The sequence below is a fragment of the Puma concolor genome, chromosome F2 (genome assembly GCF_028749965.1).
Source record: "Puma concolor isolate L17-30 chromosome F2, mPumCon1.1.hap2, whole genome shotgun sequence".
NCBI lineage: Eukaryota > Metazoa > Chordata > Mammalia > Carnivora > Felidae > Puma > Puma concolor.
This window is the reverse complement of record NC_141684.1, coordinates 75,584,321-75,728,499: the sequence shown is the minus strand read 5'-3', so window position 1 is coordinate 75,728,499 and position 144,179 is coordinate 75,584,321. Positions and strand designations below refer to the sequence as shown.

The 144,179-nt window shown below is 42.7% G+C and overlaps 3 protein-coding genes and 1 long non-coding RNA gene across 12 annotated transcripts in view; 2 read left to right on the top strand and 2 right to left on the bottom strand.

Annotated features, from left to right (window-relative positions):
- The window catches only part of LOC147572117 (uncharacterized), an 83,182-nt gene extending 19,322 nt beyond the window's left edge, over positions 1 to 63,860 (top strand). Inside the window, exons 2-4 of one of the 2 annotated variants that reach the window (XR_015246650.1) lie at positions 46,073 to 46,249; positions 51,598 to 51,799; positions 63,497 to 63,860. This is a non-coding gene — a long non-coding RNA (uncharacterized LOC147572117). Of the gene's footprint in view, positions 1 to 46,072; positions 46,250 to 51,597; positions 51,800 to 52,166; positions 52,195 to 63,496 lie in introns of those variants that run through there. The other variant, XR_015246649.1, reaches the window with a different exon arrangement.
- Positions 18,202 to 19,402, bottom strand: MOS (MOS proto-oncogene, serine/threonine kinase). Its single transcript, XM_025923038.2, has one exon. It carries the CDS (start codon positions 19,317 to 19,319, stop codon positions 18,273 to 18,275), a length of 1,047 nt encoding a protein of 348 aa, XP_025778823.1. The 5' UTR covers positions 19,320 to 19,402; the 3' UTR covers positions 18,202 to 18,272.
- A 5,426-nt stretch (positions 63,861 to 69,286) lies between the features above and the next one.
- Positions 69,287 to 120,078, bottom strand: PLAG1 (PLAG1 zinc finger). Of its 8 annotated transcripts, XM_086695911.1 has the most exons (6): positions 119,883 to 120,078; positions 86,623 to 86,726; positions 86,017 to 86,088; positions 79,073 to 79,171; positions 76,069 to 76,427; positions 69,287 to 75,548 (listed from the first exon to the last, which is right to left on the bottom strand). In XM_086695911.1, the coding sequence occupies exons 5-6, from the start codon at positions 76,308 to 76,310 to the stop codon at positions 74,291 to 74,293; spliced, it is 1,500 nt and encodes a 499-aa protein (XP_086552037.1). In that variant the 5' UTR covers positions 76,311 to 76,427; positions 79,073 to 79,171; positions 86,017 to 86,088; positions 86,623 to 86,726; positions 119,883 to 120,078; the 3' UTR covers positions 69,287 to 74,290. The 8 variants fall into 8 exon arrangements, with proteins under 8 accessions (XP_086552037.1, XP_086552036.1, XP_086552040.1 ...); XM_086695910.1 differs by lacking the exon at positions 86,017 to 86,088; XM_086695914.1 differs by lacking the exons at positions 76,069 to 76,427; positions 86,017 to 86,088.
- Positions 120,079 to 120,499: 421 nt separating this feature from the next.
- CHCHD7 (coiled-coil-helix-coiled-coil-helix domain containing 7) lies at positions 120,500 to 126,938 on the top strand. The gene is made up of 4 exons (XM_086696021.1): positions 120,500 to 120,601; positions 123,751 to 123,820; positions 125,302 to 125,400; positions 126,758 to 126,938. Exons 2-4 carry the CDS (start codon positions 123,767 to 123,769, stop codon positions 126,860 to 126,862), a joined length of 258 nt encoding a protein of 85 aa, XP_086552147.1. The 5' UTR covers positions 120,500 to 120,601; positions 123,751 to 123,766; the 3' UTR covers positions 126,863 to 126,938.
- The last annotated feature ends 17,241 nt before the right edge of the window (positions 126,939 to 144,179 follow it).

The following is a 144,179-nucleotide window of genomic DNA, read 5'->3' as shown; positions in this document are numbered from 1 at the left end:
AGAGAAGGAGACACAGAATCTGAAGCAGGCTCCAGGCTCTGAGCTGTCAGCACAGAGCCAGATGTGGGGCTTGAACCCACAAACTGTGAGATCATGACCTGAGCTGAAGTCAGATGCTCAACCGACTGGGCCACCCAGGCGCCCCAGGAAATGTCTGTTTAAATCCTTTGCCCATTTTAAAATCAGGTTATCTGATTTTAGTCACTGAGTTGTATGAGTTTGTTACATATGCTGGGCATGAAGCCGTTATCAGATGCATGATTTGTAAATATTTTCTCCCATTCTCTAGGTTGTCTTTTCACTCTGTTTCCCTCATGTGCAAATGTTTTTAAGTTTGATGTAGTCCCATTTGTCCATTTTTACTTTTGTTGCCTGTACTTTTGGTGTCAAATCATCATTAGGTCCAATATCATGAAGCTTTTCTTCTGTATTGTCTCCTAGGAATTTTATTTTATTATTTGATTTTTTATTTTTTTATGCTTATTTATTTATTTTGAGAGAGAGAGAGAACAGGAGAGGGGCAGAGAGAGAGGGAAACAGAGAATCCCAAGCAGGCTCTGTGCTGTCAGCACAGAGCCCGATGTGGGACTCGAACTCACAAACCGTGAGATCATGACCTGAGTGGGGTGCTTAACCGGCTGAACCACTCAGGTGCCCCTCTCCTAGGAATTTTATATTTCTAGGTCTTATGCTTAGGTCTTTAATCCATTTGGAGTTAACGTTTGCATATTTTATGAGGTAAGAGTCTAACTTTATTCTCTTGCATATCCAGTTTTCTCAGAACCATTTGTTGAAGAGGTTATTCTTTTCCCATTGAGTGGTCTTGCCATCCTTGTCAAAGATCATTTGATTGTATATGTAAGGGTATACTTCCGGGCTCACTATTTTATTCTATTGGTCTATTTGCCTATCTATGCCAGTAGCACGCTGTAGTTTGATTACTGTAGGTTTATTTTATTTTATTTTACTTTATTTTTTGTTTCAAGCATTTGACTTAAATTCTAGTTAGTTAACGTATAGTGTAATATTGACTTCAGGACTAGAATTTGGTGATTTGTCACTTACATGTAACACCCAGTGCCCATTACAGTAAGTGCCCTCCTTAATATATGTTGAATCAGGAAGTGTGAGCACTTCGACTTTGTTCTGTTTTATCAAAATTGTCTTGGCAATTTGGGGTCCCTTGAAGTTCCATATGAATTTTAGGATGAATTTTTCTCTTTTCGAAAATTGCCATTGGTGGGGCGCCTGGGTGGCGCAGTCGGTTAAGCGTCCGATTTCAACCAGGTCGCGATCTCACGGTCCGTGAGTTCCAGCCCCGCGTCGGGCTCTGGGCTGATGGCTCAGAGCCTGGAGCCTGTTTCCGATTCTGTGTCTCCCTCTCTCTCTGCCCCTCGCCCGTTCATGCTCTGTCTCTCTCTGTCCCAAAAATAAATAAACGTTGAAAAAAAAGAAAATTGCCATTGGGTTTTTGATAGGGATTGTGTTGAATTTGTAGATTGCTTTGGGTAGTATGGACATTTTTAATAATATTAAGGTCTTCCAATTAATGAACATGAGTTGTCTTTCCACTTACTTGTTCTTTAATTTCTTTCAGCAATATTTTGTCATTTCTAGTGTACAAGTCTTTTAACTCTTTGGTTAGATTTATACCTAAGTATTTTTTTGCTTTTGATGTTATTGTAAATTGGAATCGTTTTCTTAATTTCCTTTCCAGATTGTTCTTTGTGAATGTATACCAATGATTTTGGTAGCCATTTATTTTTAAATAAGTATTTTCATTATAAAGAATATTTAGAAGTTGGAAAATAAGAAAAGCTTTTAAAAAATAAAGAGACATCCACACTTGCCCCAGACAAACAAGAATTTCAGTCTTCTTCTATATGTTTTGAAAACAGTTTGCTTAAAAATGTTATAACCAAACTGATAAATGATTTTGTATTCTGCCCCATTCACTTAATGAGGTAGTATAGCCATTTCTGTATTATTATAATCATCATAATGTTAAATTTTTTTAAACATTTATTCATTTTTGACAGACAGTATGAGCAGGGGAGGGGCAGAGAGAGAGGGACACACAGAATCCTAAACAGGCTCCAGGCTCCGAGCTATCGGCACAGAGCCCAATGTGGGGCTGGAACCCACAAAGTGTGAGATCATGACCTGAGCCTAAGTCGGATGCTCAATTGACTGAACCACCCAGGAGCCTCGATCATCATAACATTTTAAATCAACTGTTGTATTGTAATTTATTTAACCATTTGGACAATTTATCTTGTTTCGAATTTTTCTTGAAATAAATGGCTCTTAGTGAACATTTTGTTAATGAAAACGCTTATTCTGTAGCATTTCCTAGGATAGCATTCCAGAAGCGTAATTACTGAATCAGCGAATAAAAATATTTTTAAGGTTCTTGATACATGTTGCCAAATTGCAAGTGCTTTCCACAAAATTGCCGTAGTCTGTCTGTATTGTGACCAGCAATGTATGAAAGGCTGTTTTACCACAACTTCATTAGCATTACGAATTTTGTTCACGTGTCTGTTTTTCTCAACCCATTGTCTGCATTTTATTTCTTAAACTTTAGAAATTGCTTCCTCCTTCAAATTTATATTAACTATTCAGTTGTCTTCTTCCGGCTCTCTAATCCACCTGGAAATGATATTGGTGTGTGATATGTAAAGTATTTATTAAAAAATACATACATAGTTTTAGTAAAACTTTTGGTGGTAGGCTAGAAGCTCCTTGAAAATAAGAAGCATGATTAGGGGTACCTGGGTGGCTCAGTCGGTTAAGCGTCGGACTGAGGCTCAGGTCATGGTCTCACGGTTCACGGGTTTGAGCCCCGAGTCGGGCTCTGTGCTGACAGCTCGGAGCCTGGAGCCTGCTTCGGATTCTGTGTCTCCCTCTCTCCCTGCCCCTCCTCCCCCACTCACACTCTGCCTCACTCTGTCTCTCAAAAATAAATCAATGTAAAAAACAAAAATTTTTTTTTTTTAAAGAAAATAAGAAGCATGACTTACTCACTCTTTGGTTTCCTCCACTTTCCCAGACAGAAGACTCCCTAAACACAGCCTCTGTTTCTTGGGGCTGCAGCAGCCCAGGCTACACTCAGGAAAGATGCGTTCTCCTCTCTCGCCCTCTGCTCAGAGACACTAACTGCTTGTCCCCTTGCTAGGGTCATGACAGCTTCCTCAGGGGCTGCTGCCTCTGCTGTTCCTTGAGGACACCTACCTTTGCAGGGTCAGGGAAAAGGCTACCCCAGCTGTTAGCCAGCAGCGCCCCCTGGCGCTTCTTTTATTTTCATTGTTCTGCTTTCACTTGTTCATACAGCCGTCCACCCTCTCCACTGGAAATTTTTCCTGGAAGACACCTCGAAAGATCTTCTTTCTCAGCCCCTAAGGTAGCCTGAGCTACCTGCTCTGATAGTCTTTTCAGAATACATTGCTTTTCCATTCCAACAGCTCCTCCTTAGTTAAGGAAATGCCATTATTTCCTGGTTGCGTTTTTATCTTTTTGATGGGGAGAGGTGGAGGGGTTGCGGGTGGGGGGCTCAGCTATGAGCCCCAATTTCTTTTTTTTTTTAATTTTTAATGTTTATTTATTTTGTGTGTGTGTGTGTGAGAGAGAGAGAGAGAGAGAGAGAGAGAGAGAGAGGGTACAAGTGGAGGAGGGGCAGAGAGAGGGAAACACAGAATCTGAAGCAGGTTCCAGGCTCCGTGCTGTCAGCACAGAGCCTGACTCGGGCTTGAACTCACGAACCGTGAGATCATGACCTGAGCTGAAGTCGGACACTCAACCAACAGCCACCCGGTGCCCCAGAGCCCCAGTTTCTTAGTGATCTCTTTCATGGAATCTTTGAGGCTTTTACAAACAAAAGCCCAGTCTGGCCTTCCCACTGCCCTCACTGATGCCTGAAGTTATAAGTTCCAACTATAGCTCTGACTCTGGGACCTCATTAAATAGTTAAAAAAAAAAAAAACAACCTAAAAAACAACTCGTGAAAATAGAATTTTAATTCCTGAGGAAGAATCTATAAAATGGGGAGTTGGGGAGGGTACAACTAAATGAAATCTAAAAGTAGTCCTCAAATCGAATTAAAACCTATACTGGACAACAGACTTGTTAGAAGAAGAAATTTGAATTTGTCTCCATCATTTTCTCTCCTAACATCTGGTCAGGGTTCTAATGAGTGCCAGAATGGCCAAAATGTGGACAGCAAGAAATCCAGAAGACAGAGCCTGAACAATCCACTAATTGCATAGTCAAGCCTGAATTCAGTCCGCTCTATCACAGAAACAGAATTGTCCTCGTGGTGGGTAATTCTAGCTGAAATTAATAGCAGGAAATTGAAATACTTATGGAAAGAGACACTTCAGCAGACAATTAATAAGAGTTACATGATCTATCTAGAGTAGACCGGCATGACCCTGTCATGACAGTCAGTTGAGAAATAGGGGAGAAAACGGGTGACTTTCCTGTCTTTTTTTCTTTTTTTTTTTCCAATGGTTTCTTCTTCAGACTGTGGAAGAATCAAAATTCCTTAACGACTTCAGTAAAGATTACTCAACGTTTGACAAATGTTTGGTCGGACTGACCGTCCCGTGTGTTCTAAGATGATTCACCGTTCCTGAAAGGGGGGAAATCTACTTCCGGTTCTGAAGTCAGGGAAATTCTGTAACTTGACTCCCGTGTAAGGGGACTTGCTCCTGGCACGGGCTGCCATTGTTCTGTCCAGTTTTTCTCTCCTTTCCCTTCAAATATCTTCTGGCCCTACTCTATCATTCCAGAGACCTTGAGGGTTTCCCTCTTTGTAATTTGTTGCCCTATTCAGCAGTGTGCCGGAAGCTGTCTTGTCCGACACTTCTGCTTCCCTTAGCTGAATGGGTGGCTTGCTCCTTCTGTCAGGCTTCCCCCTTCTGAGGGAGCCCGCCGTGTTTCACCAGGCTAGTGTAAAGAAAGCGTGGATGTCGCAGAGTGAGTTGATTCACGCATATTAAAGTCATCAGAGATAATATTTACTTCCGTCTCTTTGATAGCGTTTCTTAAAATTCATTTCGTGGGGCGCCTGGGTGGCGCAGTCGGTTAAGCGTCCGACTTCAGCCAGGTCACGATCTCCCGGTCCGTGAGTTCGAGCCCCGCGTCAGGCTCTGGGCTGATGGCTCAGAGCCTGGAGCCTGTTTCGATTCTGTGTCTTCCTCTCTCTCTGCCCCTCCCCTGTTCATGCTTTGTCTCTCTCTGTCCCAAAAATAAATAAACGTTGAAAAAAAAAATTTTTTTTTAAAATAAAATTCATTTCGTAGAAAAAGGCACATTAACATATATCCCTGCCATCCACCTTTTCCCGAGACACGCCCACTCGTGTTTCCTTTTTCTTTCTCAAAGTTAGTTTTACTTTTCTTCGAAGTCAAATAGTTGCACTAGAATTCGTGCAACAACAGCAACAACAACAAAAGGCCTCTAGGATGCCACATCAACTCTCGGAGTCTTATAACCATTTTCAACTCCCTTTTGCTGGTGGTTTTGGTATCTGTGTCTGTGCCTAGAAGTAGTGTGCTTATGTGGACACTGCTGGAGTTTTTTTTTTCCCTTAGTTTTAGGAACTACCCATCGATACCTATGGACTTCTGTCTTCGGAAGATTAAGATTTCGTTTTTTCGCATTCCCATCTCCAATACCTATAGTCAAAATTCCCCTCCACTGGTCCTTCTTTCATTGTTATAGCTTTGGTTAGATCAACATACAATGTGGTGTTATTATAGCTACATAGGGCTATTTTGAACTGAACTGCTTTTTATGCTGTATTTGCTTTTCTTGTATTGCCCAACTTTTTGTGTCCCCTCAAGGTAATACATTTTTTGTTTCATTCGCTTTGTTTTCTCCGTACTCATCAGTTAACCCTGAGCTCTCCTCAAATTGGGGAAACGTTCTTTCAGTGTATTCAAACACAGATATTCTTTAGTTTTATCTTCTTGGGTCTTCAGATTTGCTCTAATTTGCCCTACTGCACGATTGGTAACTTGTGATCTTCATTTACCATCATCTTTGGAGATTCCCTTTGTCTCTCTATTGAGTTGGATCTATTTCTTGAATCGCATATTTTCTTCTTTTTTGGTTCCTACTTATGCTTTGGTGGAATACCCCCTCAAGTAGTTTCCTGAGAAAGGGTGCACAGGAGTAAATTGAGATCTTGCATGCCTGGAAAGGTCTTTAGTCAGACACACATTCACTCGATAGTTTGGCTGGGTATAGTAGAATTCTAAGTTGGAAATGATTTTCCCTCAGAATTTTGGAGGTGGTAGCCTCCATTGTCTTTTAGGATCCTTATCTATTGTGTGTGATTTCTTGGGGAAGCTTAATTAAAAGCTTCTTGTATTTTGTTTTTGTTGTCTGAGCAATTAATACTGCATCTTTTCATTCTGGAATGTTTGTTTACTAAATTGTCTATTGGTAATCTCCTGTTTTCCATATTTTCTCTCCTTGGATCTTCTGTTATTTGGATATTAAACTTCACAGATTGACCCTCCAATGTCATGGAGAAGACAATTGATATTTCAAATCTTTTTTTACTGTTCCTCTACTTTCTGAGATATTTACTTCTCTTTATGTATCAGTTTTTCCGATGAATTTTTCATTTATGTTATCATAGCTGTAACTTCCAAGGGCTCTTTACTATTTGCTAGGCTTTTTAAAAAAGTAAAACCCTGGTTTTTTCATGTTGTGAGTAGTTCCTTTTATATGCCTGTGAGGATAATTAAGGTTTTTTGATCTTACATCTTTCATATCCAAAACTTTCTTTAAAGACAAGCTGAGCTATCTACTCCTATTTAATAGTAGGGCACTAAAAAGCTAATTGGTAACTCTGTACATGTGGATTGGCCTCAAAGAATGAAAGCCTCACTGTAAGGTTATTCTGGCTGTTTTACTAGGGAACCTCCACTGTCAATATCTTGAGGCATATTTTCTTGGACTATTCATGTTTTTCTACTTACAGGGTATTAGCCCAGTTGCCAGAATCTATGAACTTAAACAACCAATGCTAAACCCTTTGGGCATTCTGTGATACAACTCAGATTGTATCTCAGTTTCCCCTATTTCTGGCTCAGGATTAAGCTTTCTAGGGCACACTGAACTTGCCAGCTTCCAAAATTTTGTTCCTATCATTTTCTCTCTCATTATCTTTGCCCTTGTGAATTAATGCTTTTAAAAATTCATCTCCTGTCACATATGGAATTTTAGGAGGGAGAAGAGATAAATGAATAATTTTTGCCCTTCATCATTCACTGGAAGTTCCAGAGTTTTCCAGGACAGTCAGGCAATTTAAAATTTGGAAATGTGGGGCGCCTGGGTGGCTCAGTCGGTTAAGCGTCCGACTTTGGCTCAGGTCACGATCTCGCGGTCTGCGTGTTCGAGCCCCGCGTCGGGCTCTGGGCTGATGGCTCAGAGCCTGGAGCCTGCTTCCGATTCTGTGTCTCCCTCTCTCTCTGCCCCTCCCCCGTTCATGCTGTGTCTCTCTCTGTCTCAAAAATAAATAAACGTTAAAAAAAAAATTAAAAAAAAAATAAAAATAAAATTTGGAAATGTATTTAATATACCAATAAGGAAATCCGTATCCACAAAATCTTGAACATAGTATCGCACTACCTCTTCAACTAGAACGTAATTCTCAAATCCTGGGTCTATGTGTGTGCCTGTGCTTTCTTGCACTGTGCCTGCAATGGTGCCAGGGATATACTGGATAGTGAAATACAGGTTTGCTGAATATGTGAACACATGAAAAATGATCAGAGTTATGTGAAGGAAAGGAATAAGTACAGACTACAACTGTTTTCTTTTTTTCAGCGTTGGGCATCATATTCTACTTCCCAGATATCTTTTCTGTTTCCTTTTATTTATTTTTTTTTTTTCAACGTTTATTTATTTTTGGGACAGAGAGAGACAGAGCATGAACAAGGGAGGGGCAGAGAGAGGGAGACACAGAATCGGAAACAGGCTCCGGGCTCCGAGCCATCAGCCCAGAACCCGACGCGGGGCTCGAACTCACGGAGCGCGAGATCGTGACCTGGCTGAAGTCGGACGCTTAACCGACTGCGCCACCCAGGCGCCCCATTCTGTTTCCTTTTAAAAATCATCCTCAACTACCCTATCCTAATATTTGTACAAAGTAATGCCTTACATAGTAATTTTCTTGGTTGATTGTTATGAATTAGATGAAGCAAATTGTTTAAACATTTGAAATAATGAAGCTAAGAGTAGGGTATTCCCTGCCCTCACCACCATCTTGGGTGGTGAAGTAGAATGGCAAGGACATGGGTTCTGACCCTGTCACTTAGCTGTAGGACCCTGGGAAAGTTCTGAACCTCTCTGTGTCCATCTCCTCAATATTTAACATATAGGAAATAATAATAGTAAGTACATGAGAGGAGTTGTGATGATTTAATTTGATAGCTACGTAAACCATTTTACAGTTCCTTCCTGGTACATAATGCTCTGAATGGAGTTTAGCTATGATGTTGATGATTCTTCTAAGTAGTGAAGAGAGTAATTACAAGAGTGATGGGTGCTGTGCAGATGCAGAATGTGACAGGGTTGTTTATCAGAGGGTGTAACCTAACCTGGGTGAGCTTTAGTCTTTTTCTTTCAAAGGCCATGGCCCCGGGAAGCTGCTCTCTTCTTTGAATCTGAGAAAGGTCAGGAAGAAATGAATTTCCCGGCACACTTAAAAGCATGTTTACCATGATTCCATTGGCTTGAGGGAAGCTGGATGAAGAGGGCAGCTAGGTGAGACGATTCAAAGTGGTTTGGGGCAAACTTGTACAGATAAGGTTTGACTTTATTTTTAAACATGGTTACTACTCAATGTTGCTGTTTTTGTAGAGGCAATGCATTCATATGGTTCAAATATCAAGTTAATAGAAAATAATAGAAAAGATCCACTGCAAAAACTCATTACCATTGCTGTTCCATCCATCTCTTTTCCTACCACAGATCATCACTTTTCCTTTGTTTTTCCTTCGGGGGTTCTTATACAAATAGAAACAAAAATGAATATATATTCTTATTTTCCTTCCTTTTTTTTTTCGCAAAAGGAAGCATAGCATGGCATATGGCATTCATTACTGTCTTATACCTTGCTTTGAATTTAAAAATACACTCTGAAGGTTTCTCAGAAACAGTAAAAAGTGTATTCTTTTTGTTCCCGGGAGTAGTGTTTTATTATATAGATGAATCAAAGCCTAACTAGTTCTTATTGAAAGGTACTTGACCCGCGTCTAATCTTTTGCTATTCCAAAAATACTATAATGAATAAGCTTGTTCATATACCTATGAGTAGATCAACAGGATAAATTTCCAGAAGTAAGGTTACTGGATCAGAGGGTACGTGATTTTGTAATTTTAATAGATGTACCAAAGTACTTTCCATGAAGTTCATAACAATTTGTACTTCCACTAGCAATATCTGAGGGGATCCAGTTCCCCATGCCTCACCAATCTTATTTGTCAATTTTTTTGCATTTTGGTGATCTGTTTTCAATTTCTGTAATGGAAAATGGTATCCCAGAGTAGCTTTAATTAGGAATTTTCATATATTTACAGATTATTCATGTTTCTGTTTCTGTTTCTGTGAACTGATTGTTCACCCTTCTTTTTTTTTTCCCCTTATCAAATTCTAAGAGCTCTTTTTGTATTAGGGATATTAGCTCTTTGCGGTGATTTGAAGTATAAATACTCTCCCCCAGTCTGTATTTCTATTTTGACCTTATCTGTATTGTTAACTTTTTTTCCATGTAGATACGTTCCTTCTTTTTGTAGTTGGGAATACCAATTATTCCTCTTATGGCTTTCGAAAAACTTTCCCACTCTAATGTTATAATGGAGTTGACCCCACCTTTTTTTTCCTGGTAGTTCCCATTAGTTCATTTCTGACACTTAAATCTTTGATTCACTGAGAACATATTCATATGTTGTGAGATGTAGACCTAATTTTGGTTCCAGTTGGCCACATAAATGTCCCAACATAATTTCATTGAAACGTCCATCTTTTTCCATTGATTTAAGAAGCCATCTTTATTGTATATCAAATTCACATATGTGTTTGACTCTTTTGCTGGACATTCTATTCTGTTTGAATGGTCTGTGTATTTATACATCATACCACAATATTTTCATTACTTAGATTTTATACTACATGTTAATGTTTAATAGGATTAGTGCTTTCTTGTTGCTCATTTCTTTCTGAATTTTTCTGGCTCTTTTTGTTTTTTCATTTTCTATATAAATCTTAGAGTCAGCCTGTCTGATTTTCAGATGGAGATATACAAAAATTGGAATCATTTAAAAATTATAAGTTAATTTAGGAACAATAGCCATCTTTATAATAAGCTTTCATTTTGTTTGATGCCTCTTATGTATTTTTTAAGGTGTTTTAAAGTCTCCCCCATGAAGATTTTGCACATTTTTTAAAGCTTATACCTACGTATTTTCTTTTTAATTGTTTTATTTTTTTATTTAAAAAAATTTTTTTTAACATTTATTTATTTTTGAGACAGAGAGAGACAGAGCATGAATGGGGGAGGGTCAGAGACAGAATCTGAAACAGGCTCCAGGCTCTGAGCTGTCAGCACAGAGCTCGACGTGGGGCTCGAACTCATGGACCGCGAGATCATGACCTGAGCCGAAGTTGGATGCTCAACCGACTGAGCCACCCACGCACCCCTTAATTGTTTTATTTTGAAATAATTCCAAACTTTCAGAAAAGTTGCAAAAGTGACATAAAAGTCTCCCAAATCCTCTTCAACAGAGATTCCCCCCAGTTGTTAAATTCGACCACATTTACTTTATCATTCTCTTTACATATGTTTATAATAATTTCTTCTTCTGAACCACTTGAGAGTAAGTTACAGACATGGACACCTCATTGCTCTTTTAGTATTTCAGTGAGTATTTCCTAAAAACAAGGACACTCCAACATAACTGCAGTATAACTATGGAAATCAACAAACTGATCCAATGCTATCAACTAATCCAGAGGCTGCATTCAAATTTTGCCAGTTGTCCTGGTAGTGTCCTTTATGGGACCATGATCCAATTCAAGATTATGTGTTAGATTGGGTTGTCATGTCCTTCTCCGTCTTTCCTTGATGGTTTTCAACTACACGGGCCAATTTGGGTTTGTAGATTGTTTCCTCATGATTTGAATCAGGTTGTATATCTTTCTCAGGAAAGATATGTTTTTCTCAGTGCGCCGTATCAGGAGGCACATGATGTCAATTTGTCCCGTTGCTGGTGATACTGACTTGATTAAAATAGCTTATATCTATCTATTTCACTTGTAAGATAATGTCGGCAGGACTTTCCACTGTAAGGATAATTAATAATTAATAAGTCTTTCACATTTATTAGCAATTCTATTGTAAGGTAGGACTTTCCTTTCTCCCTTATCTAGTTAATTATTCATATTAGTATGAATTCCTATTTCATTCACTAAGATTATTTGTTCCTATTTTACTTGCTGCTATTATTTTATTTTTTTAATGATTCTCTTCTTTTAATGTTTATTTATTTTACATTTTTTAACTTGTTTTATTTTTTATTTTCTTACCGTTATTATTTTAATGCACAAATAGTCTTCGGTTTGGCCAGTGGAGACCTGTCCTGTGTACTTTTGACTTGTCCCTCTCATTCTGGAGCCCTTCCCTTATTTGGGGCATAAGATGTCTAGGTCCATTTTGTATTTTCTCCGCTCTGCAATCAGCCAATTCTCTAAGAAGCCCTGTCTTTCTTCTGTTGTGAATAGTTAAGAATTTAGAAACTAAAAACTCAGAATTCAGAAACTAAAGTCTGATGCTGAAGTCTGCTTCAGAACACCATTATTTTAGACCCTCTCAAAGGACGGAAATAGAAAATACATGTATGTGCATACACACCTATAGATACACATTTATGTCTATTTCTATATGTCTGTATCTTGCTAGCCTTCTATCACTGTTAAAAAGTATGAATTTACACTGATACCTCTTATTTCAATCCAACAGGATGCAATTTATTGTAGACTATTTCCTTTTTGTACGTAAAGCCCCCTTCTCCAAGGGGTTCCCATTATCTTCAACATATTTACTTCTCCGGCCCATGTGTATACAAATCATATCCCTCCCACACTGGCCAAATATCCCATCTTCTGGCCTTAATATCACCAACCAAGCGGCCCATTGGATGTGTCGGGGAGAGTATTTTTCTCTTTTTCATTGCTATGGTAAAAGGAATACTCTTCTATAAATTCTGGGTTTTTTTTTATTTTTACATATTTGAAGTCTATTGGCTCATTAATTTTTTATTATTGAAATACAGTTGACATATTTTGTTATTTTTTATAGTGCTACCCTATACAGTCTTTTCATTGCTCTTTAGTTTTTCTGTTAATTCTTTTTCAGTTTTGCATCCCGAAAATTGAATCTGCAAACAGAATTAGCTTGCCCTCTATCTTTACAATTATTAGACCGTAAATTGCCTTCTTTTTTCTAATTTCAGTGATAAAGTGTTAAATAGTAGGGAAGTAGTGTACATTCTTATGTTATTCTTGACTTTAGTGGGAATGTTTCCAGTGACTACTCATTAGGGTGGTGGCTCTTGGGCTGAAATGTGTGTGTTATGATTTTTCACTTTTTATTTGGAAATAATTTTAGAAATACAGAAAAGTTGCAACGATAGTACAGGCAATTATTGTCTTGTATACCCTTCACCTGGCTTCCCTTCATGTTAACATGTTATATAACCATGATGTATTTACAAAAACTAAGAAATTAAGATTGGTATGTGGAGTGTTTTTAAAAATATTAAGGGTTCCTCTTTTTTAGTCTCTTTTTAAAAATTGGAACTGAACGTCTAATTTTGTCAACTGTCTTCTCAGTATATATTATTTTTTCTTTGACCAATTAATATGATGAATTAATAATTTTTAAATACTGACCCATCCTTGCATCTTGGAATAAACTCACATTTATTTACCATGCATGATTTTGTTTGCTAATATTTTATTTAGAACCTTTACACTGATTGTTATAAATAAGGTTGGTCTTTGTTGCTTTGTAAAGCAGTCTTTATCAGGCTTCAGTGTGTTATTCTCAAAAAGAGTTGGGAAGTTTTTCTTCTAATTTAAGTAGCACCAAGATTACCTGGTCCTTAAGGATTGAAGTCAGTGGAGCTTTGGGTCTTATGCCTAATGGGGTGGGGAAAGGGAAAGGATTGGACAACCTTCTAGAGAAGGCAAGGATTGGACAACCTTCTGGGGAAGGGAAGGATTGGACAACCTTCTCTATTCTATAGAAATGGGCCTGCTGAGATTTTGTATCTTCATTGGTGCCAGACTTGGTAAATTATAGTTTCCTAAAATATTATATATTCTTCTAGGTGCTATAACTTTTTGAGACTACAAATTTTCTTTGACTTTATTGTTTTCCTTTGTGTTCTAATATATGTGTTTTTCTTATTGTTGCCCTCTGGAGTTCCCACAATTTTGACTAGCATTTCTTTTTGACACACAATTACTTAAGAGTTTTAAAATTTCTAGGAGGGGGCACTTGGGTGGCTCAGTCGGTTAAACATTTGACTTCAGCTCAAGTCACAATCTCATGGTTCACGAGTTCAAGCCCCACGTCGGGCTATGTGCTGACAGTTCAGAGCCTGGAGCCTGTTTCAGATTCTGTGTCTCCCTCTCTCTCTGCCCCTCCCCCACTCACGATCTGTCTCTCTCTGTCTCAAAAATAAACAAACATTTAAAAAAATTTTTTAAATAAATAAAATTTCTAGGAAAAGGAGCTTTTTCTTTTTAAATTTTGTTAAAATTTCAATTGTATTTGTTTTTACAATTTTTAGGTTTTGGAATTTAAGGTTTTCTTCATGGTATAGATCAGTTTTCCACAGGTACTTGAAAAGAAGCTATGTTTATAAGAGACTGTTGAGAACTGAGAACAAACTAAGGGTTGATGGGGGGTGGGAGGGAGGAGAGGGTGGGTGATGGGTACTGAGGAGGGCACCTTTTGGGATGAGCACTGGGTGTTGTATGGAAACCAATTTGACAATAAATTTCATATATAAATTAAAAAAAAAAAAAAAAGAAAAGAAGCTATGTTTATTTTTTTTGGGTCTTAACTGTATTACAACCAGATGTATTCTATTAATTTTGTCAATGTCTTCGACATCATACCTTATTTTGTGCCCATCTAATCTGTTAGTCTTCTGTGGATAGTGTTTCAGTTTGTTCTCTTACTGCTTGTTATTTCTGGTCTGTGAAAATCGTTGCTATAGTATGTGGTTTGCAGTTATTTCTAATTTTTGTTTATTGATTGTGAATTGTATTCCTTGACATTATGCAATATCCTTCTTTGACTTCAACTCCTTTTTATCTTACGATAAAATTGTGGCTCCCATTTTTGGTTTGCATTTAGTTGGTATATTTTTGTCCATGCTTTTAAAAAAGAACTATATTTGGGGCGCCTGGTGACTCAGTCCGTTGAGCATCTGCCCTTGGTTTCAGCTCAGGTCAGGATCTCCTGGTTCATAAGATTGAGCCCCTGGGTGCCTCTGTGGCTGTTGGTTAAGTGTCCGACTTCGGTTCACGTCGTAATCTCGTGGTTCATGAGTTCGAGCCCCACACTGGGCTCTGTGCTGACAGCTCAGAGCCTGGAGCCCGCTTTGAGAATTCTGTGTCTCCCTCTCTCTCTGCCCCTTCCCCGCTTGTGCTCTGTCTCTCTCTCTCTCAAAAATAAACAAAACAATTAAAAAAATTTTTTTAAATAAAAAAAAAAAAAAAACGATTAAGCCCTGCATCGGTCTCTGTGCTGATAGCCCAGAGCCTGCTTGGGATTCTCTCCCTCCCTCTCTGCTGCTCCCCTGCTTGAGAACTATATCTTATAGCATAGAGATTTTCTTTTAACAGGTGAATTAAGTCACTTACATTTATTGGTGATGACGGATAAGCGTAATCTAAATTTTCACATTTTATATTAGTTTGTTCCTATAGTTTCTGTTGTTGTCTTTCATTCTGTGCTTGGTTCTTTCACCTTTTTGTTTTGTTTTGGTAGTTCTGATTTTGAAGACGGGTTTTTTTTTTTTTTTTTTTTTGTATTTGTGTTCAATTATATACTTGTATATAACATCCTTAATCCTAGACAGTATCTATGAGTTTACTTCTATGAACAGTGATAACGTTGACAGCTTACATCCTTTTTCCTCTCTCCCCCTGTGCCTCAATTTATGTCAGGAGTATATCTTTAATGCTTATCTTTGTACTGTTAAATATGCCTTTACCTCTGACTTGATGTGTCTACTTTAAGTAATTTCCTGTGACTGTTCGCTATTACAGGTGAAGCCGTCCGCGTACTTACTCTACCTCCCATCAGAGCAGTCTCCCCGCAGCTCAAAGACTTCCTTTCTCTGCCACCCCAAAGACCATATTTGTCTCCTTCGAGCATGGCATTTCTGTGGGTTTCTTCATGCAACCACACCTTTTTCTCTCTCCAAACAAACCCGGCTCCGGAGGCTTCTGTGCCTGTCTTGTATTCCCTGACCACCCCCGGCCCCCGCCCAAATGACCCTCTCGTGCTCAGAAGGGGCTGTTTGCTTCCACTTTCTGAGCTGGGCGGTGGCCAGACCTCCCTTAGTACTTTCTGTGCCCTCGCTCTCTATCAACTCCTGTAAGCTCAGCTCCGTTTGATCTTGGCCCTGTTCTGAGGACTTTTTCCTCCACTGTTGCACTTCACAGCGCGTTCCTCTTCATCAGGCCGTGTTTTTGCCAAGACTTTGAGGTCGGCCACCGATAGGTCCTCCCCTGAGCTACCCCCTACCGCTCCCGCGCTCTTTTCCTGCAGGCTGTGTCCAGTCATCTGGCGTCACTACACACACTTTGTAGCCTGTACATTTTGTCTCCTCGGGTCACCGATTAGGGGGTATACAAGGTACCTCCCACTTTGGTTTCCAGAAGAAGAGAAGGTATTTGAGTCTAAGCTGTGGCCGTGTTCATTCTGGAAGGGAATGCTGGACCTTAATGCTTTTGATAGGGGATCCTCAAGGAGCTCACTGTCTGTTAATGAGATATTCGGCATAATTAGAATCTCATTTTAGCATACTTGATGGAGCAAACTGGTTTCATTTTGCTTTTGAGCCCTCGTACCTTAAACTTTCCAACACGAACCCCCTGTGGCTCCAATGAACAGGGGAGGAAATTGTTCGCTGGTTATCTGGGCGCTCTGTGCTCCAAGCTGCATGGACAGAGATAGCATGCTGAACCAGTACTTTCCGTGGGCGTGGACAGCTCCCTTTTGTTTCCCTCAAGAACAGTTCCAAACCTTGATCTCCTTGTAGACCTCCTACTCTCAATCACCCTTAACAGAAAATAGAAGCCCTCAGATGTGAACCTCCCCAGTGTCTCCTTTTCCTGCGTAAAAACTCACCTTCGGTGGCAATTGTCCCGCCCTCGTTTGCTTGCTCGTATTGCTCGTTGGGGAGAAATACCCTTTCTCTCTAAAGCTATGGTTTCCTTCCCTAAGTACTACTTTCCATTTCTTTTACAACTTTTTAAACTTCATCATTTATCCTTGTCTCTTCTTGCTTCGTTCACAAATCAACTCACTTCCTTCATCCTAAGACAACTAAACCAAACCCCGAAGCCGAACACGGGTGTGTCTTACCCCCTTTGAAGGTTTCTGCTCTTGCCTTCTTCCTCAAGAGCCCAAGCACATCAAGTCTTTGCCATAACTGTCTGGTCCGTTGCAACGGCCTTGCCCTCCACCACTCACGGAAACTGCTGTGCTAAATGGAAGTCAGAGTGGTCCTAATGACAAAATTCAGTCACCTCATTCTTCACAGTCTCATGTCCTGGCAGCCATTGCCTTGATTTCTAAAGGGGGCATTCCAGGGGCGCCTGGGTGGCGCAGTCGGTTAAGCGTCCAACTTCAACCAGGTCACGATCTCACGGTCCGGGAGTTCGAGCCCCGCGTCAGGCTCTGGGCTGATGGCTGATGGCTCAGAGCCTGGAGCCTGTTTCTGATTCTGTGTCTCCCTCTCTCTCTCTGCCCCTCCCCCGTTCATGCTCTGTCTCTGTCCCAAAAATAAATAAACGTTGAAAAAAAAAAATTTTAAAGGGGGCATTCTGGTTTTACTTGCCTGCTTTCCTCCAACCAAATGTTAAATTTTACTCTTCCTCGGGGTTGTCATTTTCTTCTCACATATCATAAATCTTTGCTTTGTCACCTATTTCTGAGACCAAATAATAGGTAAAAGAGACCCAGTTTAGAAGTATTTTTCTACTGGGGCGCCTGGGTGGCTCAGTCAGTTAAGTGCCTGACTTCACCTCAGGTCATGATCTCGCGGTTCGTGGGTTCGAGCCCCGCATTGGGCTCTGTGCTTTGGTGTGGGAGCAAGCAAACTGTTAATAGGTTAAATTTAGGTGGTGGGTACGGAGCATATGATCTGAATTTATAGAAAATTTTGGCATTTTATAATTCAGTTCTTTGGACAAGCCGGTTTCACCAATAACAGATTTGAATAAACGCAGGAGTAGGGGACTGCAGAAGTAAGCATGCATGGGGCACCTGGATGGCTCAGTCAGTTGAGCGACCAACTTCGGCTCAGGTCATGATCTCACGGTTTGTGAGTTCGAGCCCCATGTCGGGCTCTGTGCTGACAGCTCAGAGCCTGGAGCCTGCTTCAAATTCTATGTCTCCCTCTCTCTCTGCCCCTCCCCCACTTGTGCCCTGTCTCTCTCTGTCTCAGAAATAAATAAACGTTAAAAAAAAAAAAAAAAAAAAAGAAGCATGCTTGCTGCGAAAGCAAAGTGTATGATTCTCTAAGGGAATAAGGTTACTAACAATATTAAGACAACTACTAGATTTGTAGTTGTGCTGTGTGTCTTAGAAGAGGTATTTGAGGGGCGCCTGGGTGGCTCAGTCGGTTGAGCGTCTGACTCTTAATTTCGGTTCAGGTCATGATCTTATGGTTCAGGAGTTCCAGCCCCGCATCGGGCTCTGCGCGGAGAGCCTGCTTGGGATTCTCCGTCTCCCTCTTTCTTTCTCGACCCCTCCTACTCCTCCTCCCCCCCACCATCTCTCTCTCAAAATAAGTTAAAAAAAGAAGAGGTATTGGAGACAAAAAAGGAGTTTTTAATAACTTTATTTTCTAAGAACCCATCCCGCAGATATGTTTTTTTTTTCTACATGGTCACTTCTTTAAAAACGAGCAGAAACAAAGACAAAGCCTATCTTGATACAGGTTTAGAGTCAGCCAAATTCAGCTCTTAAGGAGTTAAGGTCGACCAGGAGGAGTTCTGCACTTGGCCGCTGCAAGGCACTGGCCCTCCAGCAGCACCGGATGATCTTCCCCAGTCTTTTCCCAGACACGGAGTCCGTGAAGACAGCTGCTGACAGAGACGGGCGAAGATCGTAGGCCACCACAGCGTAGAGCACGTACTGCCGCTCCCCTGAGTACGGGGCCTCCTTGGTACTCATTTGCCAGAGAGTGATGGCAAAGGAATAGATGTCAGCTTTGGGCGTTACGGCCTCTCCTTTCAGGAGCTCTGGGGCTCGGTGGGTGTAGGTGCCCCCCGGGGGGTAAGGGGGAGTGCGGCAGCACGGCAGATCTCCCAGCTTCTCGGAGCAACCGAAGTCGCCGATTTTGCAGACGTCCTGCTCACTGATCAGGATGTTCGCAGGCTTCAGGTCCAAGTGTACGATGCTTTGCGAGTGAAGGAAAAGCAGGCCGTTCACGACATCTAGGGAATACTTCAGACACTTTCCCAAATTGAATTGCTCTCCGGCACAGCAGCGAGGCTCCGCGTCCTCCTCAGGGCAGCTGGGGGCACCGTATATGACTTGGTGTAAGGTGACATCGCCACCGAACTCCATGATTATGGTGCCCAGGCTGTTAAAGCCTGCGGGCGTGCGCGTGCTGGCGGCCACCACCCGCACGATGTTGTCGTGGCGAAGCCTGGCGATGTTGAGCTCGGCCCAGAAGCTGCGCTGGGACGCCAGTCGGTTCTTGGTGCACCTGTTCACTTGCTTTATGGCCACCGGAACACCGTGGTAGGTGGCCTTGTACACCGAGCCAAACCCGCCAGCTCCCAGCCTCTGCAGGAAGCACACCTGCTCCCAGTCAATGGAGCACCAGGCCAGCCGGCGCGGTAGCCGCGGGGCCCTGGGAGGAGTGCCACCCCCGAGGAGCTTCCCTGCCCTGCCTGGCAGCTCAGCAGGGCTGCTGCAGGGCCTCGAGTCCACCGGGGGCGAAAACTCGCCGGGGAGGTAACCGCGCCGGGGAAGCGGCGAGGGCATCGCGCCTTCGAAGCGGACCCCGGAGCCACACAGGCGAGCGAAAAGAGAAGAGGCCCCGGGAGTTTGGAAGCCTTGCTGCCGACGCCTTGGCTCCACCCAGCGTTTTTCTCCTCTTCCTTCGTTTTCCCCCAAAGGAGCCGCATCTGGGCTGTAATCAGCAAGTGTTTTTATCAGAAGGGGGAAACAATCTTGAATGAAGCACAGCCCTCTTTTTCAGATGACAGGATTTCCCTTCAACGCTGAAAGCGCCTTCTTGTAAAAACAAGCTCTTGACTGAGAAGAGTTCACCAGATAAACAACACCGAGCTGCCCCTGGGCTCCCCCCCTTTTTCCCAGTATTTCCCTAATTATAATAAAACCGGCTTTTTTTTTTTTTTTTTTAAGTGTCATCGGCAGAACGTGATCAGTCCTCAGACTAAGGAGACCACAATAGTGCAATGAAATGATTTCACACTTTGCAGGCTATAATGATTGTCAGTGTTGTTTTCCAGCTGCATTAAATCACTTCCAGCAGTTATTGGCAGGAAGAGTTGAAATACGAACAGCTGACATTTGTTTAACCGATTACAGGGATAATTAGGTGCAACATTCATACATGGATAAAAAACTAACCTCGAAGTAATCGATCCAAATAGAATCACTGATACAGGTCAAAACATCCATCTCCTAAGTTCATCAGGGGAAAGGAAAATTCTCTGACACTCCATTCAGCTTATATAGCAAATTAGCAAGACTTCTTAGCAACGTATCGACTTCCTAACAACCCTGGGCCATGGTAGTTTGGCCCACCCGGTAAACTCACTTACAAGAGAGATTCTCGACTTCCCAGCAAATGAGTTACAGAAGTGTCCAAACAGAGTTGGGGGGGGGGGGCGGGGGCGGGGGGGGGGGTGAAAAAAAGAACAGATTCAGATTCAGAGCCATGATCAGAGCTTCAAATAATAACAAATAGAGAATCCTAGGAGAGGAAAGATCTGAATAAAAATGGCACAGAATCACTACTGTCTATATGTAATGTGGACAACCAGATGTTGAAATTAAACCAGGGGCTTGCTGTGCAACCATAAATTCTTCCTTTCTAGTTTCTATAACAACAAACTCCCTACCTCCCACTAATTTGCATTCCATATCTTTGGGGAAAAGACCAACATTACCCTATTGATAAAAAAACAGAGGAACATGTTAGGATCTACGTCTTTAAAGTTCTGTTCTTCTTGTACGGAGAGCACACAGGTGATGTTAAACTATATTTTTATGATGATAGATCTATGCTTTTGAGATATATTAGTTCTGAGAAGATATGAGAATAAACCCAAGGCATTTACAGAAGCCATTTGAAGTCTGTTGAGCCCTAGGATAGGATTTCTAGTCTATACTACCCATCTGCCTTAGTATGTGATCTCGTGTATAGTGTTTAACCTGTTTGAGCTTCAGTTTTTTCACTTAAAGAAATTAGGATAATAATTACTAAACTTCTTTATTTTGGGATAAAAGTTGGGGAGTCCTGTACACACCGATAACAACAAAAGTCTAAAAAGTGGACACTTATGAAATATTTTAGTAGAAAGGGAGTTGAATCCAACCCAAAATACAAAAGGATGACAGTGGAGAGAGTAAAATAAGAAAGTAATAAAATTCTACAGTAAGTCTATACTGCAAAATTTATTTCATAGTTGTCACATAGTTGGCACATAGGTATAATTTAGTTTCCTGACATGAGGAATGCTGTGAATATTAGTCAAAGAAGAGTAATAGAGTGTCATAACCTTCTTGGCAAAATGACGTGACTTGTTATGTAATTTTTATTGTTAAGATAAGAGCATAGAGAGTTCATTTTCCAAAGGTTGATTTTATTATTTATATATAATGTAAGGTATTAATGAAAATGTGGTATTCTATATTCACAAGCCCCAAGTTCATTATACCCATCATCTGCCAATCTGCTCAAGAGTATTTCATTGCTGGGGCGACTGCGTGGCTCAGTGGGTTAGGTGTCCAACTTCCGCTCAGGTCATGATCTCACAGGGTTTGTGATTTTGTGAGTTCCAGCTCCATATCCTGCTCTGTGCTGACAGCTCAGAGCCTGGAACCTGCTTCGGATTCTGTCTCCCTCTCTCTCTGTCCCTCCCCTGCTCGTGCTCTGTCTCTCTCTCAAAAATACACATTAAATTTTTTTTAAAGCTAATCTTTTTTTAAAAAAAGTATTTCATTGAATATCCATTTTAAGACAGCCTTTGGGGCCAGACGGCTTGGGTTTCTGCCTGTCCTCCAGTTTCATCCGCCCTACCTCAGGATTGCTGTCAGGATTAACAGAGTTCCAGATACTTAGATCAGGACCTGAAAAGTTATACCTAATTGCTAATTGTTTCAAATACTTAGATCAGGACCTGATAAGTAATGCCTAACTGCTAGTTATTATTTATGAAACTCATAATAAACAGTGTATAGGTGTTGATACCCGTAAGACAACGATTTGTTAAACAATAGTGGTTTAAAATGTACCCTGCCAGGGCTGCTGTAACTCACTACAAGCTAAACCAATCTGAAGTTTGACTAGTTTTTCCGACTTAAATTTTGAGGTTAAAGATCAAAGAGCCTACTGCCTTCTTGTAATATACTAAAAACGCAGAGGATTAAGATTAATCTGATCAAATGCCGTAACCGTGTCATCCCCAAATAAAGGCAAAGGATGACATTTGTTGATAACAGGGTGGGCACTATCTACCCTCGCAGTGCTAATGAAACAACGGAGAGAGAGACACTGGGTGCACCCGCCGAGGAGCAAAAAAAAAGGCAATGATTGGAAATGCTCCGATTGGCAGCCCTTCTGTGAAGAGCTACTTCGGGATCGGGCGGACAAGGGCGTGTTTCTCACAAGCTGCGACAGCGGAGGGCCGAGTTACCAGCGCGTTGAATCTGATTTCAGTCGGAGAGACTGCGGAGCACCGACTGCAGGAGAGAATCGCTCTTGGTGCCCGCGCAAGGTCTCCCTTCCCAAAGGGCGGCCGGGCCGGGGGCTCGGGCTCCGGCGTCCGGCAGCGCCTCCGCTCGCCGGCCCCGGGGGCCCAGGAGGGCGCTCTCCCCGCGCGGCTCGTGCGCAGGCAGCGGGACCAACGACGTGGGCGCCTCCCCTGCACGACGCACGGGGAGCCCTGAAGCCAGCGCGCAGCCGCGTCGGCCGCGGGCCCGGCGCTCCCCAGGGGGCGGAGAAGCACGTGGACGAGGCCGTGACGCCCGAGGCGGCCAGCGGCCCGAGGTGTGGCGTGCGCCCCGCTGCTGCGAACTTGCCCTTCGGCGTACACAGAAGTGCGTCCGCCTTTCAATGCAGAATCATCCCGTCATCCTCCGGAGGACGTTTTCAAAAGGCCGTTACGCTCCAGGTCGTGCCGACTACGCGCACGACCCCGCCGATGACGACCGCGGCGGAACGGCCACGGCCCTGGCTGCGCATGCGCGCCGAGTGACCACGGCTTCCCGGCGGTCTCCAGTCACAGCCCAGCTTCGGAAAGTTACAATGTGAGGGAATAGGCGTACCGAGGTCGTTGAAGTGTTGTATTGCTCTCTACGATCATGAATTAAGGTCGAAAATGCCCTTCTGCTGCTTTTTAGAACTAAAAAGCTAAAAAAAAAAAAAAAAAAGTGTACCTTGCTACGGATAGAGATTATGGAGTCAAACTTGCAAAACTTTTTTTTTTTTTTTTTTTTTTACTTAAGTGGTATTATACTATTGATATTATTATGAACTTTGAATTTTATGCTTCGCAATGTATCATGGACTTGTTTCCATGTCTGTAAGCGTAGAGAGCTACTCTGGTTTCTTCCAAAATAATGTGATGGTCAAGGGCAAATCCAAGTTTTGTGGGGGCTCAAAGCTTATACAAATTGAATATTTGTAAGAAAACTATTTAAAAATTAGGCATGGAAGTGAATATTTTTTAGATGATAAATCACAACAGATCACACATTTTGAAAAGCTGACAACATAGTCATCACAAAATTCAGAGAAATAACATAATTTTATTAAAGACTAATACCTGATAAATCTATATATTACTTTCCCCTGCATTTTGGGGGGATATACTTTTTTATTCCCTCTTCAGATGACAAGGATTCTGTCAAAATTTGATCTTGGGTAGAACATGTAATATCAACATGAGCATTTTGTTGTTTTACTATTATGGGTTTATTTTGTGGAAAATTAAATCGATCCCAAACTTGTAAGGGTGTAGAGCACTTTGGGGGAGATTGCTTTTATTTAATTCTATTCAGTGTCAGTCAAACATCCAACACACCCCACCGAATGAGATGATGGATTTAGATGTGGTCATGAAGACAAGTCAGAACAAACTGCCGCTTCTCTAAAATATTTGGTTGCACATCTTATTTTTGCTGTACTATGTGGATCTGTACATTTCTCGGTGAAAACTTTGTGTACCTCCAGATTTTTACTCTATTTAGCTTTTCATTGGCACAGAGGTTAATGGACCTTCCTTTGCCCTGGGAATCATTAATTGCTTGGTTAGTAACAGATACAGTGTCCTGGCCAGACTTAGATGTGGAGAGAATTAATTTTATATTTATGTGTATTTCCATTCATACATGCAACTTTGGCCAATAGTGTTTATCACCTCATGTATTGTTTATAAAATTGCTTTCTTGGAACAGTATAAGAATACAAATGAAAATAAAGGAGTAAGTAGAGGCTGTTTGATTACGATGCAGCCTTTCATAATATAAGAAAAGATATAGGACTGTAGCATGAAGTTTAAAATAATGAAGAGGCTTTGGAGCAATCATCCTAATTCCAGTCCTGGAACTAATACTTACCAGCCGGGTGGTCTTGGGTAGGTCATTTATAAAATATAAATATTGATAGTGCCCTGCTTCTCAGCTGCGTAGCACTTAGAACTGGAACATAGTAAGTACTCAATACCTGTGTTTCGATCAGATAAAACTAACCCATAACTTGACCAGCTAAAAGTTAAAATGGCCCTAGAAAGTGGCAAAAATGCTTAGGTTTATAATGCATCTTTTAACAATATAACAAAAACTGAAATCATAAGTGAAAAATTTATATTGCTATTTAAGTTAGATACATATATGTGGTAGCCTTTTTTAAAAAACCACATTTGTAATTCAGCACTAGCTACCCAAAGCTGGAATTCGATGAAATATGAGACTAAAAGCACACGGACAGAGATGCTAGTAATATCTGGATATTACCCATATTGTTTCCAACCCTGCACCTCAGATGGGAAGAATACTGAGTCATCTAGGTTGACCTGAGTCCCAGAGCTGATTTTTTGAAAGAGATATCTAGAGTTTGGAATATCTAGAGTTTGGACCACAGCTTTGGGCAAGCCCCTAGCAGAAGTCCGTCCATTCTAGAAAGGGGAAAATGTTTATGCTGGCCACCTCAAGATTTGGGCCAGTGGTAAAAGTTCATGGGCTTTATTTAGTATACGCTAAGCTGTCACTAAGTTCTCCCTAATCTATCCTGAGTATGAAATACTTACAAATTTATGAAATAAACAATGGCTGGGATGAGTCTCAAGTTTTTTTGTTTTTAATAGTAGTTTGAATACTATATGTAGTCAGACCTTAACTGAAAATGACCAATCTAAACAAAATATTCAATTATACATTTTAAATTAGAGATACAGGCCATCACTCTAATAGGCCAAATCCTCTTACATGTTAACAAGTGTATAAAATCTGAAACACACACAGGTTCCCACTTGCCAGATAGTAATGCCGTGGATTGCTCGGATCGTGTCCCTGGATGGAATCTGCACACAGTACCTGCTGCTTCCGTCCATTCACAGAGGTTGGTGGCTCTCATCTGGGCTGGTTACTTGGATTTTGTGTTTTGACTCTTAAGATACAAAAATACATTTTTACTTCTGTAACGTGTAACTTCTAGCTTCTCTACCTTTTAACTTCACAAGATTTTAAGACATTTGCAAATGCCTTTCAAACTGGTTTTCAAAATCTTTGAGTTTAATGGTATCCTGCGATTTTTCCATATTCTTAAGACCATAAAATGCTTGTGGACATTTGAAATGATATCTGATTGAGGTTTGGTAATCTTGAATGTCTTTGTCCAACTTACAGTCACAGTTTATGGGATCATTCTACTGGCATCCTTCCTTAAGCCAGAAAACACTTGTTAATAGTATGTATTTAATATTTACCAAATTCTGAATTTTTCCCTGATAAAGTAAATGAATCAAAATAACATCATATTTGAGTAAAGGATTCAACACTAATACGGGCTATTCAGTTCGCCATCTTTATTCATCTTTATGCTAATTTTCCTCCTGTATATCATTATAGACTCATGACTTTGCAGAGTCTCAATGTGATTTAACCAACTGCAACAACCATTGTCTTTTACTGCAAATCGATGCACCCATGGGAATCACAGCACTTGTGTTCTTTTGACACACTCCCATTAATCTGCATTATTTCTTGTCTCCTGGTTCAGCAAGTTGCCCCAGGCTTATAACCTACCCACCCTAGACGTGCAATCAGCCATTTTTTCCAACGTATCCTGGAAAGATGGAATTAGAAATCATAATAGCAAAGTTTACTCATTAGGTTCATTTCTTAGTCCCTTGTTCCTAGCTCATTTTAGCTGACAGAATTGGAAAACATATGCTTTTTTTTTTTTTTTTAAGCATGGGTTCATATTGTTTCTAATTCAGTTCTAACATTATAGTTCCTAACTAAAACACTTTGCTTCTATAATTCCCTTCCCCTTTCTCTTATACTTAAGATTTTGATTCCAAACGAAATTAAGGTAATTACTAATGTTGTCTAACAACATTAGTATGATTAAATAAATCATTAAATAAATGACTAAATAAAGCTTAAGATTTCTTTGGCAGTTATTTTTATCCTTATACTTAATGCCACTACGGATGCGTAGTCCAATTATTTTCTGGGAGAGTCATTCATAATAATGTATTCTGAGTCTTTATAATTACATGTATCATGTATGTATATGCATATATCATATGTGATAAATATGATTTAATTGGTTTTCAATTCTGGGAGGTTATCAGCAGTTTTCTTAGGAGGTAGTGGCTTTCAGCCAAGAAGTTTTCTTCTTGTGTGGTATTCAAACCCCGGAGGAGGACAGAAGCCAATTATTAGCCTACTTGATGAGATGAGGAGTAAAGGGCAAATCAAGCAGATGAATTTCCAAAGTTCCGTATGAAAATTTCATTTAGCTACCTATGTTCATATATTCCACCAATATTTGGTAAACATGAGATGATAGTAAAGCCTTTAAAATTTATTTTTCGTTTTTAGCTTCCTTACACAATATGTAACATTTTTCTGCCAACTTAATAATATCACATTATATCAAAGTTTACAATGTGTAAAATCCAAATGATTCCCTAAATGGGAATCCCAACATCTTTGATTTTCCTCCAGGAAGATCTTAAGGAGGTATGTAGTATCTAATGAAACAGTCGAATTCTGTTTTATTAAGAAAGGATGGATGCTGTGTTAGTCCACCTTTTCTGAGGAGCAGATAGCATCACAAGGTTAGACACGCAAGGGACCTGCCAGGGACACACAAGGAGGAAAAATAAGGAGGGACCTGGGCTGGAGGGCTGTCAGCCCGTGACGCAGTTCTGACCGTTGTGAAGGACAGAGGGAGAAAAGGAAGGTGGGGCGGAAGAGTCTTCGCCTGTAACGTAGCCCTAAGAAGGTTCAATATGGCGGACGAGGAGTCCTCAAGTCAGAGATGTCCCTTAGAGGAATCCTGTGTCTCCTAGGAATGGGCGGGCTTCTGCGTCCCTGCTGCACAGCCACTGTCTGGGGGCAGTGCTGGGAAGCTTGGCTTCTGTACAAAAACATCGTGGCGGATTTTAGAGCAAGTGCAGCCTGCTGTGGGGCCACTGGCCAGCGATACGTTCTGCATCCAGTGATCTGAGAGACACTTTTCCATGGCCACCACACATCAAATATTACAAGCTTTAAAGATTTGTGTGAGGACCTGTCTACTTGGGTCAAAATTCTGACGTCATTTTGTACATAATAGTTACTATTATCCTAATGTTTAATTACAGTGTAGAATTCCAGTTTTTAAAAAGCCTTTGGATAGGTTCTATTTCTTTTTGAGGTTAAGACTCTGCTTTAAAAAATAGATGTATTTGCTTAAAACCCATTCTAATTTTAGCTTGATACAAATACATGTGTACTTACACACATTCAACCAAAGGGGTAAACACAAAGTTGTATATATGCTTGAAGCAACAGAACCCTTAGAAGTTTCTAAGCAGACCATTCTTGACAATTACAGCACCATAAGTGCTTTTTGGAAGTAGGGCATTTAAAAAAATTTTTTGAAGTTTATTTATTTTTGAGAGAGAGGGAGAGACAGAGAGTGAGAGAGCAAGAGTGAGCAGGGGAGGGGCAGAGAGAGAGAGGGAGAGAGAGAATCCCAAGCAGGTTCCACGCTGTCAGTGCAGAGTCTGAGGCAGGGCTTGAACTCACGAACTGTGAGATCATGACCTGAGCTGAAACCAAGAGTTAGATGCTTAACTGACTGAGCCACTCAGGTGCTCACAGGAAGGCATTTTTTAAAGCTGGTACAAAGAGAATTGTTTTATGTGTGTGTCTGGATAGATAGGTTGTGTATAAAACTGTAAGTAATTCTCTTTTTATTGATTAAAAACTTGCCTTACTCAATGCCTCTTATTAGACTAAGACTTTTATTTTTATTTATTTATTTAAAAAAATTTTTTTTCAATGTTTATTTATTTTTGAGACAGAGAGAGACAGAGCATGAACAGGGGAGGGGCAGAGAGAGAGGGAGACACAGAATCTGAAACAGGCTGCAGGCTCTGAGTGGTCAGCACAGAGCCCGACGCGGGGCTCGAACTCACGGGCCGTGAGATCACGACCTGAGCCGAAGTCGGACGCTTAACCGACCAAGCCACCCAGGCGCCCCTAGACTAAGACTTTTAAAATACAAAACTTTTAAACCCATTTCTACATAAAATATATAATGTATCTTCTTAGCGCCTCTTGTTAGACTAAGACTTGTTAAATTTGAAATACAAGCAATACATTTCTCACTTGGCCTTCTGCAGTCTGGACCTATCTAAGGAAAGATTTATATCATTTTCATCTATTCTAAAGTACTCAAATGTGCTACCTTTAATGGACAAAAATATCCTAATTATTTCTAAGGTGTCTCCTTGCCAGCTTGAGGATTTCAGTGCTAATGCTTTAAGGCTTAATCTTACATGAAATTTAAAAACACACTTTATAGTGAAGGTCCTGGCTCCCCTGGCTCCTCTCTTTGGAAACAGAACATCAGGAAACTTGTTGGAACTCCACAGTAGGTGATCTTAGGTGGTTCTGGAGGAGGAAGAACCTATTACTAGAAGATCTTTTAGCTCTTGTTGAGAGGAACAGCCGGAGTATAGGCTTCGTAGTCAAAGTTGGGCAAGTAGTGGAAAGAGAATCTTCTTGAAGGCTTCCCCTCAGTCTCTCTCTCAACATCTTTAATGAGGTTTTGGCTGCTTTCTTGGCAACTTGTGTCAGATCCTAATCTCCTCTTCCGTGCACACCATGAATCAATGTGGTTGGCGTGGTGTTTGCCCTGGTTTTCCTTCAGGTGTTTCTGGCAAAAACCGAGGTGGTAAGGGGGACGTGGAGGTGTGTCTAATTCCTGTGCTCAGCTGGGGTGATTTTGCATGCTCTAGAACCCTCATGCCATTTCAGGGTAATAGTTTAGGTCGCGGTGAGGATTCCAAAGACTCCTTCTTTGCAAGTCCTAATAACAGTCCCTTTCAGATGTGCTCTCTACACGTTCACACTTTTCAAGGATAGCTTCCTTTCTATAGGACCATGATAAATCAGTTCTTACGCTACTCTTGAGAAGGGAAAAGCTGGCACAGGGTAATCGCCAGGCCTGACTGGCCCCCTTGAAATGTTTGCACAATTAAGTCATTTTGGACTTTTACTTCTCCATAAGTTCCAGTGGTGAAGGGGGTCTTTTCATTTATTAGGGCCCTCGGGCCTAGCTAATTATCATATGCTCTTTCTCTCGGCCGTCATGATTGGTTCAGGAAGTCCCAGTTTCAGGAATTCTCTAGACCAATGAAGAACTAGTAGCCCCTTAGGCAAGTGCCTACCTGAGAGAGAAGTGAATGCGGAATAAAGCACAGCAAAGATGTGGTCAAAGAGAGATGGGGATCGAATGGCAACGTTTGAATTCTGAGAACTAATTCTGCATGAAGCAAGGCACTGTGCACGCGTCAGTTATGTGATGCAGTAAATAGATTACCTTGGGGAGAGAGTGGATGTGAGAAAGTCCCCACGGTGGCTGACATAGGATTTCCCTACACTTTGGTGAGACAGGAGCCGTTCTCCCCAGTCGCCCTTTCTCACCTGTTACCCAGGGGCAATCCTTTCCAACTTTCCAAGCTGGGTGTTGGGTATTTACGAATTCTGGCACATACACCCACCACTCTCTTATTTCAGAGTGGGTGGTGGTTCTAGTCTATAACATAGCTACCATCTTGGGTTTCCCTTTACTTTTACTCTTGGGATTCTCTTTGACTCTGTCTTGGTTTGGATCTTCTTTTTCTTGCATTCTGCACCTTCCTCTTGTCTGGTTTATTTTGATTTTTTTAAGTTTATGTATTTATTTTGAGAGACACAGAGACAGCACGAGCAGGGGAGGGGCAGAGAGAGAGAGAGAGAGAGAGAGAGAGAAAGAGAGAGAGAGAGAATCCCAAGCAGGCTCCGTGCGGTCAGCACAGAGCCTGACACAGGGCTTGATCCCATGCACCGTGAGATCATGACCTGAACCAAAGTCAAGAGTCTGACTGACGCTCAACCCACTGAGCCGCTCAGGCACCCACCCGCCTCAGTTTTTAAAGCAGCTGATGAGATGTCAAGTGCTTTTATATCCTGGGTGCTTTTCATGTAACTAATTTTTCATTTGTGGAAGTTCTTAGGATAGCCTCTGCATTAGATATCTCTTGTTGCATAACAGGTGGCCCCAAGGCTTAGTGGGGTTTATATCTCACATATGTTGCCTCATAATTTTTGTGTGGTCAGGAATCTAAGCGCAGCTTAGCTGAACTCTGTATCTCAGAGACTTTCAGAACTTGCAGTCAAGGTTTCAGCTGGGGCTGCAGTAAGGGTTTTTGTAGTGTTCCTCTGCTTTCACAGACTTCCTATCAGACACTCTGTAATCTAGAAGATAATGGAACAGTCTTTAAACTGCTGAGAGAAAAACTAGGCATCCATCTATTAATCTTGAGCAAAAATGGCACTCAAAAATGAAGTTGTAATAGCCTTCTTTTTTTTCCCTTTCCTGAAACCATTTTCATTTTGCCTTCATTTTTTAAATTAAATTAAATTCATTTTATTTCTTATTTAAAGTTTGGCTAGTGAACATACACTGCACTATTGGTTTCAGGAGTCGAATTCAGTGATTCATCGCTTACATACAACACCCACCGCTCATCCCAAGTGCCTTCCTCAATACTCATGGGCACTCTACATGTTCAGAGAAACTTCTCTAGTAACAAACTATAGAAAGGATCCCTGAAAGGATCCCTGAGAGGATAGTCCTTGCAATCGCCTCCTGAGGCAAACAAAAACAGAAAGAATTTATTCTCTGTAGACCCATGCTATCACAAGGTTAAAGGAAGAACATTAAGCAAAAGGAAGATGATGGTGGATAGAAACCTGGACATACACAAAGGAATAGAGATTATTGAAAATAGTAAATAGGTAGCTAACTGTTCTTATTTAAAAAGTTTCTTGAAGGGTACCTGGGTGGCTCAGTCAGTTAAGTGTCTAACTCTTCATTTCGGCTTGGATCATGACCTCATGGTTTGTGAGATCGAGCCCCGTGTTGGACTCTGTGTTGGGTGTAGAGCCTGCTTGGGATCCACTCTCTCCCTTTCCCTCTGCATCTACCTCAAGAAAAGGTGTTTTTTTTTTTTAATTTTTTAATGTTTATTTATTTTTGAGAGAGAGAGACAGAGAGAGACAGAGCATGAGTGGGGGGTGGCCGAGAGAGGGGGAAACACAGAATCCAAAGCAGGCTCCAGGCTCTGAGCTCTGAGCCATCTGTATAAAGCCCGACGTGGGGCTCGAAGTCTTGAACCATGAGATCATGACCTGAGCCGAAGTTGGATGCTTAACCGACTGAGCCACCCAGGCGCCACTCACCCCCCAAAATAAAGTTTTTTAAAAAGCAACTGAATACTTAAAAGAATATTAATAATGTATTGTTGGGTTTAAAATGTATGTAGTAGAAAGCATGACAATAGTAGCACAAAGGAACAAAGGGGAGAAGAAACATGGTGTAAGGTTTACATTGTAACTGAAGTGATATATTACATAGGTGGACTATAATAAGGATATATATTGGAACTTTAGAGAAACCACTAAAACAATAAGATGAAGAGGCATAGCTAATAAGCCAATGGGGGAGATAAAAAAAAAAAAAAACAATCTTAAAACTTACTCAACCCCAAAGAAGGCAGGAAAAATGGAACAAATTATAGATATGAAATAAAAAGCAAATAGTGAAATGACAAAGTCTGTCTATCTATCTATCTATCTATCTATCTATCTATCTATCTATCTATCTATCTAGAGATTTGTTTTAAGGAAATAGATCATGCAATTATGGAGGCTTTGGCAAGGCCACAATCTGCAGGGTGGGTTGTGTGGCTGAAGAGTCAAGTAAGATTGGCAGTTCACTGAGGGAAGGATGACGGGGCGGATCTGGATGCCTGGAAGAAGTATTGAGTCCTGAAGAAGGCTATGGGAAGTCCCTCACAGCGTCCCCTGGACGCCTCGCGTGGCAGATTCACTCCTTGGAAGACACATGTACCTCCACCCTGGTTGTCCGGTCATTCCACCAAGTCTTCTGGGAGTGAAGGGATTCTTGAGCACCGCCTATAGCCTCTGGCTTCCCTGTTGTCTGAATGAATGTTCATTCATTCAAAGCATCATGGGGCCCATAAAATCTATAACTGGGCAAAGTCTCAAAGATATCCATCTCACCAATGATTTCTTCTAGGTCTTAAACCGTTTGGTATATATTTCCATCGTAATTTTGACATGCTAGTTCTCTAAGTCTGGAATATGAACTCTTGATTAGGATACTCCAAATTCTAACTGTCCCTATGGAGAAAATTGGTGTTTCTCTCTCTCTCTCTCTCTCTCTCTCTCTCTCTCTCTCTCTCTCTCCTGTATTTATCTCTGGATATGGAACACAGTGTATGCGTTAGTATTGAACCTCCGCCCCCTCATCCCCCCAGTAGTGTGACAGCAGATATACAGGCCTTCCGGAGACAGAGTCGGGGAGACCCCTCCATGATGCCCTTGCATCCAGAGAGAGTTGACTGCCGAGTTCTCATGGGATTCTGCTCAGTGGGGCTCCACTTCTACCTGTAAGGTTGGAGCCACAAGGAGCAGGTGGGAAAATGACCCAGGTGTCCAGGAGCCAAGGTTTCTTATGAAGCTGACATAGCAGGCTTGGCTGGGTTGCTTAGCTGGTGTCCATTCAGAGTGGCTGCTGGGGCTCTTGATGAAGGTGGCTGGGAAAACAGGACGTGTGAAACTCCGTGGTTGTAAGGGGAATTGTTCATGTTATAAGAAGCATCTCGGCACCTCTCGTTATAAAGATTGCAAGTGTGGGGTCTCAGTGGCTTAACTGCTGGATTATGTGGTTAGATTGGAATTTCCCAAAGGGATAATACGGATCAGTGAGGAGATAATGTCACAATTGCTCCTTCAGCTGGGGGAGGCATTTGAACAGTGCCGGCCCCGCTTGGAACAACCTGTAACCTTTTAACCGTGGTGGTTCAATAATGTGGCCAGCAGCCAGGTGCCAAATACCTGGCAGTCCAGACCCTTCGTGTTCTGAAAGCAAATGCCTATGCATGGTTAGGGGCTGAGCAGAAGCCCAAATCCAAGAGCTTCGCTTTTAGGAACTCTCTGCTTCTGCAGAATAGGGGGAGCTGTAATGAAACTCCAAAGCCAGGGGCATTGTCTTCTCCCTCACGAATCACATGCATGTTTGCTCCACGTTTGCTCGACAATTGTTTGCATTGAATTTCTGTAGGCTATTTATTTGCAAGGTCTAGGAAAGCATAGTAAGCCTAGGAGTCCTGAGATCTTAGTAAAGGGCAGTCAGTCAATGATCTGACACGTAAAATCTAGAAACCTTTGTCCATCTTTTTCATCCTGTACTGTAGCGATGGGGAAGAAATCAGGAAAATGATAAATGCGGGTAGGCCCTTGCACCCAGAACAGCAGCCCAAAGATGAATCCGTTGTACGTATCCGTTAGTTCTCGGGACCGTACTTGATGGGGAGGTATTAACGTATGCATAGCCAGGGATGCCTTCGTGTGTCCTCTGTGGTTTTCAATTTTGAATGCACATCACAAGATATTTCTGGGGCACCTGCCAAATTCCAGCAGTTAATGGAAAAGTAATTGGGGGCTATCCATTATCTAGAATGGTTGGTTTGGCTTGAGCCCTGGAGGTGGGTGGAGCACGTATACAGTTGTCCCTAGACAAGCACCTATTCTGTTAGGCGTCTATACGACGCATGGGGTGTTGGTGCCATTCCACGGACTGGCTTGAAAAAATGCCGCTGTCACCAACTGGTCCTTTCCTTGTATTAGTTACAGAAAGTTAATGTTTAATAACAATTGTAAGAGGCTTAAAAAGGATCCTTCCCCAGTTTTTGGACCCCTTTGAAATTCACTCAGACTCATCACATGAAGGTTGTGACACTGCACGCACAGCAGCACACCCTCCTGGGGGCCACCTCTGCTCCACACTGTGGCCTCTGGGATGTGATCAGATTTGCATTAAATTTTCTTTTTTTTTAGTGTTTATTTATTTTTGGGAGAGAGAGCAGGAGAGGGACAGAGAGAGGGAGACACAGAATCCAAAGCAGGCTCCAGGCTCCGAGCTGTCAGCCCAGAGCCCGACGCAGGGCTCCAACTCACAAACCGTGAGATCGTGACCTGTGCCAAAGTCGGACGCTTAACCGAATGAGCCACCCAGGCGCCCCCAGATATGCAGTTTTAGAAAGTTTCTTTCGTGGGCGCCTGGGTGGCTCAGTCGGTTAAGCGTCAGACTCTTGATTTCAGCTCAGGTCATGAGTTCACGGTTGGTGAGTCGGAGCCCTATGTGGGGCTCTGTGCTGACAGCGTAGAGCCTGCTTGGGATTCTCTCCCTGCCCCTCTCTCTGCCTCTCTCTCTCAAAATAAATGAATAAACTTAAAATAAAAGTGTCTTTTGGTAGTTATGGGAAAATGGATTGGATGCCAACAAGCCTGGAGGAAAGTAGCCACCTGGGAGGGCATTCTAGTAAGCCCAGACTTGGAATTAGAGGAGTCCGCCCACCTCGTCCAGGGCTACCAGACCCACCACGCACTCCCGGAGGGTTAGAATTGTTTCAGAACTTTGTTGTTTTAGGTCTAGCTGGAAAAGAGTGAGGTCGAAGGAAAGATGTGGACCTTGATCACAGAGGCAGGCTGTGTGCACAGTCTACCACTTAGTGGGTCCACTAAGCCCACCAGCAGACGGAACACGCAGAAGGCCAAGGGTGAAGTGCACACAGTGCCCCGGGAATACCCAGGAGACCGATTTGACTTAGGCTGAGGAGGCCCCAGCAGCCAGAAGGCCACACTGTGGTTCACAGTTTCGGGCACATTTGGATTCCCAGACCCCAGGGCACTTTCCTGTCCTGTGCACACAGCAGTTAGAGCCGGGGATTTCTTGACTAGTTTGTGCCAGATGGGGCAAGAGAAGGAAAAGTTCCTGGGAGGAGAGGAGGATAAGGGAGGATGCGGATTCAAGGGGAAGAGCTGGAACGTTATCTCTATGTTCTTTGTAGGGTAAAGGGGTTGCAAAAGTTGTTATAATGTTATAATGATCCCTCATAACTTTCATCCTTGCTGTGTTGTTGTGGTTGTTGTTGTTGTGGACGTGCACCTAGTCCGCTGTGCTGTCTTTAAGGACATCACCCTGAGGGGTAAGATTTTTCTCATCCTATTATGAATAGAATTCTTTTACTTCTGTTATGTGAGATTTTGGCAGACTCTTTTTCTGGAACCATCTCCGGGTTCACAGGGGATTTATGTAGGTGAGATCAGAGGTTTTCAAACTTTTGGGGCTCAGAATCTGTCAATCTACATTCCGCAGCCCCCACCAATAATATAAAAGGTTTGTTTATTTAATTTTCCAATAGGGATTATATCCGTAAGTATCAAATGATGCACAAGGAAAAGACCTCCCTTCCAGCTTGTTCTTCTGTCCATTGCTTCCTCCTACCCATGGAAACCATTCTTACTGGATTCTATGTATCTTTTCAGAGTTTATGTATATCCAAGCAGACACAGATACGGAGCCTTATTTTTCTCTATTTTTACACAAAAGGTGGCTCATTATGTACCTTGTTCTGAATGTTATCTTTTATTTACATTATATCTTAGGGGAATTTCCATTGTGAGTGCAGATAGCTACTGATTGGTTTTTTATCTACATATTATCCATTATATTGATGTGTTATAATTTATTTAAACCTTCTTTTCTTTTTCCAGTATGTACTCCCCCCACATTTTATTTTATGGCGATATAATTGTCATACAGCACTGTATATATAAGTGTAGGGTAACAGCATAATTATTCAACTTAAATATATTGTGAATTATTACCTAAATAAGTTTAGTTAACAGCCATCATCTCATCTAGATATAGATACCAAAAAAAAAAAAAAAAGGAAAGAAAAATTTTTTTCTTTGTAGTGAGAATTCTTTTTTTTTTTTTTTAATGCTTATTTATTTTAGAGAGAGAAACAGAGTGTGAGCAGGGGAGGGGCAGAGAGAGAGGAAGACACAGAATCCAAAGCAGGCTCTCAGAGCCGGATGCAGGGCTTGAACTCATGAACCGTGAGATCATGACCTGAGCCAAAGTCAGACTCTTAACCAACTGAGCCACCCAGCAGCCCCTCCTTGTAGAGAGAACTCTTAAGAACTCTTAAGATTTCTTCTAGAGGGGCCTGGATGGCTCAGCATCTGACTCTTGATTTCGGCTCAGGTTATGGTTCATGGTTCATGAGACTGAGCCTCACATCCAGCTCTGCGCTAACAGCTTGGGATTCTCTTTCTCTTGCTCTCTCACTCTTCCTGTCTCTCTGCCCTTCCCCTGCTCACATGTGCTCTGTTTCTCAAAATAAAGAAGTAAACATTTTTAAAAAAAGATTTATTCTAACAACTTTCATATACCATATAGCAGTGGTAGTTAAATAGTCAGCATGTTGTACATTATTACATCCATAGTACTTTTTTTTTTCTTTTTTTACTTTATAACTGAAAGTTTACAGCTTTGACCACCTCCTTTCAGTTCTCCCCCACCCCTACCTCCTGCTGCTAGTAACCACAGATCTGGTCTCTTTTTTTCCCACTTTGGATTCCTTCCACAAATACGTGAGATCCTACAGTATGTGTCTTTCTCTGATGTATTTCACTTAGCATAATCCTTATCCTCAAGGTCCATCCAGTGCTGGTCTCAGATGGCAGGCAGGATTACTTCCTTTTAATGGCTTAATTTTCTGTATCTTTACCTCTGTCTCTATGTATATATCACATGTTTAGTCATTCATTTGTTGGCGGGCACTTAAGTTGTTTCCATGTCTTGGCAATTATAAATAATGGTGTCCCGTGAAAAAAGAGGCTGGTTCAGCTTGCAACTTTAACAACTGTACAAGTGCTTTTCCCCAGGATAATTATATGTTGGTATACAGCAGAAATGCCTTAAGTATACACCCTGTTCAAACGATGGAGATTTCATAAAAGCAAAACTTTTAAGCACTTTACTAGACATAGTTCTAAGTGAAACTGCCTCTTTTTTTTTTTTTTAGTGGGAGCATGAGACAGTGAAGAAACAATACCTTACTAGCACAGTCTGTTGCCTTGAATATTGCTGAGGGTCCGGCAGTTTTGCGCACCTTTTCTTTTGCATCACAAACACAAATACCAACCGAGAGCTGAGTGAAACAAGCAGGGACGATTGCCATCTCCTAGAGCTCCTGAGGGGGATTCTCGGGGACCCCACAGGGGTCCACGCAGCACCCCTCATGAGCTGCTCGTGAAGACAGAAATGAGAAGGGCATTAAGCCTTGGGGTTATGTCAATCTTCAGAGGTTGGGCTGAAGAGGAGGAGAGCCCACCAGAGGAAAATGAGGTAAAAAGACATCCAGGAGGATTAAGATGTCATTACAAGAATGAGGAAGCCAAGAGTAGAAGGAAGAAAGCCTGATTTGAGTGTGTCCAAAACAGGAGAAGAAATGGTCGTATTAACCATGTTTGTTATTTTCTCTATGCTGATGCTTTGACATCTGGGGCCTTGCTGATCTTGGATGGTCTGCCCCTTCCGGGGTTACCAGTTCCTAGAGATACTGAATGACTCACTCCTGAGCACACTTTTCAAAAACAACCCAACCGGTCCAGAGCCCATATCCCCAACTCTCACATTCTGGGCCACCTATCCCCTGCCCTGACCACCCAGGGCCAACTACCAGACAACAAGGGACATCCTGTGCCCCAGAGCCCACTGAAGTGATTCGAGGTGGTCAATCCCAAGCCTGCCTGCCCTACCTTGCCTGTTCCTTCTCGTGGAAACCACAATAAAGCTCTTGTCCACAGTGGCTCCCTCTCCCTCCGCCTCTTTACCTCCCAGTGCTTCCCCAGGGGCCCAGCAATGGCGTGGCCTTCCTCTGCCTTTAGGAACGATGAGTAACGAACTGTCAAAATTTTCCCGGTCCGTTGTTGGCCTTACCATACCTCGAATTTTCTATTAATACACTCTATTTTAAAACAACAGTGATGGCGAATACAGATAACTCCTTTAGGACATTTTGCTGCAAAGAACAGAAAAATGGGGGGTAATGGGGCACCTGGGTGGCGCAGTCGGTTAAGCGTCCGACTTCAGCCAGGTCACGATCTCGCGGTCCAGGAGTTCGAGCCCCGCGTCAGGCTCTGGGCTGATGGCTCAGAGCCTGGAGCCTGTTTCTGATTCTGTGTCTCCCTCTCTCTCTGCCCCTCCCCCATTCATGCTCTGTCTCTCTCTGTCCCAAAAATAAATAAACGTTGAAAAAAAAATTTAAAAAAAAAAAAAAAAAAAAAGAAAAATGGGGGGTAAGCTGGAAGGGAATATGGGATCCAGATAGTGTGCCCCATTCGCAGGACACATTGCTGACGGTAATGATCTTACACAAAGGGGAAAGAAATTATTTTACTTTAATGGGGGGCCGCAGGGGAGGTGGGACCCAGTGCAGAAATGGAGTCGCTGGTCTTAAGTATGTGGACAATAGATGGTTAGATTCAGTGGCCAAAACATATGGAAATTCTCTTCTGTTTGCTTCTGTTTTCTTAGTAAAACATGAAGTAAGGCCACCAGCTGGGACTGGACTGGAGAGCAGTGTGGAAGATTTGTGACAAGTGAGGAAATGTGACTTGGAAAAAGGCAGAGAAATTTGTTTAGGACAAGACAGTAAGACCTCTAGACAACACCAAGCACTCATTGGAGGTCTGGGGGTTGTAAAGTTTAGGTGAGACGAGTTCGCCTGAATGTGTGGTTTTCCTAAGGAAGAGACACAGAGTAGATGGTTTAAAATTTTATTTAATTTTAGACTTTTCATTTTAGAACAGTTTTACATTTACAGAAAAGTTGTAAGAGAGTACAGAGAGTTCGCAGATAGCCCACACTCAGTTTCCCCTATTACTAACAGCTTGCCTTGCACGGCACATTTAACGATCGGTATGGAAACATTATTAACAATAGTCCATACTTTGTTCAGATGACCTAGGTTTTTCCCTGTTTTCTGTCCCAGGATCCCATGTAGGGTACATGATATTTTCTTGTCATGTCTACTGAAGCTTGTCATGTCTATGGCAGTTTCTTAGACTTTCCTTGTTTTTGATGAGCTTGACAGTTTTAAGGAGTCTTGGTCAAGCATTTTGCAGAATGAAGTCCCCCATTTGGGATTTGTCTGATGTTTCCCTCATGACTCGACTGGGCTTACAGCTTTCTGGAAGGAAGATTATGGAAGTAAAGTGCCATGTTCATCACATCACATCAAGGGTGTAAAGTATCGACATGACTCACCTCTGCTGGCGTTGACCTTGATCACATGGCTGAGGGAGAGTTTGTCATGTTTCTCTACTATGAAGTCACTCTTTTTACCCCCCTTTTCCATACTGTGCTCATTGGAAAGAAATCACTCTGTGCAGCCCTTACTGGAGAGGCAAGGGATTATGCGGTTGCACATATACATAAGTTATTTGGATTCTTCTGCACAACAGATGTGTCTGTTCTCTCCCCTGTTCAATCGTTTATTTATATCAATATGCAGGCATGGATATTTACTTTACACTTTGGGTTATGATCCAATACTACTTTATCTTGTTGCTCAAATCACTCCAGCTTTGGCCACTGGGAACCCTTTCAATTAATTACTGGGTCCCTTTGACACACCCCTCTCATTATGGGCTCTTTATTTCTATTTTGAGCACTTCCTTGCTTTTGGACACTGAAAGACGTTCAAGGCTCATTTTACGTGTTTCCTGTTCGAGAAGCAGCCATTTATCCAGTGCTGTTGTTTTAAATTTATTTTTATCCTTTTAACTGTAAACTATTCAAAAACTAAACGTACAGCTCAGAGAGTTGTTACAAGGAACACAACCTCCCAGTGCTGTGCCGGAGCTGGCCCACGCGGCCCTCTCAGGGCCGTTTGTGCAATCTTTTCCCAGCTCCACGATGACATCATGTTGGTAGCTTGAAAATTGGCCATGGTGGTAGTGTTTACATGATGGAAATCAGGAAATGCTACAAGCCCAGGCTTTCTTTTCCCCCTGGAGAGCCAGTTGTTAAATACCAGCACACCACTGCTTGTAACTGCCACCCAAGTCAAGAAATAAAACCACAAACTAATAAATAAAATGTTGCCAGCTACCCCAGTAACCCCTCTGTGTATCCCATCATAACCGTCTCTATCCAAAAGTAACCACTACCCTGACTTTTATAGTAATCACTTCCGTGTATGTGTGTGTGTGTGTGTGTGTGTGTGTGCACGCACGCGCGTGTGTTTAATGGTTTTTATCAACTATGGGTCCATCCCTAGACACTATGGTTAATATCGCACATTATTTTTACCTTGCTGTGTACTTTAAGGTCTTTAATCTACAGATTCTCTATCTCTTTTTTTTTTCCTTTACAAATTATCTGTTGAAACATATGTGCCATTTTATCTGTAGTCCTTCCCCTGTCTGGATACTCACGGTATCGTTCAACATATTTCTTTGTACTCTGTTATTTCAAATTGACATTGATAGAATATTCCACCTAACAACAACAGCATACACGTTCTCTTCAAGTGTGTGTGGAATATATCACGAAGACCACATCCATAAAGCAAACCCCAAGGAATGTAAAAAAAAAAAAAAAATGAAACCAAACATACCGAAGTATGTTCTCTGATCATGATATAATTAATTAAACTAGAAAAGAATAACACAAAGATAACAGGAAAATCTCCCAGCACTTGGCAACTAACTTACACACTTGAAAATAGTCCGTGTTTCAAAGGGAAAAATCTCAAAGGAAATTAAAAAAAAACAAAACAACATTGAAGTGATATGCATGCAGCATATTCAAAATTTGTGGGACACAGCTAAAGCACGCTAAGAAGGAAATTTGTAACACTAAATGCTCACATTATAAAAGAAGAAAAATTTCAGATCAGTGGTCTGCATTCTCATTTCAAGAACTTAGAAAAAGAAGAGCAAAATAAGCTTAAGAATGCAATAAAAGAGGTCAGAAAGCAAAGTATAGGCATAAAAGCAATAGAGGAAATCAAGAGAACAAAATCTAGCTCTCTGAGATAACAAAAATGGACAAACTTCAAGCAACATGGACATATAAAAAAGAACACAAATTACCAATATCAAGATTGAAACAGGGAGTGTTGCTACAGGTCCTGCAAACATAAAAAATATAATAAGAGATGCCACAAGCAATTCTGTATGTATACAGTTGGCAAAGTAAGTGAAATAGACCAGTTCCTTAAAAAAAAAAAAAAAACTACCCTATTTCAGCCAATATGAAATGAATAATTTGAATTGCTCTATAAGGATTAAGGAAATTGAATTCATAATGTAAAAACTTTCCCCAAAGAAATCCTGAGGCACAGATGGCTTCTTCAGAAAATTCTCCCAAAGGTTTAAAGAAAAATTAGCACCAAGTCTGCATAATCTATACCAGAAAATAGAAGAGGAGGGAACACTTTCCAAGTCATTTTATGAAGTCTGTATTACTTTGATACCCAAACCAAACACAGCACAAGAGAAGCAAACTATAGACCAATATTCCTCGTGAACATTGATGCAAAAACCCTTAACAAAATATTAACACACAGAATTCAGCAACATATAAAAAATTGCGCACTATGGCCAGGTGATGTTTATTCAAAGAATGCAAGGCTAGTTCAATATTTGAAAATCAAATAATGTCATCCACCATATCAATGGGCTGAATAAGAAGTCACATGAGTACATCATTTGCAGAAAAATTTGAAATATTTAAGACTTATTCTTAACAAAATTCTTTACAAATTAGGGGTAGAGGGGGACTTCCTCAACTTAATAAAGTGCATTTATAAAAATCTACACTTAACAGTTACTTAATGGCAAAAGGCTGAATGTATTTCTCCTAATATTGGGAACAAGGCAGGGTTGTTTGCTCTTCCACTCTTATTCAATAAAATGCTGAACATTCTAGCCAGTATAATAAGGCAAGAAAAGAAAAGGAAAGGAAAAATAGAGTTTAGAAAGGAAGAAATAAAACTGTTTCTATGTGCTGATGATAGGCTTATTATCTATATAGAAAATATTTTAAAAATCTATTAAAAAACTCCTAGAATTAATAAGTGAGTTCAGCAAATTCATACCAGATAAACATACAAAAATCAATTGTATTTCTACAACGAACACATTCTCATCAAAATTAAAAATACAGTCCCCATTTACAATCACGAGAGAGAGAGAGAGGGAGGGAGGGAGAGAGAGAGAGGGAGAGAGACACCTGGGTTGTTCAGTCAGTTAAGCATCTGACTCTTGATTTCGACTCAGGTCAGGATCGTGAGATTGAGCCCAATGTTGGGCTCCAGGCTGGGCATGGAGACTGCTTGGGATTCTCTCTCTCCCTTTCACTCTGCCCCTCCGCTGCTTACACACACTCCTATCTCTCAAAAGAAAAAAAAATTTACATGTAAATCTAACAAAACATGTACAAGATTTGTACATGAAACTAGAAAACATTGATGAAAGAAATCAAATCAAAAAGATTTAAATAAATGGAGAGACATACTATGTTCATGGATTAGAAGACAACATTGTAAAGATGTCAGTTCTCCCCAAACTGATATTCAGGTTTAACACAATTCTTACCAAATTCCCAGCAAGAGCTTTTTGTAGATAAAAAGATTACTCTCAAATTTATGTGGGAGGGGCACCTGAGTGGCTCGGTCAGTTGAGCATCCAACTATGGCCCAGGTCATGATCTCGAGGTTCATGAGTTTGAGCCCCACATCAGGCTTGCTACTGTCAGCACAGAGCCTGCTTCAGATCCTCTGTCCCTTCTCTCTCCCCCTCCCTGCTTGTTCTTTCCCCTAAATAAATAAATAAATAAATAAATAAATAAATAAATAAAATTTATGTGGTATTGCAAAGAAGCCAGAAGAGCTAAAACAATTTTGATAGAGAAAAATGAAATGGGAAGAATTAGTCTATTCCATTTCAAGTCTTATTATATAGCTATAGTAATTAAGACTGTCTAGTATTGGTGGAGGGATAAACATGTAGATTAGTTGAACGGAACAGAGAACACAAAAATAGATCCACACAAATATGCCCAATCAATTTTTGACAAAGATTTAAGATAAATTAAAAAAAGCAAAGATAACCTTTTCAATAAATGTTGGCGCAAGTAGGCATCTATGAGCAAACCCCAAAACGCAACAAATAAAAAAAAACCCCACCCTGTTTCAGGATCTCACAGTTTATACAAAAATTTACTCAAAATGGATCAAGGACTTAAATGTAAAACATAAAGGGAAAAGTCCTATGAGAAATCTTTAAGATCTAAGGTAATGCCAAAAATTCTTAGATTGGAGACTAAAAGCATGAACTTTAAAAGGGAAAATTGATGAATTAGACTTCATAAAAATTCAAAACTTGCCAAGTGGATAAAAATACAAACTAAAGACTGGGAGAAAACATTTGCAAACCACGTATCCAACAAAGGACTAGTATCTGGAATATATCAAGAACTCAAAACCCAGCAGTTAAAAAAAATCAAACAATCTTGGGGCGCCTGGGTGGCTCAGTCCGTTGAGCCTCCGACTTCGGCTCAGGTCATGATCTCAAGGTTCGTGAGTTCGAGCCCCGTGTCGGGCTCTGTGTTGACAGCTCAGAGCCTGGAGCCTGCTTCGGATTCTGTGTCTCCCTCTCTCTCTGCCCCTAACCCACTCGCATTCTGTCTCTGTCTCTCTCAAAAATAAATAAAAACATTAAAAAAATCAATCCAATTTAAAAATGGGCAAGAGACAGGAAGAGTCATTTCACCTAAGAAGATATGCAGATGAGAAATAACCACATGAAAAATGTGCCATTAGGAAAACTCCCTATCATTAGGGGCATTTGTTACCTCCGCTTTGCTTTTCTCCCCAGCATTTATTATCACAATGTGCATCATGTATTTATTTGGCTGTTTATTTATTGTCTTTCTCTATGCGGGTGGGGACTGTGTTTTGTTCACTTTTTCACCCTGGAGAGAGAATTGTGCCTGAAGATGGTAAGTACTCGGTAAATATTTATAGAATGAATGAATACATGCTCTTGAAAGTTCAGATAGAACTCAGTTATGAGTTTTGTCCTGGAAGTATTGGTCTTTCCAAATAATAGAGTTTTAATCACTTTTCCATTCTTGTCTGATTTGATTAGCATTTGTTTTAGTCCAGTTTTTTACTGCTTCTTGAGTCTTTATAATTAATATTCTGTTAGGAAACCATCCATTTCCTCTAAATTTTCAAAATATTTTCAATAGGTTAAGATAAAGTAGTCTCATAATTCTTTTCCTCTCTTCTTCACCCCTTTTTTTCTTTAGCCAGGATCACCAAGGGTTTCGACCTTATTCAGTTTTGTGATTGTAAAGCACCAACTCTGCATTCATTTTTCCTAATTTTTACCTCACTAAATTCACCTTTAATTTATTTCATCTGTTTTATTTCTCAAATTGACTCTATTTTCCCCCTTAATTTATTAATTGACAGGGCACCTGGATGGCTGAGTTGGTTAAGCATCTGACTTTGATTCAGGTCACGAGCTCACAGTTCGTGGGTTCAAGCCCCGCGTCGGGCTCTGTGCTGACAACTCAGAGCCTGGAGCCTGCTTTGGATTCTGTGTCTCCCTCTCTCTCTGTCCCTCCCCTGCTTGCATTCTCTCTCTCTCTCTCTCTCTCAAAAATAAAATAAAAAGTTTTTTAAATTAAGTTGACATAGTAGTTACAATGAAGGCTAAGTTGCTGGAGCAGAGACTCGATCGCGAAACGTCTTTGTTATTTTCTTTCATGGAACAGTCCTGGGTGGGTAAGTGGCCTGTTCCATAACGTCATTCAGGAACACAAGCAAGTGGGAAAACTCTGCCATTCTCTAGGGTTGGGGGCAGCATACCAATGAGGGCCATTCCTGCCTATTACCTGTTCTTTATCAGTAAATTTTATTGCAGTGCAACCACACTGATATGTTTGCATCTTGCCTACATTTTACTTTTGAGCTTCAATGGCAGAACTGTAGTCATGAGAGACCAGATGGCTCACGAAACGAAAAGTATTTTCCCATCGGCCTTTGTCAGAACTAGTTTGCTGATTCTGCTCTAAGGCAGAGTCCTGGGTGCGTAATCAAAAGTGGGTCACCAGCACGCCTTCTTCCAGCTGGTAGGGAAGGAAGAGACAGTAGAGAAAAGGCATGTCCCCCCTGTGCCTAGAAGTGCTCCATACCACTTCCATTCATATTTGAGAATTTAGTCACATGGCCACATCTAACTGCAAGGGAGTCCTGGGCCGGTGTCACTGGGCACCAGCTTGCCCTGCCATGTGCCCAGCTACTGTTGTTTTACTGTGGTAAGCGGAGGATTGCTTTTGAAGGACAGCTACCAGTTCCCCCCATAGAGAAACATGAAGTTCCTTTATCTTCTGTCTTTCTCTTTGAAGAATGAAGAGATTTCAAGTGACAGATATTTTTCCAGCGCAACTAACACTTTGATTCAGAGGTTTTGAGAGGGTGCGTTCTCCTTTTCTTGATCTCCTTTAGGTAGTTTCAGTTTGGATTTCTTCATTAGTCCAACGTGTATTTGGGACGATGTTTTTTTAGTTTGCAAGTAGTTATGTATTTTCTAAAGTCATATTTTTTATTATTTATTTCTACTTCCAGTAAGAGAAGGTGACCCTAACATATATAGTTTTAAAACTGTGTTTATGCTTTATTTTTGACCAAATGCATATAAGATTTTGTAATACCTGGACATACATATGTGCGTGTGTATTCCTTTTTCAAATGACAAAGGTTTTTCAAATTTATTTTTATTAAAAAAAAATTTGTTTTAATGTTTATTTGTTTTTGAAGGAGAGAGAGACAGATCGTGAGCGGCAGAGGGGCAGAGAGAGAGAGAGGAAGACACAGAACCCAAAGCAGGCTCCAGGCTCTGAGCTGTCAGCACAGAGCCTGACGCGGGGCTCGAACTCGTGGACCGTGAGATCATGACCTGAGCCGAAGTCAGATGCTTAACTAACAGCCATCCAGGTGCCTCATCAAATGACAAAATTTTATTTCATATACACATCACGTTTGATTATGTTATTTGATTTTATGTCCTTTCTTATTTTTGTCTTTTGTATCTAATTCTGAGAAAATGGTTACTCTCATTTTAATATAATTTTAGAATGAAGTTCTTTCATTTCTAATGGTTGCCATTTATATATTTAGCTACCGTTTTTTTTGGTGCGGCAAATTTATCACGACTATATCTTGTTTTTAAATTTATGCATTTATTATTACTTCGTGTCCTTGTTTTTCCTTTTTGAAGATTTTAATTTTAAAATCTATGTGTTCTGATAATGATAATACCACTTGTGATGCCTTGATGCCTTTTTTTTGCTTTTTTTTAAGGATCTATTTCTCATCCTTTTTTTTTTTTAAACCTAAGAGTTACTTCTCTCATCTGTAAAAATGAAGATGATAAAACACACTCTAACTTTTGTGAGGATGAAGGAAGGCGATGGCTGTGGGAGTGTTTGTAAACCATGAAGAACTCCACGTAAGGGTGGTATCATTCCTCCTGCTTTGGGGTCTATCTACTACCCCACCTCTATTGTTGTCTGACTTTGAACGTACGTTACTGGGAGGAGCGGATCCACTTTTTTTTTTTTTTTTTTTTTTTTTTGTGCCATTTATCATCTATCTATGTACCCACCTACCTACCTTTTTATCTGTTTATGCATCCTGATTATCTTTTTTTATTTTTTATTTTTTTCAACGTTTATTTATTTTTGGGACAGAGAGAGACAGAGCATGAACGGGGGAGGGGCAGAGAGAGAGGGAGACACAGAATCGGAAACAGGCTCCAGGCTCCGAGCCATCAGCCCAGAGCCCGACGCGGGGCTCGAACCCACGGACGCGAGATCGCGACCTGGCTGAAGGCGGACGCTTAACCGACTGCGCCACCCAGGCGCCCCCTGATTATCTTTTTAACCCATTTAATCATTAACCTGTGTGCTGCCTCTCCTATTCCAGCGCATCTAGATTAACTGTACCCCTCACCTGCCAATTTTCATTGCCGACACCAGGAAGAATATCTGCACCATTATTATTACAGGAGCCATAAATTATTTAAACAAAAAAACACGTTCACTTAAGTTTTATTGTCCTACTATCGTCTAAAACAGGTACAGAGTTGGAAAAAAAAAAAAAAAAAAAGAAAAAGACCCAGCTACTGTGAAATCTCAAAAAATACTCAGGTACTCAGGTAGGGGGTTAAATGTGGGAAGCCAGCATTTTAAGGTTATTCTTAAATTTCAGTAAATTGCAGTAAAGTTATAAGCAGTCACTTGACGAAACACTTTTGAGTGCGACTTCCATTGCCTCCCCCCACCCCCACCCCTCCACCCACTGCAGTTAAAAATGGATAAAGTTATAAACTCAGAAAGTTTGTCCTCTGTTTCTTGCTGCGTTTCTATCTTGTCAAGAGCCACTTCTTGCTACATCATCAGTCTAGGTCCTCCTTAGTTCCTTTATATCCTCAGGGATATTCAAAAAGGAAAAACCAGGGCGCCTGGGTGGCTCAGTTATTTAAGCGCTGGACTGTTGATCTCCGCTCAGGTCGTGATCTCATCGTTCGCGGGATTGAGCCCCGCATCGAGCTCTCTGCGGACAGTGTGGTGCCTGCTTGGGATGGTCTCTCTCCCTCTCTCTCTGCCCCTCTCCTGCGCACATGTGTGCTTATGCTCTCTCAAAATAAACATGAAAAAAATTTTAAAAAGGAAAATCCATATATTTCTAAGCTTACTCTATCCCTGCATTTTAAGTGTTTCTTGTAAACAACACGTGTGTCTTTTTATAGGAGAAAGTAACCCACTTATTACACTGGTATTCACAACTGATGTTCTAAATGCATGTTTATGTTTAGTATACATTTTACTTTGGGGTTCTTAGATTATCTAATTTCCTCATTTTTGCAGGTTTTATGAACTGGTGATTAACTCTTTTTTTCACTTGTTTCATTTTTATTAACCAGTTTCATTTAGCCATTCCTTTCCCAACACTCATCATCAAACTCACATTTCACCACTGTTACATGAAAAGAAGCTTTAGCTGTTTCTCTTATTTTTTTTTAAGTTTATCTATTTTGAGAGAGAGCATGAGCGAGGAGGGGCGGAGAGAGACAGACGGAGAGAGAGAGAGAAAGAATCCCAAGCAGGCTCCAAGCTATCAGCACAGAGCCCGACCTGTGGCTCGATCCCATGAACCGTGAGATCATGACCTGAGCTGAAATCAAGAGTTGGACCCTTAACTGACTGAGGCACACAGGTGCCCCCTCTTATGTTTTAATAGAAAATATATTCTTTTGGGGCGCCTGGGTGGCTCAGTCTGTTAAGCATCTGACTTCGGCTCAGGTCATGATCTCACAGTTGATGAATTTGAGCCCCGTGTCAGGCTCTGTGCTGACAGCTCAGAGCCTGGAGCCTGCTTCAGATTCTGTGTCTCCCTCTCTCTCTCTGCCCCTCCCCTGCTCATGCTCTGTCTCTCTCTGTCTCAAAAATAAATAAAAACATTAAAAAAAAATTAAAAAAAGAAAATATATTCTTTTGATAAAAGTCTTTTGTTTAGGGATTCATATAATTCACATTTAATGTCATAATGAGATGAAATTTAATTTTTCTAACTTAGTATTTGCTATTTATCTGACTTTCTTCTTTTTCTTTTTTCCCTTCCTTACTCTTTCTGCCTTGGTCAACTTTTCTGTTTATTCCCCTTTGTCCCTATTAGCTTCAAAGTTCTACTGTCCTTTCCAGAGCTCCTAGCAGTTGCCATCCTGATCTTGAAATCACAGTGAAAAAGTTTGTCCATTATTACATTAAAGCAAAATAATAAATATACTCCCCTCACCCTAAGACACTTTGCTAACCTCCTCTCAACCAACAAAACCAGGAGAAGCCTTCCCAGTGCCTCTCCCTGCCTCACTTCTGGCCTTGCTGAAGCAGCTTAAAATGTCTACACTTGGGCTAAAATCATCTTCCTTGTCAAGAATACTTACCTAACTTACATTAGGAGCTCCAAGTGACATTCCCGTCATCTATGCTATGAAGACACAATAAGATGTACTGCTCTGCTTCTCATCTCATGCTCTGGTTTGGAGTTAGAGAGTTAGAGGACTCTCCCAAGCGTTGTCCTCAGATAGGTTACGTGGCTCTTGTGTTTTCTGAAGCCTTGCATGTCAGAACGAGGCTAGAGAATGAGTCAAGCCAGTGAGGGAAGCCCCAGAATCTTTACAAAGTGCACTTGCGGCTGTTCACTCAAGAGATTCTAGTACAAGATGCCTCAGTGGAAATGGGCTCCCCAATGTCAACAGTGATATGTGATCAAGGTCACAGGATGTGTTTCCAATAACTGATGGCAGGGCGGAGGTAGTAATCAGAAATATTTCTACCACAGATACCTGGGCTGTGTTAATTATTTATGCAGTCTTTAAGTATGCACTAGATGAGCCAAGTAAAGCATTTATTTAATTTCTTTTTTTTTTTAATGTTTATTTTTGGGAGAGAGAGAGAGAGTGTGTGCGCATGAGTTGGGGAGGGCCAGAATCTGAAGCAGGCTCCAGGCTCTGAGTTGTCAGCACAGAGCCCAGCATGGGGATCGAACTTGTGAACTTTGAGTTCAGTTCATGAATTCAACTCATGACCTGAGCTGAAGTCGGATGCGCAACTGACTGAGCCACCCAGGCACCCCTAATTTCCTCTTTTGTAATGTTTACTTATTTTTGAGAGAGAGAGAGAGAGAGAGAGAGTGCACGTGCTCGAGAGAGAAAGTGGGGGAGGGGCAGAGAGCGAGGGAGACGCAGAATCTGAAGCAGGCTGACCAGACTCTGAGCTGTCAGAGCATTCGAGCTGGTTTGAACCCACACACTGTGAGATCATGACCTGAGCCAAAGTCGGACGCTTAACCGCCTGAGCCACCCAGACGCCCCTCATTTCTGTAACAACCAGTGTCCTCGTGTGATGGACAAGTGCCTGACGTGAGCAACCCCAATACCAAAAGATCCAATTCCCAGGCCCGGGGTCTCCCCGAAGGAAGAGGAAAGGACCTACCATCGCTATGGTGACTGATAAGCTTCGATGCACTCTGTCTGCCTTAAACACGTAACGGTGATAGCACATAAAAGCGAAAAAACACATGGTTTGGCTGAAAGACAAAATAAAGGTCTCTAGAAACCATACACAGTACGGAAGTGCAAAGCAGTGAGGGGGGCTGAAGCCGCATGTCTGGGTTTTAGGTCCAGAGATGGGCCGTGGCTGTGAGCCACTTGGATCCTACTGGGGACTGATCTGAAAGTTTTATATTTAGATGGGGGAGATAGAAGCCAGGAGCCTGCGTGAAGTCAGGACCTAGAGGGGAGATTCTTCCTCCTCCGTAAAGGCTCCTGCTGTCCACCACGTAGGGCCATGGGTTTATGGAAGTGGGGAGCCTGGGGGGATGGGAGAACTGGGGGGATGGGGCCAGGAACCGAATCACGTTCAAGGGATGACCCTGTGATATTGCCAATTAATCGTCGTGGGACAGGAGCCCAATGAGACACTATAAGAACTGTTGTGGACCAGGGGTCACAGCGAAGGGATCCGAGACGGGGACAACTGTCAAACTGGCAAACAGCGAGGGGTTAAAACCAGGGAGAAACAGGGAAAAACAAACACACCTCAAACACCTCACTTAAAATGAGGCTGCTAATCAAATTACAAAACGGAGGAAGAAATCTAACACAGAAAGAACATGATCTTTCTGGAACAGTTTAGCAAAACCTTTAAATGTGTTCCACGACCAGTAGTTAATTGTTCTGGGTATTTATTTCATCCCTTAACGTAGTGGCTGAAAACCACAGCAGCAACATACTGGGTCGGCAGGTGGGTGGGGCCAGTCTGTGGTTGGCAAACTGAGGAACGGCACCCCCTGGAGGTTCGCTCCCTTCCAGGCGGGGCATCTGGGCAACTGGAACCCCTGGGGGCTCCTGGTGCGCCCCTGTTTCTTCACGTGCACTTCCTGCTTGGCAGCTGTAGGCAGCGGACTTCGAAAAGCCAGTTCGGGGCACCCTCGGTCCTAAGAGGGGGGCCGAGCCAAGGGAAGCCTGGCTCATTTTTATGACCTAGCCTTACAGATCTCACGGCAGCTTAAGTTGCATTCTTTTTCTTAGAAGTGAGTCACTAAGGTCAGTACAGGTTCAAGGGAAGGCCAATTAGATCGCATCGTTCCGTGGAAGGCAGGCCAAAGATTTTGCGGGCGTGTTTTCAGTCTGCCACGGTTGGCTCTCTGGCCTCAAATTATGTACTTGTCTTCCCCCCACGTGCAAATTACATACAAGCTTCCCAATATCCCTAATACAGGACCGACTCGGGTTCGAGGCCCAGAACCTCCTTTTCTCCGCCTGGTTCCGAGGCGGATGATGGCTCCGGCACAGCTTCTGACATAGCACCTCAAGTACAGCGTCTCTCGGTCCGAGACCCGGGAACCGGACACCCAACATACACTGGTGGGACAGGCCCAGAAACACTGCCGTATGAGAGAATGACTCTCATCCGTAACAAGGTACAATAGAGAGCACCCGAAGGCCCGGGGGTATAGCTCAGGGGTAGAGCACTTGACTGCAATAGGGAGCACCCGGGAATCACTGGCCTATACGGTTCCGGAGCCCCGTTGGGCACGTGTTGCCTTGGCTAGGGCTCAGCCCACCATGTGGGGCGGTCCACCACAGCCCTGGGCCCCTGGTGCTGCCTGCTGAGTTAGCCTTCCTTTTCCATAAAATGCTGCCACGTTGGCAGCTGAGGAATTTGGGCACCGTGCTTCTTCCCGAGGAGTCTTAGAGCGAAAAGCCCTCTTCGTTGCGTGCCGCCTCTATTCCTTTCAGTCCACGTTGATACAGTTCCTTTAAACTTTTTTGCGGTTTTGTTTTTAGGAACCAACTTCTAGAAACACATACCCAGGGGCGCCTGGGTGGCGCAGTCGGTTAAGCGTCCGACTTCAGCCAGGTCACGATCTCGCGGTCCGGGAGTTCGAGCCCCGCGTCGGGCTCTGGGCTGATGGCTCGGAGCCTGGAGCCTGTTTCTGATTCTGTGTCTCCCTCTCTCTCTGCCCCTCCCCCGTTCATGCTCTGTCTCTCTGTCCCAAAAATAAATAAAAACGTTGAAAAAAAATTAAAAAAAAAAAAAAAAAAAAAAAGAAACACATACCCAGAAATCTCACCGACTGGGCTTCACATGAAGCCACTGAGACAAGAAAGTCAAGATTCTTAGAAGTCCTAACGGTTAATGGAGAGGATCTGTGAGGCATGACCTTAAGATCCTTCTTCTTCTCTTTTTTTTTTTTTTGAGAGAGAGAATGAGAGAGTGCTCACACGTGTGCACGTGTGCGTGGGAGAAGGGCAGAGGGAGAGGGAGACAGAATCTTAAGCAGGATCCACAGCCAACACAGAGCCCAATTCAGGGCTTGACCCCACAACTGTGAGATTATGACCTGAGCAGAAATCAAGAGTCAGATGCTCAACCGACTGCCCCATGATCCTTCTTCCTTTTGTACTGCCTCCTACCATTTAAAATTGCATGCTGATATAGTTCCTTTAGAAACATAATGGGTTTCCTGTGAATCAATTTACAAAATCCAGTTCATTAAAAACATTACATACACAAGCATCATCGAGAGGCTTCCACTTGGACAGCAGAGAGACCACAAACTGAAGATTCCTAGAAACCTTATTGTACTCTTAAGATGCTTTGATGGTATTTTGTCTGGCTAACTGGTTTTCTGAGGCACTGTCTCAGATCTTTCCGAGATATTAACCAGGGACTTACAGTCCTACTTTGGATGGGATCTTTTATCGATCTGAATATCTTGGAAATCATGGGAATAAGAACAATTTTATTTTGAAGCCAGCAAGTCCTGGATCATTGTAGGTCTTTCTTGAGCTTCTCTCTTTCCTCTCACATTTTGTGGTAATTTGTTACAGCAGCAACAGAAAACTAATTCAGCTATCAAGTCTCTTTAGTTTTCTTTAACCTAAAACAGTTTCTCAGTCTTTCTTTGTCTTTCATGACTTTGACACTTTTGAAGAGCATTTTGTTGAATCTCCCTCAATTTACATTCATTTGATATTTCCCCATGACTAAATTCAGGTCATAAAATTGTGGCAGGAATATCGGTGATGGAAAATGCTATTGTGTTCTTCTCAATGTAGTCTATTGATTTATCCCATTACTGATGAGCTTAAATTTGATCAGTTACAGACAATTGATTTGTTCCATTACTAATGAGGTTAACTTAAAAAAATTTTTCATGTTTATTTATTTTTGAGAGAGAGAGAGAGAGAGAAAGAGAGAGGGAGAAAGAAAGATGGAGTCAACATGAGTAGGAGAGGGGCAGAGAGAGAGGGAGACACAGAATCTGAAGCAGGGTCCAGGCTCCGAGCTGTCAGCACAGAGCCCGACGCGGGGCTCGAACTCACCAGCTATGAGATCATGACCTGAGCTGAAGTCAGACACTTAACGGGCTGAGCCACCCAGGCACCCCACTAATGAGGTTAACTTTGATCAGCTCTTTAAATTGGTATACTCTGGGTTTCTCTATAGCAAAGTTACTCTTTTTGTAATTAATAAATATTTTGTGGTAAGGTACTTGAATCCTACATGCTGCTTCTCGGCAATACTTAGCCCACTAGTTTATATCCGTTGATGATTATCTTGTGAAGTAATTATCACTATGATTGTTGCCAGTTCATAGGTTTTTAATTTCATTACCCTTCTTCTCTAGTTATTAGCTAGAATCCCACTTCTCTACTTATTTATATTTTTTCATTTAATTTTTATTATCATAACCTTTTAAATTCTTTTATTCCACGGCTTTTAATCTGTTGCTGTATTGGTTTATTTTCGCCCACGTTTTCCTAAAGTAGGCTAGTGGGTGCCACTTCAAAGTGGCTCCTGTGTCATTTTTCACAGGTTCCATATCATCCTTTGAACATTTCTTTACTTTCTGGTACCAGATGTCCCAGGACTGTCTTGTTGTACTTTCCTTGCTCCAAGTCTTAGAATTAGCCATTTTCCAGAGAGCTCCGAACTGGTTAGTGGAGAATGGTACTTAGAAACCAGGATCTGGATATTTGTGTGCTCACTGCTACTCTGTATCACTGCTTCTAAGCCCTCTTAGAGGCAGAGTTAGGAAATATATGTGTGAGTGCATGTGTGTGTGTGTGTGTATTTACACATACATACCTCTGTCTTTGTATTACATGTACACACACTGTTTTTTATGTGTGTTGTGAACATATACCCCTAAGAATATTAATTAAGGGATTAAAAATTATTTTCTCTTCCTCATTGCCTTTGTTTCATCTGAGTTTCCTTTTTCCTTTTTTTGTCATTTTAGTCTCTGTGTCTTTTTTTTATTTTAAAAAATTTAAGTTTATTTATTTATTTTGAAAGAGAGAGAGAACAGAGCAGGAGAGAGGGAGAGAGAGAGAGAGAGAGAGCATGAAGGGGGGAGGGGTGGAGAGAGAGAATCCCAATCAGACTCTATGCTGTCAGTGCAGGGCCTGACGTGGGGTTAGATCTCACGAACCATGACATCATGACCTGAGCCAAAACCAAAAGTCAGATGTTTAACTGACTGAGCCACCCAGGCATCCCTCTCTTTCATGTGGGGGTTGCCTGAAATGTTCGATGATCACTGTCATTCCATATTTAAGAGTGATGCACAACAGATTTCTTGTTTTCTATAATGATGAAATACATCATGCAGACAAACCTTTTCATGAAAAATAACTATAGATATTGGAGAAAAGTATAAATATATCTTCATAGAAGCAACATAAATGGACATACACTTTAATACCACTCTTTTGGAGAGGAGTTTGCAAAAATCAAGAAAATTACATAAGCATTTTGGCCCATAAATCCACTTCTAGAATTTACTGTGAAGATATACCTTGACAATATGAAAATATATATAAAGAAAGTTATCATTTGCATGATTATTTGTAATTGTACAATATGGAAAACAATCGAAGTGCCCATCCATGAGAGAGAGGTTAAATAAGGTATGCTACATGTGCACAAAGTAACACTACTTAGTAAAATAAACAATAAGGGTGATTTCTATCGACTGACATGGAGTGATACCCAGGATATATTGTCCATTGAAAAAGCAAAATGTAGATCAGCATGTATCTGTAATATACCTTTTATGTGAAGAAAGGGAGATAGAAAAATATACATGTGTCTGCTTATTTGTGAGTAAAAAAAAGAAAGAAAGAAAAGAAACTTAAGAAGAATAGACCAGAAACTAATGAGATTGTTTTCCAAGGCTAATGGGTGGAAATTGGGTGGGAAGCATGAGGGGACTGGAACAGAAGTGATGACAAACGGGCATTTCTTTGATTTACTTTTTCATATGTTCTGAATTTTAGAACTATGTTAATGTTTCACATGCTTAAAGAAAATATTAACAAGGGTGGGAAATAACAAAAAAATAGAACACAGAAACAAAGGAACTTAAATCTATTCTAATTGGATAACATGACCACACTGAAAGGGTATGAAGGATGATTTTGAACACAGTATTTTGAATATATGCCCACAGGCTAAAGACCACAAGAACTGTAAACAAATACTGTGCTCTAGTTAGAAAGTATGGGTGAGCAATTATGAAACTACTTTATGTGTATTCCATAACGGGATAAGTAAATATAGTGTGTAATGAGAGCCAGGTTCCTCACTGTTGGAGAAAGCAGTTAATATATGAAAAATGCTAGACTGACGTCTACATACATTGTGTAGACTGTATGCATTTTAGAATCAGCTTGTTAGTATCTGCTAAAAACTCGGCTTGTTTGCTGAGTTGTTGGGTTGAAGTTTTTGGATGCATAACCGTGAACTGATGAAGATACTCTTTCCTTCTTTTTCTTTCTTTCATTTATTTTTATACCTCTATATATCTACACACACACACACACACACACACACACACACACACACACACACTTTTTCTCATATATCCACCAGAAAGAAAACTTAAGGCCAACATCTCTCATGAACACAGACACAGAAATCCCTAACAAAATATTAGCAAATCAAATTCAGCAATATATTAAAAAGGATACTACCTTGCAATCAAGTATGGTTCATCCTAGGAATGCAAGGCTGGTTTAAACATTCAAAATCAATCCCTGTAGCTCACTATATTAGTATACTAAATAGTAAAAAAAAAAAAAAAAAAAAAATCATCATATCAGTAAATGCAATACTGGCATTCAACACAGCATCTATTCATGATTTTTTTTTTTAAATCATACAACCTAGGAATAGACAGAACTTCCTTAACCTAATAAAAAGTATTCGTGAAAACTTAACAAATAACATTGTATTTAATGGTGAGAGACTCAGTGCAAAGAGGTTCTCAGTTACTACTTCTATTTAATATCATACTGGAAGTCCTGGTTTGTGCAAGAAAAAGAAAAGACATAGAGACTGGAAAGGAAGAAATAAAACTGTCTCTATTCATAGATGATTATCTATGTAGAAGGTCCCCCAAAATCTACACACACAAAATCCCTGAAACTAATAAGTGAGTTTAGCAAGGTCACAGGACACAAAGGTAATGTTAAAAAAGTTCCTTGTAGGGGCGCCTGGGTGGCGCAGTCAGTTAAGCGTCCGACTTCAGCCAGGTCACGATCTCGCGGTCCGTGAGTTCAAGCCCCGCGTCAGGCTCTGGGCTGATGGCTCAGAGCCTGGAGCCTGTTTCCAATTCTGTGTCTCCCTCTCTACCCCTCCCCCGTTCATGCTCTGTCTCTCTCTGTCCCAAAAATAAATAAAAAAAACAAAAAAACGTTGAGTAAAAAAGTTCCTTGTATTCTTATATGCCACCAGTGACCAACAGGAATTTGAAATTTTAAAAAATACCACTTATAATAATAACAAAGACAGTACTGACAAAATACATGCAAGGTTTATATGCAGGAAACTGCCAAGCACAAAAACAAAAACAAAAACAAAGATGATCTAGATGATTTGGCTTATGCCCTGGTTCATACGTTACAAGGCTCAATATTTGCAAGATGTCAGTTCTTCCTAATTTGATTTATACATTCAGTATCATCTTAAACAGAATCCAAGCGAAATACTCACAAGCTGATCTGAAAATACAATCTACACACTGTATGCAAAGACAAAAGGAATAGCCAAGCCAATTCTGAAAAAGGAATATATACTGGGAAGACTCACATTCCCTGGGTTTGAGACTTTTATAGTAATTATAACAGTGCGACACTGGTGAAAAAGATAGATACACAGGTCAACAGAACAGAATCGGGAGGCCAGAAATAAACCAGAGGGGTTGGAATAATTGGATATCCACATGCCAAATAAGACAAAATAAAAAAGGATCCTGATACATACCTCACATCTTATACAAAAATTAAATAAAAATGGACTATAGGTCTACATGTAAAACATAACACTATACAACTTTTAAAAGAAATCTGGGAGAAAGTCTGCATGACCTTAGGTTTGGTGGTGAGTTTTTAGATACTACCTCAAAAGTACAATCCATGAAGGAAAAATATATATATAAATTGAACTTTACAAAGGTTAAAAACTTTCTCTTTCAAGGAGACATTTATTTTTTTTTTTTTATTTTTTTTTTTTTTAAATTTTTCAACGTTTATTTATTTTTGGGACAGAGAGAGACAGAGCATGAACGGGGGAGGGGCAGAGAGAGAGGGAGACACAGAATCGGAAACAGGCTCCAGGCTCCGAGCCATCAGCCCAGAGCCCGACGCGGGGCTCGAACTCACGGACTGCGAGATCGTGACCTGGCTGAAGTCGGACGCCTAACCGACTGCGCCACCCAGGCGCCCCTCAAGGAGACATTTAAAACAATTAAAACACAAGTTACAGACTGGGAGAAAGTCTATGCAAAATACCTATCTGATAAAGGATTTACATCCAAAATATATAAAGAACTCTCAACATTTAACAATAAGAAAATAACCTAATAAAAACCAAAAAGTTCATTTAAAAAATGGGCCAAGGATCTGAACAGGCATTTTACTAAAAATGATACACAGGTGCCAATAAGCATATGAAAAGGTTCTCAACATATGAACTTTCTCAACATATGAACCATATGCCAACAAGCATATGAAAACCCAATTATCATTGGGAAATGCACATCAAAACAAGGAGACACCAGCTAAAATTCAAAAATCGTATAAGATCAAAACACTAGGAGGATGTGGGGCAACGGGACCTCTCATTCATTATTCACAGAAATGAAAAATTTGGTACAACCATTTTGGAAGATGGCATAAAAGTACGTTATCATGTTAATCATAGACTTATCATATGATGTAGTAACCACACAGAATATCTGCTATCCAGATTACACACAAGAAAAGAACAACCCTTTGTATTGTAGGCAAAGGCCATACACAGTGAACCAAAGAAACACACCCATAAAATCGAGGAAACTTTTTTAGGTTTAACAGATTTCATAGCTTTTTCAGATACAAGTGTTATAAACCGAGGCAAATAAAAGTCACTTTCCAAGTGTATTACATTCCCAAGGGCAACTAAAACTCAGATAAAACTCTGCAGTCTTACTGACTTAAAAAACCAAAGTTTAAAGGGCAAACAGCAGCTGAAAAAGTGAAGGGGGGAGAATCCCAGAAAAGAGAGAGCCGTCAAGTAAGAGCCAAATTATGTGTATAAATTTGCACAAATTTCTAACTTTCTGATAGCCATCTAGTGGGCAGACTCCAAATAGCCCCAGGGAAGCAAAAAGAACCTCTTATCCATTGCAGCTAACCGTGGGGGAGATGGGCTACAAACAAACAAACAAACAAACCCAATAAATACTCTTTAGAGAAACATACCCCAAGTTACTAGAATACTCATGCACAAAATTACTAGAAATACAAAGAAAAGAAACATGTGAGCCACACACAAGAGAAAGGATAATTGACGGAGGCTTGACAGCACGAGGGAGCAGAGCCTAGAATTAGCAGAAAAGGATTTGCAACCTATGCTCCAAGGGATCAGAGTAAATATACTCCCTAAACAAACAAATGGGAAACATCAGCAGAGAAAGAGAAATTATAGAAAACAACCGAATGAAAATTATAGAACTTAAAAATCCACTTTTGGAATGAAACATTTCACCAGATGGTCAATAGAGTTATAGAAAATAACAAATGCTAAACGATGTTGCAAAATACTGGAGTCCCCCAGGTAGTGTGGTGAGGGTTGTGTAGGTGGGGAGGTAAAGGGATCTTTTCTTTTTTTTTTTTTTTTTTAATTTTTTTTTTTTCAATGTTTATTTATTTTTGGGACAGAGAGAGACAGAGCATGAACGGGGGAGGGGCAGAGAGAGAGGGAGACACAGAATCGGAAACAGGCTCCAGGCTCTGAGCCATCAGCCCAGAGCCCGACGCGGGGCTCAAACTCCCGGACCGCGAGATCGTGACCTGGTTGAAGTCGGACGCTTAACCGACTGCGCCACCCAGGCGCCCCATAAAGGGATCTTTTCTTGAGGAGAAGGGTAGAGGAGGTGAGCAGGGAAGAATTAGCGTGTTGTGGGGGTGTCTCAGTGAAGGAAAAATAGTTCGTATTTTGGTGAGTTGTGTGGGACTGATTAATAAAGCAGGGAAAACAGGACAATAATGATTAATGGAATGAAAACATACAAAGGAAGACCAAAATTAACCAGAGGAAGAAGTGAAATTAGTAACAGCTCTATCAAACTCACAAAAATAGGGTAAAAGACCTTAAATAAAAAGTCCTTAATATAAATAATAATAACATATAATATTGCAATATTGCGATATAACAATATGGTATACAGTGTATATGATATTATTTAACATTATATATTAAATATAATAAGTATAGAATAAGATAGAAGGAATATAATAAAATAGAACAATGTGAAATATGAATGAACTGAATCAACCCATTAAAACACAAAGGCCGGGGGGGGGTGGAGGGGCAGGCACCTGGGTAGCTCAGTCGGTTAAGCATCCGATTTCTGACTCAAGTCATGATCTCTCAGTCTGTGAGGTCGGGCTCTGTGCTGACAGTTCAGAGCCTGGAGCCTGCCTCGGATTCTGTGTCTCCCTCTCTCTGTCCCTCCCCTGCTCACGCTCTGGCTCTCTCTCAAAAATAAATAAACATTAAAAAAAAATGTTGTAAAGTAAAAATTGGAACCTCTCTTTACTCCCGTCAGACAGGCAAAACTAAAAGGAAACATAAGGCCTATTACTTTCTGGTTGGGCAAGTGGGAGGTACTGTTTTCACATATCGCTATAGGATGGTTAAGTGTTATAGCACTCGAACAATGTAATGTTTTTGGAAAGCAGTCTGGCAACATCCCTGATAATTAAAAATTTCAAATACTCTTCAACCCAGGAGTTCCCCTTCTGGGAGTTTGTCCCATGGATCAATTGATAAGGACCCATGATCACGGATGCTTACTAAGGCATAGGGGTGCCTCGGTGGCTCAGTGGGTTAGGCATCCTGCTTCAGCTTAGGTCATGATCTCATGGCTTGGGAGTTACAGCTCCGCATCGGGCCCGCTTTGGATCCTCTGTCCCCCTCTCTCTCTGCCCCTTCCCTGCTCATGCTCTCTCTCTCTCTCAACAATGAATGAATAATTAAAAAAAAAAAAAAAGCATGGTCCATAGTGACCAAGATCAGGAAACAAAAGGAATGCCCATCATTGACATTCTTATAAATGCTTAAGCAAATTTATTTAAATATATCTGCAAGCGGGGCGCCTGGGTGGCGCTGTCGGTTAAGCGTCCGACTTCAGCCAGGTCACGATCTCGCGGTCCAGGAGTTCGAGCCCCGCGTCAGGCTCTGGGCTGATGGCTCGGAGCCTGGAGCCTGTTTCCGATTCTGTGTCTCCCTCTCTCTCTGCCCCTCCCCCGTTCATGCTCTGTCTCTCTCTGTCCCAAAAATAAACGTTGAAAAAAAAAAAATATATTTGCAAGCAATGCTTAAAGTCAATGTATTAGATACAGTTAATAATTTTGATGAGTTACATTAGTACCTGTGTGTCTGGAAAATGTTGCTAATTATACTTACACATTTTATAGTCAGCTGAGAACTTGCAGCACTTGAAATTCCTCTTGTGCCCCCCAAATCCTTTGGATACTTCAAGATCCTAAGAATGAAGAAAGTGACATTATGGTAGTAACATCCGTCGGGAGAAGTTAGCACATATAAATAGCAACTGAGAGAAGAATAAATACAGAGAAAAATGCTCACCTTCGTCTGGCAATATTTATCAGGGTTTAAGAAGTTTGGGAGAATTCAAAATTCTGCCACGCCTGTGGAAATATTTCACTATTTGGTGTGGCGGGGGAATTTATTTTTTGTTCTTGGTGACTCAATTCAGGTCTCAATTCAGGTCATGATCTCACGAGTTCGAGCCCCATGTCGGGCTCTGTGCTGACAGCTCCGAGCCTGGGGCCTGCTTCGGATTCTGTGTCTCTGTCTCTCTCTGCTCCTCCCCCTTTCCCCTGCTCTCTCTCAAAAATAAACCTTAAAAAAATGTTTTTTTGAGTTGAACTTTTCCAGTGTTATTTTTGCTCTAAATTGCTTCCCAACCAAACTGGATTTTTCCAAATCTCACTCCCTAGTACCTTGCTATATAGCTTCATGCAGAGGTCTCCAAATTATTTTACTCCTGTTTTCATGTGTGTTCAAACCTTGATATGTAAGCCCTAGCTACTTTTATAATTACCACATACCCCCTTGAGGACATCTACATTACAGCAGGATTTATCTTTCTTTATACTTTTTTTTTAAGTTTGTTTATCTTGAGAGAGACAAAGACAGCCTGATCAGGGGAGGGGCAGAGAGAGGGACAGAGAGGGCATCCCTAGCAGGCTCCACACTGCTAACGTAGAGCCAGACGTGGGGCTCGAACTCATGAAACTGTGAAATCACGACCTGAGCTGAAACCAAGAGTTGGTCACTCAACAAACTGAGCCACCCAGGTGCCCCAGTAGGATTTATCTTTCAAAAATACTTTCCACTAACAAATAATCATACTTTAGATTTATTCAAATTATTAGCATTATTGTTCACCACTTACCTTCTGCTTTCTTGAGATGTCCATATTGATTCCATTGTTTCTTCTCTGGATTATTTGTAGCTTTTTTTTATCTTTTTTAAATAAAAAGACAATAGGGGCGCCTGGGTGGTGCAGTCGGCTAAGCGTCCGACTTCAGCCAGGTCACGATCTCGCGGTCCGTGAGTTCGAGCCCCACGTCAGGCTCTGGGCTGATGGCTCAGAGCCTGGAGCCTGTTTCCGATTCTGTGTCTCCCTCTCTTTCTGCCCCTCCCCCGTTCATGCTCTGTCTCTCTCTGTCCCAACAATAAATAAACGTTGAAAAAAAAATTTTTTTTAAAAAGACAATAATTTACTTTCTAAAAATCTACGTGTCAGAACTCATAGTTTGCTCGAACATCTGTTTGACGACTTAGTTGACTCTACTGGCTTCTATCATTCAGTGTTTCAGGTAAGTCTGATGTCAGTTCTGATTTTCTTCCAGATTGTAAGCATCTGGGACCTAAATTTTTTTATTTTTGCTTTTCATTTATTCTCATAATTCCCCACATTTTTTGGGGGGGGGCGCCTGGGTAGCTCAGTTGGTTGAGCGTCCAACTCTTGATTTTGGCTCAGGTCATGGTTGAGTGACCAACTCTTGGTTTCAGCTCAGGTCGTGATCTCACAGTTTCATGAGTTCGAACCCCACGTCTGGCTCTATGTTAGCAGTGCGGAGCCTGCTAGGGATGCCCTCTCTGTCCCTCTCTCTGCCCCTCCCCTGATCAGGCTGTCTTTGTCTCTCTCAAGATAAATAAACTTAAAAAAAAGTATAAAGAAAGATAAATCCTGCTGTAATGTAGATGTCCTCTCCCTGAGTTGTGGGATTGAGCCCCGCACTGGGCTCTGTGCTGAGTGTGGAGCCTGCTTAAGATTCTCTGTTTCCCTCTGCTCCCCTACCCTCCACACATGCTCTCTCTCTCTCTTTCTCAAATTAAAAAAAAAAAAAAAATTCCCGTATTTTCTTAACTGGGATTGTGGCTTCACCAAATCCTCCTAGAATTTCTCCTAAGATATTGGTCTATGTATTTTGCTGCTAGGTTGTATTGTGTGAACATGTTCGTTATACTTTGTCTTGGTGGAACAGACCTTTTTTGGTAATCCTCTTCCGCTTGTTGTTGATCTCAGGTCTTGGATCTTCCTTCAGCTCAGGGAAAAATTCTCATCGTATTTTGGGGGCACTGTCTCCCCAATGCTCAACCCCCACTTTCTTCTCTCCTTTTGGATGCCTGGATATTGCCTTCCCTAAAACCATAGCGGTCAATTGGTGTGGACCCCAGAGTCAAATGACCTCGTTTAAAACCTGCCACTTCCAACTCGCAATCTCTCCGAGCCTTAGTTCCTTCCTGTAAAATGAAGATAGTAGTAAGTGCTGACAAGGGAGGCAGAGACACACGGTTTTTGTTATCTTCCCAGAATTTGAAAATTGAAGGTAAAGCATGAGACTTTTTAAGAGATTTCTGCTTGTAGCCTTGCATGTGATAAGTGATGCCTCTCCCCGTAAGAGGCATGTGGGGCAGGTTCCGGTGGGGAAATTCGGCCGCCTGAGACAGAAGGAGTTTGAGCACTGTCGGGAGACCGGTGCCCAGCCTCGGGTAGCTGGTGGCCCTGGGGAAGCAGCCTTCACGCCCTGGGCTAGTCTGCCAAGGTGAGGGGAGAACTTCCAACGTCTGCTTGTTTTAAAGTTTGGTTTTGATTTTTTTTTTTTTTTTTTTTTTGAGAACGAATGCATTTGCACTGTCTGTGTAGGATAAGCAAACAAAAAGGGTCCCCTTCAGTGGCTTTTTATTCAGTGGTCTAACTTTAAAGATGGGGCAAGTTAAAATTTAAGTAAGATCTAAGGGGATTTCGAAGAGATAGTTTCTGTTACGAGAATTTTACTTGATGAAATAAAAATCGCAAGAAACTTGCCTATTGGGGCACATGGGTGGGTCAGTCGGTTAAGCATCCAACTCTTGATCTCGGCTCAAGTCATGATCTCGAAGTTTGTGGGTTCGAGCCCTGCGTCGGGCTACACGTGCTGATGGTGCGGAGCCTGCTTGGGATTCTGTCTCTCCTTCTCTCTGTCCCTCCCCCACTTGTGCGCTCGCTCGCGCTCTCTCTCTCTCTCTCCCAATAAACTCAAAAAAAAAAAAAAAAAGAGAGAAACTTACCTACTGATGCCTATCTAGCCACCCACCTTCCAGAAATTTTAAACAGAGCTAACGACTCCTTGCTACGAGCTTATGCAGTACAAATTTACAAGAATTAGATTTCTCAGAGGCTCTCCAGTTGTGGGCCATTGTAGTGAAGTCATGTCAGGTGGTTCACTTCTGGGAAGCAGTACATTGTTGTGGACTTTGCTCGTTTTGATGCAAAAGGGCAGAACAAAATGGACGTTTTAAATATGATCACACCATCTTTTTTATTTTTAAAATATTTATTTCTCTAAGAGAGAGAGGACACACACACCAGCATGTGGGGGAGGGGGAGAGGGAGAGAGAGAATCCCAAGCAGGCTCCGTATTCAGCGCAGAGTCTGAGACCTTGGGATCACGACCTGAGCCGAAATCAAGAGTCAGGCGCTCAACTGCCTGAGCCACCCAGGAGCCCCGAAAGAGTATTTCTTTTAAAAAACATGTCCTAATTATTAAGATGGTTGATGGCCCCGCAGCCAACACCAACAAATGTGTGTTAATTATTTGCTACGTGCAGGGAAATGTGTGAACAGAGTTTCAGCCCTCAAGCGCTCAGGAGAGTTAAAACATGTACACATCCCTGAGAAGACCTCATTGCTGTAGTAAGTGTTCATAGGGAAAATACGTTACCTTTCAGTGGGTGAGACCAGGGAAGGTGCGGAATGGGGGTGCAGCATGGCTGAGATTTTGGCATGTGGGATTCCTGAGCAGCACCAGAAGAAGGAGGCATTCCGGGGACGGAGAAGAGGACAGGTGAAGGCAAAGGGTTGGAGGAGCACAGGGAACAGTGAGTCACTTCACATGACAAGGAGAGAAGGCGGAGGGGAGGCAATGGGCAGACACTGCTAAGAATGGATGAGAATTGGGGCGCCTGGGTGGCTCAGCTGGTTGAGTGTCTGACTTCGGCTCAAGTCATGATCTCATGGTTTGTGAGTTCAAGCCCCGCATCGGGCTTTGTGCTGACAGCTCAGAGCCTGAAGCCTGCATCCAATTCTGTGTCTCTGGCTCTCTCTGCCCCTCCCCTGCTCACACTCTGTCTCTCTCTCTCTCTTAAAAATAGATAAATATTAAAAAAAAAAAAAAAAAAAAAGAATGGATGAGAATTTCCAGGGTCCACTGGTACTAGCCTGATGCTCTGTTAGTAAAGGTACAATTTAAATTTTTTTTTTTTTCAACGTTTATTTATTTTTGGGACAGAGAGAGACAGAGCATGAACGGGCGAGGGGCAGAGAGAGAGGGAGACACAGAATCGGAAACAGGCTCCAGGCTCTGAGCCATCAGCCCAGAGCCCGACGCGGGGCTCGAACTCACGGACCGCGAGATCGTGACCTGGCTGAAGTCGGACGCTTAACCGACTGCGCCACCCAGGCACCCCAGTAAAGGTACAATTTAAAAGCAAATACGGAAATATCGTATGAAAGAATTTACAACAGAAAATACAATATGTAGCCCTTTACTCCTGCAGTAGGTAATTTAATTTAGAAAACTGGGGATGAGTTGAACTAATCTGCCTGGAGGCTTGAAGCAATAAGGTCTTTGAGATGTTTAAAAGGGTGTGTATCTGTTACAGCCACTGAGGCCACTAATTCTGGGGTGGGAAAAGTTGACATACCTTGAAATCTTAAATAGGGCAAGGCTTAGGCCATTAACCCACTTACACAATGAACATTCCTAGGGCATGAAAGTCTGGTTCTAGGAGCCTTCCTAGAAATGTCATCAGGGGTGTGTCAATGTTAATATCAGATCAATTATGTATTTTTAGAAACATCATTCCAGTAAGACTACTGAATGCACTGGCAATACTTTGAAAGCCCCCCGCCACCCCCAAGATTAAAGTTCCCCAGTTACAAATAGAGTAAACCAAAAGTTAAACCTTTGCAAAAATTCTAACAGGAAATAGAAAACTCCATAGCTTATGGGAGTTGTGACTCTCGTCCCCTCTGAACCGCTTGACTGAGGTGGTGTTATAAATGGACTCTTGCCTGCTTTCAGAAAAGATTCAACTCGGGGCGCCTGGGTGGCTCGGTCGGTTAAGCGTCCGACTTCGGCTCAGGTCATGATCTCACGGTCCGTGAGTTTGAGCCCCGCGTCGGGATCTGTGCTGACAGCTCAGAGCCTGGAGCCTGTTTCAGATTCTGTGTCTCCCTCTCTCTCTGCCCCTCCCCGGTTCATGCTCTGTCTCTCTGTCTCAAAAATAAATAAACGTTAAAAAAAATTAAAAAAAAAAAAAAAAGAAAAGATTCAACTCACAAATATTTCCACTCGTGCATGTATAATAAATATTGGTCTACATTTCAAGCACGCTTCTACGGAGGAAAGCAGAGTTAGCCCGTTGAGGTTTTGTAAAAACTTGCTCATTAGGAGAAAACCCTTTTCATTGGCAATAACGGCCAAAACAACAGTACAGAAAAGGAGATTCTGACAACTCCTTTATGTGTACGATCTCCACTATGCACCGTGTTCTTCTGTGTGTGTGATTCTTCTCTAAAGCATTCAGAACCTGGGAATTTACGTTCTCTGTCACCAGAGATCGAAAGACTTCTACTTCTTTCCAGGTAAAACTAGCACCTCTAAAGAATGACAGTTGACACTAGTTGTATTAGCCAGGGTTCTCCAGAGAAACCAATCGGACATGTATATAAATAAATATAAATATAAATATAAATAATATAGACATAAACATATAAATATAAAAGAAATTGGCTCACGTGATCACGGAATTGACAAGCCCAAAATGTGCAGGGCAGGGCAGCAGACTGGAGACCCAGAGAAGTGTTGCTGTTGCAGCCTGAGTCTGAAGGCAGTCGGGGGGCAGAATTCCCTCTTGCTGGGGAACCTCAAGTCTTTTCTCCTGAAGGCCTTCAACTGATTGGATGAGGCCCACCCACCTTATGGAGGGTAGTCTGTTTTAAAGTGAGCTGATTATAGATGCTAATGACATCTAAAAAATACCCCCACAACAACATCTTGTCTGAGTACCAGGGCCCGGCCATGTTGGTGCATAGAATTAACCATCACACTGGCCAAGAGTCAAACACCTTCTGAGTAGAAAAATGTATTATTGGGGCGCCTGGGTGGCGCAGTCGGTTAAGCGTCCGACTTCAGCCAGGTCACGATCTCGCGGTCCGTGAGTTCGAGCCCCGCGTCAGGCTCTGGGCTGATGGCTCGGAGCCTGGAGCCTGTTTCCAATTCTGTGTCTCCCTCTCTCTCTGCCCCTCGCCCATTCATGCTGTCTCTCTCTGTCCCAAAAATAAATAAACGTTGAAAAATGTATTATTGACCTCTGTGTTCAAAGAACGCAGTGAAGTCAAGACATCCTGGATTTTTTGTTTGTTTTTTGTTTTAGGCTGAAATTGCCAATTTTTGACCACTTTTGATCTGCAAAAAAGGGTAACTGGGTATGGCTCAATACAGTTTTTAGGCTTTCCCCAACTGCAATGATGCTGCCATCATCAGTCGGAGGCTTGATCAGGAAATCACCTTCTTTTTATAAAGCTGATTTCTTTGGAATACCCCTAGGACTTAGCACAAAGTGGTGCCTTTTGCTGAAGAGATGTCTGATTAAGGAAAAGTGACAGCAGACCTGAAGCTGTCTACAGCCAGACTGAACCTCTGCCTCCCCTGGATGGTAAACCCTTGGTATGAACTTTTGCATTTAACGATAACACAAATGAAAGTCTTTTAACCCCATTGCGTCTAGGAAGCAATGAACAAACTGCGTTTCTAATGACTTTTCCATTAGGGAGATAATACCTTGAGTGAATTAATCCCAAACATAGTTTTTCTAAGCCTTTGTAACTAAGGAAAGCATTGTTTTGATCGACAGTCCTTGAAATATTTCATATGCACGAATTTAAATAAGAATGTCTTATTTAACGTTAAGAGTTAACAAAGAATGTCTTATTTAACGTTAAGCGTTAACGTTAAGAGTTAACAAAGAAACGCGTTTAGATCTTCTGGAATGAAGTACGGGAAAGGAGGAGGTGAGCCTTAAATCGGGAGAGCCAAAGGTATAAAGAGGGACTTTTCCTCTCACACTGAAAGAGGTGCTGGGGGATCCGTGACAAATTATTTCTACAATTGGTTCTGCTCAGATTACTCACTGAATCTTCCGACCATTTCTCTCTTTCTGAAGCTGCATTACTGTTTAACCGATGAGTTTTAGATGAAGCGGTGTGTGCGTTTTGGTCCAGTTAACCGTCACGGGAGGGTTTTCAGCAAAATTTTAGACGAAGAGCCCCCAGGGAACCTCCAAAAGGATGATTTACTGGAACCGGCGACACTTCGTGTGAAAGGAATGCTTAAGGCCAATCTTATGTCACGGGAACAAGAACCATTATGGGTTTATACATTCTAATGGCCTTTTGGGAATTCTTTTTCCTGGACTCTCACCTGGATTAAAGTTTTGATGCATGATATTTCGACTGTTTTTTATTTACAGTTTCTATCCTTCCTTGAAAGGTACAAAAGTTTTCCAACAAAAGAACCCCTGGAACTTTACATTTCCTTTCAACACCCGAGACTCCTCCAGCCAGCTACTAGAACCTTATGTTAACCCCAGGAGAAAATCTTTAAAATTCAAAGTGAAGAAAAGGAGTTTTACCCAATCGAAATTGATCCTCTATTAAAACTTCAGGAAGGGCTACATTATCTAAAGCCATTCTAGAATTTTATTCATATATTCTGTGGAGTTCACATATCTTTTTCTTACAGCAAACATCACACTGTAGGCCACAAAAAGCTGCAGTACTATTGTTTAATTAGCAGCAAAGTAATATTTTATATCTGGGTAACTGGACAATAAATAGCCTGCTTCTTTGGATGTGGATGTTTAAAATGTATCAGTGCAGCTTCATAATGTGATTGCTATTTTACAGAGCTTATACACACACAAAAAATACGATCTTTGTCTATATTTTATACAAATACAACAGTAGTTTGTGAATACATTTTAAGTACACGATATACATGATAAGCCACTTGATTTCCCCATATCACAGAAGAGCGATTTTTAAATGCAAGAAAAATATACAAAAATTCAGCCTGGAATGCAGATTTTTCTGGTCTATTCTGACTCACACCTTTATCATTAGAACATCTTGAGAGTACTAGTCCAAACACTTTCTCGTCAGCTAAAAGTACAATTTCAGCAGTCCAGCTTATGCTCAGGCATGATGCAATCCATTTCCTAGTGGATTCCCAGTTTTTGTTAAATTCAAAGGGCTGTTAGTAACCTACAGCATGTTCTTCACTCCACACCGTATTACGAAGCCCACTTTTCACTTTGAGTAATAGTCACCTCGCAGACAAAAGCTGGGTTTGTTCCGGTAACATTTGCACGTCCCAGATTTCCTTTTGCAAGTGCACGCGAATACATTGTGGTGGGTGCTGTAAAAGTCTGTTCATGACAAATTGAGTCACAGTATAAAAATATATTGTACACCTTTACGCCTAATGGAGTCCTCTTGTTTTCCTATGGATACAAAAATATGACTGAACGAGACAGAGAAGTTTGTAGCACCATGAAGAGTTGTATCCCAAGTTCCATTAGCAGCATGACCCAACATAATACCGAAGGAGTGTTTCTGAGAAGATAAACATTCATTCTGGTTCGTCTGTACCACTGAAGCTTATACAAGGAAGTGTTTCATACATTAGCAATGGTTCTTGTCATTTCTAGAGCTAGAGCACTTATCAAAAGACACTGCCTTTCCATCCTCAGAGGGCTGATAATGTAGAAGGGCCTAAGGGGGACGAGGGCCTACGTGTGCCTTTACCAATGCTGGTGGCATCGGTCTGCTCTACGTGATCGAAAGGGCGCCCTGGAGGGTTCTTAGCACAAAACTACACAACACGACTCGCGTGGATCTAGGTGATCACAGCAAGACTATCTGTGGTGTAGGCATGGCTGCTGACACCCTGCGAGAAAAAGAAGACAGAGTCAACTGAGGCACTACTCGTCAGAGACAACAGTCTGCCATTGCTAATGACGAATGCTCGCCATTTAGAAGATCTCCTCCAATGTCACGTGGATCTCAGTAGGCTAGAAGCAACTTGGGTGAACTGGTATTCTTTAATTTACATACTGGGAAGACAGTGTGTTTTGAGACACGTAAACCTTGTAAAAAAATAAACCATTGTAAAACCTTATGAAAAGACACACACTGATTCTGTGCAATATAGCAAATTGATAAGAAAACACTGTAAAAATGTACCTGTTTAAAATACCATCTACCATTTTTGAACACAAAGCATTATATATCAAAGGCCTACATATATATCATCTAATGGCACTTGAAACAAATTATAATAAGTCTTAAAATAAAAGGCATAACCTATAAGAAAGTTTCTGTAAAGGTTTAGATTCGTTTTGAAAGTGCTATATCTTGTAATATGTGTAGTATAGAGGTTGACCAAGCTCTATTTTTTTTTAAAAAAAAAATATTGGCCTATATACGTGTATTGCTTACTAGATGAACGATCCTGAATTATGTACTCTTTTAACATTCATTATTAGCTTAATAAAGCAGTCAGCTCTGGCTCATGTTTCAGTCAGTATATGGTTTTTAAAAACCGCTACTGTCCCAATTGACACAATATATCACTATATTCCACAAGTGACTAATAAAGCACAAGCAACAAATAGGCAGAAATACACAGCTTGGAAGAAACATGAAATGAAATGAAATGAAATGAAAAAGTTGCACAAAGAGTGATGTGTGATCAGCCAGGACGACCAGAGTTTTGCAAACTGCACTCGGTAATAGGAGTTTAAAATGTGAATTGTAACAGTGACCACTTTACTATGAAGATGATATCTGCATACATCAGTGGATGATATTGCTTACGGTGCCAAGACCCTTCCGCACTGGTGCTTTTGTGTCTGCGGATCGAATCTGTACACACGTGTGGAAGTTCAAACTGAATGAGGTTCAATATCTTGTCTGAGGTCCAAATTCTAAGAAACTGAATTATTTTTACGTTTTTACTTAATCCCTTTTTTTGTTTTTTCTTTTTTTTAAACCAAGCAAAGGCACTACTAGAAATTTCAAGGATGAGGCTTCTGGCCACGGGGACAGTGAAAAACAGCATTGGCAATCATTATTTTTAACACATCCCGGTGATGGAAAAACACATGTCCACTTTTCTTTTTCTAGGAAAAAAGAGCCAGTTCTGTGTTGCATCCTTGTTAGACCATTGTGCAATTAAAGTAAATGAGGCTGCCTCGTGTTTAACAGAAATTCTCTCCAAAAGGGTCTGGTGACCAGTAGAGTCAAAGTGAGAAACAAAAGAGCTGAAAGTCCCTCTTCCTCGGAAGCGTTATTTCAAGTCTGTGAGGCAGCGACAGGCAGAGAGGGGTGTTCACGTGAATATTAAGACTCTACAATTCTAACCCAGGTGCCCTGAAAGAAATGCCTCCGTGTATCTGAATTCCGTGCAGGGCGAGAATTAGGCTAAAAAGATATACACGCATATGGTGCCATTCCCCATTTCCAAAATGCTTTGCTGCATAAATCCTGGTACTCCCTTTTTAATCGTTTATGACCAGTGAAATACAGCCTACCAAGGCCAGCGTCTCAGGTCATTAATTTGACTTCTCCTGAAGCAAATTTTAGACAAAGTAGTGCTTCCACACTTGTATTTGTGACGTTTACTTAAAAATAGGTTTTCTATTTATTTGTGCTCTGTCACCAATTTCTTTTTCCTTTTTTTTTTTTAATGGTGATTAAAGCAATATTGAACACTAATCATTCAACTAATGATTTAAGTAAGCAATCTGTTTCATAGAAACTAAAGGAAGCAGTAATAAAGCAGAGCTAAAAGCCTACTTTCAGAGCAAATAGTCTCCTAATCAAAAGCTTAGGAGCAGTTTGAAAAAAATTTTAAATGTATTTCCTTATTAACATATATAATTTTAATGCCTTTGGAACACACTTTTTATAAAATGTAATTTTTTAATAATAAAATTTAAATACATAAGTATAAAAACTACTGCTCCTAGAATTTAAAAAAAAAAATAGGAGCATGATAAAGTATCAGGAGCCAAAGCTCCCTTAAGAGAGCAACTCTGGTTCTATGAAGTGCGATATATGTGTGTGTGTATAATATATATAGTGAAACCCCCCCTTTACATTATTACAATTTACATTTTTCCACAAATTATACTACTCCCAAATATTTTAAATAATGTATTATATTCCGTAATCTGCACTCAGTTTTAGAAATTCTGGGTAAACATCGCAATCTGCAGTGATAATCGGCCCTGTGAATGAAAAAAAGAAGCTTCCGTACAGGGCTAATGAGTACTCAGAAATATCTTTCTTCTCTTTTTCTTTCTTTCTTTTTTTTTTTTTTTTTCAAGAGATATACACTCTTCTATAAACCTTCCCCCTCCTACCCACCCCAACAGACAGGGTCCCCAAATAAGGTGTTAGCAAGTGCTTAATAGATATGTTTCTTAGGCGGATGTCCCAGCTAACACTTAGAAGAATATAATGTGACCTTCAGAAGGATGCTGGTGGTTGTCTACTAGGAGGAAAACCCATAAGAACTGCTGCGTCCAGGGAACACACTTCTCGATCGTCGCCTTCACGTTAAGTAAGAGTGACGTAAGCGATATGCTTTGACTTTACGCCTCGAGAGGCTAGTTTCCAACCCTGGCAACAAGGGACATGATCCCTAGACAGGTTCCCGAGCCGAACCAAGTGCTTTACATCACACATCTGCCTTCTTGGCAGTCTATCTATCACACCATCCAAGAAGAGACGGTCCGCTCTGGGATAAACACACCTAACACCTGTGTTCCACAATGGCTCTCGATTCTGGGCTAACTGTGGACCAACATTTTAAAATAGAACTGCTGACTGCACTTGACCCCACCCTTTGGCCACGAAAGGCGGAAAGGATTAAGGAGCCCAGAGATCGATCCACACACTGACTCTGAAGAGTCCCATGCCGTAACGTGACTAGCACTATTCAATCGGAAAGAGAGCAACTTTGAAACGTGGCAAAAAATATCCTGTGTACTGATTTAAGGCCAACTACTGAGGAACATGGAATGCTGTGTCACCTTCCCAGGAGTCTTTTTTTGCTATAAATACTGGTGCTTTGTGTTTAGGTTTCGTTTTCCTTACGTGTGCATAATAAAGACAGCAAAATATCTGAGCCAGACAATAGCAAAGTCTTCAAAATATACTGACCTGAAATTATGGTATAGCTAAAGAAACATCTATCATCTCCCCAAACTGGATTCTTAATTCATTTGAAACATTTGCTTACGAATCCGTTTAGAGACTAGTAAAAATTTAAAAACTCTCAGGTTATTCACATACATTTTAGAAAATTTACATCCTATTGCAAAACTCTTTAACGAGCCAAATGTCAAAAGGCAGAGCCATGGTTATTGGACAGAACTGGACATTTTGAGATCTAAAAGTAATTTGAACGTGGGACTCGTAAGACTTTACCGCTACTGATAATAATGGCTTCCCTAGAGGAAAAACCGTCTTAAAACAGGACAATTGGCAGTGAGCGTGGACAAAATACCCAGGTAAACAGAACTGAACGCAAACGGTTCCGAAGCTCGCTTATAAAAGCTTGTTTCTATGTCATACTGGCTTAATGAAAATCGGTACTGTACAAAAGCAGAAATGTTTATGCTGTTTTAACGTAGGCACTAAAATACACACGGTCACCTAAGGCAGGGCTACACACAGATTTCTGCGTTCGGTCCACGTCGTGGACTCCTACTGGAAAGCCTGATGGAAACGCGGGAGCGTGGTGCTCGTGCTAAAGCTGCTCGTGAACGCTGCGGACAGTGAGTGCAGGGAGCCGAGACCTATAGTGTTTGCGGGATCCTGAAGATCCTGGGTCTGGGGGGGCAGCTGAGACACAGAAGAATGCGCTTCCTCTTGGGAATAGCTCATTCCGAGGCTCCCCACCGACAGAGGATTATAGGGAGGGCCGTTTAAGGGTATGAAATTAAACAGCTGGGAAAAATCCAAGGCTGGTGTGTTTAGGGGGTCGCTGATGGAAATCGAGCTTTTTGACAGGGACAGGTCCCCTGCGCCATCATCTAGGGAGCCGATCTGAGGATCCAGCCCCAGTTTAGATGATGATGCCTGGGACTCCTGGGATGAGGCGGGCACGCCGCCTTGCAGCTCCATCACGTAACTCTCAATTTCCCCCTTTAGTGGCTGTTCTTTTTCAGGAATCGAAATCGCGTATGAGGTAGAACCGAAGGGGTATTTGAAAGAAAGGTGGTGAGAAGGGTGGACAGCGTCCATATCTATCGGGCACGTCATTCCCAAAGGTAAAGTTGTGATCATCTGGTGGGCGGGTCCCGAGCTCTGCATGGACTGAAACGGAGTGTTGTAGAGGTTTAACTGCAAAGTGTTTGTGAATGGCTTTGACAACAGTTCACTGGAAGGTAAGGACATCACCGGAAGGAGCTCGTCTTTGATAGGCACGGAAACGTTGCAGGTGAATGGATCGAGAAAGTCCACCGGTTCCGTCTTGACCTTCAGAAGTTCTTGGTTGTGACTCTTCTTCATGTGGCGAGTCAGGTGATCCTTCCGCCCAAATCTCTGTGCACAGTACTGACAGAGGAAGTCCTTTCTTCCAGTGTGCACCACCATGTGTCTCCGGACGTCCTTCCGGGTGTAGAAGCGGCGGTCGCAGTGCTCACACTGGTGCTTCTTCTCCTTGACCCCGCCGGACGACTTGCCCGCGTGAGACTTGAGGTGCTCAAGCAGCACTCCTGTGCTTTCGAACGTCTGCAGGCAGACCTTGCAGGTGAGGTCACCGCTGGTGGCGGCGTGCAGGGCCAGGTGACGTTTGAAGCCGAGCTTGGTGTTGTAGTTCTTGCCACACTCTTCACACTTAAACGTCTCTTTGTTAGGGTCGTGCGTGTGCAGGTGGTTCTTCAGGTGGTCTTTCCGGTGGAACATTTTCTCACAATAATTACACTTGTGGGTTTTCTCAGGAGAATGAGTGGCCATGTGCCTTTGAACACAGACATATTCTGTAAGTACCACGACACAAGTGCTACGGATTCACTTTTCAAACGGAAGCTACGCTACTACGCTACGCCAGAAACTCCCTGATTACGGACGCGTCTTAACTTAGCATGCGCCACAAGGACAGTCACTACCCCTCGGCTCTGCAGGACTCGAGCCGTTTAAGTTGCCACGTTAGTTTCTGCCGGCCTCTAGCTACGACTACGAAAGCCAATGAGCGAGCCTGAACATACTCACGTAAAACGTCCGTACCCTTTTCTGGCAATTTCTTTGTACGCACGGAAATTCTACTCTCATTAAGCATTGCATTTACAAAAAAATCCAAAGACACTAACACGCAAAAGTATGTGGCTCAGAACGCTAAAACTAGCCCACGTCTAATCTACGTAACATTTCCTCTCTGCAAAGCGGCTAAAGAATGTGTATACAGATATATACGTTTACAACGGCTTCAAATGGCCAACATAATAGAAAATATAATCTGAAAGACAAATAGAGTTTAATACCTTTGTAATTTGTACTTAGAAACAAAGGCCTTGGTGCAGTCTTGTTGTATGCACTTGTAGGGCCTCTCTCCTGTGTGAGAGTAGGAGTGAACCTTTAATTTCTCAACACTGTTAAAGGCCTTGTCACACAGTTGGCAAGGGAAGTTTTTTCTTGGTTTGGTTTCACCACGCTTACGTTTCCCTGAAGGGACTTTCTGGGTATCTCTTACTTCTGACAAATCACCAGGAATGACAGTGGCCATCGCAGCCTAAAGCAGGCCTTCTTGTTGGACACTTGGGAACTGCCCAACTCCACTAAATGATTTAGCTTTAGGTGGCTTCTCAAGTTTCATGTGGTCGTAAAAGAAAGCAAAAAGGGACTGGAAAAAAAAAATAAGAAACAACTAGTTTGTAACTAAATTTAATTTTTAAAAATTTTACTTGCTATGTGATGCTTTTGAATTCAAAAAGGAACCATAAAATGGATTCAGCTGGTCTAATGTAATATCTGTAGGTTTCTTTATATTCTCAAAACACATCTTAACGCATTGCTCAGAATGAACAGTTCACGCACCCCCCTGAAATTCTACCTGACAAATGATCATACGTAGGGAAAGCAGTAGTGATTCCAGGAACTCTCAGGAAGCGTCAAAACAGGACACTAAAAGTGGCATTATTAAACCTCAATTTTGACAAGGGATTAGACAACAGAAATCTAAGAGCATAAAAAGGTTTCTGCAAATATTTTTACCGTGGAAAAAACCCCTTTAGCCTGGGCAAGCCAACTCTGGGCAGACTCCGTGTTACAGAAAAACACAGATAAGCAACGGGAAACTCTTATAGGCATCCTGTGAGCCATTTAGTTCACGGAGGAAGTGCTTAATGCAGACACAGGAGGCCTGAGAGAGTTGAAGGCACCACCCAGGGTGGAGATTTGCTCTCTATTATCACACACAGAAGGATTTCCGAGTCAAGAGGAGAAATGACTTCTCTTCTTGAAATCAGAGTATCTGATGAAGTTATACTGAGGCGAGTGAGGATCACGGCTCCTGATCATTCGGGGGGAAGAAAGATTGGGTTGAGGTACTTCTTCCTCGCCTTCTTGCACATCACAGAAAAGGATTCTGTTCATCGGGCACCCTGAGGTTAGTGGATGAGCCCGAGTCATCAGGCCTCCCCAAGAGTTGAGGGGCATCAGTCTTTGGCACACCTGTGACCCGTGGGTGGCACACCAGTGAGACTTTTGGCTTGGAGCACAATACCTGTGCGAGGACGCATCATTGTGGAGGTGTTTCGGGTAAAAGGTGTGTCAGAGCTTCGGTTTGTTATGGGTGCTGTGAGGAAGGATGAAGTGTACGTATTGCATGGCAAAGAGTAGGTCTACTTAAAAAACTTTTTTAAACTGATTGAAAGCTTTGAAAATTCATGGACAAGAGACAGTGAGTATTACCAACTGTATTTCTCAGAGTAAGGAACCAAGTCCCCAAAGATCCACCTGATACAAAAAGAGTTAAAGGATTCCTCCAGGTTCCTGAGTGCCAGTCTAACAACTCACTTCTAAGGGGCACAGAAATGATGAGACCTACAACCTCTTTTAAAAAATACCTGCTTTTTAAAGTGAAAACTGAAAGTCGCTAAATGAGTGTTATCAAGTACTGCTCACTTGGACTTCTCATGCTATGATGTATTTCAAAAAACAACGAAAGCCCGTTTCTTTATACCCCTTGGGTTTTGCCATCAGACTCATTTGCCATTACGGGCTGGACGTAGAATACGGACTCCTGCAGAGTCCAGTTATATTTGGGCAGGGACTCTAGACTGAATCTAATTTCTGTGAAACGAAGTGCATATTGGACTAGATCCCACTGTATTTGAAGGGGGAGGCTGTCCCTCAACAGGCAAAACAGGGCAATTATTCACTCATTGGCTAAAAAGTAAAGCCTGTGGGTAAGTTAACCAGTGTGTGCTTCACGTATACTTTCTTCGTCAGCAGGAAGACACAAGCAAGGCCTTCCTTCAAGCTGTGCAAACTGTCTGCATGCCTTCTGCTGTTTAAAAGTGACATTAACACAGTCGACACAGGTGACATTACTGATGCTACCACAATATGCTCTCCCCGTTTTAGAGTTTCCTAACCTCAGGGACTTGTTCTTTTCTGGTTATATCCTCATTCAAGAGACAGCTTCTCTCTCTCTCTCTCTCTCTCTCTCTCTCTCTCTCTCTCTCCCTCTCTCTCTCCCTCTCTCCCTCTCCCCCTCTCCCCCTCTCGCCCTCTCTCTCTCTTTCTGTCTCTCAGAAATATCTACACAGCTGTTTTGCTGTGACCAGCAATGACACTGTAAATTGGTAGAAAGCACTGTGCCAATGCAGCAAGACATTGCAAGACATTGCAAGACAGCAATTCTGACCACCTCATTTCCTAACATCATGCTTCCATGCACTTATTTAGAGCACTGTGGGAAACAAGCTGATAAATGTTTCGACTGTAAAATCAACACGGAATGCTAAGTATCTGAGGCCCTGTTTATAACTAATATCTGAAAATATTTCAAAGACTGGTCATATTTGTCACTGTTGTGTTTAGAGATCCAAGCATAAGGGGCAGAGAATTTCAGTTGAGAAAAAAATGGCAGCTTCTAATAAAAAAAAAAAAAAAAAAAAGAGTATTAGAAGTACACCATGAAACAATATACAGACATGGATTATATTCAAGTTGGTGATACTCAATATGGAATAACAAGTGAATTTCATGATCTTTGGATGTACATACTGAGCAATGAAGAACTGGAGATTTCAAATATTACACGTTTCTAAGACCAGCTGAAGTTTTTTCATGGCTAATAATATCTTTTCATCTCAACATATTACAAAAGTCAAATTACTTACAGGTGCATTTAAAACGATAGGATAATACAAGGTTGTGGGTTCAACATGGAATAAAAGCCCACCTTCATAATATGCATTATCAATCTAATGCTTTAAAGAGACATGCACAGAATGGCAGTGATTCTTGTTCAGTGCCTACCTGGTGACAGGTGGAAAGAGCCTCAGACCTTGATCTCAGCCAGTCCCATTGACTCTTCGTGGAAGAGAGCGGAATCCAGTCCTTCCCATTTTGGCCAATCTATGAAACAAAAAATAAGAGTGGACTACACTCTAAATGGGACCGGCACGTAAGTGATAGAAAATAAAGAATGAGAGAATTGCAATTTCATGGCACATGCTTACATTCCATACTCTGCTGATAAGTCATGCATTAATTTTCACCAGTTGCAAATTTGTATTAGTTCTAAGCACGTTTACATGACCAAATAAATGCAGAAACAAAGGGTAAAGTAGTATTACCTACATAAATGGCATTGTGTGATGCTGAATGACTCCCCACTTCTTTCCCAAATTCAATTTAATTTTTTAAATCTAACTTGCCTACTGGGAGAAACGGATGTTAGAGTCGCTCTTTGTAAACCGAACCGAGCAGCATTTCGTTGAGCTTAATAATAGTACAGAAGAGACGAACTCAGTGCATCTGGAACCTCACCACAGGACAGCAGACTCCTGAAGCCAGCACCTTGTGTGCCCACAGTGCACACACTTATGGGCTTCTCGGAGCTACACTTCGGTCACCTGCAACACCTGCCAGTTTATTTCTCGGAATGCTGCGCAGGATGGCTGAAATGCAGCGATAAACTGTGCTCTTTGGATTTCAAAAGCATGCAAGGGAAGTTATACACAGGTGTGCTGTGGAGGCATCAGGAACAGAGCGTCGCTGGGTTTTAAAAGGTCACTGTCGAAAGATCTTCAAAGTATCTTTACAAAATGCCTATTAGCATGATCTTCAGTAAACTGAGGACATGCGCAGGAAACAAATCTGTTAATAATTCTCGATGGTACAAGTAAATGCGAAAAGAATGGTCAAGAGGCGGAGAAAAAACTAGGATTCTCTACTGGAGCGACTACAGGGCACAGAGAGATTAATAAACTCTGAATATTTTAAAGGCGAATGTTCAGAAATCGTGACTGTAAGAACACGAGAGGGGTAACAGCAATCAAGTAGTTAAAATATAGTAGTGAAAGGATTCCCTAATGACAAGTTAAGTGAAAATAATTTTACTTAACGTTCCAAACACAAATCTAATTAATTTCCCCTGAAATCAAATTGTCATACTTTTAAAAATTTGTTGTGTAAATAAAGTATTTACTAGAGGACATTCCAGCATCATTACAAGACTACTAAAAGTACATTTGAAAGCAGCATTATTCTCATAGTTTAAAAAATGAGAAAAATAAAAATTGTGACTAATAAAAGATATTTAAAAAGTTAAGCGAAAGCTCCATTCTTTTGGAAAGCACAGGACATGCATAAATGGAAGAACTGAATTCTGCACATCAAAATTGCAAAAGAATAAAATTAACTTTGTAAATACTTACTTGCCCAGGGCACATACTGAGGTTTTGGTAGGGTAGTTAAGCACATGAAAGCCTGTTTTGTATATTATGTTATTTCAATAATATAAATACCTTACAAGTGCAGAGTGTTTTCCTCTCTGTGATCTCCCTGGGACTCAGTGGCCCTGAGAGGTGGATTTACCATCACTGCCATTTTAGGGGGAGAGGCCCAAAGAAGCTGAATATCCTGACAGCACCTATGTGGTCAAGAGGTGGCAGAAGCCCTAAAATTCCTTTTTCGCTCTTAGAGGCCTGCGTTCTAGGAGGAGGACGGGTCGGCAAACGAGTTTGCAAGTGGGTAAATCCTGTGGTGACACTTAAAAGACAAGACCAGGGAACAGCGCTGTTCCTCCGATCGGAGCTGCCAGTACGATCCCCCCCAAGGAAACAAATACAAGACTTTGCTTCTTTTAATAAAGGCAGTTTGCGAAGTACATTTTAAGTAATTGCAGCAACGGTTAGAATAACAACAGCATACCTATCCGGGTGGATGGTGGTTTGGGTAGGAAAAAAGTGTAAAAACCAAAGTGGACCGGTAAACAATACATTCATGTAGTTTTCCTGACCAGGAGAAATTTCGCTGCATTTCAAGTAGACGCGTAAAAATTTCGCGGATGCTTACTCTTCAATGTCATTTATAATAAAAATCCTTTAGAGTTGAAGTATTTCAATAGTTTAAAATCTGAATCTTGATGTGAAATATTACTATTTCAAAATATTACGTATTTTACAGTCTGAAATAAAATCATAAAGCCATCATTTTCATTCATTTTATCACAAAACATAATTCTAAAGTCACAGTTAATTTCCTTAAATTCAGTCTGTTTTGGGCTCTTATGAATGACCAAATAATTTCAAAGGGCTGCTAATTATTTCCTCAAACAAAGGAAACCAGCAGCTGGTTAGACTTCATTATTATTGAGCTTGATAAACTAAGCATTAAAAAATATACAGTTCGCATTTATGTAACCCTAACTAAAACGTCAACTCAAGTTACTTCTGGGTTCTTTTTTGCGGGAACAGGAACAACTTTTAAAAAGTACTGTAACTACCGTTCTGAAAAGTCTGCAACAAAATGTGCACTCCTATCTTTCTTTTTTGTGCGTCAAAGAGCGGTTACCATGTTCTTCAGAGGATTACAATTCTCCTTTGCCTTGATCTAAGAATTGGGAAGCCAGGTAGAAAATGTACATCTACCTGTTTCAAATAGAAACTAACACCTCAGAATGCCCTTCCCGTGTTTGCTGGTGTTAAGAACGCACGTTTTTTTTTCCTAGGGCAACTTGCACACATAAAAACAATGTATGTTTTTATGAATGTATTTAGATGTTTGTATTTTATGAATGTATTTAGATGAATGTATTTTAGAATGTATGTTTTACATTCTAAAACAGTGACTCACACGGAAACATAACAAGCAAAAATGAATCATACATCAGAGGGTCTACTAAAACAAATTCCTCTGGGGACGCCGGGCTAAGAACAGCCCTGTACTGAAACTGTTTCTGTGCTTTTAAATTCCACAGTTCTGATTGTCATTTGTCTAACAGCTGTGAATTTTTACAACACTTACCTGCATCAATACTTCTTTTGTATTTAAGTTAAAGGTCAAACATGTACTTTGATAGTTAAGGGCAAATGCCATCGATAATCAAAGCTGTGTTTATTCTCCCATGTGTTCATCATAAAACACCATTAGTAAACAATGCAGAAAACGTCAACATTTGCTTCCAACATGTTTTTCATATAGATAGGTAGCTTGCAAAAGGAAACTTACCAATAGTTAATACTTTAACTGACAAGTACAAAACACAACAGAACTTTGAATAATGTGGAAGAAATTAACAAGATCACATAACCGAGGACCAATTTTGAAGTAAGGGCGATGGCATACTCAGAACGCTTTTTTGATTGTGAATGTAATGTGGAAATTTTTACGGCATTCAATTTCTGTAAGTCTGTAAAATCTCTTATTAATGAATAATAAAAGGAAAAATATTATCTTGCAACTACAAAGACCTAAGCCTATTAAAAATAGATGGTGGGGCAGGAGCTGTGTCAGTGTTATACATTGCTGTTTCTCATAAAAGTAAACATTTTTTTGAATGAATGAAAAGAATTAAAGCAGGGCACGTGCCTTCCAGCATCAAAACGGACTTACAGGCTTGCTCGATCACCAGAACAGACATAGGACAGAATATACGTTACCTATGTTCAAGTAAAAAATCATATAGTACAGTTACAATTTGGTCCAATAAACTAAATAAGCCACTAGAAAGGGAGACACGGCCAAGAGCTGGGATGGCACCTGACCCGCCCGAGTTGTGAGCACTCAAATAACAAGCCTCATACTCAAAATACTTAAAATTACTGTACTTATTTTCCCGGAGAAATCACAGTTAACTAAAATAGTAAAAATAAGACTGCCTGTTTTGAATAATGGTACTTGATGTTTTCAACTTTGGAGCAATCCATTAAAATGTAGTTCTAACACAACCCTTTTGAAACTTACCATAAAATTTAGCTTTACTGATAGGTAGAGGGCCTTGTATTTAAAAATCAAATAATAGAAGCCAACAGAGAAGTGAAGGGAAAAAGCAGACCTATTTGTTTTTAAGGACCAACGGGAAAAACTCAACCAATTCCAAAGTGGAACCAACACACTCCAACATCGGTTCTCTCTGTACAATGAGGATGTTCCTTTTTGGGCCACCTTGAACCCAGGTATGGCTGTTTATTACATTTTCTAGAGTATCCAGCGAGGAGGAACAGACAATCTGATGAAGATGGAATATCCAAGTAAATTTTATCTTCCAATTCTGAAATGTTTTCATTGGTTATTGATTTTATAGAACATAAATGTCATGTTAAAATTTTTTTCTTCTCTTTTAAAAGCTCTCTTTTAATGACCCATAACTTAGAAGTTAGCATTTCATTTCAACTAGTACATGGAGGATTCTTCCCCCGAGACTGTATATTCTCATCCAAATAAAAAACTAATGGGGCGCCTGGGTAGCTCAGTCAGTTGAGCGTCCGACTGCGGCTCAGGTCATGATCTCACGGCTCGTGGGTTCGAGCCCCGCATCGGGCTCTGTGCTGACAGCTCAGAGCCTGGAGCCTGCTTTGGATTCTGTGTCTCCCTGTCTCTGCCTCTCCCCTCTTTCTCTCATTGTCCTTTTCTCTCTCAAATATAAATACACATTAAAAAAAAGAAGAAGAACCTGCTTAAAAAAAAGCAAATAAAAAAATACACATGGGTGGGATACCAGGTATTTCCATTTTCTTCACAAAGGGCAATTTTAGTCAGTATTTGCAAACAGGAAATGAGAGGGCAATTGTGCACAAGGGAATCAATGGTGCCTGAGAAAGAGCGAAGAATCGCAATTGCATCTGAATGCAAAGATTGCTTAATCAAAACTTTAACTGTTCTTAGAGGTTTTCCTGGCTTTGTTTTTTTTTGGCATGAAACATTTCCAGAATATCGGGTTCCAGAATATCGGCTAGATATAAAGTAGGTAGGTAACTCACAGGTCCGCTCCTTTGGAAAACTGCCTATCGCCCGAACTGTGAGGGGTTGTTGTTTTCATTCTTACGTTCCTGGGGCTACAAACAAAAATGCTTGATACCAACTCTAAAAATGTTGACACTGATGGGCCCCCGACCTTTGGAGAACATGCCTCCATTCATTTATGGCTGCCTGCCTGACACTACTCAATTACAAACAGCATCCTCCGGGTTTTGGGTCTGAACTCTCCAAGCACTTGTACTGCATATGCCTAAAATGCCAACGGGAAGGCAGAGACAGTGCACATGAAAACACATGTGACGAGAAAGGAAAAGTTTTTTGTAGTTACAAAAGCTCATGCAGAGAATTAGTTTGAGGCCATCTCAAAGTAAAGTGCACTTTAAAGACAGGCTTGTGCTATGGGATACAAAGAGGTATAAGTGTTAAGTGTGTGTGCAAAATCTTGAGCCGCACTAAACTGTATCAGGAAGATAGCCCACATCCAGGTAAGGCTCTATGTGTGTCATGACTCCCTAAGTTATGCCCATGTGGCCGTCCAGACAGGACACAACCATTCTGGAAACAGCCGCTTCTATATATTCCTATATAGTTGAGTAAATAGTGTCAGGTCTAGGCAGAATGGTCAGGTCAGGGTGGCCACTCCCTCCTCCACCTCCAGAGGGCAGGTGCACCACCCTGGCCATGGCAATGAGAAGAGACTTGATAATTACATTCCTTGGCCGATTTTACTTGAGCGAGAACGAACTTCACAACTTTACCTCTCGGAGTTTAAGCCTGTGCCCGGTAAAGCTCTTCTTGGAATTACTTGCCTCTCCCCCGGGGATCCTAAATTCATCTGCAGGGAGACTGTCACTTATCCTGATACCCCCAGCACCTGGTCAGTGTTCTGGCATGTAGTAGATGTTCGATAAATATCTGTTGACCATAACCATAGTCCTGATAAGGAATTTCAGGAATCAAAACGAGCAGGTAAACAAACGTGTTTTGATGTTTCTGAAATTTCAGATCAGCGTAAAGCAAGCTCAGAAGGCGGCTTGTAGAACGAAGCTGTTAGTTTGTTCTGGCAGAGGAGTGGAAGGGAACCACGGGGACCATCACAACCACCTGGGGGTCCCTCCTGTTTCGGTCAGGGGGCGCTGAAAGTCAGGGACACGTGGGCATGTGCTACTCAGAGGCCTGCAGGTGACCCGTCAGGCACCGCAGAGACAGGCCTGGGTGGTGCTCAGTCGGCCTGCATTTTCAGAACACCTCTGCTTTCAAATGTTCTATTCCATACCTCCTTGAGCGCATGCAACCGCGTCGATTACGATTTACCGTTTGGAAACAGCCCATGAAGTTTTATAGGAAAGAAAAAGGAACAGAGTGAAACTCAAATTCTTTAAAGAGGATGTTCTTCACATGAAATTAAAATGTGACGTTGAAATGACGTTGAAAATGTCAGAGAAAACGTCTGAGGGATTACCGATACAAGAGAAATCAAAACAGGAAAATCTACATAAATGTCGTTGGCTAAGGAAAAGTAATGAAAAACAATTTTCTTTTTTTCTAGCCGCTAAAACAGTTGCAACAAAACCTAGTGGACAAAAAAATCCACAACCTGTAACACTAAAAAACTAGGAACATCTTCTCATATATCTTAAAAATGGACTGTACAAATATACAAATGACTCAAAACAGTATGCTAACTAGATTTTTAATGCTTACTCTTCACGGATACTGTGATTAGGAATTTCAGCCAGATTAATTTATGTACCTTTTACTTGACGACAAAGCTCTGTTCACGTATATTGTGGGACCTCGCCAGCTCCCAGCCTGCATCCTTCTTCCCCCCAGAGCTGGGTCCCTGCCTGCCCTCAGTGGAGCTCATGACCCCATTGGGTCCATCGTCTGGCACTTGGCACGGCCCTCTTTGTTCTTATCATTCTACCTCTCCTAGGGCCGAGGGTCCTGGCCTCTAAACCTCAATCCTGCATCAGAAATCCTGCTGACAGACTTACCTGGTACCACATCCACGGGTGCCTGGATGTCCAAGTATCTCTACACCTCGACGCTGTGCCACTGAGCTGCACCTAGGGGCCGGGAGATCTAGATGCCTGGGTGTGTCCCCTTTCCAGCAAGGCTAGCAAACTGCTCTTGTCCCCCTGGGTCCCTTATCCTAGCATCTGCCCCATCCCAGCAAGCAGAGACAGCAGCCCTCCCCACCTGCCCGTAGTTAATCAGATCCCTCCCCATAGACAGAAAGGAGATAGACTGGGGATGTGGGACAGTCTATCACTCCGAGCAAGATTCAGAGAAAGAGGGGCTTAAGAGTTCATCTGCAGGCTATTTGGGGAAGATGAACAAGTAAGCTTTTACAGCAGCGATGCAATTTGTGCACAAAGGGAGACTGCTCACTGCCAGTATTCCAATCCTTCTATCAGACTATAACTATTAATAAAGTCCTGCTGAACACAATACGTATTGATAGACCTTAAAATAGTAAGTGGCATGCTTATTATGTGGCATGCTTTTCAAAGCTTTTAATGTGACGTCTTAAATTATTTAAAAACTGAAATAATGGATCACTTTGAAAGCCATGCCATATAATGATAAAAGCCACCTACCTGAGGCCCTGCTCCAAACTCTACAAGGTAACCTTATTAATAGATCATCACAGAATGGAGCATTCTGGGTGCCAAATACGGCCAAGGCAGCACCAAGAGGCAACCTAAAAAGAAAAGAAGAGTTAGTTTGAAATTCCAAAAGTCAGAACCAATCTGGTTAATGGCATATGAACCAAACTGGTTTTTATGCATTATCATATTTTTATACTTTATCGGAAAAGCTAGCTCAATTCCTGTTAGAAACAAATACGAAACAATTTATAGTACGTTGAAAAGCGAAAAGTAACTCAAAATGCCTGGATTTACAGATTTCCCCCCAAATCCCAAGTTCTCTAGATTGTTCATATTCTTACTCAAATATTCCCAGCTCACTGCCATTTTCTCAAAATTGCCACTTATTTCCCTCATTTGTATTTCAAACACATCCACTATTTTCTCTATAAAATTTTCAGGAAAACTGTTTGGGGTTTTTCTAAACACCAGCTAATGGAGAAACGCTGCCCAGGAGTGTCTCCCTGAGGCCATGTGCTCACAGGCCAGGGTGCAAACCGGAAATGCCCCCAAGTAGAGACAGAGTAAGGAGACAGAGAACTGCTCAGCTCCTGACTGTGTCCTTATGATGAGACTATTATTTGTCTGAAAGCGAATTCGCAGCTGGCAAGTCTGTCTTCAAGAACACACGAAGAGGCAGCAAGACGCATTCCGAAGTACTCGGGGATCTGGATGAGCCACGGCTTCGTTCTGTGGGTACAGGTGACGAAGGCCTACCACCAAAGGCGCTAACCGAGGCGGGAAAGGGATGCCAGGAGTCTCTTGCAGAAATCCTCGGCTTCGTTTCTCCAGACCAGAGAGTCGACGCTCAGTCATACGTGGCTGCCGCTGATTAAGACAAACAGCTGACACTGAGGCAATAAATACTGCCAACAACTATTACATGCGGCATCGATCTGAAATTCCTGGGGATGCAAACAGGCGCGGCCCCTGTTCGCAAGAGAGCTGCGGCCACGGGAGAGATACCTGATGTCAAGTGAGGCGACAGGACTGTTAATTAAAACAGAAGCTGCCATAAGGCAGTATTACAGGGACGAGTCAGCAGTGTATATGGTATAAACAAGTACCAGAGGGTCAGAAAAGGGAAAGAATACAACGGAGTTTTGGTGACTGGGACCTTCCAGAAGGCACAATCAGGAGAGGGAGGGGAGAGGAAAGGGTGTGCTGTGCGGGGGGCATGCCGGTTAGCCAGAAGAATTCCGAGACTGGAAGCCTGGCTTATTACAGATTCTGAGGCGGTGCTCCGGCCGGAGTGTAGGATGGTTTACAGACACTGGTTTACAGATTCTAATGACAGAAGAGCACTAAACCCAAATGGCCGGGACACCGCACGCTCACGTACCAAGGACGGCAAGTGGGGCGGTTATGAGACGCTGAGAACAAGTACTTGGGGAGGTGGGGTGGGGGGAGAGGAGAGGAAAAAGAAGGGAGAGAAGAAAGTATAGGGCGTGCTTGTGCAAATGAGACGCAGCAGCTGGGTGCTGGAATAGTCTAAAGCAGAGAGCTGAGAACCAGCAAAAACAGGCATCTCCTAGAAGAACGCACGCAGACAAGCCCTTGAGTGCCTGACCACAGTAACAAAGGAGATAAGAAGAAGGCAGACCTAGTTGTGTAGCTGACTCTGGTAGAGACGGATTCAAACCGGGTTACTGATTAACTCGCGTCGGTGCCCAGAGGCCACCGCTTTTAAGACAAAACTAGGTAATTTAAAGACGTGATGGGCAGAGACAGAGCTTCAGATAGAAGGAAGGACAAGGTGGCAACCCCCACGAGAAGACAAAGCTACTCAGAATGTAGATTGCCGCCCCCGCATTAAGACACCACCCCACAGCAAGAAAGACCGTGGGGGTGGAGTGGGAGGGAGGGGACAAGTGGGGCAGGAGGAGGAGGCAGAAGCACCCCCAGGTGGATTGCCAGTTGGGCAAGGAAATGACTTCCAGCAAAGGGAGGCTGTCTTCCAGAGAGCTTTGCACTGGAGGACAAGAAAAGGGCTGGTACCTAAGGGGGGACTCAGGATGCCAGGTGGGACAGACCTGGGACAGCTTCTGTGCTGAGTGAGCATGAAGAGGCAGGGAAGAACATGGAGCAGATGGGAGCCTGAGAAAAGGGAGAGGTTTTCATCTTAGATGACAAGACGAGCTGCTGCTTCTTCTTCTTCTTCTTTTTTTTTAATGTTTATTTTTGAGAGAGAGAGACAGAGTGTGAGCAAGGGAGGGGCAGAGAGGGAGGGAGACACAGAATCCAAAGCAGGCTCCAGGCTCCGAGCTGTCAGCACACAGCCTGATGCGGGGCTCGAACTCATGAACCACGAGATCATGACCTGAGCCCAAGTGAGCCACCCAGGCGCCCCGCATCCCTGATGCTTTTAAAAAAAACGTAAAAAAAAAACGTTTTTTTTTTTTTTAAAAAGTTTGACATAAGAACTAAGTTTCTTAGTAGCTGCCGGTGGGAGTGTAGACTGTTAAAATTTTCTGGACTACGTTGTGTAAATATGTCATCAAAGCCTTTTAAATGTTCATATATGCTGACCTCATGAATCATTTCTAAAAATGTAAGCAAAAAACAACAACAACAACAACGAGAAAGGTGACAAAGATTTAAGTGTAAGCATGTTCGAAGTATATTTTAAGAATAAAAATTGATAATGTGTAATAAAAGGGGTAAGGTGTATGTCTGTGTGACAGAATAACAATGTAGCCATTAAAAACCATGCATCTAAAGAGTATTAAATCACATGGGGAAAACACTGATATGATGCATTTAAAAAGTAAGACAGAGAATATACTATGATTCCAATTTTGTGAAGTCTACACTTAAACACTTAGAACTATTCCCCCGTAATACCCTTAAATGTATCTAGGTTATTTTTAAAAATTATCAAGATATACACTTTATATTCTTCTGTATTTTACAAATGTCCTACTTTTATATTAAAAAAATATTTTACCAAAAAGAATGGTTTTCCAAATAACGGTGCTGGAAAAGTTTGTTGTCCATTAACAACAACAACAACAACAACAACAACAACTTGAATCCATACCTCACACTATATGTAATCTTAACTCCAAGTGGATCATAGACACCAATGTAAAACCTAAAACTATAAAAATTTTGGAGCAAAACAGACAAAAATCTTGTGACATTCAGTTACTCAGAAATTCCCTGGCTGCAACATTGAAACCTCAACCTATAAAATAACATTGATAAACTGGATTTCATCAAAATTTAAAACTGCTATTCAAAAGAGAACGTTCAAAAAATGAGAGGACGAGCCACTAGAGGAAAATCCTTGCAAAGCCTGGATCTGATAAAGACCTTGTACCTGGAATATACTAAGAACTTCCAAAACTCAACAATAAGAAGACAAACAACTTGAAAGATGGGAAAATATCTGAACGGCCAATGAAGATGGCCAGTAAGCGCATGAAGAGATGCTCCACATCATTGGTCCTTACAGAAACGCAAGTTAATATCACAGTGAGACGGCGCCATCTACCCCACGAGGATGACTGCGATGAAAAACACCGACCGTCTGACTGCATCGGGTACTGGTGAGGATGTAAAGCAAACGGAACTCGTGCCACTAGCAAGAAGGGAAAAATAATGAAATCTTTTTCAAAGTCTGGCAGTTTCTTAAAATGTTACGCACGTGTCTACCGTATGACACAGCCATGTCACCACCTATGTATTTACCCAGGAGATACGAAAACCTGTATGTATGCGAAGACTCGTACATGGATATTCACACCAGCTGTATTTGTAATAGTGAAAAACAAACAGATACGACCCAAATGGCCATCAATGTGGTGAGTGGGTAAGCAAGCTGTGGCAGATTCCTGCAATGGACTACTAATCAGCAATAGACGGGAAGGAACTATTAATACGCACAGTAACATGGAGGAACCTGGAAATAATTATGCCGAATGAAAGAAGTCAGACAGAAAAAAGCGTATATATGAAATGATTCCATTTATATAAAAGTCTAGGAAATGCAAGCTAATAATCTGTAGTGACAGGAAGCAGTTCGGTGGTTATCCGGGGACAGGAGGGGGGCTTGGGAGGGACAGCTCACCAAAGGACACGAGTAAACTTCTCAGAATGATGGTTACGTTCACTATGTTGGTTGCGGTGAGGGTATCAGGGATGTGGACATAGGTCACAACTTGGCAAATTATACACTTTAAATGTGTGCAGTTTATGAAGATATCAGTCATACCTCAACGAGCCAGAAAAAAAGCCCAAGTTTTCATGTTGAGAAAAAACAAGTTACTGAGGATGACCAACAAATCTTCATGTGAATTCACTGAAGTTTGCAAAAAAAAAAACCAAAAAAACAAACAAAAAAAAAAACAACAAAAACCAAAAACCAAAAACCCCAAAGCACACCACTTTCTGTGAACTGATAAACTAAAATCCTTTGTAAGGGCAATGACTCAAAATGACTAAAATCTTCCCTTCCCATTCAGAGGGGGGAAAAGAAAAAGAGGAATATTGGCTTAAATGGAAGAGCCACATTCAGTCCTTACTAGAAAGGGTATGTCTAGGCGGCTTGAGAGCCACATTCTCAGCTGTTGCCCGTGGAGGAAGCCAGTGCATCTCACCTGTTGCTTTAGAGACTGGCACATCGTGCTATGTGATTTAGAGGCTCCAGGAATACACTCTGGTTGGAACTGAGACCTACAAATAATAAATAGTTCTGGGATAAGTTCCCTTTATCAAATACCAAAGGAACTACCCGCCGAAGCGATTCCGTGCAGCCTCTGTACGTACCTTTTAAATATGTTAATTCGTGGAAGCCTTGAAAGAAAGAAGTGCCAGGCTAATTGGCGGGCTTGCCTTTGATTAATTAAAAGTAAGTAACCCTGGGGCCAAGATAACGAAAGAACAGGTATCGGCCATGCTTGGGCAGGTACTGCAGGTAGACGGAGTCAGAAACTGCGTGGCGCGTCTGGGTAACTTGAGGCAATTTGTTATTTTTGGAGCCACAGCCAGAGGCAGGCGCTGGAGCTAAGAGACCGGCAGCGGGTAGAGGGGCCTTGCGAGTCACGTTACCGAAGGCTGAGCATTTTTAAATTATTCTGATGATTTGCAAATTACCCTAGATGTGGGCACCTGTACGATTTGCTGCCCCCCACTCCCATCCCCGGCCACGTTTCTAGGTAATTCAGAAGACGACCAGCCTTCGTGTGCTTTTGTTGCTTTCCGAAACGGAATGGAGGGTGGGCTCTCCTTTCGGGTTTTATTTAGCTTAACATTTTCCAGAGAAATCTGACCTTCCCGAGTTATAAACTCATTTCTTAGGCCGCTGCAGCGTTTGTCAACACGTAATTAACAAAAAGGGGTGGAAAGCCTTCAAAGGGAGGCCCCCACCCGGGACCAGCCGCCCCTTCTCCCCTGTGGGACACGGCCGCCTTGCTCCCCACGCCCCACTCTGAAGGGCCCCTGGGTTACAGAAAGCTGCCCTCCCGTGACCCGTGACCCGAGCGGCACACTTCTAGCAATCTCCGTCTCACTGCTCCTTGCGGAGAGGGCCTCGCAACCTGAGCGCCTCCACCCGGTCACAGAGCCCAGGACAGCACAGGGGACGGTGCCTGGACGCGAGGGACTTGCCCTCCGGGAACCACAGCGGTGCCCGAATCCCGCCTCGGCCCTACTGTAACTTCGGACGACTGGATGGCTCTTCGGCATTGTCCTCTGCAAGGTGGGAATAAATACTTACCATGCGGCGCAAGGTCAGCGGGGTCACGGATGGAAAGTTCTGGCTTAGTTCTGAGGGTTCAAAACGCAAAGCCAGTATACTCAGTGTGTTGTTCAGAAGTAAGTGCCGCCCCCAAATGGCCTGAAGTGCACTTAAAAATAGGGGGTTTTGTTCTGGTTTGTTCTTGTTCTGGCCCCGGCTCCCACAGAATCACAGCCCGCACGATCCCTGACGGACAAACAGCGGCGGCGCTCCGTGAAAAGACGACCACGCACAGAGATGTGACCGAGATGAGTACTAAAGTGACGTTTGGTAAGTGGTATACTCTTAATCATCTCATCTCTGCGACACAGGTGGTGTGTACCTTAACTTTGATGGCGGTCACAGTCACAGATAACCCCAAATCACAGCTACGACAGAACCAATCCACGGGGAGCCAAGGGCCATTCTGCACGTTGAACCGAACATCGATCTGGTGACACGTGATCGTGACCATCCAGGGATGGACTGACCCTTGCCTGCGGCTTAACTGCGGAGAAAGATTGCATCGCGCCTCCGAAAACATAAAGATCACCCCAAATCAGAGAAAACAGCTACATGTTAGGGGGAAAAAGGTGCCGCATCGAAGTACGCTCGCAGTAAACCGAAATTCCACACTGTGACTTCTCGAACGTGGGAATGTCTCTTTCGCATAGCATCTCAGATTAATCCCCCGCAATCATCCTCCCGAATCTGAAGCAAGGGTTGGCAAAAAGGAGTGTGAAAATGAATCCCATCTTGCAGAGCCAGGCCGGTGGAGGGATCAGGTATGGAGGGGAGGCACAGGGAGGAGACGGGGATCCAATCCTGGGGCAAAACATGAGTGCTCAACTGTGACACACCACAAAGGAGGTTGCTCCCGCGGAAGGTAACTTCTCCCAGTTTTAAAACGAGCCGTGTGTGTCTTTTGAGATTTCCGAACGGTCGTACCCGTATTACTTTTACACTCTTGCTCATCTCTTGGCAGAAGAAATGTTTCTAAACACTAGATGCGATTTGAACGAAATAAATTTATATGAGGTCCACCTTGGCACACAGTACCTTTGGCAACAACGCAGTTTATGTCAAATAGATCTGTAGGTGCCTGCCACGATACTGGACTTGGTTGTTTTTTTAGCATTTAAAAAAAAAATGTTTATTGGGGCGCCTGGGTGGCACAGTCGGTTAAGCGTCCGACTTCAGCCAGGTCACGATCTCGCGGTCCGGGAGTTCGAGCCCCGCGTCGGGCTCTGGGCTGATGGCTCAGAGCCTGGAGCCTGCTTCCCATTCTGTGTCTCCCTCTCTCTCTGCCCCTTCCCTGTTCATGCTCTGTCTCTCTCTGTCCCAAAAATAAATTAAAAACGTTGAAAAAAAAATTAAAAAAAAAATGTTTATTTATTCTGAGAGAGAGCGCACATGAGCGGGAGAGGGGCAGAGAGAGGGGGAGAGACAGAGAATCCCAAGCAGGCTCCACACTCCGAGCAGAGCCTGACGAAGGGCTCCATCTCACGACCATGAGATCATGACCTGAGCCGAAATCAAGAGTCAAACACTTAACCCACTGAGCCACCCAGGTGCCCCCGTTTTTAAGAGTTTTACTGGCACTGATCTTGACCATAAGGTAATGAATGATATAGAGACCTGTGTATGTATTTTTCCATGTATTTGCCTATGCAGTATGCACGTTTTGGCCTTTCTGAACCTCAATACCTTTAACTGCAAAGTGAACATGGTCGATTCTTGATTAAGCGGAATAGCCGGAAAGTAAGGTAGAAGGTCACAGAAAATCATGGCTAAGACAAAATTGATCACAACGATACGCTGACTTGTTGCCCTTTTGCTTTTTAAACTAAATTTCATTTGGGTAATTTAAAGCTACAGATCAGTCCATGCTGGGCCAGAGGGGGAAGAAGCGACTTCAGGAGTAACAAAAAAATAGCAAAGAAACTCTTGGGTCTGTCTCCAACAGCTTCCGCTGGGTACCGGCGAGGGCCACGGAATAAGTTCCACCAGAGCAGAGATCTTGCTTTTTACCGACCCTTTCCGGGTCCCTAATATCTAGAACAGTGGATGCCCGAGGAGGTACTGCAACATTTACTGAATGGGTAGCAGGAGGAAGAGAAAAAAGGGAGGGAGGGAAGGCTTCCCTTCTACTGGCCAGTGTGGAAGAAGACAGCTGCCCAACCTACTTGATGACCTTTGTGAAGGATTCAGAATTGACTGGATACTTTAAACTTGGAAATTCTCTCGGATTTCCCTGGAGTATCCGGCAATCGAGAAAACCTTGTTCTCTCTCCTCTCTTGGCCCACCCTCAACAGATACCAGGACACTGCAGTCACTGTGCCATCTTGTGGTCATGTCTCGCAAGTTCGTCTTCCTCAATATACCATTAGAGTCTCCCTACCTGCACAGAGTCTCTGGGAGTGAGCTGTAAGAGTAAAGTTTTGGATAAATAAATCGCCATCATTTAATTCAACTGTCACGGAAAACCAAAAATGTAATTAGTCACCAGTTCTATTATCAAGAAGCGTGTAATCTAGAAGGGGAGATGTCTCAAAAAGAGTATTTATAGTTACCGATAACACAAAACAGAAGGTAGAAAATGCCCCGAAATAAGTATAGATTAAGAATAATGGGAATTCACAGAGATAAAAGACTCATTCGAGCTTTGGAGGGGAAAATGTGGGGAGGAAGAGCCAAGTGAGCGGAGAGAGAGAAGACGTCGACTTGTCAAGGGGGGCTTGGAGGTGGGGTGCGGCTCCCACGGGAGGCGCAGGGACAGGGCAGGGACAACGGCGGGGCCTGCAGAGCGCGTGGACTATGGCAGGGGCAGTTACTTCTTCCTTGACTGGAGCTGATGGTGGCCTAAGCGAGGGAGTGGGGAATGAGGCTGTAGAATGGCGGGCTGAGAGGGACCAGGAGGCTGTGAAAGGGCTGGAGGAAGCCGAGCATGGAGGGCAAAGGGCACTTCTGTGGGTGAGGTCAGCCTCGGTGGCGTCTGCGGAAGCAATCCTGACTGGTGGTGACAGGCGTCAAGTGCACCAGCTGTGATGCCGTGGGTAAAAAGGGACCTACCTTTTGCAGCTGGAAGGTGAGATACTTAAACCCGGTAGGTTGCTACAAGGGACAGATGGAAGCGGGCATCACACGCAAAGCACCTTGGCGGTGTGTTTAACAGACAAGGGAGAACCAACACAGGCTTGGAAGAGCAGGGGAAGGATGAGGGCTGAAGACGGCTTGTGACAGAGACACAGGGGCGAGTCTGCTCACGACACGCAGGTGTTCAGGGGAAGGAGCGTGGAGAGGGGCCGAAGGAGGAACCTTCTGCTTACGCAATGGACAGAAGAGGCTGGCCAGCACAGGGGTGGGGGAATGCCACCGAACGGGAGGACAAACCAGGGAGCCGGAAGGTCCGAACAGCAAAAGGAAGGAAGTAGTCAAGATAAGAGAGACAGTAGTCGAGATAAGAACTAAATCCTACTCCCTTTTGCTGTGGAGATGGGTAGGTTTTTAGTAATCTTGGAAAGATTCAGGGGGACGGAGGAAGCCGCATGGAACGCTGAGGCTGAGGAAGGGGTGCAATGCGAGAAATCTGAGGCTCGAAGCTCTTCAGAGGAATGGTGTCGGCTGAAGGGGAAGGTACAGAAAGGAGTGAGCTTTGTGTCACTGCGTTTGCTCCGAAGCTGGCAGAGGCTTGGCACGTTTACGTGTTGATAGGACCAGGGAGAGAAAGGATGAAGGGTTAGCGGGATGGGACCCAGAGCAGAGAAGCAGGTCCAGGAGGAGAGGCTGTGTGCAGACGCTGACCTGAGACCCCACAACACACGGGCGGAGGGCAGAGAAGACAAGCGAGCACTGCCTCACAGAGGAGGGGACGGCTGGGCACGATTTTCGGCGATGAACAGGCACTAGCCAAGTGGACGCAGGGAGGTGAGAACATTCCAGCAGTGCAAATGGCATGAGGGCGGGCACATGAGACTGCACTGACGAGCCCGAGGGAGGACCTGCGGTTTGGTGCTGTGGGGGGAGGAGAGGGAACGAGAGCCAGAGAGGAACCTGGGACCCAATCCTGACGGGCCTTGGACTCGAGCCGTCATTTCAGGACCACTTTACACATGCTAGTTCTAAATCACCTGGTGATATGACCGTCCATCTGGAAGCCCAGGAAAAGCAGCAGCCAGGGGGGAGGATCCTTCCAGGGCTGGGAGTACCAAGGTGGGAAAGCGGGCAGGCGATGCAGTGCAATGTTCTGGAGCACTAGCGAGAGCAAGCTGGGGCGGCAGAGAGCAAGTGAACACGGACCAAGAGGGAAGGAGAGGCGGAGAGCGTCCACAGAGCGAGAAGCCCAGGTCCCGCAGGGAAGGCAGTAAGTGGAGTGGAGGGGACACAAGCTGTCCCCACAAGGCTCACGCTAGGGCTCATTCACAGAGGTGAGCAGCATGAAGTGACGACAACACTCTGGAAGGAGGAATGCAAATGTGACGTACTTTTAGTACGTATGATAGCGTCAGAGAATCTTGATTACGAGGTTTGCACCTTCTTAGTATCTAGATTTCTTACCTGCTATCCCCCCAGTTAATATTTAAAGGTACCAAAAGAAGTGCCAATTTGAATCCTTTTTTTTAAAGAAAGGAATTAGGTAATGTGAATAACCACTTCCTTAATTTGCGTTGAGAATTCGGATTAATTCAGAATTTGGCAGGTGAGCTTTTCCCCCTCACTGTAACTGCAGTTGTAGTAGGAATCTCCTTCTCACTTATAATGCAATGTCAATGATCTAGAACAGGGAGAAAAAAACAGAGAGGAGGAACAGGCTGTGAACGGCCAAAGTAGACGTTGCAAAGCCACACGCTCCATGCACTTGACGATGGAGGTAGTGCCGTGCGCCCTCCCTCACCGGGTGCCAATCTCTCAGGCAAAATGATAACAAGTCGGGTTCCTGGGATTTCTGGCACGGGGAATATGAGCGGCCTCAGCCGTCAAAGGCAACTGTAACGATGGCAGCAAGCGGTGGCAGCTCGGAGGGGAAAACATACGAAAGACAAATATGCACAAGAAAAATCAAAAAGCATAGATAGCAGCAAGATTTCCTTAAGTGGTCAAGGCCCACGTGGGGGCGAGTTAAGGAAGCGGGCACTCCCATGTGCTAACGATGACTGAAGATGTCCTCCCGGAGGTCAAAATGGCCGTGCAGTTGCCAAGCCAAGGAAAGCATTTATCATTTCCCCCACCCATTTCCCACCTAAGAACTTAGCTGAAGAAAATAACCTGAGGTGCACACAAAGGTTTATGTGCAAGGCCATTCATCAATGCTTCTTTAAAGGCTGGAAATAAGGTGCACAGCCAACACCAGGAGAAGGTGAGATAAATCGTGGCGCTGACTCACACGTAGCTAGCTTGTGAGGAACACGCAGAAGTAACATCCAAGCGCACAGGAGATAACCTTTACGTGATGTCACGCTTTCACAAAGTAGGATATAAAGCAAAGAAGATCTGACTTTGGTTTACAAAGGTATGTGGTTTAATGAAAAAAAATTACCTGTTTGTATTTAACGTTTCAATGATGTGAACTTTGATATTACGTTGGAAACACAGTATCATGTGCCTGTATTTATTTGATGTATATCGATGTTATTCTTGTTTCTGGCACTTAGCTTAATATTTACTTCTTCCACAAATTCAATCCTTCCTATTTCTCTTTCTAGGTGACTCTAACATGTTTGGAGGTAAGGGGAGAACCTGAATCTTACATAAAATGAGGGGCCACAGAAGCATGTCGGACAGTCCTACAGGGATGCAGTTACCAAGAAACAGACGTGCAGGAAACTCTACAGGACTAAACCAAAGCAAACCAAAAAGACCCCACTTCTTCAACAAGCAAATTTTAAGGGTGAACATAGGGAAGGGGTAACCAGTAGGTCAGAAAAGATTTAGAGATGTTATCAACTACCTGTAGATACAGACCCTATGGGTTACGCAAACTTAAAAAATATTGAGACGATGGTAAAGATTTGAACATTTCTAAATAATTGACGATGTTAAGACATCGTTCTTTTGAGTTGTGATCATCATATTGTGATATATCTAGAAAGAGTTTGTACGTTTTGGAAATACACCAGAAAAATGCAATGATATGAAATAATTTTGCATCAGAAGACTCCCCAGAAGAGATACGCATGGGTAGGGGACAGACAACACATGACTGCCTACTGAGGTTGAAACAGAACTGTTGAATCAGGTTTTGGGAATATGAGGATCATTCTACTGTTCTCTATGCTTTTGTGTGTCTGAAATATTCTATAATCAAAAGTTTAAGAAATTCTCTAAAGGCAGCACCGCACATAACCTACGTGGTAAAAACCATATGTGATGTATCACAAACCGTATGAGTGCTTAATACGAACCGGTGGACGGTGACAAAGAAATTGCGTGTAGTTTATGACACTTACAACTTCTGTGAGCTAAGGAATGCGCATGATCATTTCTGAAAGCCTGGCCCTGCCACAAAGGTCACAGGCCAATCAACCGATGTATACTACCCAACTGAAGCCCAGTAGTCCTTTGTACTTGTGCGTAAAAGTGACACCATGACAAACAGCTTTAGGACTCGTGGCCTTTCGATTCTATAGATTGTTTTTTAGAAACAAATCGTGTAGGAGAGGGTTTTTAGGCTTTCAAATAATCACTTAGCGGACTGTGACGGGGTAATTTTTTTAACTCTACTAAGGGTGGAGAATAAATTGGTCCAGCGGGATCAGAGAACTGTGTCAGGCTGGGATGAATACGGTGGCTTGTGGAGGCAACGGCGGTAGAAGGGCCCTGTGTCACGGAGCAGACAGACCAGACACTGGGGGAAAGCACCTGCTGGACTTGGCAACGGGGGTAGGGGTATGTGCGCGTGCAAGGTCTGCGGAAAAAAAGAGGAAGGCCGGACGGACGTGGCAGAGTCCAGTGAGGGCTTCAAGCTGCTCTGGTCTGGTCTGTCCACCGGCTGAAGAAACATAGCCAGTGTGGGGTACGCATTTCCATATTCGATGGGACAGGAAAAGAGATGGTGAGCCCTGGGCAGGAGAGCAGAGCTTCCCAGCAGGCAAGAGAAGAAGGGGTTAGGGTGCAAATAAGGTTTGTGGTCAGAGGACGGACTGCAGATAGGGCATATCTGATAGACTCAATTTCCTCAGTGAACTTGGGGCACTTATGTAACGTCTATTACAAATTCTAATTAGAATCCCTATGGACTATTAATAGACTAGTATTAATCACCAGATCATAAAATATTAGGTATTTCTATTTTATTAAATACTAGAATGCAAATAAAAGGGAAATATTAGTTATGTAATAGATTAATACTAGTCTACTATATTATATATAATTGTCTTATATATTATATATTATAATATATATCTACTATTCGATTATTAGAGATCCTAGTTCTATGACAACTATTATCGGTGTCATTATATTAGCTAGAATTTCACAGAACAGAGTGGACAGGGCTGCTTAGAAAACAAAAGCCATGTAAGCACTTACACGAACCAGGTATTTTGCTGAGGACTGTATTCATGCATCATCTCATTTAACACTTACTTAACTTCTCTGAGCCTCAGTGTCTTCCTCTGTGAGTGGGGGATAAGCACAGTACCTCTCTTTACGGAGTCGTCGCATTAAAAGGGTCCCTATGTGTAAGTGTGCTGGACAGTGAGCACACGGTAAGCACTTCGTAGCGTCGGGGGCGCCGTTGCTCAAGAAGTGAGCCAACTTCCCCATCCACCACTTCTGTAGCTACCACGCCACTCCCCGCCGCAGCTAACCAGCCCCCCCCAGGCCGCCTGCCACAAGGCCAGGGCAGCACAGGAGTGAGCATGGGCAGGGAGAGAGGTGCGGGGGGCGGCGGGGGGAGGGATGGGGCTGGCAGTGGGGTGGTGGCGGAGCCACGAGGAAGTCCGGCTTTGGCCTCTAGGGATGGCTGAAGGGGGTGACAGCCACGAGGAAGCCGGGCAGAGCCTGTACAGGCCCCCTGCCTGCAGCTCCAAGGAGGCAAGGAGTCCTGAAGCCTGGAGGGCCTGGCTTCCTGTGGGGGGGACAGGGGGCGGCGCAAGCTGGGAGTGGAGAGTGGGGAGAAAACCCCCAAGGAACTCTGGGTAAGTGAGGCTACGGGACCCACCCGACACTCCACTTCCAACTCTTAGAGCTCAAGCCTCGCGAAGCGTGCCGCGTGCTTGCTGTGCGAAGCTATGAGGATAGGGAAGACTTAGGTCCCTGAGCAGGGCAGGGGGACATCCCCGAGTGCAAGTCAGAGCAAGCTGTAGGCCAGGGGCACAGAAGAACCACGGAGTCAGGCCAGAAGCAGGAGAAGAGAATCCCAAGCTGAAGGACTTGAGGGCGCCAAGGGCAGGGCGGGTCGGGGTGAGTGCTTCAGGTAAGGCCGACGGTGCAGGCCCAGCGAAAGGCTTCCAAAGTCTACTGAAGATGGCCGAACTTGACCGAAATGCTCTCAGGATGGCTACGATGAACATGTACATTACACTCAGAACTGTGCAAATGTCCAGTAATTCTAGTATTTTATTTGGGGATAAAAGGCACAAGGTGTGACCTTTCTGGAGATGTGTGACCTCAAGGGGGTACACTGGAGCTCAGGGTACCCTTGGCGGCCAAGTGATAATGTCCATGTGCAGATTGTCCCTCTGGGAAAAGCCAGCGCGGGCGTCTGAACGCATCACTCCCCTGGACCGAGAGGCGAAGTGAGCGCTTCCCGGCCTTGGGTCTCGGCTGCGGTAGTGCAAACACCAACGGTGGGGGGAAGCGTGTGTCTCTGGATTCCTCAGGCGCGGGGGGCGCTCCCCCGTCACGTCTCCTCTCACTGCCCTGGGTGCCATCTCCTGTGTGTGGACCCCCCTGCCTCCCACACCGTCTGCTTCCTGGCCCTCCTGGGGTGTGTGATGTGTGTGTGGCTTCCTCTGTGTGTGAGCACACCCGCGTGTGGGTGCACAAGCGTGCCAAAGCTCTCTGCGTTTCTCTGTGGTCCTGCTTTCCCAGGTGGAGGTATACTTCTGTCTCCCCTCTCCTGGTTTGTGTGTTTGTGCACCCCTAGGGGTGTGTGTGTCCTTCCCTTCCCTCTGGGAGTCTGTCTCTCCTACCGAAGGCGTGTGTACCTGGTGTCTTACATCTAGCTCTGGCGGGGGGGGGGGGGGGGGTGGTGTCTCTCCCACCCTCTGGAACCTGTGTTTGTGTCTAGCTCCTTCTGGGCACGAGGGTGACTCTCCCTCCCATCTAGTATGCTGAGTGCGATCGTGCCTCTCACGACCTTCTGGGTTTGTGTGTGTGTGTGCGGGGTCTCCTCTCACGTCCTGGCATAAGTGGGACTCTCTCTCCCCTCCCTTCTTGGGGTGCCCCCAAGGTGAGTGTCTCTCCACCAGCTGTATGTCTACTGCCCCCCATCTTTCTGCAGTATGTAAGTCTCCTCCTCCCCATCCTGGAATGGATCTCCCCGTCCTTCCCCCTCCTTCCACCTCCCGGATGTGTGCCACTCTCTCCCCCCTCATCCAGACGTCGGTGTCCCCCAGGCAGGGGTGAGATGGAGTTTCTGTATCTCTCCCCTCTCTGGGTATGAGCTGGGCATGCTGCTTTCTCTCTCCCTCCCCTGAAGCACAGACATTAATTCATGCATACATCTATGCAAGGACCTAGTATCCCCAGGTGCACAGGTCTCCCGTCCCCACTGTGTGTTTAGTCTGTGTGTGTGTGTGTGTGTGTGTGTGTGTGTGTGTGTGTGTGTGTGTGTGTTTCTCTCTCCGGGACTCTGGGCGTGTGTACATCCTCTCCCCCGTATGCGTGGCTGCCTGTCTTTTTTGGGGTGTACTTGTCTCCACAGCCTCACCGCAAGGCGAGGGCGAGGAGGGGGCTTCTGTGTGTCTCAGGGATGGCTCAGGCTGCGAAGGGAGGAGCCCATTGGGTAGGGTGGGGGACAGAAGAGACGGAACAAGCCACCTCCCTGTCTCCTATCCTTGCCACCCTGCACTTCATGGTCAACAAGAGACCGGCTGCCACGCCTGCGGGCAAACCCAGGCGTCTTCTCGCCAGCCTTTCTACGGGCCCAGTGCCGCTGCCATTCCTCTCAGGGACGCTGTCCCGGGACACCCTCTTGCAGGACTCTGATAACACACCCTAGCCGCCGCTCCAAGCCTCCTCCAGCTCCCCTCCACAGCAGCTGACCCTCTGGTATGGCCCCGAGGGCAGAGCGCCCCTCCCCAGATATTGCCGCTGTGGGTGAGCCCGGTTCCAGAGACAGAAAGAGGGAGGAGGTAGGGGCTCCGTCTAGTGAGGAGGCTGGGCACGCACAGGATGAGAGCAGGGAAGGGAGCTGGCTGGGCGAGCACAGATGTCACCCGGACCGAGACATGGGCAGGCGACCAAGCTCAGAGGAGCAGGGGAGGAAGCTGTGAGGAAGGTGCAAGGAAGGTCACAAGTCCCAGGCAGCTGCACTCTCAAGGACACCAGGGAGGGGATGACTCCACTGCACCCCGGGCCCTCTGGCCACACGGAAGGGGCAGTCGTGAATGAGGACGAGGCCCGAGGTGTGGGCCAGCTGGCAGAGGGCAACCGATGTGGCGCTAAGGAGTCTGAACCACAGTCTGGACCGGCTGTCCCCAAAGGGGCACGAGACAGTCCCGCGGGATGGCTCTCTGCCCTCACCCCCTACCCGGCTCCCTGTGCCTGGCTGGGCTCCTCCTCCGTCAGGGTCTTCTCGGGAAGCGCCCCTCGCAGGGTGTTCCTGGTCTGTTCCTTCTCCTTTAGGCCACTACACACGGTCTATAAGGGTCCCTCTCTCCCAGCCCCCCAACTCTTCATCCTTGTGTTCCTTACTGCCTTCCAGACCACCTGCCACGAGCTGAGTGAACTCTCTACCGTCTGTCTCCGTGCAGTCTGGCTTCGTGTCTGGCAGGGTACCTAGCCCGTGGCAGGCCCTCGGTAGAGTCCGCGGAGATGTGAGGACAGCGTCCTGTACGCAGACGTGGAGATGTTTGCGTACACGGATTAACAGCCATGGAGGCCCGCGAGGGGGTAGCGACTGAAGCTTTCTCAGCATGAAGCTGCCAGGCACAGGTACGGCAGGAGTGGGAGCCTGTGCTCAGGAAGGGTGCGAGCAGAGAGATGGGGTCCCAGGAGCCCAAGGAGACGCCCAGATGTTGGGAGAAGGGGCGCCGCCAGAGGGGAGCGCACAGCAGACGTCTGAGCAGGAAGAGCGGGGCCAGAAGAGCAGGAGAGGAGGGGGTTTTCAGGAGCACGTCAAGTCCTGCAGAGAAGCCAAGTGGCCATAAAATGGAAAGATGCTACTATTGGTTGGGCTATTGATGGATGTTCTCCTGGAACACAGACTCAAAATAGGGGGGCAGGGTCAGGTAGAGGAGATGAAGGAAACAGACCGGGCTGAGACCATGCTGTCAGGGAGTGTGGCACTAATGGGAAGGGAGAAGAGATACACAGTTGGGGGCAGGGCGGGGGGCAGAGGCAAAGGTCTTCCACGACACTTTGTTTCTGACGGGGGAAGGTGGAAGCAGACTTCGCAGGCGAACGGGGGCAGATGGGAAACACCAGGACGGGAGGGGTGTGTGGTAACCCAGTTGGCTCCAGCCGACTGATACGTGCCTCCCCAGGTCATGAGGCCCAGCCCCCACTAGACAGACTCCCTGAGGCTCTGCTAAAGCGTGTCCCACCCACAGGAGTATTCTGGAAGAGCGAGAGGTAAGGAGGAGGTAGGCGGGGAGCCACGTGGCTGGCCCAGTCTTCCCTGTGGACTGGGCAGGGTATCAGGCGCGAGGGTGGGGGAACGAGGGTGTGAGGGCTGAGAATCCGTGAGGAGAAGATGCAGCCAAGGGGCCGAGAACAGAGACAGAGCTAGAAGACTGGCTCTGTATCACTAAAGACGCAACCGTGAATCTCAGGGGGTCTGCTTCTCAAAGCATAAAGATCCCTCAGTGTGGCATTCACGGTCTGGTACATCTTGGCCCCCGTCTCCCTTTCCAGCCTCATCAACCCTGATTCTGTTCACCTCTGCCATCTGTACTCCAGTTACGGGGGAGCCCCAGGCGTGTGCCACGGACCCAGAATGGTCACCCCTCCCTTGTTCTTAGTTTTCTCCTCCCCTTGGCTGCTCTAGGACCACCTCCTCTGTGGATCGAATCATCTCCTGCCATTGAACCACTTCTTCCTCTGTATGCCCGTGTATGTTTTATGTTTCTACAAAGGAAGTACTAGACCCACATCACAAGCTCCAACTGAAGGGTAGAAAAGATGGCTTTGTGACCAGGGGTCGGAAGGAATGGTCAGGCCACAAATAAAACTACTCAAGTCTGAACTGCTGGCTTTAGGATGTTGAGAGTTGAGAAGCCAGCCTTCCATCCAGGCAACTATGTCAAAAAGGCCTTTGAAAATGTGGATCTAGAACTTGCCAGTGAGGAAGGGACTAGTGATAAGGATCTGAGTCATGTGCACAGCAGCGGACGACTGCTTCCAGTCTGGGTTATAGTAACATTTCTGTAACTCCCTTCTCACACCCATGGGCTCAATTGCTTTTGGATTCTGAGCCGACTTTACTTTCCTAACTCATATCCTCCCCTCCTCAAAAAGCTACAGTGCCTTCCACAGCACAGAGTGCAAACTCGTTGGACTGGGTGGGAATCAAGGTTGTTCACATTCAGGCATCAGCACACCTTTCCAGTCTCACCTGGTGCTGCCCCCCAACAAACCATCCTTTCCAGTCAGACTGGTATTCCTGGAGGCCACGGACAATAAGCACATTTCTGCCTCCTCACTTCTGCTGAAATCATTCCTTTCAACCTGAAGGCCCTCCCTTCTTTCTGCCCATTCTTAACTCACGCCTGTTGAAAGCCCACCTCAAGTACACCTCTCTCTCCTCGGAATACCTATAATTTTTGCCGCCTATACCATTCATTTTGCATTTTTAAAAAAAGTTTATTTATTTTTGAGAGAGAGAGAGAGAGAGCGAGGCAGAGAGGGAGAAAGAATCCCAAGTAGGCTCTGTGCTGCCAGTGAAGAGCCTGCTGTGGGGCTCGAACTCACAAACCATGAAATCATGACCTGAGCTGAAATCAAGAGTTGGATGCTTAACTGACTGAGTCACCCAGGCACCCCTCGTTTTGCACTTTAAGATATACTGCCTGTTTCCCTTTCATCCATCAACCTATCACCCACAGGCATAAAAGAAAAACAAAGGAAAGGCAGAAGGCAAATACAAGTTCCCTAAGAGGGGCAGGAAGTCCTCTTCCTACTTCTGGCTCCCATTTGGAGAATAAAGAAACTTCGAAAAGAAGATGGTTTGAGATGGGACTTATGGGACAGGGAAGATGTGGACAGGTGTGTGAGGAAAACATTGCAGGGACTGGCCAAAGTAAAAAAAAAAAAAACAAAAAAACAAAAAAAACTTGGGCACACTGAAATATGGGGTGTGTCTCTGAATTCCCTAAATCTGCAGAGGTAAGTACATGAATAACAAAATAGGGATCTGGAACTTAACTTGGAATCTTGGAGGACTTGGGATGCTGCTGCACACGGCATTAAATTCTTTCAATTCTCCTGAGTGGTAAGATCATCAGTGACACCTTCTATCTGGGAAGCCTAATACCTGAAATTAACTAAACACTATTTTCAATGGTCATAATAAAGAATTACATTGTTTATGGAGCTCACTTCAAAAATTCAAAAACAGACCCTCATTATCCTGAAGCTGGATGGCATTGTTATAAATGTGTTTCAAAGCAAAAACTGATCAAGACTACACCTTGTGAGATCATGAAATCCTATAAAGCAAAGTTTAGGTTTATATTTTTAAAAATCTCCTTTAACTCAGCAAACTTAGAATTTCCTCCCAATTCCCAGTAGATGGCTTAAAAATAAGTAGACATGTAGCACTTTCTAACTTGCGTTAGCATCAACCTTATGACTGAAAATTTCATTTTTACAACTTTTAAAAAATAAATATATAAATTCCAATCTGGATATAATTTAGGTTTACATGAGCAAATTAATGTACCATAACTAGCTTACATGGCCAGTGCATTCTAAGGACTTACTTACACAAAGTAACAGAATGCCAGTTTCGGAAATCATGACTGCCCCTTGCATTTACATAATGCCTGCACTTCCTATCCCACAAGACCGAGGTGGAAATACAATGAGAGAATATAGGTAAAGGAAAATATTGCTCTCCAGCCAAAGTCCTTTATAACGGACGCATGGCATTAATACTCAAAATATTTTGGGCGATATAATTTAAAAGTCATGTTGGCTAATGATTCGGGGAATAATTTAACCAATCAAGTTAAGTTTCTTTTTCTTTTAAACAGAAACAGTCTCTTTTTTGTGCTCATTTTGGTTTTGCTTTTTACTAGGAAGAACTTTTAACTAAAACTTGGCTAAAATAAAACATCTGATAATAGCTCTCATCTTTGAAGGATCAAACCCTCTGCTTTCTTATTTGATCAATTTCAAGCTATCTTAAAAACACCTGTTCAACTCCACCTTATGTTAGTGAAGTGATCGATGAAACAGATAAAGGCGTTTACCTTTAAAAATTCCCAAAGTTCCTTTTTTGGCAGCTGAATACCATACTTCTGAACTGTGTAACTTCAAAACTCTAGATTTAGTACAGCCTTAGATACAGAAGCACAGTGTCCTAAAATGCCTTTAAAATTTACTATAATACGTCTGCTTCTTTTTCAGAAGTGGTTTTGGACGTTATCGCTTGATAAAAAGCACAGAAAATTAGTGCATGCGGTACACAGGCACTGCCATACACAGGGTGGCAGCACTGAGAACAAAACACAGGCAAACGGCAGAACACCCGAATGGCCCAGGCGGCCACACACAAGTGTGCCCGCAACCTGATTATGAAAACACTTCTGAGACTCACGGCGATTTCGGTTTTAATTAAGAAATTCCTTTTAATTCTGGCAGAGGTACCATGCATTTTAGAAAAGCTCTTATGAGTCAGGCTCTGAATGGGATCAATTGCACTTTTCTCACAACAAACCTTCTCTTCCTCTTCCTGCACTGATAAAAGGTAAACTGAGTACCATTACATTTAAGACATTGTACCCATTATACCCAGTGCTTAAGTAGAGCAGCTGTATCTCAAGTGTGTGTGTACACACACACACACTCTCTCTTCTGTTGTTGTGTGTGTTTCTTTCCAATTTATTTAACTTAAAAACAAAAAGTTAGTTCATCTATTTCTCCCACCCCTGCCCCACCCTCTGCCTCTGGCAACTACGAATCTGTTCCCCGTATGTATGAGGTTGGTTTTATTTATTTTAATTTCTCACATATAAGAAAGATTATGAAGAACGTGTCTTCTTCTGTCTTCACTTAGCTTAATACCCTCAAGGTTCATCCATACTGTCACAAGTGGTGAGGTTTCATTTTTTTTAATGGTTGAATAATATTCCAGTGTGTGTGTGTGTGTGTGTGTTGTTCCTGTACCCTGACCATTGTAAATGGGGAGGTACATATCCTTTCAACTTAGTGCTTTCATTTTCTTTGGATAAATACCCAGAAGTGGAATTGCAGGATCATGTGGTAGTTCTATTTTTACTTTTTTGAGGAGCCTCCACACTATTTTCCATAGAGGTTGTACCAATTTACATTCGCACCAACAGCGAACAGGGTTCCCTTTTCTCCACATCCTTGCCAACACTTGTAATTTCTAGTCTTTCTGAAACAGCCACCCTAACAGGTGTGAAGTGATATTTCATCATAGTTTCGATCTGCATTTCTGTGATAATTAGTGATGTTGAGTATCTTTTCATGTACCTGTTGGTGATGTGCACGTCTTCACTGGAAAAATGTCCATTCAGATCCTCTGTCCATTTTTTAACTAAATTGTTTGGTTTATTTTGCAACTGGGCTGTGTAAGTTCATATATATTTTGGGCATTAGCAGATAAATGATTTTATCAGATAAATGATTTGCAAATATTTTCTCCCATTTAGTAGGTTGTTTTTTCATTTTGTTGGTTTTCTTGGTGCCTACAAGCTTTTCAGTTTGATGTAGTTCCACTTGTTTATTTTTTTTTTCTTGTTGCTCTTGCTTTTGGTGTCAGATTTTTAAAAATCATCACCAAAGACCTATGCCAAGGAGCTTATTGCCTTTTTTTTTTCTAGAAGTTTTAAGGTCTCAGGTCTTCTTTTTAAAAAAAAAATTTTTAAGTTTATTTATTTATTTTGAGAGAAAGAGAGCACCAGTGGGGGGAAGAACAATAAGAGAGGGAGAGAGAGAGAATCCCAAGCAGGCCCCCCCCCCCCCCCCCCCCCCCGCTGCTAGCGCAGAGCCCAATGCGGGGCTCGAACTCAGGAACCATGAGATCGTGACCTGAGCTAAAATCAAGAGCTGGACACTTAACCAACTGAGCCACCCAGATGTCCCGGTTTCAGGTGTCACATTCAAGTCTTTAATCTATTTTTAGTTAATCTTCGTGTATGGTATAAGGTAGTGGTCCAGTTTCATTCTATTGTATATGGCTGCCCAGTTTTCCCAGTACCGTTTATTGAAGACAGTGATCTTTTCCTCGTTGTATTTTTGGCTCCTGTCATAAATTAATTGGCTATATGTGTGTGGGTTTATTTCTGGGCCCTCGATTCTGTTCCATTGATACATGTGTGTGTTTTATGCCAATACCATACTGGTTTTTTTTTTTTTTTTTCATACTGCTTTACTATAGATTTGTAATATAGTTTGAAATCAGGAAATTTGATGCCTCCAGCTTTGTTGTTCTCAAGACTATTTCACAGCTATCTGGTATCTTGTGGTTCCATACAAATTTTGGGATTATTTGTTTTGTTTCTGTGAGAAATGCCCTTGGAATTTTAACAGGGATTGCACTGAATGTGTAGATTGCTTTGGGCAGTATGGACGTCTGACCAATATTAATTTTTCTCATCCATGAGCATGGAATATCTTTCCATTTATTTGTATCTTCCTCAATTTCTCTCGTGTTTTCTAGTTTTCAATATATAGGTCTTTCAGTTCCTTGGTTAAATTTATGCCTAGGTTTTCTTTTTGATGCAATTGCAAAAGGTGATGTTTTCTCAATTTCTTTTTGATAGTTCATTATTAGCGTATAGAAACATTATAGATTTTTATATATTGAGTTTGTATCCTGAAACTTCACTGAATTTGATTATTAAATTTAATAGCTTTTTGATGGAGTTTCCATATATATAATATCACACCATCTGCAAATAGTGGACAGTTTTATTTCTTTCTTTCCAATTTAAATGCCTGTCTTTTATTTCTTTTTCTTGCCTAATTTCTCTGGCTAAAACTTCTAATACCATGTTGCATACAGGAGGCAAGACTAGGCATCCTTGCCTTGTTCCTGATCTTAGAGGAAAAGTTTTCAGCTTTCACCACTGAATATGATGCTAGCTGTGGGCTCGTCCTATATGGCTTTTATTATGTTGAGACACATTACTCTACACCCACTTTGTTGACAGTTTTTATCATAAATAGATGCTTCATTTTTTCAAAGTTTTTTTTTGCATCTACTGAGATGGTCCCATGACTTTTATCCTTCATTCTTATTAATGTGGTTATCATTCTGACTGATCTGTGACTGTTGAGCCATCCTTGTATCCCTGGAATAAATCCCACTTGATCATGGTAATAGGATTCTTTTAACGTATTGTTAAATTCAGTTTGCTACCATTTTGTTGGGGATTTTTATATTATGTTCAACAAGGATATTAATCTGTAATTTTTTCTTGTGGCATCCTGTTTACTTTGGGTATCAAGGTAATGCTGGCTTCATAAAATGAGTTTGGAAGAGTACCCTCCTCTTCTATTTTTGGGCACAGTTTGAGAAAGATTAGTATTAATTCTTCTTTGAATGTTTGGTAGAATTCACTAGTGAAACCATCTGGTTCTGGACTTTTGTTTCTTGAAAAATTTTTGTTTAGTGACTCAATCCCCTTACTACTGATTGGTCTGTTCAGATTTTCTATTTCATCATGAATCAGTTTGGGTAGGTTGTATGCCTCTAGGAATTTATCTGTTTTTCTCAGTCATCCAATTTGTTGCCATATAATTGTTCATGGTACTCATAATCTTTTGTATTTCTGTGTATTTCTGTATCTCCTTTTTCCACTTCTGATTTGAGTCTTCTCTTTTTTCTTGGTGAGTCTAGCTAATGGTTTTATCTTTTCAAAGAATCAGCTTAGTTTCACTGATCTTTCCTATTGTCCTTTTAGTCTCTTTCATTTACTTCTCCTCTAACAGATGTTATTTCCTTTCTTCTACTGGGTTTCATTTGTTCCTTTTCTAGTTCCCTGAGGTGTAAAGTTAGATTGTTCATTTGAACAAGAAGATGTAACATTTGTAAACATTTATGTACCCCAAATAGAAGTACCTAAATAAATAAAGCAAATAGTAACAGACATAAAGGAAGAAATAAACTACAATACAATAGTAAGGGGCTTTACTACCTAACTTACATCAATGGATATATCATCCAGACAGAAAATCAATAAGGAAACATTGGCCTTAAATGACACATTAGACTAGATAGACTTAACAGATATTCACAGAACATTCCATCAAAAGCAACATTCTTAAGTGCACACAGAACATTTTCCAAGAGAGATCATATATTAGACCCCCAAAAAGTCTTAAGAAGATTAAAATCATATCAGGCATCATCTTTTCTAACCACAATGGTATGAAATTAGAAATTAATTACATGAGGAAAACTGGAAAATTCACACAAGATTAATAAGCAACATGCTACTGAACGACCAGCAACTTGCTGGTCAAAGGTGAAATCAAAAGAGAAATAAAAGAGACAAATGAAAATGGAAACGAAACCTACCAAATGTATGGGATGCAGCAAAAGCAGTTCTAAGAGGGAAGTTCATAGCGATAAAAGCCTACCTGAAGAAACAAGAGAAGCCTAGTGCATATTTAAAAAAGATGACCCGAGCTATGATTAAAAGTGCTTCAAGATAGAAACTTCTTTTAAGAATGATATGATCTTGGGAGCAAAAATGCTGTGATTAGGTAAAGGCAGTTAAAGTTTTAAAACACTTGCCTTAATTATGTTATAATGTCCAAAAAGGGAGACTTTTCAGGAAAACATCTGTAACACTACTTAAAAAGAACTGAAATATCCCCAAGAGTCTTAAATGCTTAATGATTAAAAATTTCAAATGCAGTGGATATTCAACTGGCATAAAGTTACTTCTCACCCATTTGTCACCATTTTTCCTTCAAAAATAACTGCAATAATCAAATATTATAATTTTCTAAGTAATTGCGTGCCTGTATTTGAAAAATATATACACATTGTATAAAAAAACAGACGTTTATGAACTGCTACAAAGCGTCAGATTTATAGGTCTTCACTTTGTTTACAAAATCCTAGGCATATAAAAATAAATTCAGGTACAGAAACAACTTTCAATGAAAATTCCCAAATTTCAGCAGTGCATCAAGTTATCCCAATATTTAAAACCTTCGTTTTGTGTCGAATTACATCGATTCCTTGATAATCAGATTCATTTGGATTTAGGATAATATACTGTGCATGTATAACCTCTTAAAAGGTAATGTATGCAAAATTATTGCTAAGGAATATTCATTTGCCTTACACATTTCTCTTAAAAGTAAAGTAAAGCAAATTACCTTAAAAGCTGAGCCTGGTACATGTGCTTTGCCCAGGGCATAGTTAACTCAGTTATTTGTTTGGATGACAGTAGCTCCAAGGATGCTCAAGGTTTATGAAGCAGAACAAGAAAGGCATAAAATATCACCCACTGTTGTTGGAAGAGCACCCTATCTTTGAGGCATTTTCCTTCTCAGAAACGTTTTAAACTCTTCCAAATAAGACCTAGCAGGGATCTTCTACACCGCTTGGTATAATAAACCTACCTATTTTCTTAGATGGCTAATTCTGTTTAGAGCTGAAACCCTAAGCATCTGAATAGTGATCTGCAAATAAAATACCACTATTAGAAGCATAACATAACCAAGGTTGAAATTTTACCCAATGAAATGACCTCAGACAATAACAAATTAGAAAAACACATAAAAAATATTTTCTCAGATTTACTCAGAAAATAAGGTTAGAAATACAAAGAAAGTGAATTCATATTTGAGGTGTAGTTTATAATAACATATACTGGTCACATGAATATTTCTTTTTAAGGTTATAATAGATCTTATTCAGCTATATAAAGAACCAACTCTCATAAGCTGCAAATTTAGAACAAATTCAATTTCAAAGTAAAGGAGCTAATTTCTCTTCTTTGGAATGGAACAGTTACAGAAATTATACTTAGGAAATACAAAAAGCTTAAGAAAGATAACATTACCCTTAAATAAAACTGTATTTTCATTTCATTGGCTAAAGTTGATTTAAAAAAAAAAAAAAAAACCTATTCTTCTCATCCTTTTAGGGTATGGTGGATAGGGATATGGGCACTATGTAATTCCAGCTTTGAGACAATTTAAGAAAATAAAATCAAATTACTGAGAAAATGTCGCATACTAAAATTCAACTGGTGTTATTTTTAACCTGAGTGTCTGAACTACCTTAGGTTTCCAGGTTCCGTTTCTTAAAATTCTTCTGATCAAGAACGATTCAATCAACTTTTTACTAATATATTTTAGTGAACAAAACTGATGAAAAATTTTCTCAGCTTGCCTTTTAGCCAAAGGAGCTAAGTCCCTCATTCTCCGACTGATTTCTAGTTTAACAGTCTCCAAAAATATATCTCAAAATGAAAGGCTCTACTGCCTAACTATTGATCAAAAAGACAGAAATTAAAAAACAACAAAAAAACTGATGGCAGTCCTTTAACTGTAGCATTTCATCTGAGAATTCATAGTCCCATATTCAGAAACTTTTTAGAAGCTAGGATATCATAAAGAATCAACAGGCACATGTACAGTTTCGATATTGGCTTGAGACAATAATTCAAGTATTTGTTAACTGAAAGTCTAACACGAGTCTCTCATTCTCAAAAAAGGTAGAGTTCAAGACTGTGCAAGGACAGATCATCGTTCACAATCTGCAGAGGATTCGGTCGCCCTTTAGGAGAAGATGCCTCCTCTACCCTCAAAATACCTTCTCATGCTAAAGGAAACTTGGACACGGGAACATAACACTATAGTAAGTCTAGATTCTCCTTCAGAAAATCAATTGCTACTTCATAAATAGGAAAGAAAATTTTCCTTTAACTGTCAGCAGACACTCAAAAACATTCCAGAAATTAAGAACTTTGTTGAATGTTCTTATCTTTACCTTGTGAAAAGCTTTTTAAATGTTATTAAGTCTGTAGGAAATGATTTAAATTGCCCTAAAAAAAAGTCTACAAAGTACCTGGTTCTTAGCCTACGTTTTAAAAATCTATTTCATTAACCTAACAGAAAGCTTTAAAATTTCTGATGAAGAATGGAGAAAATAATTTTCAATATTTTCTAAGGTTTTTCAGAACACTTCACTTAGGTACACACTTAAAATAATCTTTTAACATTTTTTAAAAATAGCAAGAAAATCATTTTTCCTTACTTGAATTTAAAGAATTGAAAAAAACCACTACAAACTATTCTTAGAATTTAATTTAGTTTGATTCAAATCTAAGAAGACACAGAGGAAAGGCTTTGGAGGAACCTATTTTTAAAAGGTTATCATAAAGTCATCAATTTGTTTTAAAAACACTCTCTTATAGATTCCCCCAATTACCTCTCTCTTTTGGGGGGGGTAAATTTATTATTTTTGCTCTGTAATTAGTTATTCTTTATTCACATAAGCCAATTTTTAAATTTACCATGATTTTTATTTTATTCTGAAATTCTCATCTACTTACTTCTTTCCCAACAATTTTGGGCATTTTAGTCCATTCTTATGTTCCTGTTATACACTTTCACTACTTAAACTCTTATTTTTAAAAGGCACCTAAAAGACTTTCTAACACCTTTACAGTTCTAGGTTTTCTGGGTTTTTAGATTAGGAAAAAAATTTCACTTAAAAAAAAAAAAACTGCAAGGAAACATTTCAAGCAAATTGCTTATCCTATTAACCTAGGACATAATTGCCTAAATTCACTCATTTTACATATGCACACACATTTCTTAGGTAGTCATCTCCAATTCCCAACGCACACTGTGGTTAGTTTTAACGCCATGATCCTGCAGTAACTCTGTTTACAAGACATCCAGGGACTTTTAAACACTAACAATTTTAATGCACACCACCTCCCTTTTTGAAGATGAGAAATTATTTGTCTTACAAAAATGGATTTCTGGTTTCTGATAAGCATTACAAATTTTTAAAAAAAGCAAAAGCCTTGGCACCCTAATGACCACAAACAACAATACACACAAAACAAAAATACCAAACATACAGAAAACAAAAATGCCAAAGCACCCTCGGTGGTGCCCCACAGCCCTGTCCTTGCCCATACCACTGTGGAGAGGGGAGGCAGGGGCAGGTGTACCTACTGAGGAGAATGCACACCCCTGGACAGCAGGCCAAGCGAGTTAAAAGCAAAAATCAAATTATGTCTGTGTCATAACTTCTAGGAGGCTTTTGTACTTCATATAGTTCTTGTAACATCAAACGTGAACAACTACACACCAATGCTTTCATAAAATATTATGATCTAAACATTTTCATTTAATTTCTCAAATTATGCTTGGAAATTAAAGCTGCTAATGAAATAGAAAAGCTGTCCTGTTACAAACGAAAAGTGGTAATACAGTAGATGTCAGGTTCAGGCATTTCAAAAAATTTGGGCACTGAAATAAACGCAAGAAGTAAAAATTAGTTACCTCCAAAGTGGTCTTATCGTAAAATGGAAAAGAATTCCCACACACGAATTCTAAAATCATAGTTCACTTTGCAGTTTATCAATCCAATGTACCCTGCCCTCACATTTAACTTATTTGTAAATACTTTTCCAAGGCTACCTAAACACTAACTGGTTAAATATGCTGCATGCATTAATTCCTGTTAAAATTAAAGAAATTAAAAGTCCACTTTTGTTTTTTTGCAGTGGCTGATACATATTCCAAGTATTTGATGTTTCAGAAAAGGTGCTTATCAGGTTCTTAAAACATTTAAAACATGGCTCAAAGGACAATTTATAACCCTTTTACCTTTAACATATTCACTATCTTGGATTTTGTTGTACACATTCAGTTGTTTTTCCTTCTTCTGAAACTCTTCCCTTACTCAAATAACTAAAGAATCTACGATATTATCAATACAAAGAGAAAAAATTTATATTTATTTCCTATACATTTGGAAACACACAAAAAAAGAAAAAGTAATCCAGGCAGTGTAAGTAAACTCATTCAGTGAAACTTTTTTCTTGGGTTTGTGTGTGTGTGTGGATGAATGTGTGTGTAACAGGTAATTTTTTATATATTTTAATTTTCCAAAAAAAACAGGATTCTAAATAAAGAATATTAAAACATTCCTAGAAGGAACCAATATTTTGATTACACAGTTCAAGAGGCAAATGATTATTGAAACAAAACTTAAAAGACAGCTAGCTATAGATATAGGTTTCAGATATTTGGCTTTTCAAATGTCAAAGACAGGAGCATTACATTTCATTTAGCAAACAACAATTTAATCCTCAGAAAGGAAAATTTCCAGAATACCAATCAAAATGTATACAATTGTGTTAAAAATGAGGAAAAAATTCCCACTTTCGTAGGGTATTAAAACACAAAGAGTATCCTTAAAACTTTTTAAACTATTTTGATAAAAGCAAATTCACTATTTAGCTGTAAGACATCTGTTTACTAAAATATTTTGGTTATAATAAATATACAGATACAGAATTTTGTCAGTATTAGCCCATATTTATAAATTATCTTCCACAGTGCTAAATTCCTTATAGAATTTCAAGTAGCAGAATTAGGCATATAAATTTCAAATAAGAATCTGAAACTAGGAGGTTTCTCTAATTCTAACTGAAATAAAGAGTTTGAGTGTACACTATCCTTAGATTATTTCTGTAAATTTGTATAATTTAGTAGTAGCTTCAGAAAAAGTATGTTCAACAGGTAGTGTATCTAAGACATTTAAAAAGCTCAATACAACCAATTCAAATTAGATATTATGCTGTGTCCTATCCAAATAAGACTCTCTAAGGAATTACAGATTTTTATACTTTGTACACTCTCAGTGCATTTTCTAATTCAGTTAAGTAGCTAGCCGTGTAAAACCCAAACACGAAGAAAGTTTTATACCACCCTTTGTGGGAAAGGGGAAAAAAAAAAAATCACAATACCAGCACTTTTATTTAGGTTGACAACTCACTAATCATAACTTGAAGTGTCCAAACAAACTGAATAACTCAATAGTCTAATGCAAGTGGCAGAAATACTTTTCCTTCACTTTTACAGAAACTGAATTTAATGATATTACTATCTAGTTTATCAAAGTGGCAAGCATTCAAGATGTAAAGGTCTCATTTATTTGAAACACATAGCCTAACCCTGACTACTTATAGTTAATGGAACTGTCCCCAGCCAAAATACAATGAAAATGTAAAATGTATTTCAAAGGTTCTATAAATATTAATGGCGTTCTGAAACCCCTGGACAGATGATTATTTTGGGGAAGGGGAAATTACTCTTTCCCATTGATAGTTTAATCACTTTCCAATCAGTTTTGATTTTACAGTGGTTCTTGGGAATAATTTTTAATGAGTTCTTAGAAAGTTATAATTGCTTCCAAAATCAGAAACCACAAGATGATGTACTCAAACACTACACCGATGTAATGCTGTTAGGGAGGTATTTACAGAAAGGTGCAGATAGGGGCTCAGCTGTGAACACACGTTAACATACAATGGGCTTCAAAACAATAATCTGTTTGTACAGTATGGAAGGAAAAAATATTCTGTATAAGAAGTCTAAAAATCCAGCTCTAATTTTAATCCATTGCTATAACTCATAAAAAAAAAACAAAAGAAAATAGGCATTTATTTCAGAACTCCATATACCTGTGGAAAACAGAGCCCAAATAAATTCTCTCCGAGAGTAACCTTAATCTCAAATAGAGCACAGCTGACAATGGACACATTTTAATTTTTGAAAATACTGTGAACATGTAAGCCATTAGAGTCAATAGTAGTTTATGATCAGTAAACATTTCCTGGCAAATAACACAAATAAATTCAACTGAAAAGATGCAGACTGACAGGTCTCAGGATTTTAAAACCTTTTAATTTCAAAGTAGCAGAGTTCCAGCACATGTATAGGATGGGCTTTAAAAATGGGTCTACGTAAACTTTTCCATGGTGTTGGTGGATGTGCTTTTTTTTTCCCTTAAAGAAATGCCTACTGCTTACAGTGTAAAAGAATCTCCACCACTCTGTCTGCAGTTTTCAACCAGAAGTCCTCAATGTACCTTAAGCCAAATTGAATATTAGGTATTTTACAGCTTTTACAAAATGGCTGTAAAATCACATTATGGGCATACACAGCTCTTTGATCTTGCTGCATAGAATTCATAACTGTTCAATAATGCTATACCATTACACCACACACCTTAAACTATTTCCATTTTTCCACAAATCCTTCCAAAACCAGCTTCCAAAGCAAAGAAACGTAACATGAAAAGTTCCTGGGAGGCTTGTTACACAAAAGAACAGCTTGGATACAAACTAATCTACACAATGTCCATCTTCTGGTGAGCCTGTTTATCCCTCCTTTCCCTCCATCACTCCTAAAGGTGGCTGCACTCGAGTAGTGGAAAGAGAAGGCTCTTCCCTCACCACACCCTCCCAGCACCTCTGCTTTTGGTCCTCAGACAGGGATTCTGTGTAGGTGATGAAAATCACAAGAAAAGAGAAGCTGTCCCTTTAAAATGCCCTGCTCTGTCCCATATCCCACGTGGAACCAACATCAGCAGCACTTTCCCATTAACTTCAATGTGATGCAAGAGGCACCATCCTTTTATATACGTAAAACCAGAAAACTTCAGCTTAATATTCTTTACTAAGGATGAACAGGTGAAGCAAACGGGTCAGGAAGGGAGAAACCAAGCAACTCCCCACCCCTCCCCAAAAGGTGCTCCAGTCTTGCACTCCAGTCTCTCTGTGCAACATCACCTCTCTACCCCTCCTCTGTAGAGCCCAGATTAAAGAAAGGAGGGAGCCACTAACAAAACCTGAAACATAAATGCGACGAAAATGCAATCTAAAGCCGGAAAGGTTTATTCTTCCAATCACACGTATTAACTCTATTAAGAAAATGGCATCACTTTTTTTTTCCACCAAAAAAAACCACCCACCCCGCAAAGATCATTAAAAGAGAGTTATAAAATAGCAAATATAGTATTTATCTTATCTCAGATCAGTCCACATTACCAATAAGTTTAGCAGTTTCTGCACTACCACCTCCCCCCTCCCTCCCCCTCCTTCTCTTGCATCGGATTTTCACGTTTTCTCATTGTCGGTTGAGTTATAAAAGGCTTTTGCCCTTCGAAAGTTTTAAAAAATAAATAAATATTAACTCCTTGGTCCCTGCAAAGTCAAAATGGACTTCAGGGGAAAGGCGGTTCATACTTTTACCTTTAGCGAGAAAAGGGGGAGCATCCCGGATTTTTAGGGATTTTTTGCGATTTTTAAAAAATTTTTATTTGGTTATATGCCTGAGTTCTCCCTCCATTTTGGTTGTTTATGATACTGACAACAAGCTGTCCCTGCTCTGTGCAGATCTCCTGCTTTCATTTAGCACCCCCTCCCCCTACCCCCCCCTCGCAGCCACACATCCAGGGCTCACACCTCCCCGCAGACCCCGCACCCCGACCCCGACTCGCCCACCTGAGGAAAGGGCAAAAACAAATTCATTTCTCCAAAAAAGAAAAACCTCTTTTGAAAAAGGGGCAAAGTTACCCCAAGTCACTCAAAGTGCCCCCCAAATATTGCCGACTGCGGGTTTCCGCCAGGCCCTTTGGGAAGCGACCTTCCCCCGGGATGTTTTGGTGGAAAATGCGGAGAGTTTACTCTCAAAACTGAATTTATATTAATTTTTCCCTTATTTTTCGGGTCTCTAATGTCTTCCGCTCTCGCTGCTGCCGCTGCCGCTGTCACAATATTCACAGCACCAGAGAGGAGGAGGAGGAGGAGGAGGAAAACTTTTCAAACTTTCCAGACCCTGAATAAAGGGTTTTTTTTTTTTCCCACCGACCTCACCTTTGGGTCTCCAGCCGCATCGCCCCCTGCCCTGTCAGGAGCGACTTCGGGAGTCCTCACACCCCCGCTTAATTATTTTATTTTATTTTTTATTATTATTTTTCTCTCTGGGGTCCTGAGCAGGGGCTGAGAGTAGCACAAACTTTTCCTCCTCCTGCCGCCGCCGCTGCTCCTCTGCCCCCTCGGCTAGTCCCATAATTTAAATAACCCTGATATTTCTCCCGCTAAACGCCTCTCCGCCGCCCCGGACCCCGGGAGAACTCACCGCGGGGCTTTAACATCCTCCCTCCGGCCCGTCCGCCGCCTTTACACCGCCCGCGGAATTTCTAATAATTTTTTTCTCATATTTCGGGCTGGACGCGGCGGGCCTGGAAATTGTTTCCTTACGCCTCTTTCCAGCAGCCATTGTAGTGTATGCGCTGCCCCTGCAGCCCAACTTGCAGCTGCCGCTGCCGCCGCCGCCGCCGCCGCCGCCGACGTCGCGCCCACCGCCGCCTCCCCCGGCTAGCTCGGCCGCCACCCCCGCCTCCCGCCGGCCCGCCCCCGGTCCCCGCCCGCCGCTGTGCCCGCCCCCCGCGCGCGCTCCGCCCCGGAGCCGGCCACTAGGCGCCGCCGCCGCCAGGGACGGGCCCGCCGATTGGGCGGCGGTGCCGCCTGTCAAGCCGAAGTGTTAAGAGGCGGGCCTCGGCCCGGGGGGCGCGGCGGGGCGGGGGAAAGGGGCGGCACCGCGGGCTCCGCCCCGCCCACTCCTGCCGCCTGTGCCCTCCTCCCGCCGGCTGGGGGCGGGGCGAGACCCGCCCGCCCCCGCCCGGCAGGGCCCGGCTCGGCTGTCAGTCTGGCGGCGGCGCGCGTCGATTGGGCCGGCGGCCGCCGGGGAGCGGGGGCAGCACGTTGGGATGCGCGCTACTTAAGGTCCAGCTGCGTGAGCCATTGACGTGTTTGGAGCTGGAGACGGCCTGGGCGCTGGCGAAGCGGCGGCCCGAGGTGAGTGGTCCCCCGCCCCTCCTTCCGCGGCGGCTGCAGGGATGCAAGAAGAGAGGGGTGCACCTGGGCCACCGCGGGGCCCGAATCCACTCCTTCGGTGTGAAGCCCCTACCACCAGGCCTTGCCTCAGCGCGGGCCCCTTCCTGTCCTTCTTTCTCCCCACGGTTCGGGTTCATCCGGGCTGGGGACGAGGAAGGTGACCCTCGGCCTGCCTGGGCACCCCTAGCTCTTTCTTCACTCTGTTTCTCGGCCTTTGGGGCGTCATTGCCTACCCCCACGTCCAATTTCCTGCCTTTTCCTTTCCCCCTGCCCCACTCGGCTCCATCCAAGGTCAAAGCAAGGTGTGTTCACCTGTGCCCGTCGTCCACCGTTAAACCGACAGGCAGCATCGCGGAAGGCAGCGAGGCCGCGGACTCGCAGCCAGTTTCTCCATTCGACTTCCCCGCTCCGCCCCGCTATGCCATGCTGACTTCCTGACCCTGCCTTTCTGCACCCAGCAGTGGGTTAAGGGCTTTGGGCTCTGGCATAACGTGTTTCAGCTTCCTGCTAGTTGCATCTGCGTTGTATCAGACCCACAGACCTTGCCTGGGCTCTGACCAGCATGTGGGCATGGACGTGTTCCCTATCGTTCCCTTTCCCTTGCCTTTCAAAGCTAGTTGGAGAGTGGGGATGTGAACTGGATGGGAAATCAAGACATATATATATATATATATATATATATATGTATACATATATATATATATATATATATATATTTTTTTTTTTACAGTTTGCCTTTTGGAGAGATTTTTAGAGTTATTCCTCCAATGTGCTGTGCTTTTGTGACCCCTCCCTCAAATCTTTGGTTTTCTTTCTGTCTGTCCTCTGCAAGAAGAACTTGCTTTGTAATATTTGCTTCGTGCCTTCAGAAAGTAAGCAGATAAGCCCTCTCTAGCGGAACACTCGATCTTCCCTTTAGCCCTTTTCCTCACTGTAAATTGACATTTCCTCTTCATTTCCAGTGATACTTGAGGATTCATGCAAAGAAAGTGACATTTAGAAATCCAAACTTACTTTGACTTGTATTTAGAATCCGGAAGAGAAAGGAAATGAAATGTGAATAACTTCATGCTGCAAACCTGATTTTGTGTATATGTGATGTTACCCAGGTGTTATTTTTATCAAAGAATTCTTGATTGGTGATGATTTTAAAATGCAGTGCAAGTGCACTTTCATGTAAGGCATGCAACCTGAATTTTGCCCCAAGCTGATCGTTGTTGAGATGATATATAAGGAGTATGAACAGCTAAGCAGAGTTCTGTATTCTCACGTCATAGGATGGATGTTAAAAAAAAGAAGGATGTGATTTTATTTAGTATCGTTATCTCTTCGTAAGAAGTCAAGCCTGCAAAAGAATCATATTCAGGAGAGGAAGAAGCTTCTAGATACAATTGAACAGCATCTTGAAATTCCTTTTTACCTCGATGTTTCTGTTAGTTAAGGTATATTCATGTATTGTTTTTAAGTTTATTTTGAGAGAGAGAGAGAACGCGTGTGAACAGGGGAGGGGCAGAGAGAGAGGGAGAGAGAACGTCCCAAGCCGGCTTTGCACCATCAGCATGGAGGCCAGTGCGGGGCTCAGTCTCACGAACCTGTGAGATCAAGACCTGAGCCGAAATCAAGAGTCAGGTGCTTAACCGGCTGAGCCACCCAGGCACCCCTAAGTATATTCATGTATTGATCAATGAAAATCATAAAATGAAATAATTTCTTAGAGGATTCCTAAAATCTAAAGGATCCTGGAATAACTAAACTCTTTTCCACCCTTCTTTGTAAAGATTAATCTCCTTTAGCCTGGACATCCTGGTCTCTGAACTAGGTAACCCTTGACTGCAAATGCCTCCGTTTTTTAGGAACTTACGGGGTTTGATTGATTTTCCTGAGTGTCCCTTATTTCTTTTAACATGACAGATATTTTTTTGATGGTGTCGTCCAGAGCCAGAAAAGTAGAAACCCTTTCATACAAAATTTCTGACCTTTGGTCAAATTGACTGATGGTGGTTCTTTGCTGGGCGGTGTTTTGTATGTCATAGTGCATCATTGCTTGTTTCTCCTTAAATCTTTGGGTGGAAGATGATTAAGCTAGAGCAGGATTCAAGAGCAGGTTAACTCAGCTTCTTAAACTTAGTGCAGAACATTTAAAAATATTTGTGGGTGGCTCATCAATAGAGTATCGATGTATTAAAACAAAAAAAGCCACTTTGAAATAATTAACAGTGTGTTGACTGTTGTTGGTTTTTTTTCAACATTTTCTCTTTTAGTTCCTTTCTATGACATGTCTTCGAAGATGATAGACATACCAATTTGGGTTGAACTCCATTAGAGAGAGCAGTTGTCCCAGAGTATAGATGACATGCCTATTATGGAAGTACTCTGTGTCTTGATAGAATCATCATCGGTTGGCTCTTAGGGAACTGTGATCAATCTTTAATCGATAAAGACTTGTGCAGAGCTGTATGTGTAAGGCTTGAGTCGGAAGATTAATGAACCACGGTAACATTCTGTGACTTCCTTTAAACCAAGGGAAGTATCTGTTAAATAGAAGACGCCCCTGGAAGTAAAGCTTTAGTTTTTCTTTTTTAACTTTTCGAAATGTCAGCTGAGCCGTCACTTTGTTCTTTTGGTATGTTGGCCAACCTTGGTGCTGGTTACAGAGTACATACTCTGAGTTTAGTTAACAAATGTTTTTGCTAAAGTTGGGTTGTCTTAATGACTCCACACTCATCTTATATGCTGATCGACGTACAATAAGGAAGTAATTGTTAGAATGCACGCTGTATTCTCAGGTTTTGTTAGGACATTTCACAGCTTCACGTTTGGAAATAAAGATACACTAAAACTGAATTATAGCTGAACTGTCCTCTTGGGCATTATGATCAACTTGCAGCGGGCGAATTTAGATATGGCCCTTGTGCTGAGGCACCATGGCAGTGCAAAGGAAAAACACGTCCAAATGTTTATTCTCAGAATACAGAGGCCATATGAAGTTCCTTACTCGATAATCATTACGCCAAAATTAATTTTTCAAGTACTCGTGGGTCCAATGAGATGTATTGATTTATTTTTCTCTCATTTGCCATGTAACTCTTTTCTCCAACGTCTGCCTGCAGTCAGAAACCCGTGAGGATGCCTATGGCAGCACGGCGGCTGAGAGATCCAGACATAAACCCTTGCTTGTCGGTAAGGTGGTTTGCTTTTAATTTTCATGAGGTTAAGTTGGAAAAACAGGCTTGTTCTGCTTTTGTGGGTATCTGTTTTCTGCGGTTCTTGAATAAAGTTATTTCAATACAAAAAAGATTCCTGGCCAGCGTATCCTTATTTCACTAGAACATTTTTAGGTGTTCATAATTTAGCTGACAAAGATTCACCTCTTCTGAGTTTACCGTTGCTTGTATAACGTGCAAGCATTTAGCTGTCGCTGAAACTCCAGACAGGCATAGGTTAACAGCAAGGAAAATCTTTGGTCCAGAAATGGAAAGTTGCAAACTATGTTTTTAAACTGCCACTGAAATTTATGTTTTAATAGCAATAATTTCATCATGTCCGTGAGACAGCCTGGCTGAGAATAAGGGCCTATAATAGAATGTGCCCATTTAAAGCCTAAAGATTTCCACAAAGGTTATCATATAAGCAAAACGTTTTGTTGTAATAATAAGGTTTTATTCGCATGTATGTGGTGTGACCAGCAATACTGACTTGTGGCTTTGTTACCCTGGGATAATGCAGTCCTCTATGACTGGTGCTATTCCCTGATCCTATATACATTTTTCAAATATACACACTCGTTAAATATTTGGCGTAGAAATTTAGCTTTGCTTCATGTATCAGATCTGTTTTCAACAGCTTTATTCAGTCTGTCTAGATAGACTGTGTTTCTTAGAGCTGTGCAGCAAATTACCTACCCCTTTAGTTAACGCTTTCCTTTCGATGACCTCTCAGAATCCTACTTTTCACTTTGAAGTTTGTTATCCAATCTACTTCCGGTTTAGACAGCTTAATTTTAATTCCCAAATGACTGCTACTCTCCTTTGAACTCACAGCCCTGTGTTGCTCATGTAGGTTTTGAAGTGATATTAATGATATCTATTAAAACGGCATACATAATAGTATATGTACTTGCGTAATGCAGTGAGCGATAGCCAAAAATACATCGAGATGAGTGGTGGTAATTTAAGTTGCCTTGATGTAGACCAGTTATTAGCGACTTACTTGGGCTCTCGAAACCAGCTTAACATCAAACAGCCAAGTCAAAGCTGGAAAACAGGACAGCTGCACTTGGAACTGGGAGACTGGGTTTTGACTCTATGCTGCGCAGTAGTGATTTCGAGCACATTGCACCTTGCCTTAGCTTCTTTGTTAAACACTCACTGGGGTAAATGATCTCAGTCAGTGCTCCGGCTCAAGTTCCTGTGATCAGATATTCAGAAAACTGACCCAGACTATGAAAAGGAAGATGTCTGCTCTGAGCAGAATGAGTACTGGGATAGTCGGAAAGATAATTCAGTGTTTGTTCATGACGCGTTCGTTAAAATGAACAGAAAGGAACGAGTTCATGTTACCTGCTTTGGGGGGGAAGGAGCCTCAGAAGTTTGGGATTTTTTTTTTTTTTTTTTTTTAGATCCCATTCCACCCCTAAATGATGCCTATCTTACATATTTAAGGAATCTGATGCTTCTACCAGATGTATGGATGAAAATAACTATGACAGGGAAAAGTGTTCCACTTACTTCCTGAAGTACAAAAACTGCCGGAAATTCTGGGTAAGCCGAGCTCGGTTAGCTTTGTGTTAAAACTCCTCTCTAAGGCGTGAAATTGAAGCCCAAACTTAGTCAGTACCCACAGTCTTTTCTTAGTGTGATGACTGGGGAAACTTAACTTTGGCTGTATCCTGTGTGCACCCTAAAGGATCCTTGAGAGCTCTTAACTGGCCACCTCTTCCTCCTACTCCATCCAAGCAATAACAACGCAGTTCTGACTTAGGTGGGTCTTCCTATGCATGTAAGATCTGCAGCCCTAAAACAATAAGCTTGTTACAATTTCACTTTTCCTGGAGAGGAGCAGACTGGATAACTTGTTCTGTCGTAACACAGACTTCAGCTGCCACACTGTCCCCCGGGGTGAGCAGCCGTGGCTGGGACGATGGTGACACCCGCAGCGAGCACAGCCGTAGTGAGTCGGGCACCACTGGCTCATCCTTTGAGGAGCTGGAGCTGGAAGGCGAGGGACCCCTGGGATTGCCAAGGCTGAGCCCCAAGGCTGAACCCCTAGGGACTGTCAAGTGGCCCCGGAAACGTAGTACCGCCCGAGAAGGGTGAGGAGGTAACCCTAGGCTCACACCCTCCTGGGGTGCAATCGCTAAGGAACTGAACAGACTCTCCAGCCCTCTTCTTCCTTGACCTCTCTGGCCCAGGCTGGGGCCTGGGCCTCAGGGGGAACTGACTTCCACTAACCCTGGGCTCTAGCTGAGCCTTCTTACCACACCTGTGGCTTCCAGGGCCAAAGGAGCCAGGAACTGTATTCTGCACCCAGACCCTGGGGCTACCGCCCCTCTGACATCTTTTTTCAGAATCACATTGGAGCTTCCAGGACCAGAATAAAGCAAATGATTTTCTTGTTTCACCGGGGGGTGGGGTGGGGGGGGGTAAGGCTTCCATTTCTGCCTTCTCCTTTCCCACCACCACCCATGGTAGTTAAAATGCCCCCCTTTTCCTTGAGACATCAGTATATGATTTCTTTTTCTCTGAGCCCTGGATCCAGCTACTTCCTTTCCCTCTTTTGAATTAACTGTTGGTTTCATTTAGCAATCACTTAGTAGGTCCTCTTGATGGACTGGATTCCTGTGCTCTCATACTTGAACAGTATATTCCCAGCCCAGTTACTGTCAATGGATTCCTATGAGAATAATCACTTCTATTTAATTGTTAATAGCTTGAAAATATTGTCCGAAGAATGAGAGTTAGTTTTTTGGTTTTTCTTTACACTTGGTTTTTAGACTTTCCCTTGTGAGGACGTAATAACCAATTACTGGCAAATGATTAGCATTTAATATGTGTCTGATTTTGGTTTCTTCTTCTTCTCCTTCCTTTTTTTTTTTTTTTTTTTTAAACCTACGTGCAGAATTCTGTCATGATCCAGAGAAGACAGAACGGAGTGCAGCCGTCTATGCCTACAGCAGCAGAAAGAGACGAGATCTTGGGGGCGATGGGAAAGATGCCCTACTGACTGTTTGCATTAAAATTGCTTATTTAACTTAGAAGCAGATGAATATTTTTAATAAACGGTGACTGTGACCTTTGAACACCTTTCGGGCCTTAACGCACACAGATCTCCAACTCTACGAGGGCAGACAAAGTTAAGTTAGCCCCGTGTCCTCTGTGTTTGTGCTCAGTGCCATGATGGCGGTCCGCCATGGCTGGCTGTGCCGTGCCGCGGAGTTCGCGTTACTTCCTGAAGGTAAGGGAGCATTAGGAAAGGTGACATGAGGAGTCCCGCTTTTCTGCCGGTAACGGGCACAGAGGACAAGGAAAGACTTCGCGGCAGCGCAAGGAAGGTGGTGTTTCCAAGGATGGGAAATGACGTGCGCGGCAACGCGATGGGAGGAAAGCTCGAGCTGGGTCTGGAGAGTGGTCTGTAGACTGTACCACCAAGAGTACGAGGTGGCGGTGGAGAGGCGGACAGAAGCCCGGGAAGGTGAGTTCAGGGTGGCTGGGTGGCGGGCCTCAAATCTCGGGCTCAGTGCAAAGCAAGACCCCGACCCTCGCTTCACTCCCTTACCTCTGTTTAAATAAGGTTAGTATGTTGACTAGGCGGGGAAGCAGGGGTGCGGGGGGGCTGTCTTAGACAAATGGCAGGCCCAAGAACTGGTTTTCTTTTCTTTCCGTAAGGGGAGGCTTCAAGGATTCCGTGACTGAAATCCACACGTATTGGATAACCTTCTGAAGGGATAGTATTCTTGAAGCGCAGTCATGGGAAAAAGATGATTCTCTTCGAAGTGGGATTTCTCTTTGCAGGAAGAGATGGGTAGGAAGGATACAGGGGTTCATAGGTGAACGCACTGGGATGAGACTAGAGCCCCACTGCGTTTTCTGCCGTAAACACAACAGCATTCAGTATGGTGATGGGGGCAAGTCGTGTGGCAACTCTCATACCCACCAGCTATTTAAATCCAGTTTGTCTCATTTACAGAACAGTTTTATAACATATATTATTTAATAATATTTAATGTATACAAAAAAATCAATGAAAACAGCTTGTGTCCCTTCTCTTTATCTGGCGCTGGGTCAAGAGTATTATTTTAAAGGCTGCTGACCATAAACTATCCGTCTCGTTGGTCTTTGTCCAAAACCCAGGTCAGATGTTTTTAAGCCATCTGACCCTGATTGTTAAATGTGATTCTGTTTGAATAAAAGATGGACTGTTTGAGAAATCCCTTGATTTGTATTGATTGCTCTAAAAATGATGGGTTGAAAAAGGACCTGACAAGACATTCATACATACTTGTGTGATCAGCATTTCAGTATTTTAAGCATGCTGTTTTAAGGGCTTGGAATGTTAATGTCCCCTCTTAAAATGTACATACCAACATCAACATTCATCCGGGAGCTGTTTGTCCCGGCCTCACTCTTTTTCTTTTCGTTTCTTCTTTAAATAGCAACTTTGTTGAGATACAGTTCATATACCGCAGAAGTCATCTGTTTAAAGTGGAACTCTGTTGGTTTTCAGTCATCACCACAATTAGTAGTAAATCACTTCACCCCGGAAAGAACACATTCTTCATTTCCTCCTCACGCCTCCCTTTCTCCCCACCTTTCCGACACTTAGGCAACAGCCTTCTGCCTCTAGAATTGCCTATTCTGGTCATTTATATAAATGGAGCCCTGCCATGTGTGGTCTTTTGTGACTGGCCTCTTTCCCTTAGCCCAATGTCTTCAAGGCTCCTTCACGCAGCACGTATCAGCACCTCGTTCCTTTTTATTGCTGGATAACATTCCATGGTATGGATGTACCACGTTTTTTGTGATCCATTCATCAGTTGATGGGTATTTGGGTTGTCTCCGTTTTGGGGCTATGATGAGTCCTGCTGTTTGTTGAACAGTGGGGTACAAGTCTTGGTGTGGGCATTCATTTCTTTTTGAATGTACACCTACCCTGGAGGTGAATGGCTAGGTCGTACGCTAACTGTGTTTAACCATCTGAAGAACTGACCAACTATCTTCCAAAGTGGTATCACCATTTTACAATGTACGAGAGTTCCAGTTTCTCCACATCCTTGTTAACACTTATTATCCGCCTTTGGTTACAGTCATCCTAGCGCGTGCGAGCTGGTATCAGAGTGTGGTTTGGGTTTGCATTTCCCCGAAGGCTAGTGATGTGGAGCATCTTTTTATGTGCTTATTGGCCGGTCACGTATCTTCTTCGGAGAAATGTTCATTTAGATCCTTTGCCTATTTTTAAGTTGGGTGGTGTATCTTTATTACTGAATTGTGAGAGTTCTTTAGAGGTGCTAAATCCAAGTCCCTTATCAGATACGTGGTTTACACATGTTTTCTCTGATACCGTGGGTTGTATTTTTGCTTCATGATGTCCTTTGAAACAAAATTTAAAAAGATTTTTTTTCCTAATGTTTGTTTATTTTTGAGAGAGAGAGCAAGGAGGGGAGGGACAGAGAGAGAGGGAAACACAGAATGCGAAGCAGGCTCCAGGCTCCAAGCTGTTAGCACAGAGCCCGACGCGGGGCTCAGACTCACAAACCGCCAGATCATGACCTGAGCTGAAGTCGGCTGCTTCACGAACTGAGCCACACAGGCGCTCCTGAAACCCAAAACTTTTAATTTTGATGAAGTCCAATTTAGTTTTTCTTTTGTTGCTTTTGGTGACATATCTAAGAAGGCATTGCCTAACTCAAGGTCAAAGGAATTTGCCTTTGTTTCCTCTAGGAGTGCTATAATTTTGCCTCTTATGTTTAGGTCTCTGATCCCTTTTGAGTTCATTTTTGTATGTGGTGTGAGGTAGGAGTCCACAACTTCATTGTTTTGCATGTCGCTGTCCAGGTCCCAGGACCTTTTATTGTAAACGCTGTGCTTTCTCCTGTTGAATTGTCTTGGCACTCTTACTGCAAATCGATTGTGTATGTCAGTCTATTTCTGGACTTGGAATCCTGTGCCATTGACCTGTATGTCTGTCTTTAGCCACACTGTCTTGATGACTATAGCTGTGCAGGAATGGCATAGTTCTTTGAGCGTGTATCTGAGCGTGTTCTATGAGGTACCATTGGTGACAAACTAATTGGGGACTTTTGACCAACAAATCCTTAATGTACGTAATCATAATATGGCTCCACTTAGGCAAGGTTGTTCGGTTCTAAGTTTGCCTTTAGTAATTCCCTAATCCCTTGTTTGTGTCTTTACACATACCCTGATAACTTCAGTATACTCTTCTTGGAACCAGATTGTGCAAGAACCTGTTGCACCACTTTGGAGGGGCAGAGTCCCAGGGGTTCATCACCCAGCTGTTACATTTGCTACTATTGTATTTCTCTTTCTCGAAGACACTACTCCAGGAGAAGCGAAGCTGATTAACCTGAGAAATCACTTGTATGGGGCTGTTTGTTGGTGTCTGGAGAAAATTTTCAAGTCAGACAAAGCTTTGATGTCAACTATCAACCAACAAAATATGTAGAAGGCGTTTTACTGTGTTCACGTGCCTCTCACCCTTGAGGGGGGGCGCATCTCATTGTAGATTATCCGTGTAATGGGTGAGCGTGGCACACTGTGTGTGTAGTATGTAAAAGAAATCCTCTTAAGAAGCACTTCCTACTTGAAAGCTCTTGGAGGATACAAGCAAGGTCATTCATGGTTATATATCCATAGTACCTGGTAAACTTCTAGTGTGTCTGAATGATCAACAGTTGTGTACCTGTTGGGAGGGGTGGTTTTTGAAGTCGAACACATTGAAAAAACGTGCTCGGACCATGCAAATGGGTACACGATATTCAAAGGTCCACACAATGCAAAAGGCATTACAGTGTAAATCTGCCCAGAAGCAGCCGACGTCAAAAAGTTTTCAAATTTTTTATTGCAGATACAGGCATATCTGTGTATGTGTTTGTTTTGCACAAAAGAAGCATCATAGGGCGGAAGCTGGAGGTACCTTGCTTTTTCCACTTAGTTATATAGTTTGGAATAATTCTCCACCAGTGATTATAGATCTGCTCCAGTTCTTTTTTCTTTTTTTCCATGTTTATTTATTTTTGAGAGAGAGACAGAGTACGGGCAGGGGAGGGGCAGAGAGAGAGGGAGACACAGCATCTGAAGCAGGTTCCAGGCTCCCAATGAGGGGCTCGAACTCACAAACTGAGATCATGACCTGAGCCGAAGTCGGATGCTTAACCGACTGAGCCACCCAGGCCCCTACTCCATTTCTTCCAATGGCTGCAGTTTTCCCTTGTGTAGTTACAGTGTCGTTGAACCAGTCTCCCATTGATGGTTTTCTCTTAGAGACAGGGTTGCAACAAACATCTTTACATACGGCTCTTGGCTTGTTCTGTTCGAACTCTAGAATGCATTTCTAAGAAGAAGTATTTCTAGGTTAAAGGCTTCTGCATTTTAAATATTGTAGGTATTGACAAATCACCCTCCCTGGGGGAGCAGCCCAATTTCTACTCCCGTGAACAAAGCCTGTGAGTGTTTCTTTCCTCACACCCTCAGTCCCACCGAGTGCTTTACAGCCCTTTCATCCTTACAATTGATGAGTGAAAAATGGAATGGAATGAGTGTATTTATTTCCTTTGCCCACTTTTGTTTTTTGTTTTTGTTTTTTTTTTTTAGATATTTGGTGTGAATGGTTTGGGGGCCTCTTGGGATAGTAAGGAATCTGCCTCTCTGCCATTTGTAACTTGTATATTTTGTCTTTTAACTTAGAATTGGATACCGTGCTTTACATTTTATTTTATTTTTTTTTAATTTTTTTTTCAACGTTTATTTATTTTTGGGACAGAGAGAGACAGAGCATGAACGGGGGAGGGGCAGAGAGAGAGGGAGACACAGAATCGGAAACAGGCTCCAGGCTCTGAGCCATCAGCCCAGAGCCCGACGCGGGGCTCGAACTCACGGACCACGAGATCGTGACCTGGCTGAAGTCGGACGCTTAACCGACTGCGCCACCCAGGCGCCCCATACATTTTAATGTAATTAAATGGATCCATCTTTTTGTTTATGGTTTCTGGTGCTCAATAAATATTAAATGAATCCAAGTACAAGTACTGTTATTACAGTTCAATTCTGCTCAACAAATATTTGCCTATAATGTACAAAGTGCTAGGGCTAAAGGGGGTGGAGGAACATGCATGAATAAGTCAACCATCTGGCCCTCAAAGAACTTCACTGGGCTGTGCGGGAGAAGGAAAGGAGAACCACAGTAGGAATAAGAGGGTAAGTTCCTTAATAAACACACAGGGGCACGTGCATGTGGGGTATTCGGGGATTAGTCCTTACTGACTGAGGCCAGAGCATGTGAAGGGAAAAACGTAGACGGGTAGAGTAGGTACCCATGAGGGGCCTCGAAGGCCCTACTTGAGACTTTAAACCTTATTCTGTACATAAAGGGAAGCTACGAACTGTGTTGAGTTGGACAGGGTCAAATCCAGTTTGCGTTTAGAAGAAGAATTCTGGAGGTGCGGAGACGGGGTCTTACAATGATGCTGGATCACTGCAACCCCCCTCTCAACTGTTTTCCTCCGTAAATTCCTGCCTGACTCCCAGTTCCTTTTCCACACGGCAGCCAGGAGAGCCTTTCCAGAATGCAAAGACAGTAAGTCCCACTTCAATTTCCAAGTCCTGTCCATTGCCTCATGATAAATGTCCAGATTCCTTCCTTTGGTTTACAAGGTCCTCTGAGATCTGGGGACGTTTGTGAAGGGTGCTTGCAGGCTTGAGGAAGGTGGGAGCAAGTCTGCTTTTGGACATACAAGGCCAAGACTGTGTCCTCGAAGACCTTAGACTTCAGTGAGGGAGACAGGCAGGAAAGGGTCTGGCCGTATCCTTCCCGCTGTCACATTCTACATTGGCCGACCACGCCCCATTTTCTCAACCTGAACAGCCGTCCCTCAAGGGCTGCAGTTGAATGCTGCCTTCAGGTTCAGCTCGCATGTGTCGTCTCCAGTACCGCCAGTCAGAATTAATGTCATCTCTTCATCCTCCTCCCATCTCTGCAGTGACACTCCCCGCGTATTCCCCGGGGAGCTGCGTACACAATCCGATGTAAAAATTAGGCAATTAAAGTTGCCCACACGTTCTATTAATGTCTCACCTTCTGTGTTTATTTTGCAGAATAAGAAAATGAGAACCGGCGCTCGGCGTCAAATGCTTTATTCTGCAAAGGAGCTAAAAAGAGGTGGGCTTGGGGCACCTCTGGCTGGCTCAGGTCATGATCTCATGGTTTGTGGGTCCAAGCCCCGCGTCGGGCTCTGTGCTGACAGCTCAAGGGCCCGGAGCCGGCTTCCGATTCTGCGTCTCCCTCTCTCTCTGCCCCTCCCCCACTCGCACTCTGTCTCTCTCTCTCTCTCTCTCTCTCTCTCAAAAATAAACATTAAAAAAGATTGAAAAGGGGCGCCTGGGTGGCGCAGTCGGTTAAGCGTCCGACTTCAGCCAGGTCACGATCTCGCGGTCTGTGAGTTCGAGCCCCGCGTCGGGCTCTGGGCTGATGGCTCAGAGCCTGGAGCCTGTTTCCGATTCTGTGTCTCCCTCTCTCTCTGCCCCTCCCCCGTTCATGCTCTGTCTCTCTCTGTCCCAAAAATAAATAAACGTTGAAAAAAAAATTTAAAAAAAAAAAAAAAAAGATTGAAAAAGAGGTGGGCTTGATCTGCCTTTCAGCTACAAACACTGGACCGTTTTCGTTAGCAGGTCTAACATCACCAGTGGCCTCTCGCCTTCAGACCCCGCAAGGCTGCTGCCCGTCTTTCAGGGTGCTGGGCCTTTCGTCTGTCACCTGGGTGGAAGCTCTTGCACCCCGAAATGCAAAGTCTCGTATGCTTCTGGAAGGATGTAAAAGTGAATGAGAAAGTTGAATAAGCACCTGTTTTCCTCCAGGAAGACTTGTAAATTACATCTAAAAATCTGTCCGTCTACCAAAACTCCAGGGGCTCCATTTTGGTTTCTTTTATCATGACGTTTAGAGCCCTTAAATAAATGGGCTTGGGATCAACTCAGATTCCTCCACCAATACTGGTAGCTCTCCAGAGAAAGAAAAAGAAAGTAAGGGTCATTTCACAGCCTCTCATTGGCAGGATTCGGGAAAGTGGGCCGATTTCAGGGAAGTGTAGGCAGGGGTGGGGGGGAGGGCCCGACGAGGTTGACGAGGGGCTGAGAGAAAAGACGGGGTGATTCAAATGGGTGCAGGGTGCTGGCTACGGATGGCCAGTGAGCCCTGGAGAATAAAAAGATCAGTAATGATGAAAATAAAGTTTCCGATGCCGGAGCTTAACCCCAAAAATCCTGCTTAATACACAGAGGTAAAACATGACATGATTGGAAATCGTATGCGTCTGGGATCAAAATATCTGGATTTGCATTCTGCAAATATCTGCACTATTTGCCAGTGCAGTAAATAGCATCAGCCTTTAGAGCCTTTCCTACTGTGAATATTTGATTTTTAAAAATGCCTTATCTTTAAAAAAATTTTTTTTAAATTCTTTTTTAATGTTTTATTTACTTTTGAGACAGAAAGAGACAGAGCATGAGCAGGGGAGGGGCAGAGAGAGAGGGAGACACAGAATCCGAAGCAGGCTCCAGGCCTTGAGCTCTCAGCACACAGCCCGACATGGGGCTCGAATTCGCGAACTGTGAGATCATGACCTGAGCCGAAGTTGGGCCCTTAACCAACTGAGCAACCCAGGTGCCTCTAAAAAAATTTTTTTTAATGTTTATTTTTGAGAGAGAGACAGAGACAGTACAAGCAGGGGAGGGGCAGAGAGAGACGGAGACAGAATCCGAAGCAGGCTCCAGGCTCTGAGCTGTCAGCACAGAGCCTGATGCAGGGCTCGAACTCACGAAGCGTGAGATCATGACCTGAGCTGAAGTCGGACGCCCAACTCAGTTGACTGAGCCACCCAGATGCCCCAAAGTGCCCTATCTCATAGGTTGTTGTGAAACCCACGGAAAGTTCCACATGTGTTGTGAATGTAGATATTAATATTTGAAACACATTTATAAAAAATAGATCCACTTAACTTATTTGTAATAAGTGAAAGCCTAGATTATTCTTGGTCTACTCTGGGAAAGCTATAATTTCAATTACTATAACCTTTTCACTCAATCCCCCCCACCCCCGGCAGGTCCTCCCTAAGATGCTCCCCAAACTCCATCTGTGCTAGAAGTGATTACAAAAAGCCAAATTGTTGTTTTATTTCTCTCCTTCACGTTTACAGTTCCACAATAAAATCTGGCCCAGAATGTTCTCTCCCCATATTTTTTCTCTCATTCATGCCCTAACACTACCCTAGATGCTTCATATACTCCTGAAGGCTGCAATAAGCAAGAACAAGAAAATTCATTTTGGATGGACTGGAAATGTTTACTCAGTCACCTAGAAGAAAATATCCATCAGTGTTCAGGGCGTGACATGCACAAATAAAGCTGACTCTTGGCTAGATTGTCCCTCTACCCACGAACAGGAGCCCTCTCCTTTCCCTCCCTTCAAAAACTGTCCCCCCCTTCCCTTTAGGGATCGCCTCTAGCTCTTGTGACAGCCCGAAGACTTTGCGTGTCAGCTCTATCCCGCACTCTGAGTCCCCGGATCACTCCAGCCTCACACACAGCTTCCCCCTCTTCTACCTTCCCTGTGCCGTCTTGCTGCGAGCAGCTCCAGTTGACTGCCCACGATTATGTGTTGGTGCCTGTCGTTTCGTCCCTGCATCGTACACGTGGGTTGTGTCAATCACGTCCTGCACCGAACTGCAGAAACAGAGACAGTTATGCTCCTCGCGAGCGCAGCATCCTGCAATCTACAAGGTGTAGTCAGAAACACGGGCGGATCTAAACTGCCCCCCAACCCCGTGAAATCGGTGCTCTCCTTGGCTTGCAGACACGAGACAGACCCTTGCCGCTTAAGAAAACTTGCCTCCATCCACCGCCCCCACCACCCACTCCCATTTTCCCTGCGGTGGACTTTGCCTCCTCAGCGTCTTTCGTTTTCTTTGCGGCTCCTGACTGTGGCCATTATTCAGATTACTGTTCATTTCGCCATTTAGCACTTGCTGAATGTGCACACAAATAAAAGGCTTCTGTAGGGGATGGAAAAGTGAATGAGAAAATTTATACTCGAGGAGGAAATTTACAAATTAATCAGCATCACGGGCTGTATAGTGGATTCTCCGCGGAACCATTCATTGACTGGAAGGAGTCATTCAAAACGCTTGATTCCGTGCGCCCTGTCAGCCCTGTCTCCATTTTCTGCTCTTGAAGTAAGATGTGACATTAGTGAGAGATGACAGTGTTCTTTGTCGTGAAGTAGCAAGGGAGGGGGGCACCAAGGTCTGGGTGATCCGCAGAGTGGACTTTTCTCCGGGATGAAAAGGCTGGGTTTGTCATTTTGTTGTACCAAAGACCTTCCTGACCCCTACATAGGCTCCTTAAAGACTTGGAGAACCGTGGATTGGGGCGGGGGGTGTTTTGAATTTATAGTTCATAGACTTGGCAACTAGAGTGTCATCTTGTCTCTCTGTGTCTTTCATTTCAGATGTGTATGTCGTCTTGTAGAACAGCATTCCAAACTCTTGACAGCTTCTGTATGTAGTTCCCACTTTTGAAGAATGTCTTACACAACCTCAATGAACTACATTTCTTTACCTCTCAGGAAAACAAAACCAAACACTGACAACACAACAAAGCCCGGGCTGGTTAATTCTTCCGCAGTCCCGTTAACCATGGGGTCTACACCTCCAGGCCTTCACGGATCTTAGGACCCCTGGTATCTAGCACAAGGGTGTTTAGAGATAGTTATTAGGGTCACTTACCTCTACCTCTTTTTAAAAATCCTTTATTTATCATTTTGGTATGGGGGAGGGAAGACGTAAAAGGTTGCAGACAGAAGGTACGGTATGGGATGTGTGCAGCTGGTGGGTGAAGGTGTGGGCTTTGCTTTGTCCTGCCTAGATTTATGACCTTACTTCTTTCTAAATATCCTAAGCTTTCCGAAGCCGTAGGCTTTGGACAAATTGCTCAATGTAAAAGTATCTAGTTCTGCAACTCTAAAATACCAACTTCAGAGGGTGGTTGAATTGAAAAAGACGATACCTGTAAAAAGCTTAGGAGAGCGACCAAGTCAGGAGGCACCAATAAATATTACTTATTTGTATTCTCTATTCCTACCTTTCGAAAAGAAGGAAAAGTAAGAAGGGAATTATGAAATCTTCATTCAAATAGAGGGCTTTAAAATTTGAGAATCGAGGACCTTATACTTTGTTTTTATTTGCTGGAACAGTAGATCAATACTATCTACTTTCGGGGCGCCTGAGTGGCTCAGTCGGTTGAGCATCCAACTCCGGCTCAGGTCATGATCTCGTGGTTCGTGGGTTTGATCCCCTCATTGGGCTCTGTGCTGACAGCTCAGAGCCCGGAGCCTGCTTCAGATTCTCTGCCTTCCTCTCTCTCTGCCCCTCCCCTGCTTGAGCTCTGTCTCTCTCTTTATCTCTCTCTCTCTCTCAAAAACTAAAATAAAACATTAAAAAAAAAAAACCCAACTATCCACTTCCATGTTGTTGAACTCGTACTCTCAAAATAGAACTCTTGAGTAAGAGGTTTTTTTTTAGTGCTGAGTGATTACCAAACTAATTACAGTAATTTTATTATCTAAGTATCTGCAAGGGAGAGGGCCAGATGCATGAGATTGTATGGTTTGGCAACTCAATAATTTCAAGAAGACAACATATTTACAAAGATAGAGCATTATGTTAATTTGAATAGAAACCTTTGTCCTGAAATGTTTATGGCTCTGAAGTTCTTAATTCTCCTCTAAACCGTAAGACAAGCGATGGGGTGGATTTACTTAAAAGGGGTGAGTAATCAAGAGTGAATATGCATTATATATTGAAACATGGGGCACTTTGAAGAATATGGGTCAGAATGGATCCGAGAAATGGGGGTGTTTAGGTAAAAGTCCTGAGCCACAGGGGATTGTACAAGAAAGACATGAACAGAGTTTAAAATTTTGCCAATGTTCAACACCTGGAGAGGAAGAAAGTAACCAAGGAAACAATTTAGCAGTCAGTAAGGAAGGCTTTATGACCTAAGCGTTAGAGAAGTACCTGTCTTGTGGCATTTATTCATTTGGACAGCAAATACTTATTGAATTCCTACCATATGTGCTACACCGTCCTTAAAGAGATTTAAAGCAAATGAGATGTATTACTACACAAAATAGGCCAAGACTCCTGCTCTCCTGGGAGTTATTTGATTGTAGCGTGAGGGAGAGACAATCAGCAATAAACACAACAAATGAACTAGATAGCATATTAGAAAGTTATAAGCGCTGTAAAAAAAAGGACCCTGAAGGCAAGAGAACGGTGAGGAGTAATGTGATGCAGGGGGCAAGGGGTAGGGGATGCATTGGCAACGGCCAATAGCCACGGGCAACAGAGCTCAATCTTCCCTGGCGGTTGTTGGGGCCACCACCCAAATGGGTGACTTTGCTTTTCTAATGAACATCTCCTAGGTTTTAGGATGTGGAAGTAAAAAGAGGTCATATGAATGTCCCTATGACAGCAGAAAGAAGCATTTAAAGAACTTGGAAATCGGGGTGCCTGGGTAGCTCCGTTGGGTAAGTGACCAACTCTTGAATTTGGCTCAGGTCGTTATCTCACAGTTCATTGCAAGCCCTGTGTTGGGTTCCATGCTGACAGTATGGAGCCTGCTTGGGATTCTTTCTCTCCCTCTCTCTCAGCTCCTCCCCTGCTCATGCTCTCCACGCTCCCCATCTCTTTCAAAAAAAAAAAAGAGAGAGAGAGCTTGGAAATGATGTTTATTGAGGCAATGAAAATGCACCAACGGGGGCGCCTGGGTGGCGCAGGCTGTTAAGCGTCCGACTTCAGCCAGGTCACGATCTCGCGGTCCGTGAGTTCGAGCCCCGCGTCAGGCTCTGGGCTGATGGCTCAGAGCCTGGAGCCTGTTTCCGATTCTGTATCTCCCTCTCTCTCTGCCCCTCCCCTGCTCACACTCTGTCTCTCTGTCTCTCAAAAATAAATAAACATTAAAAAAAAAAAATTTAAAAAAAAAAAAAAAAAAGAAAATGCACCAACGAAAAGCAGTGTCAAAGCGTTGTAGGATCCAGGCAGCAAAGGGCAACAGTGAGGGCAGGACCATGAGTAAGTGCAATGAACTTTAAAACCATAAACCACAAGGAGTAAGTAGGTGTCGTTTTCAGACATAAAATGAGCAAAGAGTCCGTATCAAATCATGTCCTATTACAAGCTCTGTGGATACTCCTATTGATTAGCTTATACTTTTGTTCTTGTGTAGATTCAAATTCTGGAAAGAGGGTGTTTGTTTCACAACATCGAAAAACGTGAAGTTAAAAAAATAAAATGAGCAAAGGCTGCGCATGAAGTTTTTGAATTCAAAGACACTTTCGCTTTTGAATCTATGGAATGCCAAACGCCTCTGAAGAAAATCTCTTCCCACACGGGATCCCAAGGTCCTAGGTGAAAAATCCAGTTAGCGGTCCATGAGCATCTGGTTTCGTGTTTAGAACGTGATTGCCTCAGTTTCTCACTTTTCTCCGGGACATTGCACTGTGTACTCATAGTCAAGCTCAGAGCCATGTTCAGAAGGCTAGTATAAAATAATGAAGACACTGTTTGAGATTGGAATAATGGAACCTCAGGTAGGAGGAGGAAGTGCTTCTTCTCCTCCTTCGGGAAGTACTTCTTCCTCCTTTGGGAAGCATGCTGGTCGTTGTCCTGGCTGCCGGAGGCCCTGCTGTGCCAAACACATTGTGTATCAGACCTTCGTCTTGGACAGAGGCCAGCCAGCCTAATGAATCCACATCTCAGTACGTGGAGGGTCCCTGTAGGCCATAGGAAGAATTCGACAACTTCTGATCTGCTCCACAACCGGGCCATAGTGGGGTACTTCTCTTTAGGTCCCACCCTCAGACCAGAGAACCAGTTTTGGAGACGTGGGAGAGCAAGGGCCCTTGTGGCAAATTCTGAGACCTTCTTGGGGTCACCTGCGGTGTGATCGCACTGAACGTCTTCGAACTAGGGGACATGATGGGAGCAAGAGTTCTCCGAACTACCTGTCTCCTGAAACAAATTTTCTCCCCTCTGATGCTTCAAGCTGGTGCTTGAAATCTTACAAAACAATCGATAATATACCCCTTCTTAGACTATGCTGGAGGCAGGGAGCCTGGGCGGCTCAGTCAGTGAAGGGCCCAAGTCTTGATTTTGGCTCACGTCATGATCTCACAGTTCGTGGGTTCGAACCCCGGATCAGCCTCCGTGCTCACAGGGTGGAGCCTGCTTGGGATTCTCTCTCTCCCTGAATGAGTGAGACAGCATCACCTCCACACTTCAGAACACCCTAGAAATCCCACCCACACAAGAAGTTGCTCAAGTCAAAATATTTCACAGTAGTCCACCCAAATGGAAACGATGGAGACAACTGAAACGTGTGATAGGAACTGTACATCCCAAAGGAAGAGAAAAGACAGTCTAGATGCCTCCATTCTTAACACGGACAGGAAAACACAGAACCCATTGGTGAAAAACAGGTACTTGACGTTTTCAGCAAATTTTTTTTTCAAGTTGGGGGGATTCTCTTGTAGTAGATTTTTTGGACATCAGGAAGGGGATAAAGGAGGTATCAGAGACAAGTGTAAGACAGAAGGAAGCGCACAGAGCCAGGGCGTAGGAAGCATATTTAATTTGAATTTGAACCTAAACATTTTCGCAGAGATGTCAGAGTTTGTTGGCTTGGCTATGTCAGTCTGCTACACGTGGCGATTGTTCCGTAATGTAGAAATGAGGAAATGTTTCACGGAATTGTGTTTTTCGCCTTTGGTTTTCCTGGCTTCCGTGGAAAATGTTGAGAAAAAGTGTACCCTGTGGTTTATTCTAAACAAATTCAATTCAGCAGGCAGGTATATTGCTCAATCGGCCAACTTAAGTACTTATTTTTAAAAGTGTATTTTTGACTTTAAACACTTAAATCCATTGTGGTTTATCATGTCAATATATGTTTTGGCGCGTGCACAGCTCGGAGAAGGCCTGGTAAAATTCCTTAAAGGAGTCTTTGAAAAGCTGTTGCAGCAGAAGCAGGCCTCCCGGCTCCCAGAGAAGATAGATCCGCATCTGAATACCTTAAAGTCTATTCTGAAACTGCCTGTCCCTCCTTTTCCAGAGCCAAATCCAGGCCCCGATGATGGGGTAAATGTCCCAACCAAGTAAGTTGTTTTTCAGTTCAGTGCAAACAAAATCCGAGAATTAGTGTTTGTGTGGGTGAGTGAGCTCACATTTTGAAATAAGAACAAATTAAATTTGTACAAGGACTTCAATTACAATTCAATCCAAGTTTTTCCTCCTCTGATCTCCAATAACAACCCTGGGAGACAGGCAGGGCAGCTACTAAAGTTCCTATGTTCATAGATGAGGACATAGATAAAAAAAAAATATATCCAGCAACAGTCCAGGGCCACAAAATTCTGTCCAAGACGGTAGATGGAGTGGTGAGTACACAATATATTTGGTTTTGTTTCAACTTCAAATCCACTGCAGATCTCTTATATAATGGTGCTCCCTGAGAATAAATTGCCTTCAGGTAAATACTTAACACACTCACATATTACAGCAGTGAAAATTTTTATATTAGAACTATTGGCAGGAATTGTTACTGTTTTTATCAGTGTCCCATCTATTTAAGTAGCACAAGAAAGATTTTTAATAGAGTCAGAACAAACAGAACAGCTCAGGAGGGGGAAAAAAATGTTTCCTTCTCTAGAATATTACTGGATGATGTGTACTTCTAGTTCATCTAGAACATTCTTTCGAAAGGTCCTTGCACCATTCAGAGAGGATGGGTATTTGTGACAAGCACTAGTCGAAGATGGAAACATTAATCCTGCCAAGAACATTTTTGGGGGAGATAGTCCTCTGTTAATAATTATTATAAGTTGTCTCCATCATAAAGCAATATTATTACCAACGATGCTGTTGCTGATTCTACATTGCCGTGAATAATAACGATAACTAATATTCGTAAACGCTTATTATTCACCAAGCACTGTGTCACGCCCTTTCTGTGGCTACTTGGCTTTTCTTTCTCTTTTTCTTCGGGACAACCCTCAACCTTACATTGCAGAAGAAATACCTATGACTTGGGAGTTGGAGTTAAATGATTTGCCCATAGTCATCTAATTGGTACGGGAGGGAGCCATGATTTCAACTTGGGCAATGTAATTGCAGAACCCACAAGCTAAATGTCTCGTGACATTGCCTCCTCAGTAGCTGCTGCTAATACCTACTAATAATAACTGAAATGTGTTTACTATCAAACTTGTTTTTTCCAATGATCTAGTGAGAGTTGAAGAGGTGAAGTGATTTGCCCAAGTTCCCCTGGCTTGTATGTTGAAGAATAGATTTTCAGATCCAATCTGATTTCCAAAAAAGAGAAATTGAATCCCGAGTCTACGACTCCCCCTTCCTGTGAAGGGTCTCACAAATTAAACTGTATGTCTAGATTATTCTCTAGAACGAGGGCCTCAGACTTTGTCTTTTTATTTGTATTTTATTTATTTTTTTAATGTTTATTTTATTTTTTTGAGAAAGAGAGAGAGAGAGAGAGAGAGAGCACAAGCAGGTGAGGGGCAGAGAGAGAGGGAGACACAGAATCCAAAGCAGGCTCCAGGCTCTGGGCCATCAGCACAGAGCCCGATGGGGGGCTTGAAACCACGAACCGTGAGATCATGACCTGAGGTGAGATCAGGAGTCAGATGCTTCACCTTAACTGACTGAACCACCCAGGGGCCCCGGGGAGGTTTTTATTAAGTCTCCAGACCTAAGACCTGGAGATTCAAGGAATTACATGCTTGTTTGTCTTGAAGATGTTTTCATGAGAAAATCCCGCAAGGGGATGTGTGATAGCAGGTTCTGCTGGACCCAAGGCTTCGGGAGGGAGTGGTCACTGCACAGAGCAGGGGGATCTCCAGAAGCACAGCTCTCATCTAGCCTTGGCAGGGACTGGGGATTAAGCCAAGAGGAGCTGGAGAAGGCTCACTGCAGAGCTAGTGGGAGGCACGATGCCTGTGTGTTTTGTTCTCTCACATGCTAAGATGGGAGGGATCATCACCATGTCGGGTGAAAGGGGCTATCCTCATTATTGCCAAGAGCAGTAACGAAGGGAATCGCCTTCCCTCACGGAGTTCCCCTTAACTTTATCTTCTGTTCGCAGACAAATCCCGACAAGAAGACGATGTTGAGCATCTCCCTAAGTGAATTGGCTTTTTTCCTTTGACACGTTAGTGTGAATTCAGATCAGGCTTCAGGTGCTGTAGTTCAATGGCTTGCCAACCTTCCAAATTTCCAGAGGCGCGCTGATGGGGACAGAAGTAGCCCTCTCCTCTTCTGCCATTGCCAGAAAGAAAACACCGCAGTGGTTGCATCTGAAGAGTTGCTTGCAATTGTATTCACCGGGTCCACTTTAGAGAGGGACCCCCCTCAAGGAGGCAGGGCGTGTGCATATTGGACCCCAGCCCCGGGGGCTGGAATGACTCCAATGCTTCAAAAGATGTCCTCGGATGTGACTTACCTCGGCTGCCACGCAGTCCCAGAGGCACGGGCAGGGCTGAAACGTGTGAATCAATGCCACAAGTCAAGTATGGCCTTGGCTTCAGCCAAAGCTCCAGAGGCCAGCCTGGTCCGGACCGACTAGAAGCGTTTCACGGATGAGGGTGTATGGCAGTGAGACACCATTCCGTGTCGCCTTTGGCAAATCACTCAGCCAGTCTGGTCTTGACTGTCCTCACATACTCAATAAAAAGTTGGAGTGGCTGTTCATCACCCCTTCCCTTGACACTGACGTGCTCTGATGTCTAGTCTAGATTTGTAGACCATGCGTTCAGAGCCATTGGTCGAGTACCCTGAAAAAGTGACCGTACTTCCCAAGCTGCTGAAAATATTAAAGGAAGAAAAGTTGCTGCTAGAATTCCGTTCCAGAGGTATTTCATTACAGCATCTGTCACTCACCCGTGGCTGGTCAGAGCCACGGTCAACGGTTTTGCTGAGTCGTTTACTATCTCCTTCTACAATTCCCAGTCTCATCACCTAATTCTCCTCGACCAGCTTGTGTGAGAGGGAGTCTTACTCTGCTATCCTCTGCCTCCAAGCCCTGAAATAAACCTCCGACGTTCGCGATCATCTTTCATTCTGTTGCCCTTCACCATGTTTCTGCTCCAGATTTTCTGATTATTTCTGTTTTTCCTGGCTATAGAATCATAGAACTACAGTCTTTCAGAACTAAAAGTGATTTTAGAAATTACTTAATCCTCTGTTTTA

Bases quoted from the DNA above. Each gene is read 5' to 3' on its own strand.
- MOS (XM_025923038.2), bottom strand. From the start codon at position 19,319: ATGCCCTCGCCGCTTCCCCGGCGCGGTTACCTCCCCGGCGAGTTTTCG.
- PLAG1 (XM_086695911.1), bottom strand. From the start codon at position 76,310: ATGGCCACTGTCATTCCTGGTGATTTGTCAGAAGTAAGAGATACCCAG. The intron at 75,549-76,068 runs GTATTAAACTCT...CTGTGTTCAAAG, and splicing joins TCTAAGTACAAATTACAAAG to GCACATGGCCACTCATTCTC.
- CHCHD7 (XM_086696021.1), top strand. From the start codon at position 123,767: ATGCCTATGGCAGCACGGCGGCTGAGAGATCCAGACATAAACCCTTGC. The intron at 123,821-125,301 runs GTAAGGTGGTTT...TACATATTTAAG, and splicing joins ACATAAACCCTTGCTTGTCG to GAATCTGATGCTTCTACCAG. The intron at 125,401-126,757 runs GTAAGCCGAGCT...ACCTACGTGCAG, and splicing joins AAAACTGCCGGAAATTCTGG to AATTCTGTCATGATCCAGAG.